The sequence below is a fragment of the Lepeophtheirus salmonis genome, chromosome 1 (assembly GCF_016086655.4).
Source record: "Lepeophtheirus salmonis chromosome 1, UVic_Lsal_1.4, whole genome shotgun sequence".
NCBI lineage: Eukaryota > Metazoa > Arthropoda > Copepoda > Siphonostomatoida > Caligidae > Lepeophtheirus > Lepeophtheirus salmonis.
The window spans coordinates 48,647,867-48,792,045 of NC_052131.2; the positions used below are offsets into that span (position 1 = coordinate 48,647,867).

The 144,179-nt window shown below is 31.7% G+C and overlaps 3 protein-coding genes and 1 long non-coding RNA gene across 5 annotated transcripts in view; 3 read left to right on the forward strand and 1 right to left on the reverse strand.

The window, feature by feature from the left end:
• Nucleotides 1-26,118: 26,118 nt before the first annotated feature.
• On the reverse strand, nucleotides 26,119-27,052 carry LOC121131887 (uncharacterized). Its single transcript, XR_005869188.2, has 3 exons — nucleotides 26,913-27,052; nucleotides 26,700-26,850; nucleotides 26,119-26,568 (listed from the first exon to the last, which is right to left on the reverse strand). It is a non-coding gene; the product is annotated as an uncharacterized lncRNA (long non-coding RNA).
• On the forward strand, nucleotides 26,987-80,286 carry qsm (Zona pelucida superfamily protein qsm). 2 transcript variants are annotated; one of them, XM_040727285.2, is made up of 8 exons: nucleotides 26,987-27,128; nucleotides 35,177-35,281; nucleotides 49,024-49,127; nucleotides 49,361-49,545; nucleotides 49,611-49,844; nucleotides 78,627-78,774; nucleotides 78,830-79,067; nucleotides 79,135-80,286. In XM_040727285.2, exons 1-8 carry the CDS (start codon nucleotides 27,056-27,058, stop codon nucleotides 79,275-79,277), a joined length of 1,230 nt encoding a protein of 409 aa, XP_040583219.1. In that variant the 5' UTR covers nucleotides 26,987-27,055; the 3' UTR covers nucleotides 79,278-80,286. The 2 variants fall into 2 exon arrangements, with proteins under 2 accessions (XP_040583219.1, XP_040583220.1); XM_040727286.2 differs by having other exon boundaries at nucleotides 78,830-79,064.
• Nucleotides 80,287-81,607: 1,321 nt separating this feature from the next.
• LOC121131888 (beta-galactoside alpha-2,6-sialyltransferase 1) lies at nucleotides 81,608-82,996 on the forward strand. The gene has a single exon (XM_040727287.2). The coding sequence runs from the start codon at nucleotides 81,714-81,716 to the stop codon at nucleotides 82,881-82,883; it is 1,170 nt and encodes a 389-aa protein (XP_040583221.1). The 5' UTR covers nucleotides 81,608-81,713; the 3' UTR covers nucleotides 82,884-82,996.
• A 54,375-nt stretch (nucleotides 82,997-137,371) lies between these two features.
• Nucleotides 137,372-144,179, forward strand: part of LOC121131889 (xylulose kinase) — a 16,177-nt gene continuing 9,369 nt past the window's right edge. Inside the window, exons 1-3 of the mRNA XM_040727288.2 lie at nucleotides 137,372-138,057; nucleotides 138,228-138,724; nucleotides 138,954-139,069. Of these exons, the coding sequence (XP_040583222.1) occupies nucleotides 137,533-138,057; nucleotides 138,228-138,724; nucleotides 138,954-139,069 (1,138 nt within the window). The 5' untranslated portion in view covers nucleotides 137,372-137,532. The remainder of the gene's footprint in view (nucleotides 138,058-138,227; nucleotides 138,725-138,953; nucleotides 139,070-144,179) is intronic.

Below are 144,179 nucleotides of genomic sequence, written 5' to 3' on the forward strand. Positions count from 1 at the left end.
GAGGGTTCACCTAATGAAAACCCTCCTTCAAAGGCGACTCATATTCCTCAAATACCTGCTGAGGACAATAAAGAATATAAAAAATAAACTAGGCCGAAAAATAAGTTTCTTTACACCAACATAGCTGAGGACCCAAACGAAATTGTCATTATATGAAAGAACGGTAACCATATTTATATCATTGAATAGAACAAAGTTATTAAAATACTTGAGAGAGACTACGTACATCGTCTGTTTGCACCAATCAGAGACCTATTTCCTAAATACGAAGGGTGTCCCTATAGGAATAAAAGAGCGTTCATTTACGTAGATGATGATGCTTCTGGACTGTATGACTGAAAATAATTGCATAATTGCGACCTCATGGAATGAAGCAGAGCGAAAGACGGAACTTAGAAAAGAGCCGAAATACCTCACAGGTTTCGTTCGTGAGCTGACCAGTTACATTGGAGACGAGTTTCTTGCTCGCATTATAGTACACCAATGTAATACTCTTCACATTAAAGATAAGCTGGAACTTGAAAAATCTAAAATTACTAACTTTGGTAAGGTTATCTACATATACATTCACCCACTGGTATTTGAAGCCCTTTAATTGATAGACTTCAATATCAGAATACCCTCAACAGGACATGCAATCACAACAAAGAAAAGTGCAAGGAAAATGTTAAATACCATTCAAAGAAAAGCACTCTTTGTCATGACTCATACATTTTATCGACACTAACCGCAGGAATGAAGGCAGTTTTAGGTGTTGCTCTTATGTATATGTCCACATTCAGGAACAGTTAACGAAATTAAGATGGAGAACGACTATACAGACGGGTCTAAAGACGAATATAGAAACACTTGGGCTGGATGGCCCATCACCAAAGGTTATGCATCAATTAGTCATTCAATGGCTTCATTGAATAAAGAGGCTTGTGTGTTTCAAGCAGAGATTTTTGCCATAAAACAAGGTGTAGAAGCTCTTCTCAAGTACGAAAAAATACTGAACAATGTAAAAGTAAGATCGTGACATTACAGGAAATGAATTTGCATACCATCTTGCAAAGAGGGGTACTGAGAGCTAAAACAAGTTTACTATTGGGACACATCCAAGCTGCATAAAGAAGGTAATTCATGTCTTCTTCTATCAGTATTGGTGTGACCAATATAAAAAAGATCAAAGTATGAAACACACGCATACTATGCTTAATAAGCCGAAGTCAAAGTGAATCAAGGTGAATTGAGACTCATTGTCATGCCTATACTTGACATGGCCCTTTTCTGGCCAACCTAAGCAAGTGGAAAGACATAAACTCAACGTGCAATGTCTGTATGGAAGAACTGCAAAGTGCAGACCATCTCATCAAAAGATGCCGCACCCTATCTAACGAGAGACATCAAGCAATGAATGAGGAAAACGAAGACTTTCTTATTTTAAAATTTATGAAATGTAACAAAATAAAAATATATTATTGAACAAAATTTTAATGTAAACTAGGGCTTAGAATCTGCTGCAGTAGCACAAATACCCCGTTGTGTGGCCGTGTTCGTTGCCTTATATTTGTAAAATCCCTGTTCTATGGTTGAGTTCGAATCATATTTGTAAAATTTGATTTTATGTGAATACTACAAGCAGTAAAAAATATTTAATTAACTATCATGGAACACCTTAATCAACACCCTCATACATCTTCTTTCTCACGTATGTGTAAGACTCTTCGTTTCAATATTATTTCCTATGACTAATAAAAAAATAAAGCTCCAATCAGAGGTAATGTTTAAATTAAATATATATACATATATCTCAAATTATTTATTTGTGTCATTTTATGTAAAAAAGAAAAAAAAAGTATCTGTTATTTGAAAAATATATAAATATCAACGTAATAACAGTTAGTTCAAATAAGTTATTACTCTAAATAATATACTATGTGATTTTTATAATACGTAACATTATAAAAATCATTTAGTTTATTTATGTAGTTATACTAGCAAAGGGTTACCCGTCATTACTCGGACCAAGAGGGAGCAGGGAATCATATTGCCAATGGCCAATGTAAAATATTATTTCTTCTGAATGTTTAAACCCCTTCGGTCCAGGTGAGCATTATAATATAGCATCTTAATAAATATACTTATATATGTATTCATGAATTTAAAAAAAAATTGTTAAAAATTCAAAATAGCATACCAAGAAATTTGCAAAAAAAATATGTTTTGCACCAATTTTGAAAAAAAAAAGTAGAAAAAAAAGTAATTATTGGCATTGTACGGGGAACACAAGCCTACCAATATTTTTTCGTACTTGTAGAAACAAAATCTTATAGAGAATAATGTTGTCGAAAAAGTTGCCCTTGATAAATGGTTCATTTTTGCAACTATTTCAAAATATTGTAATAAAATGTTCCAGAAATTGAAAATTCTCTAAATAGTGTAGAAGTCTAATATTTTATATACAAAATTCAACATTTTGTTGCATTTCTTTTTAAAAATTGACTATTGACTTCAGATGGAAAAAAAAGTAGAAAATGAAAAAAGTATATATATATTTCAGTTTTTTATGTGTCAAATTTAAATGCAAACGCATTTCCAGACAAATTTCTATAAACTTTATTTTATCGATGAATCCAATATTCCACTAGAAATACATTTTTTGTAACAGTAAAGAAAACTTTAGTGTCATTTTAAGCAATTTTTTATCTTGCCCATAATTTTTGAATAAATTTAGAAAACGTCGTTATTTGACGCCAGTCACTCTTTTTATTTATAACTCAGCCCCTTATCTAGTTTTCTTGAGCTCCAAAAAATAACTTTTGTATTTAGGGATAGAACAAGCCCCCTTTATATTACCCCCCTCCCCCGAAAATCGGACCCCTCGTTTTAATATAACCAAGTTCAAAAGAGGTAAACATATAAACAAATATAAAACATATTTTCTGCCTGCTGGGTCCAACATTTTGGGTCACCCATAAAGGACACACAGTCACACACATACTCTATTATATATATATATATAAATACAGATCACTTCTATTATAACTAGAGATGGGATGTTAGTAAGGGCGTGAGGAGAGGGGGCGGGGTGAGACAATTGTACCATTGATTAAAATAATGTTGTTATAATCATCTGCCTGGTTTTTTTATTATTTTGAGGGTGTAAATAAAATAATGTGATAGATAAGTTTGATATTTTCTATTGAGCTACAAAGTACGTTAAATTCTAGATAAAATTAATGATGAACTATATTCCGTGGCATTACTAAATTATTAATGAAATAACAAAGTAAAGTATTTAGAAACATTTTTGTATTTCCTATTTTAAAAAGGAAGGATTAAACAAGAAATAATATATAAATTATTTATTAAAAATTTAAACAAATCGATAAATTCAAATAATTATTAATAACAAGGGTAAATGATACACTCACAAAGTTAAATATAATGTATATCTAAATTATTAGTTATTTATAAATATACAGAATGAATAGTAAATATTTTAATAGAAAAATAATATTAGAATAATCTTAATTCGAACAGTTAGTAGGGTCCTATTTTTATTCTTGCAAGGCGTATGGTCATCAAAAATAAAACAGAAAAGTTAATTATTGTATTCAAATTTTAATTCTTAATCACTTATCCATGGATTGATAATTCATACAACTATTCTTGACTTAATGTATTTTACTAATATGTCATCGTTGAGATTTAGAACATTAGGTAATTATATAGTTACGTTTGTCAAGACCATGAAGATAGCTTTTCCATCCTTTATTAAGGTTTATAACATAATATTGTTGATATAACAACATTTCTTTTGAGAGAAATCGTTCTAACTTGCTTTTGTGTTGAAGGGCTACATATGTATTGGTTGAAATAATGTGATATGAGTCCATCAATACTTGAATCTATATTTTATGAGTACACATCATTTTATTTCCATCTTCTTCATTTTTCAGTGTTACCACAGACCATTTCACTTTCTAAATAGTACAAACTATCAGTCATTAACATGAGTTAAAGTGATTATGTCCAGATGATAAAAACTCTTTTTTTTATATATATAATTTTTAATTTTATAATTTCTACTTACACATTTAAGATTTTTTATAGTTGTATCAGCATTTTGTTATAGTTTTCCCTGCTTTAATTATACCTAACAAATACTTTAAGCACAAATAGATTGTAAATGAATGCATTTACAATATACACACATATAAAGTTCTATTTTTAAATTATCTTCAAACTTTACAAAAATTTACTGATATGCCTATATAGATACTAGTGTTGGGTCAGTCTTAAGTCTTTTTTTCAAGGCTTATTTTTTCACTTTCAAAATATAGACCGATTTTTTGTGATACCCAATCTATGGAGCGGGGTTCGCCCCAAAATGAGATTTATGAAATTTCAAGCATTTTACATTTTCAGACGCAGACAACGCTGTTGTGAGGAGTTTAATATAAAAATGAGCAATTTTGAGGTCTCAAAGATCATAGAGATCGACAACAGAAGGGTTGCAGAGAAGAGGATAACCCTGTTGGAGACTAAGGACCTCAGAGGAGTGATCACAAATAAGGAAGATTCCGAGCACCGAGATCATTTAGTCTCCTAGATCCGTCGACCTGAATCTGATTGGTTAGTTTGTCTTGAGTCAAAAGTCAACAGAGGTCATCACACCACCAAGAAGTCCCTATTCGACTCCATCTTCCTGGAATGCAAGAATATAGATCAGGATTAAGTTTACCTAATCTGTGCACGGTTCAGGGGCCAAATCGCGGACGTTATTGAAGCTAATGAAGGCTACATTAAGTGATATATATTTTGAATGATTTTATCTGCTTCCCAGTTCTTGTTTTTGAATCAATCTTAAAAATGATCATTTTATCTTAACCTAAAGTATATAGGTCAAAAGCAACGGATTTTCTTGTTATACCATGTATATACTTTTTCTTTTTTCCCCGTTCTTAATCTATAGGATGGTTTTCTGCCCATTCCTGATGTATGAGTCGTGCACATATGATTTATACCCCACATTAAACATCATAGGACGTTATTGTTTGATCCAGACCGAATTTTTCTTTGAGACCGCTCCATATTGAACTTCTTTAAATGGTCGAATTAGTTCGATGCACTAAAAGTCATAACTGTCTCAGACAGGTCTTGAATTTTCAGACCAAACCTATCACTAATAGATACATACATACATACATTTAGTGCAAGTCTATTAAAAATAATCAATAGCTTAACTCTTCATCTTCTTTATAGAAAATGGTTTGCAAGCTTCTTAGAAGATAAGTTAATAGTTAGTATTTAATAACTAACTTCATATATATTTTGTATTTGTATTAGATTGATTATTTAAGACTATGTCTGTAAATTTAATTAAGTATAAACCTTTATATAATAACCCTTGGATTTTTACTTTAAAAGGTAGTTTTGTACGAATATATTAGCTTTTTGTGCGCACTTGCACTTTGCTTTAAAAAAATGTCTTGTGCCCATTGACTAATGAAATAAGACAAACCTTTTATCTACAATAAGTTTTTACAAAAGTAACAAAGTTAAAAGATATATATTTAACGATACGTCATAGACGCCTTGGTGATTAAAGTAGAAAAAATTAAAGTACTAAATCGAATCATTTATATACTTGATATTTTTTAGTAAGATCTAGTTGTTTTATGATTTGTAAAATCTAGAATGTTTGTTATGTTCTGCATAACACAATTCCTTCCAGATTTTTTATACAATATACAATACCTAGGCATTGTATATAAACCCCGAAGGTGTCAGGTAAACTTATAATGAAAAGATTTTTTATCCTTTTCCTAGGTATGATATATAATTACCAATAACTGTTTAGGCAAAGTATTAAATGTTGACAAGATGGGATTAGAAAACTTTATTATGAATTTGGTTGAAATAATAAACCTTAAAAATAAAAATTATTTTCAGAAAAAAATTTATTAAAATAAGTGAAACTGAAAAGGGAAAAGCTGGAATGACACTTGTTATTATATATTATTCGCAAAAAAACTAATGTTAAACACACTTACATACATCTTTCCATTAAAAAATCATATTACATTCTTTATCAACTTTGGATACTGATAACTCGTACCGTTGCATTCAAAGGCGCCGAGGGATTTTTTTTGTCAGACACACATTTTTATTTTTTGTGCCTGCATCTCAAGGTTCTTATTTTATTCCATTTTATTATTGATGGCCTTTTCAATATTCTCAATATCTTGTATTTTTGAGCAAATATTTTAATACTTTGTCTTTTCCACCATGACCAATAGCCGAATGGACCTTATTTTGAATGACAAATAATTAAGAGTCTGAGATATAAAATAGAATATTACTCGAATTTTCTTTCAAAGGATAAATTAATTTGGTCTTATTCCCGAATATCATTACGTTATAATGTTTAAAAAGCCAACATACTCTTGTTGTCTTCCTAATGATTGTCTTTGCTTCTTTTCACTTCATCAATAAACATTTGGTATCTAGTTTAATAAAGAGAAACACTATTTTTAGCCACGTTGGCTCTTACTTGAGACAGTTCATGGAAGAAGCATTGTTGCATGTCAGCCTGGAGTGGCTCATGCTCTGGTACTACATTGTATTCAGACATACGGGCACTAGAAACCCCGGGGAAAAGCTTCTGAAAAAATACTTTTTCAATAAAATATGAAAATAATTATAGTTCCGGATAAGCAGAGTTGGGGCACCAAAATCATACGCCCAAATACTATTTCAATTATCTAGTTCCTTTGTCTTATTTTTCTGATACACCCAACAAAAAAAATATTTATTTATACTTGATGATTAATTTCCAGTGATGGAAAATGATATCCTACTAACAAAATGATGCTCATTAAATATTATTTCCTTATTATGATATCATCAAACGTTATCCATATAAGTCTATAAAGTAGACTCAATCCCGAATTACCTAGGTTGGCCATATAAAACTTCAATTTGTGCGGTAAAATGCCCTTCTTGTATTTTCAAATATATTTTGATCTTAACGTTGCTGATTACAGGAAATAAGTTAACGTGCACAAAGCACAAGTACCTTTACACAATGCTTGACTTTGCATTGTTATTTACAGTCTGTCACTTATATATATATATTATATACTTTACCGGTAACATACATATATATTTAAAAACAGAGTACTCCAGGGGACTCACAGGCCAAAATAAACTCAATCCGACCAATCGTTTTTGAATTTATACTTCAAAAACAGACTGACATAACTCTAATATATATATATTTCATAGGAAAGACAAAAAAAAAGTATACTTGAGCCTACATTTTCAGAAAATAAAACTTGAAATTATTTTTTGCGTGCGCCTTTGCTCCACCAATACTTAATAAACTCAAAGGCGCAATTTCCTCTTTGGAAGAAAAGGAGAACAGAAAAACAAGGCTATTTTAATACTTTTGAATACAAATTTATTCAATTTTTCTATAAATGCTAGAAAAAAGTCTCATTGGCTAGTTCTGAACAAACCCATTCACAATTTCTTCCTTTCCTATCTTAATATTTTTGTTAAGTTCATCAGGGCAAGTGCTGTTAGTCTGGAGTCATTCATGGACAATCTCAGCACAGTCATGATCCTCTTAAGACCAGAAAAGCTTCTATCTGCATCACAGGTTGTAACTGGTAGGATGCATGCTATTCTCAGTAGAGTGCAAATATTCGGAAAGGCATCCCTATCACACATGTGCAGAGTGGATTAGAGATAAATTGGATTATTGAATTTTCCCGCCTTATTTTCGAAATCTGAAGCTTCCAAACTTTCGAATCCCAGCAAGTCTTCTTTGTAGATACCCAACTTTTGGATCAATATAGCTCCTTTTTGTGATAAGGTTGGGCAATAGTTCAAAAAGACTCAGTATGACATCATTTGATGGCTTGGAGAACCTGGTACTCATTTCTGAAATAGCATTATCCAAAAATGGAATAAAACGGGTCGTATTCTTTTGGACTTGAAGCAGGAGTGTTGTTTCTGTAATGAAGTCCTTCTTGGTAGACATTTCTTTTCTTCAACTCTCTCACTGAACTAAAGAATGTCCAAATACCAGGAATCAAATATCTCATCCATCCCACTTCTCCTCTTCCTCAGGTCATTCAACACATGATCGATTTTTGACAATCTAAGAAATATCCAGATCTTTCTTTTGTAGTTTCACTGTGATAACCTTCAACAGTTGGTAAAAGATCTTTGAGATATAAGACAGGCGCAGTTTCAAAGTTTATGATGGAAGTAAATATTCCTTTGGCACTAGATAGAGTTTCTCTACCCCAGTTGTAGGACTCATCCAGTCAATTTTCATACACCAGGACAATTACTTTTTCTAGATATATCTACTGCTTAGGAGAATCATTAACCAATGTAATGGAATTCCTAATTTGCTACACCTTGCTGGCATTTGCAATCACAAAATTCCATTTTTGGGCATTATAAGGCAGACACAGTGTTACTTAAACGTCCCATTTGATTCTTCCTTGCAGAATTTTGATGTTAGATGATATGCTAATATTAGGGTTGTAAGCCAGGTCTTTAATAACCGAGTCTTCTTAGTAAGTATCTGATATATTTTATCCTGCAAAGATACTTTATTCAATGACAGCTTGGACGGCCGCTATCTATGTTAAACGGTTTTTCTGCAGATAGGAAAACTATAGATACTGATCCTTAAATTGGTCATTCTTGTCTGCAGATGGAACTCATGGACAATTTTCTGATAACAACTATTTCTAGAATCCTCAAAATTATATACATTACCAGTTACAATAATACAGTTTAAAACGGCTTTCTCAGCACCAAATAGTTTTCTTCATAAGCTACTTCGCAATAAAGCATCATGATGCTTAACACTTTGGATAAGTTTAACTTTTGGATATAATTTTGATTTAAAAAATTCTTAAAAATTGACCGATATAAATATTTTTTTCAAATTCTACGGTCCTTTTTTAAAAAAACCTTATTCGTATATTTCATTATAATATTGCAAGAATACTCGTTTAATATAATGGACTTGACAATTTCACCGTTGAGGAAATTAAAAAATATGATAATCTAAGTAAAAAAAAAAAAAAAAAAAAATAGAGAATATAACCGAATGTATGTATAAAATGAATATGCTTTGAAATTTATAGTAAATTTTCTTATTTTACTATGTAGGTTACCAATGTACTTATTTAATGAAATAATGGGCATGTTTTCTTCAGTTCTGATAAGAGTAACATTTTTTCTGGAACCAAGGAGTGTCTCTTATCCGGAGTTCACCATATTATTATCCCATTTTGCATCTAGATATTTACAAGTATGGTATATTGGTTATAACTCGACTATAGTAAATTACTGATAAGTTGATTGAATTAACTGTTGAATTACGCTTATAACCCCATTTCAAATAAGTGAAGTTAATTTTTTTGTACATAATTTCGGGTGAAAAAAATTTAATGGGGAGTTTTCAATAATTATTTTAAAAATATGATTTTTGAGTGTTAGCGAGTAAAAGTTGTTAGGGTAAGGAAATGAGAATTCAAGCAAGTAGTTATTATAGCTCCTTATTCCTCGATTTTTAGTTGTAGTAAATCGAAATTCAGCTAGCGGTACATCACTAATTAAAAATATAAACATTTTTTTCCAAAAAGAAGTAACGTCATATTGACATAATAAATAAAAAATCCTATCTACATAACATAAAAATGTATGAAAAAATTAATTAAAATCCTTTGTGTTTGTACGACGTAGCTCAATAGAAAACGCGCTTGGGATAAATTTACTCTTGAATTCAATGTGTTCGATACTCGGATGTTCCTAGAGAAGGAAATATACTTTATATAAATGGACTTGTATGAGCCTTCCCGTTCCACGGACCCATTGGGGATGATAATGAAAGTATGATGTGATGTCAATAAACTAACCTTCCCCTAAATTACCTAAAGTAAAGTTCGCTTAATACATGCACCAACTACAAGCAAAAGCTTTAAAATTACATTACTTCCAAATAAATTATTATGTTGCGTAATCTTCAACTCTTCAATAGAATACATTGGCCATAGGTACTTCAAAATATTAACAAAGTAATAAGTCAAATTAGTTACACAATGTCACTATTTGGCTTTATTGAACAGATTAAATTATCATAAGTGTTTGAATTCCAGCAATCCAAAACGAATTAACTGGTTAATGCAATCTCACCTTCATGTTTCTACCAGGAGATTGAATCCTCATAATTGTTCATTTGAATTGCAGCAACCCCAGACGAATAAACTGGTTAATCGAATCTTTGCTACCCTTCTAATTTTTAATTAGAAGTGTAGGGAAAAAATTTCGTTAGGCAGAAAAAACGGAGGAGGAGAAAGATTCAAAAGTTTCTTTTTGTATATATGTTTCTAAGTCAGTTCTTAGGTAAGATGGGGTAATTGTAATACTCTAACGTTTATTTATACTTAATGAGTGCAACTCCATCTAACCAATTAAAGGAACACTATAAATAAAGTCGTTCCTGAATGAAGGACGATTCAAAATATCTACTTTTATTATTTATAAATAACACTCTTCCAAACATAACAACCCCACCCATTTAGAAAAAGAATCAACTTGTCTGCTTAGTTTATCTATACAATAATTATAAATCAAACAAAACATACACATAAAGTAACACAAAGGTAGCTTTGACTTTATTTGTTTGCTCTAAAAACTGTGTTTACTTTACATCACGCTTGTTTGACTACTAAAAATGGTATTCACTCGTTAAATGGATGTCAATTTTAATTATTACTAGCATATTAAATTATATTCCTAACTAACCTGTTGGTTTAAAGTATAATAAATAGCCTATGCCTCACACTTAGAGCCTTTTCCGTGTTGCTAAACATCGATGTTTACATTGAGAGAGGTATTACTCAATATTAAAAGGTGCCGTTTTCAGTTTAATATTTGTCTCTCCCCGTACAAAGACCTTTTCAACGAGGGACAATAAAAAACTAACTTTGGAAATGTTTGAAGCTTCTCATGACATTTTCTACGTATTATATTACATTTTAGAATTGGAAATATGATATTTTTTGGTTCAAATTGGTCATTTTATGCTACAAGTGAAAAGGAGTACTTTAACCTTTTTTAGTTAAAATATTGTGCACCTTTTTTTTAATCATTTAAAGAATGTAAGATGTGCTTCAGGATTTGTAGTTCCCTGTTTTATCAAACACTAGTGGTAGTACCCAGCATTGCTCAGAGTATTTAGGTGTCGGCCAAGATTCTTTACTAATATAGATGATAATTCCCTACAAAAATCCTCAGTGTGACTCTCCGTTTTTCATTAGCACGCTCACACGAAACTACTCAATACTTATATCAATTCATCTGTATTCTCGCCTCAAGAATCAACGAATGATAATAAGAGTTTGATAAGAAATATTTAATATTCAGCACTGATGAGTACTTTAGTCGTAATAGCGCTCACTAAGAAAAACAAACAAAATTCACTTTCACATTCCAGTGTATATATTTTATTAATATCTTAACATACTTAAAATGAACAAGAATTATTAATATTTTCAAGAATACTACTACATTGTTATTTTGTAGATCCAAAATATTTATATGATATACATACGTTCATACAGACACACACGCTTTTGCTTTATTAATGTAGTTCACATATCCAAATTTAACTCTAGTTGTTGTTTTTTAAAAATATTGTTTCAGTAAGTATCTTCATTTCCCTATACTATATTAAATATTCTCTCAAAAATTCATAATGTAACCAAATTATGATCCTTTTGTTATTCACTAACCGTCACAAACACTTATTAAAAAAATATGGGAAGAGAGAAAAAAATATGATAGACAAAAAAAAAAAGAAGCGATAGACCCATAGTGTATCTTGAGCCAGTTCAAAAAAAACACTCATAAATATTATTTTTCCTTTATTGGCCTTTCCTCTATTGCAAATCAATCATCGCTCCTCATTCGTCAAGAACATCAATAATCATGATATACAGAGTAGGTAACCAAAACTTGCAGTAGCATCCCTAAATATCGAAAACGTGACTTTTAGGGAATCCAGAAAAGACAACTCCAAACCAATTTGGAAAATGTTTAAACACTATATTTAGCTATATCTTTTATTCAGTATGTCCTCATTCAAAAGCAATAACAGCCTCGACACGCTTGAAAACAGAAATGGAGCTCTTGGCTATGAAGACTATGCCCATGGCGGCCCACTCTGTCATGATAGCAAATAGAGGGACTCCAAATTTGGATGAGAGGTGAAGTAAACATTATTCTCCAAGTTGCAAACTCCAGGACTGGAGGAGTGCCACAAGGAGGGGGGGGCAGAAGTAGGCCATATTATTGCTGTTAAAGTTTTGGCTCTTCTTGGCGGTATGGGTCCTTTCATAACCATTCCTAGCCTTAATATACTTCTTGATATTTTAAGAAGTACAGAGGAAGACCCTGACAGTCTTTACAGGCTTATTAGCAATAACACCGGGCAAAGGAAATCGCACACCCATTGTCTTTTTTGTCGTTCTAACATTTTTATAGAGACATGGGATATAAACAAGACTTTTTTTAGCGGTCGTTTGGTTGTGTAATAAAACCTTCTAATTAAAAATAAAGAGGACAAAATCGTAATTAAATAATACTGAAAGTTTTGGTCCCCACTCAGTACATCTTCACTACCAGTGCCAGAAGGTTTTTGCAAGTGGGGTTGGTAAATTATAAAGTGGTGACGTCATTAGGGGTATTCGTGGAATATTTTGGGAGTGTATGTTGGGTAGGGAAAAAATTTGAAACCATCACATTTTTTCCCTTATAATTAGGACATTGTGTGATTCTTAGACAGGAAGATTTTGTTTCATTGCGAGATCTATTGAATTTCTGCAATGGTTCCGGCCCAACTGATCTACACTCTCTCTTTCAGACCTCCAAAAATTTCTGAACCTGAAGAAATCACGTCATATATTATATGGATCACTTTTGAGATTGGCCCTTGGATTACTGGCAACCAACCAATCGAATCCTTTGGTTCAATTTCGAACGCATCCCGGAGGATCAATGTATTCTTGGTACAAAGAGAAGAAAGGCAAGTTGAATTGATATTTATTGAACAAAAAAGAGGAACATTATCATCTAACTGATATACAAATTATTTAAAATATAAAAAGTACAATTATTTATTTATAGCATTATATTTGCAACGGTAGTTATTAAAAGAGCCAATTTTGACCCAAAATGCCCTTCTTTTTTTAAAACTAAAATGGCTTGTACGACACCAAAAATAGCCTTAGAGGTTATAAACATTTCCAAAGTCAGTTTTTGACTGTCTTGAGCACAAAGTATTGTGTTTCCTACAAGAATACTGCAATTATTTCAATCTTAATGGAATACACAAACTGTTGAAATTAACTTTGCATGTTAAAACATAACATGCAAAGTTATTTATCACATTTTGGGTGCTATGAAGATTCTGCAATACGGTTATACAAAATAAAATACACGTCATGCTCTGAACATATTTACGTATTTTGGGTATGATAGTACCTAATTATGTTTTTGAAACATACGCGATTCATCTCATTAAAATGGTGTTTTTGTTTGTCAGTAAAAAAAAAAGGAACAATTTCTGCTTCTTTTATTTAAAATATTATATCTAGTCATGTTTATTCATTATTATTTTCTTTTAAACCTTCCTTTGTTTAGGTACTTTTCGTAAAATACCATGAATGCTCGCATAGGTACATTGTACATAAGTAAGTAAATATTTTTTAACACATTACTAGGCTAACGAATAAGAAGTTATAGAGTCAAACAATGGAGATGCTTGAACGGATTTTTGAGATATACTATGGCGTCCTTCGATGTTTTTTAAAATCAGTAATTTCAGATTATGTTATTGCTGATTTTAAATGACATCGAAGGACGCCATATTATCGTCATTAATTACTCTTTTGACATAAAGAAACTCCTATAATTAATTGATTGAATATTAAATAAAAAAAGTCAATAATTGTTCTTAGCAGCTTTATTGATATCGCAATTGGATTGAATTCATTTTTCCAGATTTTAAATAGTATCATCTTGATGAATAAAAAGTAAAGAGCGAAAACCTATATAATAACTTTGAAATATACTTGCTAAAAAATACATTAATTTATAATGTAAAAACAAATTACTTTCAGATCTGTGTCTTTACCCTACCACATCCTCCTCCTTTACTAAAAGCTTGAAGTCAAATTAGGAGGAATTTTTGTATTCAAAATGGTGTCTTTCTTTAAAAGTCAACATTATTTAAAAATAATTATTTTGAATTTGCCTTTCTTTTAAGTATCAAATTGTGTATATTACCAAAAGTGCTACAAAAATATTTCTCAAAACTTTGTCTTTTGTTAATTTTCTAAAATATTGTTTGTCTTAATTGTCATCTATAAAAAAGATTATGCCAAAAAGCCCTCAAAGAAAAATCCTAGTCACAGCTCTAATTATTTTGCCTTGGGCCTTTCAATAACTGTACATTTTTTAAGTTCTGAAATAAAAAAATTAGCAGACATAGGCCTCTCACTCTCCAGTATTAAATCCTCTTGATTATTAAATATTGGATAAATTATAGGATCCGGACTTTGGAGGGGCGGCGTCAGCGTTTTAAGACTAAAGGAGCGAAAGATAAATTTTAACAACTTTACAACGTAAATCTGTTATAGGTGGTGACTAGTTTTGTCACGGTCCTTATTTAGAACCGAGGACTGTGGTCGAGTCAGATCCGTCATACTTTTTTTTCGTTGACGTCATTGAAAGGTTCCCATTTTTTTAATTATTCAATTGTATAATTGAATAAATTATATGACCATATAAAAATATAATATGTTCGCGTAATATATTCTATTATAATGAAAACATTAATACTTTTTACAAAATATGTACAAATGTCCAATCGTCTTAATTCATATCTTGTATATCTTATTTGGCTAAATAAACCATCCACATACTTTTAGGAAAAATTCCAAAGATGGGCAGTTAAGGACTGGTCCCAAAGACCAACAGTTCAAAGACCTTTGTCGTTCGGAGTCAGTGAAAGTTCTCACAACACCAGGTTACTGACATGTCTGAAAATATAAAATACAGCACTTATCTTACAGTCAATAAAATTATAAAATGATTTTCATTTGCATTTTAAATGTTGCACTGAATATATAAAAAAAATATTTAATAATTTCTAAATTTATCTCAAAAAACTCTGTATAATCATTTGAAAATATATACTCAATAATGTATCAACCTCACCTACACAATTTACCTTCAATTAATTATTAAACGATTCGAGCCATTTTCGAATCCCTTTCTTAATTTGATTCACACGAAGGGTATAATCAATAGTTGTATTATCACTCATCAACCCAAAAAGAGTACTGGATCTCCTAACAAATTCCTATTTCTTCTATTGAAAAAAGAACAAATAAAAGCCTCAACATGCAGAAACACTCAGTTGTCCATAGGGAACTATCAACAGATAGTACATTTACTGAGACAGTCATGGCTGGATAGATGATGAAATAAAAGAAAACTTGAGTTTGTATTGCTTACAAAAAGGAGCTTTGAAATTGTATATTTTCATTAATTTCCCCTGGGGTACATTTTAAAAGAAAGCGGGAGCGTAGAGGGTTCCCAACCCTCTCAAGGATTGGATCATATAAAAGGGTTACTTATGGGTCAGATATATCATTCTAGTTTGTTATCTCTAATCAATCAAATCAATATATCCCTACTAACAAAGTGATTCAATCGTCATGGATAATTCGATTTTGGGAAACACAAATACTCTTTTCCCATATAACGATATGATTGAACGACAGTTTAAGCTATTGGACTCTTTAGAACAAACAATTCCTCGATTCACTCCGCATCTCTGGAATAGAGAACCTGAGGAGCTCAATACATTCCTTGCTCTAGAGCAAAATGATCGAGATAAACGGGGCACATTTGTGGATCGATGGTACAAAGACATTAAAAAATCTGTTGAAGAAAGTTTTCCTCGAAGTTCTATCAAGTTTTGTGACTCCTCTTTTAGAAACATGTCCCTTGAATCAATGCGGGCAGAAGACGAGAGAGCACTCCAAGTCTTACGACGCCAACATCTTCCTTTAATGGATAAAGACTCTGAGCTTGAGCGTTATTTCCAGAATGTTTCACCTATTCCACATCCTGTTTCAGAGAAGGAGAACATTTCTCTGGGTGACGACTATGTCCGTGGAATTCCTTTCATCCACATTTTTGGAGATGCTTATGAAGAGACTATTCCAATTGAGAAAAAGGTCAAAGATTGCCATGATGATCCCCTAAAAAAATCGGTTCAGCGGAATTATCGAATGGCTCTTGCTACAGGGACTCCTATCGAAAAGGAAATCAAGAAACAGGAGGAGAGTCGTCGAAAAAAAGAATCCCTGAAGCATAAGAGATTAATGAAAAAGTTCAATGAGGGATTCATCGTCCACGAAACAAAAAGTAAAAAATCGCTCGATCCCAGAACAGTAAAAGAAAGGATGTGAAGGGAGGTGTCAGTCCTCTAAGTAAGGATCTCCTAAATTTTCCAAAAATGCCCTCAAAAACATAGGGACAAATATTTTTTAACCCTTAAAATGTCTATCTTATGCCTACCTATTACCTAATTATCTGTGATTGAAATTGTGATGTCAAATGTTTGTAAATAAATAAATGTCTTAAAATTAAATTTATTTATTTTCTCATAATTAAATTAGGGATTTTTTTTAGAGTGGATCTGTAGGTAAATGATCCTTTTTTCAATTTATGACTCAACTAATCCCAATAAAATGATAAAAAAACATGAAATTTGGAATCTATTCAGAGGGTTGGGAATCTCAACTTTTGGGTATATCACCTTGAGACAAGTTAATAAATATTTCTTTATTAGATATCCAATTTTCTTCCAATTTTGAACTTAATTATACAAATGTCGTCAATGAAAAGTGCTGCCGCGTAAAAGCTGCGTATAGATAAAGTCTTCTCAAACCCATGATGGTTTTATCAGGGGCGTCCAACCGAGGTAAACTGAAAGCCCTCCCCAAAATAAAGGAATATTTTGTTTGTTACTAAAAAGTTTAATATTTAAATTGAATTTTTGAATTTTTTTTCCAAAAATTTATATTTTTGTGAACAGCTGTGGATTTTTGAATTAAAAAAAAAAAATATATGAAATTTCGTTTTTGAAATTTTTTAATTAATTTTTTTTTTTGAAAAATCAATATATGAAATTTAGTTTTTCAAATTTTTTAATTTATTTTTTGTTTTTGAAAAAAATCAATATATGAAATTTAGTTTTTTAAATATTTTAAGATTTTTTTTAATTTAAAATAAATATTAATTTTTGAGACTTTTATCTAAAATATTTAATATTCGAATTTTTTTCAAAAAAGTGAATTTTTTGAGAATAGTTGTGGGTTTTTGGAATTTTCTTCCAAAAATTTTAAATTTTTAACTTAAAAAAATAGTTTTATGAATTTTTTTTTAAAAAACTTCAATTTTTGACACTTTTGACAACATAAATGAAAGAAGCTCACCTAATTCGTTGCAAGGGTCTTTTGAATGAGTTTGGAATGAGTCTTTTGAGTTCTTTTGAACTCTTTTTTGACACTTTTGCCCCCCCCCTGCAGTCCTGATGTCACTAACATTGACTACACCTTTTGGGTACATGGCAGAGGAATATATCCGGAGAGGGTGCCAGGCCTTCCTCTTCCTACTATCATTGCCGCTGAGGGTGGCTACATTAATGAATAAGAGAGCTCATACCTACATCTATTTATAGTATTAATTTTGTGGAGATTCTATCGGTGATTAATAAACTATATCTTCTTGAAGGTTAAAATTCAAAATTCTGTCTTGATACATTGACAGCTATCTTTCAAAGGTTGGTACTAACTGAAAATGAAGTGAATTTTAGAAAATAGTGCCATTTATGAGTAAATCTCGATCATTTTCAGCCCATGAGTTATGTTCACCTAAATACTAGTGCTGAAAAGCACCCAGTCGACATCCATAGAGCAATTAAGGATATTTTGATAGGTTACATTTGTTTCTGTATTTTTTGCTAGAAATATAAAATGGATAGACTTTTGATAATTAGTCAGTTGTCAAGATGGAGTGATGGAGTGATTTCCTAATTTGAATTTTTAAAATTCTTTCAATGCAAACAACTCCAGGAATTAGTTATACTAGAGTGGTATAATTAGTACAAACTGATCCCTGTGTGATTTAAGAACTCCATATTAGTTTTGTTTATATAGATTGGGTAATTGAAACCAACTGTGGGACCGTTTATGAAAGATTAAAATTTGTATTTATTAAGGAAAATGGTTAGCATCTTTTACTTCATAAATTCTAATAAATGCAAATATTTACATCTAAGAGTTAAAACAGGATAGAATTTCAGAAATACCAACGGTTTCAAATGCTACCACACGACCTAAAACAGTTTTCAGAAATTGAAAATAATTATGAAGGATTTATTCTTTGAAAAGTTCAACACATTGAAAAATGAAGAGCTAGGCCAGATTAATACAAATCCTTTTTATTCAAAACTTTATGTATTCAAAAGATCTACTAATGGTGGAACTATAATTTGACCGTAAAATCTATATTAGTTAGTCTGGGACCGTTTATTTGATAGTAATATTTTTCTTTATGGGAGAATTGAGGCAGTGATTGAGAGTCATGGAGGTCATATTGAAAATATATATGCTATTATTAAATATACTATTAAATAATAGAAAACAAAAATAATCACGATGCATTTGTTCAGAATCTGCATGAGGTCAAAACTTGTTCAAATTGCAAGGTTGTGTCTGGTTCAGGTTCAGCGGTTCTATCGGTCCCAGGTTCTTTCATTTCAACAGTTTCGTTCTCGGTTTTTTTATACAGGCTCAGTTTGGCAAGAGGCACTTAAAATTACAGGCGTCGCAAGAAAATTCGGGTGCAGGAAATGAAATTAGATACAAACAGCTACCTTACTCACAAAGTGCGTAGTGCCCCAAAGTTCCAGCAGGGGACCTGACAACTCGTTTAAAGGGGTCTCAGTTTAAAATGTATAGGAATAGAGGGGAGCTGGGCATAGTGAAGTTTGGGAACCCCTGGCTTAAGAAATATTATAGTTATCATATTATAGGGCCCTGACAAGCTTAGTAGCGGACCTGGATCCATAATCTACCCCACAGTTTCCCTCTTGTATTTACTATGTCTGGCGTCTAAAACCCCTTTTACAGATCCATAAGAAGGCCTCAGCTATTTGGAACTCAGAAACAACTGTATCACCCTGGCGACATACAAAAAGAATTGGAAAACGCTGCAATTCAACAAAATAAAGTGAGAAAATTCACTTATTAATTAAAACTTATTTATTTTTTATAATATATATTTTCTTTTCCTTATATATTCTATATATGAACAAGAATACAAAAACCGAGACAGATAGGCAATATATAGTGGTCTGGGTCCGACATTGTTGGCTCTGGTTCTAGCGGTTCAAGGACCGTAAGACCGTTAAGGGCACAACCTTGTTTAAGATTGTTTTTATGTAGTTTGTTCTATGTTAGTACTATAAAAACATCTTAAGAATTTAATATATTTATATTTATAACTGTAGTTTGATTTGATAAAATTGTGATGCTATAAAAAGGATTTACAAAATAACATATATATTAATGTAACCAACATGTTCTTGTACTTATATGGTGGAATTATATTGCCATTGAAATCAAGTTTCATTCTATATCTATACGTTTTATTCCTTCGTAATGTAACGGGTATTTCAAGAAGTCTGAAAGATTATTATCCAACCACATTTCTCCTTGGATTCATTGATTATAACAAATGCAGTATTAATATTATGATCATGACATTGTTGTTAGTATGAAAAAAAAAAATCGAAAAAACTCAGAGAAATATGCTTATCTACTGCTCTGGAAAAAGTTTAATTGTGGTTCTCACACACGTATTTTTATTATATACTACTAGTGTTGAGACTTGGTCCGAGACCACCTTTTTTCGGTTTGGAAAATAAGATAAGAATCTTATTTTTTTAGACCAATTATCGATTTTTTAAGTTCAATCTATGAAACAATTTTTTCTGATTGATGAGTTGTACAAATATGAGTTATGCAAAACGTTTAACTTCATATGACGTTATTGTAAAGCGATATGCACCATTTTGTAGCATACATGACGTTCTCAACAGCTCATTTCTAAACCGAATTTTAAATAAGACTGATTTTTTTTTGTGTAATACCGATCCAGACCGATTTTTTCTATGAGACCGATCTAAAACAAACTTCTTTAAGGACCAAATAAGTTGAGTCCACTAAAAAATGATAACGGTCTTATACCGGTCTAGGATTTTCAAACCAAAACTAACACTAATACTTATGAATATCTGTAGAACGTACACCGGAAGTAAATAAGTGTATAATCACAACACATATTATCAACAATATACTGTTTTTTTGAAGTCTCATTCCAGATTGAATGATGGTAATTACCTCGAGTCCATTGAATTTATAACATTCATTCATTGGGTACAGAGATGACTACTACCCTCTTCTGAAAGCCAATGAAGAATTGGCTTTGCACTGAAGTAGTTTTGGAGCAGGTTCGCGACATTCTCTTTATCTACAAACAAGTCTAATAACCTGATTAGTGAATGTTTTTCCCCGCATATAATTATTGTGATATAGTGAGACGTATAACATCTATGGTGGAGAATATCATAGTTTATAAATTTGGTATAAGTCTCAAGGGGTCAGATTGGCTGATTTTTCTAACAATGAGAGAAGAAAATGCTTTTAAAGTGGAGGCGATAATATCAAAGAATCTAATGATAATATTTGCCTGCAGATCAAAGATATAGATCTCCCTTTAGATTCGAAGAAAACAATCGTGAAATACATGGATTCAATAAATTTTTGTGGTTTAAGAAGATTCGCATTGAATGTGTCCGCCTTGTAAGGCTTTTGGGTAATTCCAAGCCACATCGGTAAAAAAAGGGTCAATTTTTACGGAACCATCTCCATTTTTTTTTTTTTTTTAATTTATCATAAAGCTTAATATTGCATAGAAACTCAAAAATCTAAAATTTTAGTCTTTTTTGACCTCCATTTTAGGAGTTAGAGACTCCTAAATTTCCAGCCTCGAGGCTAGCACCTATGTATTTAAATAGCTCCTTATCTTGTGTTTTTAATTATATCGATCTGCTTTAATCGTAATTGGTTGGATATTTACATATTTATTTTTCTATATTGTCATTTTGATCCAATAAAATACATCTTTGACCTCAAAATTTCAAACATGGTATACTTTAATTTTTCTAAAATTTTCATGAAATGACCGTCAACATATATTAAATAATTAAAAAAAAAGTTTTGCCACTACTTTCAAATTTGGGTCAATGCTCTAAGCGAAATAAAAAGAATGGGATGTACAAAACTTGGGTACAACGTTAAAAAAGAGCATTAATTTATAATTATGGCAAGACAAATTTACACACATTTATATTTTTTTAAAGTTCTAGATTATATAGATTTAGTCGTGTCCACTCATTTGGGCGCACTTTTTTGGTGTACATCTTTTGAGTGAGTCTCTTTTTAGGACAGATTATTTCAGCTTGCTTCTATTATATTAGAATTATCTTTAATCAACAGTAAAGGATCGTATCCTCACTTAATAGTCGAATAACAACAATAAATATAAACATGTTGATACTAAGCAGTAAGCACTTCTTAATTTCTATTCTTGATGGGACATGGGATCCGTTCTATTTACTTCATGTACGGAGTATGTATGCCTTGAGCCTTGAAATAGACTCCTCAAGCAACGTAATGCCCAATGGGGGATTATCTCATAGTGGATCGAAGTCAGATGTAAAGAACTACTTATCACTGGTCCTAACCAACGTGTTGGAAAAGGGAAAGAAGCTCTTACTCTTCCAATGTGCTGAAACTGAAGCTTACTCTCCCTAAGGGCTTAAGAGGAGAAGTGGAGTGCGAGGTGAGATGATGAAAAGTTATTGGATCGAGGGGATATCATGTTGGATCGAGGGGGATATCCTGTTTTAGAGGTTAGAAACTGGCGAGGAAGAGTATTTCGATCACTTTTTGGCAGGACTATGGATGGAAGCTGAGGATTTCGAAGATCAGACCCTACTTAAAATGAAAATAGGGGGGGGGAGTGCTGTTTGTTCTGTATTAACCTCAGTGGAATGCCATAGCGAATATCCCCTCATAACCAAGAATTGTAACTCATCAATTAAGCAATATTATATATTTATGGTTTTTAAATCGAGCTTCCTCGTTTTAATGCATTAAATCGCTTAGTATGGTGTTAAAGGGATGATAGATGCGGATAAGGGTTGATGGTCAACTCCGTGGACTAAGAAGATTCTTGACGTCTTCTACTATTATATCTGATTTTAGTTGATCTATTTTGTATTAGAATAAACTCCTATATTATATAGTAAACTTCTTGTATTCCACCTCTAAGGGATTTTACGGGTCAAAGATGAGACACCGTACGTCATTATTTAACTCTATTCTTAAACTATCCTTCACTAAACTCTTAACTTTCTGCAATCAACTATATCATTCAGTTTTTACATCTCCATAATGCACTTAGGTATATCATACTTAAACACAACAAGATTTTTTTCTAATTCTGATACTTCTAGGATTTGGTGTTTGATGCAATATGTTTGAAAAATGGATACTTAGGAACTTTTTGAATTTGTTTATTAATCACAGAGATTAAGCTTGTACTCAGAAGAAAATGGAACGAAGCTTTTATTCTTTTATTGTAAATTCAGCCTAAGTCTGCCAATATAATCTGTTTAATCTTTCTTTTTAATGTAAAATTTAACTATTTCAAGAATTGCCAACGAAAACATTTGGATTTTATATATGCTGTGGAATTGGATAGATTAAGAATGACATTTATTAGTTAGAGTCAAAGAGGACCTATATTATTGAATTACAATAAAACACAAATTGATTTTGATGTACCACCAAGTCCGGTTTAGCATGGATTTCCGGTCGATTCTGTAAATCTGTCCTTCAAAGTGCAATATGTGTTGATCAGCTTTGCTTTGTACAAACTCTATAATACAGATTTTGACCTAATGATGTATCGTGGGAAATGGATAACAAATTAATAATTCAATTATATATATATGGTTTACGTCTTATCTTCAATTTAATGTGAATGAATAACATCCACTGGATTATATAGAGAATAATTAAAAATATTAGATATGTGACAAATATTTAAAACTTTACTTTGACTTTAAACGATTTGTATTAAACCTATCATTGGACTTATTCTTAATGAAACATTAGTTATGAATGACGATAATCAAATTTGATCTACATTTAAAGAGTATAAGACTGATTAAATGAAAAAATTGGTTTTTACTCTTCAAAAACGTTTATTGTTATGGTAGTCTACTTTTAGTTACTATGTAATTTATTAATAGATTCAATATATTTTCTTTAGTTAGGAATAAACATAATTTTTTAAATACTAGGTATATTTTTGTCATAAAAAGTCATCAAAATAGTAGATAAATTAGTAATATATTAAGAATAATCGGATATTATGTAATAAATATGAAATGATCATGTGGAACACAAACTAATAATAAGATTTTAATTTTTCATTTATTCTGAATATAATAAAAATAGAGCTGTATATAAGGATAATGACTTAATAATTAAGCCTTATGATTTTGACTATTATTTCTTTAGTCATATATATTTTTGAAAATATTACCATGATACTCAGGAAATAAAAATTTATAAATAAAGCTTCCCTATATTCATATTGCTGGAACAGTTTGTAACACTGACCAATTTTCTAGCTAAAATTGGAAGAAAATATGGAATATTTGGAGTAGATTTTGGAAATTAAGGAACTTGAAATGGATATAACTATAGTGTAGGTTATCAATATTGTATTAATGGATTCATTTATGCATGAAAGTCAACATATGTATGAAAAAATTGGATGGCGCTTAATAAAGCTATGCGGAAAAGAAGTAAGCTGAAAAGAAGCTGTACTGTAAAAAGTGCGCCCAAAAGAGCCCTGCCGAAAAGAATCACGCTAAAATCTATAACCCTCAGATTTGGTATACTACAATGGTCTAAACCTAAACTACTACAAATTTTAGTATTTAGTTCAAGCAAATTATGCAAATTTAAATAAAATAAAGACTTATGAAAAGATCACAAGCTAAATTTCTAACTTTTTTTTAATCACTAAATTTACAAATACACAATAATATTTTTTTCTAAAGCCTTTTTTTTATATATATATTATTTCTAAATCAATATTTTACTTTTTTTATTTTGTAGTCATAACACTTTTTACTATCGATGCCTCAGAAACTTAAAATGTTTCACCCGTAAGAAAAATTTCGACAAAAGGATAAATGAGTGAAACTTTTGAGTTCCAGGTATTTTGGTTCCTCTATTTTGCCTATCACTTAAGAGTACAAATTCTTGATCATATTTACTACATTTGGAATATGCAAAATAGATATTCTTAATATTTCCTTTACAAAATATATATAATTCCATAGGAGGCAAAATTAATTCTGAGTTATTTCTTTCTGAACAACATTGTAGACTTATTTTATTCACTAACCATTTAATTGTACCTCCTAAACCATCACGTCGTCCTTATTGCAAAAAAAAAAAAATCAATTCTGCTGAGATTTCAAAATCTCAGCAGAATTGATTTTTGTAATACCTTCTAATATTTTCGAGTACCTTTTGTAAAATCTTGAGTAGATTTCACTAATGTTCCCAGTTGTAGTCTCTCTGTATGAGATAATCTTCTATAGATTATCTCATCAATCATACTATTTTCCAAAATCTGATACATAATATTTTTATTTTTAATTTTGTCACCACACATTTCACATTGACAGCATTCTATAGAGGGAGGATATTACATCGGAGAATAATTAGCCAATTATGGAGGGATTACATCTAAAATTATGATATTCTGAATTCTCAGTCCTACACAATTGATTAAAACTAGCTCTAATGCTCTATGAAGCATTAGCTTTATATTTTCATAAATTACGCAAACGTATACAGAATAACCCCCAGAACTTCCGACTAACATACATTCCTTAGATCTAAACTCTGCAACCTTCGAAAAACCAATTCTGTAGTGTGGGTTTTTTTGTTTAAAGAGATGATGAGCTTCTCGTAATTTACATAATATGAGATATTTTGATCTTGGCTCCATTCTTGTAAACACTCGCGACATCTTTTTTTTCTCCTGGCATAATCCTGCTCACATCTTCAACATCATAAATGTTGATCACGTCTTGAACAGCATGTTCATCAATTCTGATGCCCCTTTTTGGATCAATTTAAATTCCTTTGTTCTTGGTTAAATTCTTGGCAAATTGGACAAAAGTCATTCGTTGCAATAAAGTACTTGTTCTTGTTCATTTTCCTTAATTGTTCATCTCTACCTACCCCTACACTCCCCCAACCCCTTGTATTAAACTCATACAGTATACATAAATGAATATAAAAAATATTTGAACCTATACACATATAAAATTTATGGCAGTTTTGCCTTATTATACACAATATATTTACAAAAAAACTAAGTCCAATGTAGTATACTAAATCTATATAATCTGGAACTAAAAAAAATACAAATGAGTGTAAATTTGTCTTGCCAAACTTCTTTTAATGTATTTATATGAATGCCAAAAAATACATTTTGAAAAATAATTTTTATGTATTTTATTATCTAAGTATCAAGATTATTTAGTAATGAAAGTAAAGAAAATATTTAGGTGCGCGGACCGCAGTTCTAAAATTGTAAACTCCCATCTATAAATGTTATTTTCTCACATATTTACTCATTTTTTGCGGAAAAGATATTTATATTTTCGAAAGATTATACAATTATCTTCATTTCTTAGTTTTAAACAATTTTTGTAATACCAATTTGAAAATCGGAATGATGTACCTTTTATATATTTTCTTAGACTTGTATAAATAAAAACGTAAAAATCACAATAAATGATTTTTTTTAATTATAGATTTATTTATTGAAGACATTCTTTTCCAAACAATCAAATCGTTCTTTATTATATTCTACGCCTTGAAGGAGATACTCTCTGCCTTGGATTTTTATTTATTATGTTCTCATAGCCAGTCATCCTTTTTATTCCTCTCTCTACAATAACCGAATATTATGTATATCATCTTTTGCTTTCATGTAGTCTTCATTTCCTGGCCATGATGAAACTGGGCTCTTGAAGCCAATCGGAACCAATTTTCGGAATGTCTAAAGAAATATATTATTCTGGAGCAATAACTTAGTTTTTTCGGTTATAATCTAAAATATAGGTTTGCCTCTTCTAAAGCTGTTAGATATATTTTTTTGACCTAATCTATGCAAAATCATCGAAAATGGCATTTTGAAAGACTTGAAGGTCGATGAGGCCTGGTATAAGACATACATAAAGCTCTAAAAAAAAGAATTAAAGCATGGGAAAAATGTAGAAATGTATCAAAATTTAATAGAGTACACTTTTGAATAGGTCTAATATAACATATGTAATTTATTATCAATGTATGTGGAAAATAATTAGACCATACCTTTTGTCCAGGAACTTATCAACTCTGCTCTCAGAAATGGATGTATCGTCATATTTTTTAATTACCTACTGCATGGTATAAGTTATTATACCAAACGCCGGTATGAAGAAACAATCCAGTGGTATTAATAGTAGTACATACAAACTACACACTATAGTATCATTAAGCAAATCATCATCACGATTGAAGTAAAAGCGCCTGCCCGAATCTTACCTTATACTAAATAATACAAATAACCAACGTTTGTCAGTCTCTCATGGTTGTGATTTGAATGATATGACGACGTGCTTTTAACGAGTGTTTAAGAATATCCTTGTTAGTGTGAGAACCAAGCCAACCCAACCCAAAGTCCGAACATGATTTCTACGGTCCTGCTTCTCCTGTTTTCGATAACAGGGTCGCTCTGTTCAACAGAAATTTGGAATAAAAGTAAGATGGTCATACCATTTTTTGCTTCTTTTTTTTCCTTTTTATTATACTTCATGATGGGTCTACCTGTTTGAATACTCCCACACTTTTCTTTTGAGATTGTCTATTTATAACGATGGCATAATCTAACCGGAATAAATTACATGATAAGCCTACTCTTGATTTGAAGGACACGTTCAAACTTCATATTGTATCTTTTTTATGGAAATAAAAATGAACTAGCATGACTCAATTCATGGTTACCATATGAGAATACTCAATTGAAGATGAATAGATTCAACAAAGGCCCTTTTATGTACAATCCTTTATGTGCAATACTTATTTTTATCTTTATACAAAATCAATAGATTATTGTACGCACAATTTATGTCAACTCCTTCATAATGAAAAAAAGATTCATTTCATATCATTATTATAATTTCTGTAAAGAGGTTAAGAAAACCTTTAATAATATAAGAAAATGGACCATTATGAAGACTATTATACTTTAATAAAGCCAGGAACACTTGGAGGTACTACAAGACTGATAACAGGGGCTGGAGGGCTATGCCCACCCCCAAAAAAATGGTTTTTTACTAGAAAATTTAATATTTGAAATGTCTTTTTTGAACAGATTTCTTTTTTCCAGAACAAAAAAATTAATTTTTGAGAATAGATATGGATTTTTAAATTTTTCCCCAAAACATTTATTTTTTGAGAATAGCTATGGATTGTTGAATTTTCTTATAGAAAAATTTAATATCTTGAAATTTTTTCAAGAAATTTAATTTTTGAAATTTTTTTCCAAAAAAAAATTATTTTTGGATTTCTTTTCCAAAAAAATCCAAAAATCACCCCCTCCTCTCCAAAATATAATCTTGTGGAAGCCCCTGTCACTTAAGCTAAAAATTTAACTAAATATTTTAAAAGTGGTACATGAATAAAAAAGGTTGAGAATCCCTAGTCTATAGGATTGACATTTAGGTATTTACCTTGACATATCCATATCTTTCTATAAAACATTAATGAAGGATATTATATTAAAATACTAAAGAGGACCAAAAAGTACTGTAGAATCTTTAATTGGTCTTATTTTCCGTAAAAATATTCCAAAGTTGTGGATTCATTAAAATAATCGCAGTGGTACCAACAATAGAATATCGACAATTCCTATGTATTTTCTTATTAGCTACTAATTGGCCCACAGCATGAACTCTCTAAGACATAAAACTTCATCATATTTTGTTGTCGGCTGTTGATGTTTTTGTTTATTTTCCAACACTGTTCAGAACTTTGATTGTTTTAATTATAAATAGGTATTGGTAAGCCTTGGACGATTCATAGCAATTAATTATTAAATAATCCATAGATGGGAAGAATGGCAAGTTACTACCTTTTTTGCGGGACTTTTTATCTCTTTTTTGTTAGGCAAGGTTACGAGATACAATAAAGGTCACGACGTGCTTCTCTTCTCTTGTGTTCTGAGCGTTGATTTTTGAACTCTAATTGAAGGTGGCTTAGCAATTAACATATTCCCACTAAAAGATATAAGATAGTACAACATCTGGGGATATGAAGCGTAATAGGCTAAATGCCAGTTAATTTTGGCTCTTCCTTTTTTAAAGGAGAGGATGAAAGATGCAAAGATGATCGTTCTTCGAATTAAGTTGAATGCTCTTTTTTTAATGTTCCTACATACATATATTCATTCATTTTTGTGGACCTTTTTCTAGTATTTCTATTGGGTACATGAAGGAAGCATATCGTTTTCCAATACATTATGGATCATTGGTTTTTAATAAAGACCTCCTTGCACTAAGGTACACAAAATAATTTATCCTTTATTACCTCCAACATTTCCAGAACATTCCACCTACTTGATCGAAATATACAAGGCCTTATCCCACGAACTAAAATAATTACACTGTGTTTACATCCGTCTATTTTTGGACTTATTAGTGCTCTGAACTTAATTTTGTCGACCTCAATAATTGGAAAATTTTGAGGTACAATTTGATAACCAGTGATGCTAATTGGGAGTATTTTTGTCATGTTTGAAAATATAGAAACCCAAAATCACATGGTAATCCTGAACATTCGAGGAATTTCTTTGGAGGTGAGCAGCTATAGGTCATGAAGTTTCATTAGATCAGCTACAATCAGCTTTGACAAGGAAGAAGGGGGAGGAGGATATAAATAAGGACATTCCCAAGAATTAATCCAATTTCTATCCTCAAATCTACTTGGAGTCCAACAAGGACTTACAAAAATAACTCTGCACCAAATCCTCAATATTACTCTTTGTCTTTTATGAACACACACGAATGTTCAATCAGGTTTTGAAATTAATTCCACCTATTTTTGGCAGGAAAAGAAGTTCACTGCTCAGGAATTAAATAATAATCATAATTTCTAAGGAAATAAAAATTTATTCTACAGATTACCAATTCCAAAAAAAAAAAAAAATCGAGCCAACTAAAAAATTAATACGATTTACAACACTACTACCAGAGTTACTCCCAACCCCTTTGTTGGAAAGGTTGAGAGACACAATACAGATCTCATTTTCTTGTGACAAATTTTATTAACCTTTATCATAAAGCATCGGTTCTTTTGCGTACGATTGTATTCTTTTTATTCTACAAAACTGAAACATATGCATATACCTACGTATTATAAGTACACACTTAATTAATGATGTAATCAAGATGGGAAATAACGAAGCCTTTGGATATACTTATAAAAGTTTTAATGTTGTACAAAATCCAGGGGAAATAAAGAGAGGAAATGTAAAATGAAAGTGAAAAATACTACTTTTAAAGGATATAAAGTGGAGTCATGTTTTTAATTTGACTATGTAATTTGCCTCATGGGCAAAAAAATAACATACTATAACCATAGGGCAGAAAATATAGTAAAAAAATATATGCTCTAAATAAATATGGAAAATGTGTCTGTGAAAATATTATTTTTTATTTTCCTCGCTTAACTTCATTTAGAATTAACTTTTTAATTAATTTTATTTAAAATTAAAAACTATGTACTAAGAGCGTTTAAATATCCCTTAAAAGGGCTTACATTTATATATAAAAAGTGGTTTGTATGTCATTTAAAGATACTATCTCTATGGTTCCATGACCAAATACACTAAGGGTGTGAAAATTGTCGAAATCCGCCTGAGCAACCTTTATATATAAGTTTTTCCAGAATTAGTGAGCATATTTCTTCCTATTTTGAAAGTTATAACGTATTGGCGAGTAAGGAGTAATATAGTTTTTATAGTAGTGATGAAAACCGTGGGTATTTTGGGCATGTGAAAAAAAATTAACCCTCACAAGAATGCCTTCGAAGAGAGCAACATGGCTGTCATTACTTTTCATTAAATCAGCTACAATCAGCTGTGACAAGGGGCCCCTCCCCTAAAGGAAATAAACAAGGACATTGGTAATAGTTACTTCGATGTCTATCCTCAATTCTACTTGGAGTCCAACCAAGACCTACAATTATAACACTACAACAAACTTTACTGTCTGTCTTTTATGAGCAGAACCAAAAGTTCAATCAGGTGTTCAATATAATTGAATCTATTTAAGGAAGGCACCTCAATACTCAGGAATCAAATAATAATGAAGAAAAGAAAATTTATTCTTCAGATTATTCCAAAAATAAAAAAATGGGCTGCCTAAAAAATTCAAACGATTTTTATCACTATTTTGTAGTGATCTCCCTCAGCATATATATTGTCCCTCAAAGTTACAATATTTTATGACATCCCTTCTAGGATTGGTCTTACATTAATATAAGAGGTAGAAAACTCAAATATGGCGTCATATTAAACCTCTTTATGTGAGATGAAGTCTTTCATCAATCATTCGTGACCTTTTTACCTGTATGTGTTTCTTTCTCAGAGGGATTTTGCTTATTCTCAATAATATTGGATGAGAGTGAAGTAATCATATTGATTGAAATTCGTGAAATTGATAACAAAAAAAAAAAAAAAAATCTCAGATGAATGGTATGTTCATCCTGTTTCGATTAATCAATCATAATACACTCACACATACTTTTCTTTTTAATTCACACTAACAAGGATATAATGATTTTTTTTGGCAATTACTTTAAAAGTAACATATATAATGAAATATGCGGTCAATAGAATCTTTATATTCTCCTTTAAGGAGCCAATTGTCAAGTACCCAATTTTATTTATCACATTGTATTTGTTTAACCAGTGTTGTTTTTGTCTATTCTTGTCCATAATTGGTGATCTGAACACTGACTCGTGGAACCCGATTTAAGACTTGCAAAGATACGAATATCTCTAATATTAAATAGAAATTAATCAAACAATGGGAAAGTTTAATGTTTTTAATAGTAATTGAGAAAACAAACAATTTATTCATGCTTGCAATTTGAGACAGAGAGCCTAGTAAATGAACAACCACGTAAATAATACTCATTCTCTATTGGTTGCCGGTAGAAATAATGACGTAATTGATTAACGTCAATCGATAGAAATGTAACATTCAAAAAAATTTTATTTCCTGTTCTGTCCTAAATCTAAAAATTCGTCCGAATTGGGAGAAAAGGCCGTCTTATTTAACAATTTTAACTAAATGACATCATCATAGATATCCTCCGATGACGTCATCATGAATTAATATTCGCCAATTTGTATACAATAATAAATAATTTAAATAGGCTTAAATTAATAATAATGAAAACTACTATTGTGCATGAAAGACTTATATGTTATACCAAACTAATTATATTGGTAAACTGAAGTATTTTACTATAATATTAGTAAATGTGATGTCCGTTAGAGGACATTCTATAGTTTTGAGTCTGTTCCAAGGATTTTTACTATAATGAGATGGGACCATTTGCATGTTCTAAAACAAAAACAAATGGAATCCTAACAACTACAATACAATTTTGGGCTTATTTCTTTTTGAAAGAAAGGGTATAGCAAAAAAGTATTTACCTTTTCAATCTAGAACTTTATCAAGATGTATTTCAGCAACCAGTTGTAATAGGTATGTCAATCAAATAGAAATAACTAATATGATGTCTTGCCTACCCTAATAATTGATGTACACCCCCTTGGCAGCAATGATGGCTTCTAGGCGGCCTTGCATCAATTCCATTGCGGATATAGTCCTCAGACATGGAATCCCAGTGCTGGTTGAGGGTGTCCTTGAGGTTGTTGATATTTGGAAGACGGACGGTGCAGGCCTTGGACTCAAAATGTACCCAAAAAGTGAAGTCAAATGGCTTGGTATCTGATGAGTAAGGGGGTAACATTTTCTTTGGCCAGAAAGGCAAGTTGTCCTCAAACCACTTCTGGGCCTTTTTGGACGTGTGTTCAAACGCACCATCCTGCTGTAACACCACATTCATGTTGGATATCCTCAATTCCTTTGCAATCTACGTTCGTTTCTTGCCAGCGTCCAAAAGTGTACCGGCCGAAATTCGTTGGTCAAGTTCAGATGGTATATTCTCGGCTTCTAAGACACTTAGGAAGATCTAGTTTTTTTGTTTAATTTTAGTATATGACCGGAAATTTTTTACTGCGTTCACAAAAACCTTGACTTATGTAGCAAAAAAGAAGTGTTAAGATTTTTTCGCCGCACCCAGTACAATAAAGATCCCTTTATCGTAATTTATCGTCTGAATGTTGATCTATAACTATCACAAAGTAAATCAAATAAGGCAGTCAAAATATGCTTAGTACTTTATAAAGATTAGTGCAACAGTTGGCAATATGGGCTGGAATTGGCTCCTTATCAGTTATTTTTCTCTTTCTATCTTTGAAATAAATGAAGAGAGTTATATAACATCTATGAAGAATGAAACTTGCATATAAATTATAAGTTAACCCTGTTAGATATTCACATTTCCTTGAAAGGGAGTGGACGAAGGAATTAATTTCTATGTACAGGATGAGTAAAGGCTTATATTTTTACATTAATATATGGGACAACAAAAAAACTCTTAAAAGATCAATGACTTCCATTTAAATAAGTGACGTAAAAGACCATAGTAGTGTCTAGGAGCATACACGTTGATTCTTTGATTCTAAGATTATTATAAATATTACCGTTTTTACTCAACATATGTTGTTGCGTTCTTTTTTTTTAATATCTTTATGTATATTTATGTTACTGTAGGTATTTGTTTCTTGGAAGCATTGTAATGTAATTATCTTTATCGATTTTGTTGGACTCATTGTACGCGATAAGTAGAATGGAATTATGAGTCTATTGCGATTGATTGATTGAAACAGGATGAAAATTACATGCATTGAGAATAACAACCTAACTCCCATAGAGAAAAAATATACATAGAGATGAAAAAACAGGGGTGTCCGCAGGATTATATTTTGGGAGGAGCTTGGTTTTGAAATTTAAAAAAAAATTCAAAAATCCAGAGTTGTTCACAAAAAATTAAATATTTTGGAAAAAATATTTTTCAAATATTAAATTTTCTGGAAAAAAATCAAAAATCATAAATTATTCTCTTAAAGTTAAATTTTTTTAACTAATTTTTTTGTAAAACAATTTCAAAATTCAGGGTTATTCACAAAAAAATTAATTTTTTGGGAAAAAATTTCTAAAGTTACTTTTTAAATATTAAAAAATCCACAGCTATTTACAAAAAATTAAAACTTTGGAAAAATAATTCAAAAACAATTTTTCTAATATGAAATTTAAAAAAAAAAAAAAATATTCTAAAATCTACAGCTATTATTTTTTAAAATTAAATTTTGGTAAAAAAATTTCAAAAATGCATGTTTGTTCATAAGAAATTTAATTTTTTGGAAAAAAATTTCAAAACAACATTTCAAATATTAAATTTTTTGGAAAAAAATTTCAAAAATTAAATTTTTTCATACTGACACAAAAAAAATCTAGTAAAAACATAAATTTCTTTATTTGGGAGGTGGAGCTACAGTCCTTCTAGCCACCCCCTGCAGACGCCTATGACGTAATGCACACATGATTGAGTGAAGACTTCAGATGACACAAAGGGTGTAATATGACGTCACAATTTATTTTTCTATTTCTTACAATCATTGGTTAAAAGCTTTATAAATATAATAATTGACAATCCAAACTAGGGAAATTAACTTTTGGATTAAAAGATTGTCTACATTACTGTGAGTGTGAAACCAATGCTAGAGGGAATATTGTAATAAATATTGTAAATTTGAGAGATGACATATCTAGTGAGAGGGATCACTATAATAACTATTGGGGTCTCTTAGTCACTGATACGTTAGAATCTTCAAAATATGGATGAATAATTAATAATAAAGCCAGGACTTGCTTTTGTAAATAAACAAAGATGTAGTGCATTTTCCTTTAGCTATAACGATTTAAATCAGCTGACTCTACATATTGAGAACATAAATAAAAGGGTTTACATAAATAAGATTTTGATTTTGATATTAATTTTTCAGGTGGCGTATTTAAGAATTCCTGCCATTTCATACTCTGTCATTGATAAGATTATCAACTTATGTAATTTACATATTTAATTATTAAAAACTATTCTTTAAATAATAATAAACAGTTGGCAACAAAAAAAAAAGGAGAAGACTAGCTACCATATATGTTTTCAAATTTTTCCTTTCCCCTTTGATAGTCGAGTTTGAGAGTTTGACATATATATTTTTTCATATATGGATATGCTCACACCTATTTTGCCGATATTCACATTCGTAGAAATAATAGTTTACTTTAATTGTCTCTAATAGTCTAATAAAGAATTAACTAATCAACTAATTTCCTTCAGTTTACGTATAAATTATTATATCCTTTGCCATAGCAAATGGTAATCAATGGTGCAAACTGAAGATTTTAATCTTTTATAACCTTATTAAGCAGAACTGCCAATAAAAATCCCTTTGTTTTCGCTATATATTACTTTCTCTATAAACTGACCAAATGATATAATTTCATGGTTCTTCTAACTAATAAAAGATTAAATCCTTCTATTTGTATAAATATGTTTTCAGGAAATATATTCCTTAACAAATTATTTACCTTTTTTTGTTTTATTTTCAGAGCCCATTTACAAAGTAGGATGCAGTTCAAACTCAATGGTTGTAGATGTTGTATACCCCTCTGATGCTACCAATATTTACCTTCAAAACTTGAAAAATTTCCATGGTAAGTTACCCACCATAATGTAAATACAATAATGATATTGATTTATAAATTAAAAAAAGACTCAAACCACATTTTTTCGATAACTTGGAAGATTTAATTTACTACTTAGTTACAGTTTGAAAAAACCTCATAGAAGAAGATTTTTTTAAATATATAACAGTTTGTATCTGTGGGCTTATGTATATTTGGGTTTTACACCTACAATAAGAAAAGCCATTAAGCCCACTCTTTCCTTGAATGCTTCTTATATTATTATTATTTGTAATATTAAAATTGGATCAAATGAGTATATCTATTTTTTTCTTCATTTCATTAAGTAGTAATCTCTTTGCAAGACAAAGGGACATGATAGTTTTATCCAGACTTTCTTATTCATCCAGTTTTCATTCAAATGATTATTATTTACATGAAACATTATTTGCAAACTGCTAATATACAACATATTTATAATAAATGTCTATTAAACATTAGATACTCACTATACTCTAACAAGTTTGTTTAATGTCAGATTCCTTAATTATTAAGTCTACAAAAACGATAGAAAATAGTTGATTCAAAAGAATTACAGATCAATTATATGAGCCAAATTTATATTTCATAAACTTCATTCTTGGCTTCTACATCCAATAATTTAGCACTGATAGACATAGAAATAGTAGGTGAAATTATTTAAAGTGCTCTTTAATCTCTTTGGAATTATTTTTTAGGAGAAAAATTTTTGAATCATATTTCTCACTCTTTCAAAATGATTCCATGGCAATAATAGTTAATATAAAATGGCTGAATGAACTGATATGTTCTCGACCTCAATTGATAATAATTTCAAAGAAGAATTGAGTAAAAAAACGTACAACCTCGAACCAAACAAATAGCAAATGAAGTGATTTGATACTTGAAACAATTGTTAGTAATAACTTATTATCTACCTACTAAAAATTAGTCCTTCCAAACTTTTGAAGAGCTCCATATCACTAATTGGTAATCACAGCTTTGCTATAAACAATTTAACCTTTGAAACTCGTTTTTCGGTTTGAATACTTTTTGGATTAGGTCCTTGGAATACAAAGTTGGCATCTTTTATTTAATAAAAAATCATCAAGTTCTTCGTTACTTGATTAGTATCCTTCTTAAGAGATAAAAAGAGTGTTATTTTTGTCATGTTTTGTTCCATTCCGTACTGTATTTATTAACAAAGTGCTAGAGTGCCAAGCTTCCAAAATATAAAACTCGCAATGGGCAAGAGAATTGTTGACTGATATTATTTGACATCAAAATTACAGAGAGTGCACCATCTTGCGGTAAAATAATACAACTACTTCAATGATGATATTATTTCATATAAGATGTAGGTGCATTGATTTATCAAAATATGAGGCATAAATGAATCACAATTCGGAATATAAACTTTGAAAACAATTAAACAGATCGTAATATATTTATATATATGTATAAATTGACTTTTGTTTATTTTTATAGGCGTGGAATCATTCTGTTGAACTTTGAATGATATTTGAATATTACTGATCCCCTCACATTGCGATTAATATAATTTTTCTACACCTACTTTTAAAACACAAATTTTCTCTTAATATAGTCAATTCATTATTGTGTTATGGATTTATCTTTTCGAGTAAGAAGTTGAAATTGATAATTAATTAATTTTATGTATTCTATAAATCAAATAAATTTATGAGAATAAATGACTAATAAAATTCTAGAGTATCCTGACAGATGTTAATGACATACAAACGTGTTAACCACCATTAAGAAGATATTGGTCATCTTCTCACGAGTTATGTTTTTTTGGTTTTTAGAGCCATAATATCCATATGGATCTCGAGAAAGAGAAATCTTATGTATATTTGAATGTTAAATCCTTCACACGCAAGAGTGATCTTTTATTACTAGTATTTATAAAATAGAATGTTGCCCTACACTAAAGAATCCCCTAATTTATGAAGCTCACATCAGGACAAAAAAATGACAAGATTTTCAAGAAATACCTATTTAAAAAGTACACTTTGAATAAGTACTACAATTTTGTTTTTTTTGGGGGGGGGGGAATATATATATATATTTTTTTCAAATACTTTCATACTCTGATAAGATGTGACTTAATAAAAATAAGAAAATAATCAAAATGTCTTTTAGACAAATAATTTGTTTAATTTTCAATAGAAAGACGTTTTTTTAGAAGGCCCTATATTTTTTCTGACCCTTTTGGCTCATTTACCCTAGTTACTGTATTGTTTAGCCTGTAGTTATCTCGTTGACACAAAAATAATCATTGTATTTTGTTTTAAGCCATCGTTTCACTTGATACGTCATGGCTATTTCATTTGTGACAACTAACCAGAATAATAAGATATACTATAGTTTTGCTCCGTTTCCGAAAGGACAGGAATACAATTACTTATTGATCCTCGACGTATATCCCAATAAATTAAGCAAAGTTGCACTCCTGGGTTGTCAAAATAACATCAACTTTTGCTTCCTTAAATCTAGAAGGATAGTCCGTTCAAGAAATTAGGGCATTTCATTATTTGATCATGATATACAATTTGAGTAATCTGTTTTCTTAGTACTTGTACGAAAATCTTGTTAATTGTTACAAAAAAGTATTTATAAAGACATATAAAGCTATCTGGTGTTTAAAATATTATTTATGTATGAATTAGAAGAAGTCATCGGGGCACACTGTACCGCCTCATATAATACTGAGAAATTACTACAATGACATAATATAAGTTCAAACGAACATTTGTCATATTTTAATGGAAAAAATGTATTTATTAGGTATAAATAGTCAAACATATACCGATACAAAAAAAGTTCAACAGGCCAAATCCATACATCACAGGTTTTTTAAATGATCTAATTCCAATATTAAGCCTATGACCGGCCTCTTTTTTAGGTGCATGTATACATTAGACAATTGAGATCGAATGATTTTGTCCATAAAAATATGAAAAATGGTTGTTGATCAATTGCATTTTGAATGAATGTTATGTAATTGTAGTAATGGCTTAGTTTTTCTACTCCATTTGTAGAAGGCGCGCTTGAGCCTTCTCCTATAGGTTTATTTTATGATGTGATTCAGCGCTCCTTGCTTTATATACGAATATAGTATAAAGAAGGAAAAAAATAGTCTAATAAAGAGGATCACCGTATAAAATAAATTAAATCTTGCAGGTGTTTAGTTGAACTGGTATCAAAAAAGAAAAGAAAAAAGAGGAAGTACTTTCACGTTCTATTTAAAAAAAGAAGAATTGTGATTTTAGAAAGGAACTCCGAGGCTCATCAAATATTATGTTTAAGTAATAATTACCTACATATGAGTATGCTTATGAAAAACGGAGGGTAACACCAATGATTGGTTGAGGTGTTATTTTCTATAGGGAAGAGTGAGAATACTTGTTACGGAGGAGACAAGTAACACAATCAATAACTACATGTTTCCTCCTCTTGTAACATATCTAATCCTATCCTGTATCATGTCTCCCCTGGTGTATAAAGTATCTTTTACTTTTGGTTAGTTTCAAAAACACCAATAAATGGCTATTAATTATTACACTACATCAAAAATACTTTGGAAATATTTGTCTTGTGTAACTAACGATCTCATTTTCCACAGGCGTTGAATTATCTTCAAAATTGTGAAACTTATGAAATAAACGATTTTTTCATTTTTCATTTTCCTCACTCTCCCTTGTTTGTTTGATTTTTGGACGCCTCATATCTCTGGGCAATACCAGTTACTACCCCAAGTATATATATATATATATATAATTTAAATTTATATATATGTAGCCAAAATATAACAAAATGGCCAATATATATATGGGAGTAGAGTGGAAAATTTATGCAATTAAGAATAATTACCTTATTTATAAAAATTATAACATTATTTATTAATTGTCTATTTTTTATATCTACTCGTATGTATATTAAAGAGTTTGACTAAACAATTTAAATTTTTTATTATATAAATGAATATATGATTTTTTATAAATAAAACCATTATTCATAATTACATGAATTTTCTAATCTATAGTTTAAAAAGGACTCTACCTTAATATGGTTCAAATCAAACAAATATCAAAGGCCATTTACCTTTAAAAACTTAAGATTATCGTTTACTTTTTTTTTTGAATAACAAAAATGAAAATAAAAATGACATAAGTTTTGTTAACCTAACTAATAGTGTTAGTAATATTAGATTATACTTGACTAAAATTGCTCTTTTTTACGATACATTATATATATTAGCAAAATTACAATACAATATCGAATAAAATACTATGTATGATTTTAATATTATGAAATGTGTTTATATACATATATGTATGTATTCATTTTAGAAATTATGGAGAAATAATCTTACAAGGATAGTCTTGGAGTACTTATGAGATAAATAAAAGTTGTTTTGATTGACTTATTTAGCTAATTGACAACGATTTTGGGGCATTGACGTGTTGGGTAATCACGGTTTGTTCGTCAGAAATATATTAACTCATATCTATAAAGTCCCTTTTTCCGGAAATAATCATATTTTGTTTCTTAAAAAGGGCACTCACAATAAAATTAATTGAAGGATTGATTACTAGGGAATGCACTAAGACCTGGAATCGTTTAAAAAAACATCAAATTCACATTTCAATCATACTTACACTTCGACTCCATATTCGTGTTTCTACAGTTTTATAGAATAGAATAGTTAAATTGGGTATTATTTATTTGGGATATATTGAAAAATATTTTGAAGGATGTTTTAATAGGGAAGAGTTTGAGATATTTCTAAAAATATTTTTTTTTCCTTAAGAAACTCATTTAAAATATGAATTATCTAATAAACTTTTTTTAAACATACATTAATCAACAACAAAAAAAATTGAACACAATATGAAGAGTATATTTATGAAGAAATTTAGTGTATGCAAGCAAATTTGCATGCATTTTACAAAAAAGAAAAAGAAAAAAGATATAGGAAGATAGACATATCCCAGTTTATTTGATTATCTCCCTTCTCTTTCGTCACAAGTAATTGCAGTTGATCTCCTCCAACCTCAAGTTTGCCCGCTAGAAATGAGGTAGCAGTATTTCCGCTGAGTTATTCAATGCATTGATGTTCTCTCCTTAAGAATGTAAAAATAAAAATAGCAGCTTAAGAAAAAAAATGACATTATGACAAATGACTCTAGGGAGTATTTTAGTCTTTAGAGAGCTATCAGGCTGAGCATAGTTACGAACCCTCAATACTACGTGCCAAAGGTAAAAGAGATGTCATTCATATGACTACTTGTTGTTTCTTAGATGAAAAATGTGCATATGATATACGTCAGCGAGCACCATAGGTATACAGTTGACCCTCTATAAAAACCCAATGCTACATGCAGAACGCCTACGATATTTGATTAATATGACTACATTGTTATTTTTTAGATCATAAATACCTTATTTTCATTAAAACATGGATACATGTCCAAATATATTTATTTGCAACATTATGAAATGACGCCATTCACTTAAAAATCGTTTAAACAAAGAACTTTTAATTAATTTCTCTTCAAATGAAATTTTTTATGTGGAATGATTTGTCTTTTTTTATTTTTTTTTGTTGGTATCTATCTTGTCTTTGTTCTTGCTATAGGTATACAGCCTATTTACACATTTCAGAAACTCTTTGTTATATTTTTTTCTATCCTTTTTTTTACAAATCATATATATCAAATATGGATTAAAAAAGAATCAATGATAATCTATATTTAACTATCATGCAATGTTCTTGCTTAAAAGGAAAATAAAGTAACTTACTATTTAAGACGCTGTAAGTAAGAAACTTCTTTTATCATTAAATATTTATGGATAAAAAGTGTATATAAAATAAATTACATGATGATTAGAACTTCATTGACATAGAGCAATTATATTTACGTCAATTAATATTATTTAAACAATAATAATTATTAATTTAAAACATATATGCAAAAAAAAAAAAAAAAAAAAAGTTGAACATATCTAGAGTATAAACTTCCTTTTAACTGAATCTAAAAATATATTACTACAACAAGCTTGCAGATTGAGTAGAAAATGAGCTTTGCACATGGTTTCTGTTCATTTTTGAAGGGTTGAGCATTGAACAGAAAAAATTTTGAACCATTTTTGCAGCCGTTTAGTATTTCGCTAATTTTTTCATTGGTCACGAGGGCCGGTGTCCTGTGTATTCAGTACTAAAAATGGGATGTCAAACGGACATTTCGGATTAGTTACTCAGTAATTGATGCCTTTTGAAGAAAATAAAAAAGCCATATACCTATTTTTGCAAAAAATCACTTTTTAATATTAGATAAATATATTAATTTTAAAGAAAAACAAAATAAATAAATAAAATATTTACACAGTAAGCTTGAATTTTTTGAAAAGAGTCATTAAGAAATGCAATAAACATAATTGAATATAAACTAAAAAGCAATGGAACGACGTATATAAATGGACAACACGCTTGGGAGAAATTATTCTCTTGAATGCAATGGGCATAGGTTGGATTCCCCGTCGCTCCTAGAGAAGGAAATATACATTATGTATATGGACTTCAAAGAAAATTCTTAGGTTAGATGGAGTAATTGTAATACTATAATGTTAACTTATATTTAATCAGTGCAACTCCATCTAACCTATTAAAAGAACATTAAATATTTATACATATATCCTTTGATTAAAAATGAACTAAATTATGTATTACCGTTTCAATATTTTTGGAGAAATAAAAGTATCCCATATTCATTTTTTTTTATAAAAAAGTCATCTCATATTTGTGTCATAAAAAATAAGATGTCTGTAAGAGCATTTTTTTTAATAATCAAAATTACTCCCAAAGAAATATTCCATCAGCGGCTCTGTTGTTCACCAAAAATATATTTCACTCAGGACCAAAGATACAACCAAATTGCGAATCGAAGACCACATGATCAGTTTTTGCCCAAATTTACATGGATACTATAATACTTTTTATTCCATAGGTTGTGTTACAGTGCTGATAATTTTTATCTGAGGGTATCATAAATTATCACTTTAATTACGTAATATCCAAGGAAATTGAAAAAAAGTGATTTAAAAACATTTGAAGTTCTTTCAAATGGACATCTCGCAAAGAAAAATATTTTGTTGAACCACTAATTTTTGACAAAAAATTTATTAAATGTTCGTTGTTTTGTTTTTAGAAATGAAAAGAAAAGAAGTTTATCAATGAGTGCCTAAACGGATTTTTTTCAAAAATAAACGGACACAGTGTGAACGTGTCTAACTCTGCATACAACTTTATTTCAATTAAGCATGTTCAAAGTGTGGAATTAATTAATTACTAATAATAATGCATATACAGGGGCGTCCACAAGTTTTAGCCTCCTCCCCCCCTACAAAGAAATTTTTAGTCTTAGTAGAAAATTTGATATTAGAAATTTAATTAAATTTTTTCCTAAAAAATTTAATCGTCTGTGGATAGCTTTAGATTCTTAATCATTTTTATCCGAAAAATTAAATGATTTAAATTTTTTTCCAAAAATTTTATAAATAAAATTTATAATCATAAATTTTTTGTGAACGGCTCTGGATTTTTGAAATTTTTTAAGAATAGCTATGGATTTTGAAATTTTTTTTTTGAGAATAGTTATAGATTTTGAATTTTTTTTTCCCAAAAATCAAGTTCCCCCCCCCGAAAAAAAAATAAAAATATATATATATATATAATCCTACAGACGCCCCTGATATAAATAAAGTTAATTTAACTTTTAAATATGTACACGTACAAAATTGTTAATTTATTTTATTGGCATAATAGTGTATTCTTTTTTTTAGGTAGTAATTTTTGTTGCGTGACTTGAGTTGATAAATTAGTATAAAAGTATTAGGAGATCCACTACCATTTTCATCTCTTTGAAAAACAATATAATTTTTTTTTTTTTTTTTCTATCTATACTAGTAGGGTCTCCAATGATTTAGATTAATAATAATAAGAAAAAGTAGAAGTGATTAACTTGATCATATCAAACTTCAACATAATATGTATATCTTTTTTTTTTTTGGTCGGGGAACGGCGTATGTTTTTTTTTCAAAATTAATTTTGACTCCGTTGCATAATTTGCTTGATACTCTGGAAGAAATTTTCTAACCCCTTTTTTTTCATAATTTTTTTTCTTCCGGAGTGATAACTTTTAAAGTCCAACCCCAAAAATTTACTGGGGGAGGGGCTACAGCCCCTCCAGCCCACCCCTGGGGAAGTCCCTGACTAGATTTGTCATGATACCAATGTTTTTGTACCGGTTCCAAGGGTTGTATCCCTATTTATATTCTTTGTAACTGAAAGTATAAACCGAAATATCGTTTAGGGAGAATAACAAGCACTTAATGTGGCGTCCGAAGACTTTTGCTTGGAAGAGGGACTAACATAAAAATGTGTTTATACCTAAAAGACAATTGCATTATTTTTTTATTTATGTGAACATAGATGAAAGTAATATTTTCTACCAGTATGTTAAAAATAGAAACTGGAAATCAATATGATAATCCTGGGAATTTGAGGAATGTTTTAGATGAGTGCAGCTTAGCTCTTTTGACGTTTCATTAAATCAGTTTCGAGGAGCTATGAGATGAATTAAATAAACACAAATCTCACTTTGTATCTATTAATGATGTAGGAAGGAATTACACCATTATCGATCCTTAACTCTACTTCGAGTCCAATAAGGACTTATTACTCCGCTACGAATCCTTGGTGTTACGATTCGTCTTTTAAAGACTAATGATTACTTTATACATATAAACAGTTCTTTAAGCGTTCCGTACATTGCTTTAGTGTTTGTCGTTCAGCCACCGTTTCATAAAGTAAAAAATAAATTCGGGTTACATACAATATGTAAGTGTGAATTGGTATCTCTGATAAAAGATTATAAGATAATAGGGTGTTATTTTAAGAATATTTATAGTTTGGGAATGAATTTAGACCTATCCTAACTCATACTACTTTCTAGAATTGCATCAAGTGAACTAATAAATTAGTTTTGATTAATTTGTTTCAAATATGGTGTTAGGAATTAGTAGTCATGCTTTTAGTTCTAAGGTTGGTTGATAATAAAGGTTTTAGTACAAGTTAATTTCATTTGTTACGATTTATACACATTTGTCTTATCCAAACTCCAGCAAATAAAATTTTTAATAACACTTCAATGCATTCGTTCTAGCTTAGCGTTGAACTACCCTGCTGAAATAATAATATTAATGGAAAGAAAATATATTGTCTAGCTTTCAAAAATGTGAAGTCGATGAATATTTCAACGACTCAAGATTTAAAATTAGAATAACCCTATTCAAATCCCTAAAAATTATTTAACCACGACTCAAAATTTCAAATAATTCTATGCTTGTTCCATACCTGTTTAATTAAATAATATCAGGTATCTCTGGAGAAATTCGTTGAGACGTATCTATTAGTGATGTAGCACGGCATTGTTTCGCTAATACAAAAAGATACAATGTATTAGGTTTCAGCTGTACATGGTGTTGCTTCTTTTTTTTTCTAATCAGTGTTCTGAACATCGATTGGTAGAATATTCTGACAATCCGTTTTACCTCCTATAAAAAATCCTAACAATTTGAAGACTTGTTTTAGTGAAGAACAGCTTAGCTGTTATGACGTTTTATTAGATCAGTTACATGCAGCCATGAAAGGATGAAAATAGACCAGAACCCCACTCCATATCTTGTAATTGATCCTCAATTCTGCTCCCAGTCCAACCTGAACATAAACTTATAACTCTTCAACAAATCATCAGTGATATTCTTCATCATTTATGAGTACAATCACTCGTTGTTACACTTTTTTTTTATATGTTCTTTCTTCAAAAATGAAATAATTATAATCGCTTTAGAAAATAAAACTCTGTGATAAAATCCAATATTAATATATTTCAAAGTATTAACCCATTTCTTTCTGAGCAAGTGTTTTCTTTTTGGAAATCAAAATTTTTATTATATCCAAGCCCTAGCTTAGAAATTACTTTAAAATATAAGCTGTTTGGACTTGATTGGGTTATCATATCAAAAATTTACTCATGACAATACATATTATAATTTTTCTCAAAATACATGTAATATAAAAATAAAGACAACTAAATGACTAAACATTAACAATTAAATATTTTAATTTAAAAAAAAGATGTTTTTCATTATGAAGAATTAAGGATTATTAAATCAATACTGGAAGGAAAAAATAATCTTAGAGCTTAAACAATTTGAGTCAATGTAATTATAATTATTATTTCTGGTTTAGTAATTTAAAATAGAACCAACTCAAAAGGATAATATTAGCGGCTTACAATTTAATTATCAACCAACAATTTGAATCGAGTTCCAATAATTAACGAATCAAGTCGAGTCAACGCATATTTAAAGTAATTATGTGCTTTTTGGAGTACTGTGCTCTACTTAAATATGTTCCTGGAGTTAGCACATATTATGAGAAGGACTTTCAGTTCAATAAAAGATTCATTGATTGATTTAGTATTCTTTTTTATCATCATAGATCTGACTGATTTTCAGTTGTCTTCTTATCCACTTTCAAAAAACGCGTCTGAAAAGGTTACTTCTCTAATTATATGTCTGAGAGTTTTTGAATGGTTAGATGTGTAAAGAAATCTGCTACAAATAAAGTAGAAGTGAATTATTAATTATCTACGTACCTGTGTTCAATAACACATTGTTAATAATTGAATTTCTAAGCACAATGCTCCATATTTAGAAGTCTATATAGATCACAAGGGCATTTGATAAGATTTTTATTCCTAAAAATATGCACTTGACTAGAGGTAACCATAATTAATATAAGGCGTCGTCGAGTCTAAAAGCCTTGTGGTTTTATAGGGCATTTATATTTTAAACAAAAATATGTTTAAAGCAGCTCTTGTTCCTTATGGGTTTATTGTTTTACATAATTAAACTTGAAGTTATCAATATCCCTGTAGAGTCAAGTAGAGAGGGATTTAATTTAGGACGATCATTTGAAGGATATGCAATAGATCGTGTATAAAATTTGGTCTTCAATAGTATTTAAGATAATAAGATTCAGTAATTTCCAGAAGGGGGGAGCTATTATACTGTGAGACTACCTGATTTTTAAGGGGACAAGGTCACCAACTGAGATATTTCTTTTCGTTATTGAGTCGCTATTAAAGAGGTGTCTCACTTTCCAGATCCAAATTCCCAAACAGAAGGGCCAAGGAGAAATAAAACTTCAGAAAATAAATTAAATTAACCAAAAATTTAATATAGAGCTCACTTCCTTCACGCACAAAGTGGAGTTGAGGAAGGCCCGTAAAAAATTATTTAACTTGAACTTGAGTCTATTAAGAGGCCTCTCTAAAGAGAGGGATTTGCACTTTTAGACAATTTTGACAGTTTGTTTTTCGTTTTTAAAAAGGTAAAATTTGACACTTATGGTTTTCTTTTTTAAACTTTAAAGATATATTTTTTTGAGTTACGATAAAATTTGAAGGAATTGCAATATTTCTCCCAAAATTAAGGACAATTTAACTTTGTATTAGGATAACTATAAATATTCTAAAAAATTGCCCCATTGGCTCCTAAGGTTCCTACGCCACTGATCTTACGTCTTTGCTCACAGGTCCAAGTCAAATACAAGTTGTTAAATAATTTCATCGAGTTAAGTTTAAGTCCATCGAAAATAAAAGATGCTCTAAAGAGTAACTACTTTATATCGAGTAAAAAAATTGAAATAACTTTCGAGTCCAAGTCGAGGGGGCGAGTTTTAACTTTCGAGTCTTTGATAGTGTGAAGAAGTCAAGTCGCAAGGTTTCATAATATGAACTCGAGCCTAAGTACGCAACTCTGCTAATTACCATATTAGTGCTGAGTCAGTTCTTATGGATTCGGTCCAGATCAGTCTTCGGACTTATCCTTAAAATAGTTAGTCCTTCGGACTTTCAGTATTAGAAGTGATTAAAAACAAAGAACAAAAGTAGAGTGACGTCATCAAGAACCAAACTTTATAAGTTTCAGGACGGATATGCAAGACTGAATTAGACCAGACAGAGACTGAATTGGACAGCACTGCAGCCTTCAGCCTAAATAAGGACTAACACAGCCCTGCACCATGTAGAATTGCCCTTATGAAGGGGTGTCTGCAGGGGGAGGACTGAAGAGTCTGTAGCTCAACCAAATTAATAAATTTTTGATTCTTAATAGAAAATTTGATATTTAATTAAATCATTGAAATTTTCCACCAAAATTTAATTGTCTGTGAATAGCTATGGATTATTTTCCCTAAAAAATTTAATATTATAAATTTAATTTTAGGAATTTTTTTCCACAAAAAAATTCAGTTTTTGGAATTTTTTTGAAAATAACTTTAGATTTTTGAAAAAAATTTTTTAAAGACATTATATTTAAAATTTAATTTTAGAAAAAAATTTCTGGAAAATTTTACTTCTTGGGTATGTATAGCTCTAGATCTTTGAATATTATGTTGAGAATATCAATGGATTTTAAATATTTTGTTGAGAATAGCAATAAATTTTTAAATTTTTGTACAAAATATTTAATTGTCTGTGAATAGCAATGAATTTTTGAAATTTTTCTTCGAAAATTAATTTTTTGTTCAAATATTTTATATTTAAAATTTTAATTAGAATAAAACTACCAAAAATTTTTATTTTTTGTGAATAGCTTTAGATCTTTGACAATATTTGAGAATAGTTATGGACTTTAAATTTTTTGTTGAGAATAGCAATGGATTTTTAAAAATTTTCTCCGAAAAAATTTAATATTTGAATTAATTGTACAAAAAATGTAATATTTGAAATTTAATTTCAGAAATTTTTTTCGAAAATTTTATTTTTGTGAATAACTTTATATTTTTGAAATTATTTCCCAAAATATTTCATTTTTTGGGAATAGCTCCCCCCTTCAAAAAAAAAAAAACCCACCAAATATATATATTTATATAGGTATAATCCTGCGGTAGCCCCAGTTATAATCAGTTTTTCATACAACCCACAAAATATGAGTCAGCCTCTATATTCCATTTATCCAAGTAGGTACATACTTTCTTACATGTATCCAATTATCTACAACTATTCTAAAAATACAGGCTTTAAACAACGTAATAAAATGAATATGGCTTTTTTAGCTATACAAATATGTCTCAAATTTTCCGTGGAATTTAATTATTTTATAACATTTACTTTTGATAATGTTTAACAATAATGTAAGTGCAATATTATATACTCATTTATTTACCTGGACTGGATGTTCATTTATGTAATAAATGCATCATGTAAAAATAGAGTTATATATCTTTATAAATAATCAAATTAGCTTAATTTAATTGTATTGAAATCCTTCTTTTTAAAGTTCATTGACCATATGACTACATATTTTTTAATAAATAAATATAACAATATGTTCAATCATTATCAATGTCTTATTGATACACCAAATATTATAAGATCAAGATACTTCTTTTATTTCTTTATGATTGTGAAAAAAACAACAGTGGAAAAAAAATCCGTTATGTCATTATCTGAAAGCAACACGTAGACAGAAAATCATGTCAGAGTAGACATTAATCATTATTATGGCATCAGCAGACTACCATAATATACATATATGTTAAAGTACTAAATGTTTTGTTAATATCTTAAAACTAAGTAAAAAAATTCATTTTATTACAGAGCCAAAATGTGAGCCAAGAATTGAAAACAATAAAGCAACTTTTTCGCTCAACCTTGATAATATTTATGAGTGTATGATGACTCGAGTAAAGGATCAAGAAACGGTGAGAGAACTAACTACCTTATTATTAATAATAATTAGTTATTAAAAGCTTGTAAGGGAACACTTCCTTACTGAGTAATTATTAAAATACTTCCTCTTACCACTACATTACTATTTAATTACTCTTTGTGCCATAAAATGTGATGTTCTATCTTAAAATCTCGGAAAATTATACTCAAAATTCACAAAACCTCTTCATTTTGATTTATAATATTAAACTTTTTTTAATTCAAGGGTCAAACAGCATACTTCCATAAAGTCATTATGGAATACGAAAGTAATCCAAAACAAATATTTCTAGTCAAATGTGATATTGGTGGTATGTTTGATAATTCAACCCTAAATGATGATGAGTATGAAGAACTATCAAAAATATCAAAGCGCTCTGCCCAAGTTCCAATTACTTTTGATGAGCCAGAGTGGGTTATTTTGTATTCATAAAAAATATTTGCTTCAAAATTTATTTTATTTCACGCATGATTAGTTATGAGATTGAAATTACGAAAGAAGTATCGGGACGGGCTCCAATTCCCGTTCTTAATGTGGAAGTACGCCAGGCAGGTCTTCTCGTCAATAATGAACTTACTGTAAAGCCTGGAACTCCTTTGAGTATGGATATATTTCTTGACGACGAATCCTTGGATATTTATGGAGTTATGGTGTCGAACATGTTGGTTTCGGACATGAGTGAGCAAGAAGAAATTCTAATACTCAACGGGTATGTGCATTATATTATCTGCTTATTGATTCGACCTTGGAGAGTTCATACAACAAATATACATATTTAGCTAGGATCTCCCACACACAAAAAAAAAAAAACGAAATGCCGTATATAAAACACATTAAATATCTATTTTAAAGTGCATATGATGTCATTTACCTCATTAAGGCGATGATGGACGCATCTATTCAGATCTCTTTGAACATAGTTAGTTCAAGGAACTCTTTGTACATACGTAGAGACAAGAAACCTAGCTTCCAGTTGGAAATAAATCACGTTTCTAGGGGTTAAAAAAAATCTGTGTGGATTTACATATGTATGAAAATCTCATTCCTACTCCCACGCATCATACACAGGCAAAAATCTATAAATATATCTAAATAGATATTGTCTTTTTAGAATGGAAAAGTGTAATTCGCAAAATATGCCTACCACCCATTTGATTTGTCATCAAGTTCTCAATGCCAGTGAAGTGTGCCTATACCAAGGTTTTATACATATTGAGTTGAGCATTTAGATATTGTATATTAGATATATATATTATATTAATGCATCCATAATCTTGCTCCACGATCAATTTAGAAAGTAGAGCCTTACTTTCTATAATAATTACACTCAAGTATGTATCGCATCCACTGAATGTAAAAAAATGCATTGAATTTCCCCAAAAGGCGGTGTCCATGAGGAATTATGCTTCAGTTATTACTACTCCTTGGATTGAAGGTTTAATTCAATGCATACTTACATAGATACAAATAATTGTAGGGATAGTCTATTTTAAGAATCTGATCTCTCTTTTGACAAATTTATTCTGTAATTAAGAGAGTCAAATTTTATTCTACTTATATGAAACGGAGATAAATATTAGTTATGTATATTAAAGACGGATTTCATTGACGTGGGAGGTGGGAAATTTATTTCATATCATTATTTGGAGGTAGGTTGCTTTTTTTTTTTTTAAAGTATATATCTCTCTTGGATACAATACATAAATAATTTTTTTAAACCTATACATAAATTAGATAAGACGTATTGGAAATTATTTATTCATACGTACCATATTTGGATGGGTCGTCTTGTATTTATATACCTAATTATATGCTTGTATGTATCATAGAGTATTTAGTGACTAATCCTTCAAAATCAAATTAATACAGCTTGAAAGCACAATGCACATGCGAATTGCTATGACATCAAAGCCTGGACGTTTGTTGTAGGTAGAGTATAATCGATCAAAAAAACCTTAGGCACTCCTTTTGATATGTTCTATGCGAAACAATTTTGGGCTAAGTGATACGTAATTATTATATTGCTGTTTTAATTGTTCTCAACAGTAAGATCATAAGGCCTACGATACTTGATTCCTTTAAATAGCAATTTTTTTAGGAGAGTTACTAATTATATTTTATTATGACTTAAATGGCTATTTTAAGGCATTCATCCTTGTAACTACGTATTTAAAATAATTTATATATTTTTTCATAATCCAGTTTTTTTGTAGCAATAATTAAAAAAAAAAAAATTGGGGGCCCTCCCTCCCCCAACCGCTCTTTGGACATTAAATAAAACTCCCACTTTTTAAAGTTACTGATAACAACGGATAGTAATCAACTTTATCACCTTGTAACATTTAGAATGAATACTTGTACATTTGTGATAGATATATCCCATTAAACATAAAAAATTACTATGTTTTTATTTTCAGCTATCAATTTTTCTACTTATCTTCCTCTTATTAGTGTTTTTTTACGTTTATGGAGCTTTTCATTAATCTGTGAGCTATCATATACTGTTACTGAAGAATAATCTCTCAGTTGAAAAGAATTGGACAACTGATTTGTGTTTTGTTTTTTTTTTGAGAAATGATAACGACGTGTTGTATGTAAAATATACATATTCACGACGTATGCAGGGGGGAGGGGGATTTGGGGGGATGTACTCTGCTCCAAATCAAGGAACTTTTGTCTTGATTAAGAAAACAATATCGGTTTTTAAGGAAAAAAAATGTAATCAAAAAAAAAAAAAAAAGATTCAAGGTTTCTTTTCTAAAAAGGTCCTTTATATACATATATAATCCTTCTGAGGCTCCTGATATTTATTGACTAATGGTAATGGTATAGGTAGTATTGTCTTGGTCATATATTTTTTTTCAAATTCAATGACGTTATACAAAGTTAAAACCGAGATAGCTTGGATTAATTTTGATCTCACCGTCTTTTATATGTATACAGTATTTGTTTTAGTACTTATCGCGTTCTTTAGATATTTAAAAAAATAAAAAATAAATGACAGTTGATCTGGAAAAAAAAATGGTCCATAAAGTAAGACTAAACCAAAGTTGGTCCATAAAGTGAGACTGAACCAAAGTCGGTCTACAAAGTGAGACCGAAAAAAAATCGATCCACGTTCTAAGACACCGGTCTGGACCAAAAATCGGTTAAGATCGAACCAAAAAAAAAAAAATAGTACTGGAACTATTTATCCATATTTTTGAATTATATGTCACCTGAAAAGAAATCGATTTCCATTACCACTTCTTTCATTCATATCCACTAACATTTTCATCACGAATTTTTAAGTTTCAATAAAAATAATGTATGGCTCAATGGGTGTCCGGTACTTTCACCTTGAAATATTTTCCCGTAGGGATATCTCCCTTAATATATCAATAAATGATATTTATACGTCGTTATGGTTGACTTTCAAATGAAAATGATGTCCCCTTGAATTTTGAAATGAAAATACTTGTATGTAATGCTTATTGCTATAAAAAAGAAAGCAAATGGTTGTTTTTTGTGGAATAATGATGGTAGGATGTCCCAAAATTTCAAAACATACAATCGAAATCTCACTATATAATGAGTTCGAACCAGAGACAAAATAATTAATATAATAAGAAAAATAAACAAATACGATAGTGATTTGAATGGAAGAAGTGCTAATCACTTTTACAGTTTCCATTATTCATTATCATTTGAAATTATTGAGAATAAGCGTAGTATGAGGAAATTATAGGTACACTTCGTTATGATCCAGGATGTGCTAAATGAAGAGGCTGTTAATTATTACCCAACCTTGGAGTAACTCATGGAATCATCTCAGTAGTTTGCTTCTCTACAGCAAGATTGTATAAGTACTTGGCGCTGGATAAATTCCCCATTCATTTGATCAACCTCTTTTAATTTTTTGTGCATTCATAAGAGGATTTGTGTAACACAATGTTCATATTTACAATTTTAGATATTTCAAAATTGAGATTTGTAAAGTAAAATTAAGTAAATATTTTGATCTCCACTTTTTATTTATATATTTGCAAACAATTTCCCTTCAACAATTTTTTTTTCCTTGTAATAATTTTTAAAAAAATCACTTTTATTTTATAAGTTTAACTTCTTTAGACACACTTTGACTCTATGGAGTTCCTAGTCAACATAGAATTCCCATCTATTGTACATACACAATTCTTCGAAAACTCTTTTTTGTACTTCTTAGTGGAGCCTTTATTGTAATGGAACCGATAAAGTAATGCAAGTGGTCTCATATCGAAAACAATCAAAAAGATTTTTTAATCATGAAAAAAAATCCCGATTCGATAAAGATCTTTCAGTTTTTGTATCTTCTGTATACCATAGACAGGAACATTAATGATGAGTTAAAAAATCAAATGAATTTCTCTCTCATCATTTGGCTTGATGATCATATCAATATCTAGTTTGTTATTGATCCGTAGGTGGTCAATTGAAGTATCTGTAGATGTTATTTACTTTAGATCCACTTTTGTGATATGCGTAATAAATGAATCAGTAACTGACTTCGTGTTGTATCGGTCCTTATTTAGGACTGAAGACTACAGTCCTGTACAGTTCAGTCTTGGGCCGATCCAGTCCTACATATTGGTCCAAAATTTGTAAAGTAGAGTATAAGATGATGTCACTCTACTTTTGTTTTTTGTTTTTAATCAGTGGTAGTACTGACAGTCCGAAGGACGGACCGGTCCTAAGACTAGACTGGACCGAATAAATAAGGACTTACACATCACTACAATATTGTATTTTTTATATTATTTCTTCTACTTTCATATTTGACCTGAAAAGGTTTAGATCATTAAATGTTGTGAACATTCAGCAGTATAAAAGTTATACTGAATCCATATGATAAACCATAAAAAAATTGATCTATTCAATTTTTTGATTATTATAGAAAATGATTTTCTTGATTTTTAATTAGGGCAAATAAGTTGCATCATCATCGATAGGGGTTGAATCCGATATTAATAGTAGAAGGTTAAATAACAAGAAACCCGTAGGGCAAACACAGGATATTTATTACGTTAATTTTCAGCTGACGTCATTTGTCACATTTGTTTGGGTAAATGGAATACATAAAAAGTAAAAAAAGAGTTATTTAAATTTGACTTTTCCATTGATTCCGTATTTATTCAAGCTAGATATAGGATTTTTAATTATTTACCATCGTTGTATTTTTGTATTTGAGATTCCAAGGATGTCATTCGTTGTAGTATTAAAATTTCAGAGATAACTGAAAATTGTTGTAGACTACAGGGCGAGGACTCAAAAATTAGAATTCTCTTCGAGGCCGTCTACCCTCAGTTCTAAAAGTTTGACAGTTTTGTACTTGACTCAATTCAAAAGAACCGAGAAAAAACTACAATTTGATGTTTGTTTTGTTTTTGAGCAAATAAAAATGTCAGAGAAATAAGCAAAAAACAAGGGGTGTACTATATCCTCCTTGCAGAAGATGCCTTCACAATGGACGCTGTTCTGAATAGGAAGAATAATTGGTTCTTGCCTGAATCAAGATTTCATGTCAAAGGAATCTTCAGGAACCAACAACATCCAGCCCAGGTCATTGTCCTCAGCGTCGTGGCGTCCGACGGTTGCAAGAGGTCTCCCTACTTCTTCAAGGTCAACGAAAAAGTATATACGGACGTTTACTATAATTTCTTCATGTACCATGTCTTGCCATGTTTGAAGAACACATTCACCAGGGACAACTATGTGTTTACCAATGACGACGCTCCGGCACATACGTCCAAGAAAGTGCAGCATTTCTGTAGGGAGAACATGGCTGCCTTCTGGATGGCAGACTTCTGGATTTTTTTCCTCACCCGAAGTGACACCCCTGGACCCCCTGTTTGCTGTGTCTTGAGGGCAAGACAAAAAATACTTCTTACCTAAATGGCAGTGCCTTGAAGGGCGGTATCACGTAGGAGTGGAACAACTTGTCATCAGACTTCATTAAGGCAAGACCATGTGCTTCTGTCCCTCCCCGTATTGAAGCCATCATTCAGAATGCATAATCAGCATATTGAATAAAAAGTGTAGGAAATAGTTTGGTTACAAAATTTTGCTTCAAAGGTTTGCAATAATAATGGCATAAAATAAAAATATGGATAAGTGAAAATGGCTTATAAAATATTCTAGTTTTTAAGTCCTCATCCTCTAACTTTGTTACCATAACATTGGTTGAATCCCTATTCAAAAGATGATTACAGAAATTTAACCTTCCGTGGATTAGAAATAAGAAACAAACATTAATCAATCCTCAATTTAAAAAAAAGTACATACTTTTACCTTTTCTAAATAGCAAAAAATTATTTTTACCTTAATAGATTTGATGTCACACCCTAACGAAGTTGGAAATTATATATGTGCAATCCATTTATTTCTTATTTTGATTTATTTTAGAAGCTTATAAGTTTTTGAAATTTAAAACAAACACCGTATATTAATGTACCGTGCTGTGTATTTATTTATTCAATCTCGTTCAATCCCAAGATAAAGACCGGTATTTGAAATCGTCAGTGCAAAAAAGGGCCTTTATCATTAAAGCTGATTCTTTTTTTATGTAGAAATAATGTAAATAACCACAAGGAAAGTTTGTGGAAGGGTCAAGGCCATGTATCCTGACCCTAAAGATTTATCACATGATTTGTATTTTATAAATTTAGTATTTCAATAATTTCTAACTAGGTCTAAATAACGGTTTAAGATAGTTTGGCGAAAGCCACATGGTCAATTGTCATTTTTCCAAACGGACAATTTGCCGAAGGACGGCTCTGTCGAAAATGATGATAAATATATTTCATCTTGATTCATGTTTCAATACTATGTTATAATCTACTAGACAATGACAAACACATTTTGATTATTATAGACTCAGAGATAAACTCTGTGTTTCTCACAACTTGACTAGATGCGTAAGAGCACCAACAGATTCGATCCATGCGATGAATTCATTTGAATTGTTCATTGGGTATCAATTATTCATTGTTTGACTCATTCTTTTCTTTAAACATTTTTTTTTCTAATTTATTTATTTTTAGGTTGTCATATTTTTTTAGAACTGTTTTAACAGAGGTTTGAGGCAACTGTTGAAGCATCTTCATCATGAAATAATTCCATTATTAAAAATTGCTTCCGGGACTAAGTTTTCGGTGAAGTGTCTACTCACGGCAAATAACTAATCATTCAAAAACTTACCAACTGCCATTCTTTCTCCTATTTTTGGACTACTACTAAATTATAAACGATACTACAATGTTTTGAATCAATTATTTCAAGTTTGTTCTATTGATAACATTGCTTTAAGTGTCATATCATTGAAATGCAAACTCCATACTAAAAGATAATCGCCGAAATGTTCATCAAATAACTGTTTGCATTAATACAATGTCACTCTGTAACTCACACTAAACCTTCTTTTATTCAAAAAGCACCTACCTACAGTACATACACTCCTAAAAAAAAAACCGTATCCAAAATGATCAATATTTATTACATTTCCATACGTTTTAACACCCTGAGGTTGGTTAATGCACAATTCTGAACTATGAGGAAAGATGTACTTATTTTATAGCTCACCTAATTGTTTGGTGTATCAGCAGCATTTAAGAGTTTTTATAATAGAAACATTTGCTTAACATCAATTAGTTTATTTCGTTTGTGAAGGATAGACATTTAAAAACATTTTATTAAAGGTGTTGTGACCAAATTTGTGCATGTTGTTAAACTATTAGTTAGTGATTGTTTATAATAGAGCCTCCAAAAGTTTTTAACTAATTAAATTAGTTTTCAGTTTGGTTTCCTTCTCTAAAAATGTAGTATATATATAAATTACTCAATGAAAGGAATGACTTTTAGTCTAATTTGGTGCAACATTGCTTCCTTCTAGAATAAACATGCACCAAGAAAAGAAAATGGGAAGTAAGAGTGTGTAGATGTTATGTTATACTAATGTCCAGTGATGCTAATCCGGATCATTTTGGGCATGTTAAAAAAGAAAAATTGACATAGTAACACGGATAATTTGAAGAAGTATTTGGAGAAAAACAGCTTAGCTGTCATGACCTTTCATTAAACCAGCTACAAGCAGCTGTGACGAGAGAGGAGGGGGAAAAGAAGATAAACAAGGACAAGTATTTGACCGATGTCGTTTCTCAACTTTACTCTGAGTCCAACAAAAACTTACTTAATTTTAACTCTGCATGATTTTAAATCATCAAGGTTTTTGCCATTTTTATGAGGACATACGAATGTTCAATCAGGTTTTGAATATAATTGAATGTAGTAGAAAAGGAAGTTGACTACTCAGGAGTTAAATAATAATGACAACAGACGAGGAAAAGAAAATTCATTCTTCGGTTTGCCAAATCTAAAAAAAATATGCAATTAAAAAATTGATAGCGATTTTCATTATTACAACAAATACAGGGTGTCCACGATAACTTGGAACTAATTTAAACTTCATCCAGATCCATAATGCGGATATTTGTGCTTAAATCATACTAATATAAAAGGTTGCAGGAACAATACACTATAACTTCCACCACAATTGTTTTGACAACAAACAATAGTCATCATGGAACAAGCAAGGAGAGACTCCATCCTCGAATTGGGTCGTGCAGGACACAAGCCCTCTGCTATCTACAAGCTTCTTAACTAGCCAAGACCACAGTGTACCGGGTCTTCAATGCCTGGGAGGTTGAGGGGAAGGTCTGCCGCAAGGCCCACAACATGAGAAGGGACCGAATCCGCACTCCCCGCTTCCTTGAAGGCCTCCGGAAGTCGATCAAGGCTTCCCCGGGGACTTCCTTGTCCAGGTTGGCCAAGAACCGTGGAGTGAGCAAGCAGCTGGTCTCCAAGGCTGTGAATGAGGACCTCGGGTACAGGTCATACCGAATGGCCAAACAACACATCCTCACGGCATCCATGAAGGCCACCAGGCTCACCAACGGTAAGCATCTCCTCAATGACCTGAAGAGCCATGGAGGAAGAATCATCTTCTTCTCCGACGAGAAGAACTGGACTGTCGATAAAACGTCCAGAATGACAGATGGCTTGCCAAGGAGAGAGAACAGGTCCCTGCGGTCTTCACCACAAAGTTCCCGGGCTCCATTACGAGGGAGTAGAATGCTGTCGATTCAGCGGAAGTCATCAGGGCATGCAAATCCTTTAGGGGCAGGATGGAGAAGATGGTGGCTGCTGAGGGAGGACATGTTGAATAAATTTATTGTTTAATATCATGTCTAACTTTTTCATAGTAACAAATACACTCCAAATTCCATTTTGATCAAGCAGGTTGAATTTTAAGATAGTTCCAATTTATCGTGGACACCCTGTACATACTAAAATAGCATCAATCATAAACATTAATACTTCAAACATGTCCTGCCGTTTAGTACAAATATCAAATTAAACCTAATAATCCTGGCAATTTGAAGAAAATTGGGATGAAAGCAGATACTCTGTCATACCGTTTAATTATATCCGCTGGAAGCAGCCGAGAGTGGAAGGAATGTTTCACAAATCCCGTTCCCAATCCACTTAAGATAAATAGACTATAATTACTCCAAAGTCGATCCTTAATTCTACTCCAAATCCAACAAGGACTTACACTCCCCCCAATGAACAAACCCTCATTGTTACTCTCCCTCTTTCAAGAGCACAATCACTAGTTATTAGTTTATATTTAGATGTTCTGTCTTCCAAAATTAAATACTAACGAAAGCATCATTGGAAATATTAAAAAAAAGCCTGTTCAAATTGTCAATTATAAAAGCTGCTTATTTGATACCTTTCTGATCACTAAGTAATATGCTAAAGTAGCTTTTTGTTGATAAGTGTGTATAATATAAATAAACGTCCAATAAAAGTCCTACATCATACTTTTATTGTACGTTCTTTATAAATAGTATTCCTTTCTGGCATTCTGATGGCAGAAATTTTTCAGTACACTCTTATAAGTTATTCTATTTGAGTACATCAAAATATATATGTAATATGTAAATTTTTAGCAAAATCCCACTGTCGTACTTTCACAGAACACTCTCAACTAAATTTAACAGTTCCATATACATAATTGTGTTTTTTCTTCTACTCTAACTGTAGAAGCAAAACTGTGCATCCCTTCCACTCAACTTGAGATAATATAACTTTTTTGTAGGATCACGAAACTACTACAGTTTCATATTTTATATCAAAATATTTGGAAAATCTATTTCTGGTGTGCTCTTTGTCAAATTGTTCGACAAAGATATCCAAAGTGGGGATATTGGTCATTGATCCTTCATTCTACATTTAAGTTCCAATCTCATAGCTTGTTTTTTAGAGGCAAGATAATTTTCTTATGGTAAAAATATTTTATAGATAAAAGTTATAGTAGAAGTCTTCATAAAACATTATTATCTTAGGATATGTAATGTCCTTTTAATAGCAACTATATCCAGTGATTCTTGACCGAGAGGGGGATTTAAAACGGTATCTAAGTAAGAAAAAAGTTATATAGCTTCTACTCATATATTTTCAATTTCTTAGAACTTCGGTGAAGAGGGTACTAATTCATTGAAGGTCAGAATTTGGTTCATAGAAGTAAACCACTAACCTATATATAAATTTTATTTTTACCCGATAGTTTGGTGTTGATATTCTTGTTTTAAAGAAAAATATCTAAATTATTTCAGGAACATAAATATAAAGATATGATGGTTTCAATAAATAGCTTGTCAGTAAAAGCAAATACCATAATTTCCATGGACAACGATTCTTTCGTTACACTTTATAATTAATTAGTCAAATCATTTGAATATTATTTTTAGATCGATATATTTATGTATGTGTGTGTCTTACAATGACGAACAAATAAAAAAGGAATACAAGAAAATTATAGAAAAATAAACTTGAAATCTTATCCAGTATGTTTCGTTCTGTTTCATTTCCTTAAAAGAGGAAAGTCTATTTTTTTTTGTTAAATATAGGGAAAGTTAATTAGATCATTTTGAGGACAGCTGGTTTTCTTTTCTGTCTTCGCGACTTTGAAACCTCTTTTGTTTGAGTTGTTATTGGATCGGTGCCTCTTGCGCCTTTCCTCGTGATGGACAAAGGCATTGTTCAGAATGTTGCTCAATTTGGATCGTTTTGCTGCTTCTTTCTTTCGTCGATTCGCCTCTCGCTTCTTGATTTCCCTTTCTGCAGGTGTTCCTTTCGCAAGAGCAATACGATAACTCCTGTTCTTTTTTGGGTCCTGCTCTTCTTTATGTGGGACGGGAGAAACGGTCAAGTGGACCGTGGGTGGTGTAGTTGGAAGAGGGATCCTGAGAGGAATGGGGGAAGCATTTCCAAAGTAACGTCGCAAATCCTCATCTTTTTCTTCATTTATTTGGAAGCTGATTTCACACAACTCCTTCTCGTTTTCATTCTTCTCTAGTCTGATAGGATTCTTTTTTAAACAATTTGAGATCATTTCAGATGGAGGTCCAGAACAATTGGCTCCAAAAATATCTCTTATATCATTTTCATTATAGGCGGTACATTTATGATTGTGAAAACACTCATCATAGGGATTACAATCCTCGGAATCGATATGCCATGGTAGTGGTTCATAATTATTAGAACTTCGTTCAATTGCCTCTAGGATTTCGAAGATTAGCTCCTTTTGTTCGTTGTAGGGAAAAAGAGTATTCCGGTTTTCGGAGGGATGAGTGTGTTCATTTCCAAAGAAAGTCGTGTGTGGCATGATCAATAAACAATGATAATATAAATCTAGAAAGGAAATTGAAGAACCCGCTTTCAGAAACAACTTGTCAACACCTTTCAATGATTCAAACTTAATGATAAGGTGTTTTTTAAATCAATTGTAACCTTTTCAGAAGCACGCGCGCGTGCACAATTGCAAAATGTTCTTGGGAGATGTTGGGGAAATACATGGGGAACTAAGGCTCTCACTTGTTCATGAATGATCCCTTTCTTTATCTGTTTATCCGAAGAAGAGTTAAATACCTTCAATATCTAACTAATGGCTATGTGTAACTAGGTTTCAAGAAGGGATATTATTTGGCTCTCATACCATTTGTCATTAAAAAAAACCATCAAAGAAACATATAAATTTTTGGGGGTTTGGCAATTAAGATATATGGATATAATTCAAGTGTATTAGGCCTAATACAGAGATACTATCTGGTAGATAATGCATAAGAACCAAGATGGGACCTTTATTGTATCCTGCAACTTTTCCTTAAAAAAAACAGAAAAAATGCCTAAAATCATTTGTTAGTAGACCCATTCTTACAAACTATAGAACTATTATTCAATAATTATTGTGAATTCCCTATAAGCCTGGACTACTTTATTTTTCTCTTTCTTTTTATTTATCTCTCCTCCTCTCTTTTTTTTCGATGACCTGCTAATAAATGGACATTTCTTCTAAGATCAATTCAAGATGGAGATTTTTTTCTTGAAATATTGTGATGGATTTATCTCAAATTGACAAGAATATTAAGTGTGTCTGAACAAAGGACTTTTTCAAATAAAAGCTTTGACTTACAGCTACCAAATGCGATATCTTTACTCTTTGTGGCTTTTTTTTTTCTTGGAGTTATGAACCTCTGCAAAAAAAACTCATTTTAAAATTTAAAAAATATATATGTTGAGTTTTAAGGATAAATAAGAATATAAAATATGGTTTGGTATTTTTTTAACAATAGACTTTGAAATATTCTTATATTATTTATCCACATCTTCAACACCCAGCACTTTACAAATCTTTGAATCTTAAAAATGGCGAAAAATACTAAAAACTTTAGGGCCTCTTTCTGAAAGTCCTGAGGCTGATAGAGAAAACTAAGGTCATATTTGGAATATGAATATCAAATTCTATCAATTTCAGTTTATTTCCTTCATGTGAAATATTTGCAGTTGTAAAGGTTTGCGGCCCTGCAAATCGTGGACTCAAGAGATGGATTTAGAAATACATCAATGATTGTATATTCTCAATAATAGGCAAAAAATAATGTTAACAAAACATATAGACTTTTATGACTGAATATGGCCACCTTCATTATCAATCACAGCCTTTAAACGTCGCATGAAGGCCATATAGGATTTTGATTACAAACTCCTCTGACAAGTTGTCCCATGCAGCCATTATGGGGACTTTAGCCAGTCAACATTTGGGTATGAGGTACTGCTGGTTTCCCTCTCCAAAGTACACCATATAGAAAAGTGTTGGGTTCAAATCTGGTGAAGAAGGGGCCATATCTCTTTGGATCAGAATCTAGCCATGTTATCTGCGAATACCTTTTGCCACTGGGCGGACGTATGAGAGGGGGAGCCGTACTGAGTCCACACATAGTTCTCTTCGGGGTAGTTGGTTTTTAGTCATGGCAAGATGGTGTACCTAAGCCTCCTGGCCGATCTTATGTCCAGTCTTGAAAAAGAACTGAGACCACAACTCCAAGGACCATTGTTTGGCCGGATATTTGGTATGGTAAACCCCTTGTACTTCTTCTATTGTTCTGCAAGCCAGCGGTTGTTCCGGTGGTTGTGGAATTGATCAACTGTGAAAATCTTGTTGTCTGAGAAATTTTTCACAATTGACCCATTTGCCTTGATCCATGTGAGGATTTTTTTGCACCTCTCAAGCCTCTAGCTTTCATGCTCTCTGTCAGAAGGTGGCGTGGGGTCCTTGTGAAAGAAACGAATCCCAAGTTTGTCTTTATTGCCCTCTTGATGGTCCTAGGAGTCACAAAGAAGTCGTTGGGGAAGCGATTCATCGACTTAGTGGGATCCTCCTTTATATTCTTCTCCAAACTTAACCAGAACTTCGTATCCCTCTTTAAATCATGCCCTTCACTTCCTGACCTCCTGAAGTGGTCTTCTCTACTTTTTATTTTCATTTTGGGCAACATAAAAATCAGTCTCCTTGATCCTTTAACAATTTCCGTAATCTTCGTCACATCAACTCCAGTATCTATAAGATCTGATATGTGCTGCCTTTTTACCTGTTTCTCGTTCATGAAGATTAAATGATTAGTTTAGTTTGTTTATGTAAAAAGGACGGTAGAAACAGAACATTAAATTAAAAACATTAATTTAAAAAAAATATCCAATCCAAATTGCTTTAGATCGTTGTTAATTTGTAAATAAGATCATCACAATATTTCAACAATAAATATAATGTTAATTTTTATGTAATTAAAGTGCTTTACCTCCAGATTTAGTATAAAAACCATAAGATTAATTTACATTGAACCCTTTTATAACAGAAGCAATGAAGTCATTTTTGTAAAGATGAATGATATGAAGCTCTTATTTATTCCTCTTCCTCATTCCAAATCACTGTATATATATTATCTTTTTAAAGTATATTTTAATATCGAATACTATTGCATATGGGTTTTTTTTTTTATTTAAGGGTATGCCAAGCCTTTTTAATTTAAATTCATTGGTACAGGCAAGTTTGAATGCATGAGTTATTAAAGCATTATAATATTAGGTTTTATCATAACTTATATTACTGTCATTTAAAAAAGTAAATGTGCTATTTACTTACTTATTTTGAGTATTGTTGTGTCGGTTCAACTTGATTTGAATCCATCTTTTTCCCACTCAACTCATATGATGAGGGAAATTTCACATTCGAAAAAAACCAAGTTGAGATTATATTTTTATTTAGTTGGGATGATTTTTATAACGAACCCACAACAAATTTTGTGATTCATGACGCTATCTCTATGTGATTTTCAAAGCAATCACCATTTACCTTATTTACAGCCCGAAATTATAATTGATAAATTTTTACCAAGGAGTTAAACGCCATTGTTTAGCTGCTAAGCTGTTCTCCTACAAAATATTCTTCAAATTTAGCAGGATTACTATGTTGACTTCCGATTGCCTTTTTAAGATGCCCAAAATACCCATGATATCCATCACAAGGTATGTTACTCACATAGTGGGTGTTGTGAATTTTTTTTTTTTTTTCAACATTCTTTATTTGGTTTATATATTATATAGAACATCCATATATATAATAAATCGGAGTGATTGGCGTAAAGTGTGCATAAATTAACATTATAGTTTATATTTAATGCTCCGGGGTAGAATTTCATCTAATATTCTAAAACTCAATCTTAAAAAAAACAACTAGTAAACCATGCAGATTAATAATCATGATAAATATTCGTTAAAATTTCTTAACATCCTTTTTAAAACACTTCTATGATTCCGTTAAGTCGATGGAAGGTACCGGATTTCTTCTACTGCAAAATTCCATGACTCACATCCTGATTTAGCCATTTTCATTATGAGAGAGACATAGCAGGCTGAAGCTACTAAGATGATACCTCTTCACTTATCCTCCCGAACGTGATTATATAGTTCGTCGGTTGGCGATGTGGGCTTTACAATTAAGATTTGCGAAATCCATAGTCATTGTTACTCCAGAAGTTCCACCCTTCTTCTTTGAAATCCCAAAAAGAACAAGACCTTTAACGTATTTTTATTCCTTAATATTTTATTATATATTCATTGCCTCAAAAACGTCTTGGCTCTTAGTTACTCCGTCTCTTATATAACAAATGATCATATCAAATATTGATTGTCTTCAAACAAATAAAAATTTTCATATTATTTATAATGATATTGAATCAAATTATGTAGACTAGACACAATTAAAATTAACCTCTATTCTGTTTCTATTTTTAAGAAAAGGGCCATAATTTGATGTAAGGTTTGATTTGAGAGGCTCCAGATAGTGGCAAAATAATACAACTGCCTGAATCATGATATCATTTAATATAAAGTAAAATCCGCATATAAGAAAAATACGCTTATAATCAACGTTCTGTCAAATATCAATTTTTAATCTATCTGCATATATATAAAATAGAGTTTGTTTGTGTAGTTTATGTGTGTCCACGCCGTTAAATCTATGAGACCGAGACTTTGCAAGGGTGCCTCTTTTGAACCTCATCAGTCTAAGACGGGGGTGTCTATTTTTTTTTTTTTTTTTTTTTTTTTTTTGGGGGGTGTCATAGAAGTGGCTTATTTTTATATGTAGTATAAAAATACTAAATAGGGGATGAGCTATAAATCAAAAAGTGACTCGCTTCTCAAAGAGCAACTATATGAAGAGTTAAGCTTTCTAAATTTATTCAAAATAAAAAAAAATATGGGGAAAAAAAAAGAAATCGGTGAAATTGTATTTTCATTTTTTCAGTTAAAGAAAATGGATTTTTAATGAAATATTGGACCGTAAAAAAAATAAAGCTCATAAAAAAGTTCTTGGGATGTGTTTGAATATAAATTTAACAAATAAAAATGGATGTTTAGCGGAAATATCTGCCATTTTCTGAATAATTTTTTTTTTTAAATCTTTTCTTTATTTCATCAAACATCAATCTTCAATTTTTAAGAAGAAATACCTCAAAACGATGCATTTTGGATCGAAAATTTTAAGTTATAACTGTTTACAACAGACTATTTTGGATTTGTGGAACATTTTAATTACATAATTTTTGCAATATTTGCAAAAATGAACCAGTTATCGAGAGTTATTTTTTCGACGACATTATTTCCCATAACCTTTTTGTTTTTGCAAGCACAACAAATTATTTGTAGGTTTGTGTTCCTATTTATACCAATAAGTGATATTAAATATTTTTTACTTGCAAAATTAGTGTAAAAAAGTTATTATCTCTTCATTTTATTCGTGAATTCCAATTTGGCATTTTTGTTTACAATTACTCAAGATGGACTTCTCATCTATACAAATTTTTTCATGCATATATGTTGTTATGTTTTTGAAGTTTATAACACACTATTTCTATAATTAATTCGTAATAACAGATGTATTATGACTTTCAATGCTCTCCTGCATCTAAACAATAAGAAGAAATAATATTGACCATTGTCAACGTGATTTTCCGCTCCCTCCTTAGCCCGAGTAATGCTGGATAATCCTTTGCTAGTAGATTCAGAAATATGAAGTAAAATATCTGCATTAAGTCACTTTTTATTCCCTTTTTCATATCAACTTCATAGGAATTCATTTTTTTAATTAGTGTTTCTTTTTAAATTCATTTCACATTGCTTTTCAGTCAATACGTGATCATGAGACCCCCCAAAAGCACTTTCATATTGGCACACCCCTTTGCAGAAGAATCCTTTTTGGTTTTTTTCATGCCCTACTGGAAATACATACATATATATATAAATAATTCAAGTATTTCTTGCAACTTTGATAATTTAATAATAGTTGTAGGTATTAAGTAGTGTGTATGTACCTAGATTTGTTAGATTCAAATTTTAGCACACATAACGTCAAGTTTCAAACACCAAAGTGCATAACTTTAGATTTCCTCCCTATACATTTAAATGGATAAATGATTCAATTAATGTTGAAGTCAGCTCAAACCTTCATGAGTGCAATTGATACTGATATTATGTTTATATTTTTTAAAAAAGTAATAAATTCTATGTTAGTCTAACTTATATATTTCCAATCCTCATTTTTATCATTATCCCTCATATTGCGCAGGTTGCTTTTATTCAAAATCTACGGGTCCCGCATTTTTTGTGACCAAGACTGATCACAGTATAACTTTACGTCTCGACTAAACAAAAATTTGAGACACACCAACCATAACTTTTCTCGACAGAATTTTGAAACTGCTGATTTATTGTACAAAACAAAGAGGTGTTTTATTTTATTACTCACCAGTGGTGTCATATCTGTGATTTATTCAAGTTTTGTATTTATTGTTTTTCTAAGGTAAATAGGGAAATAATCAAATAATTCCCAAAAACTCAGGAAAAATATTACATTCATAAGTGAACTCACATATGTCTTAAATCACATTAATTAATTAGGATCAAAAGAATTAAGTAGATCGAGAGAGGTGGGAAAGATAATTTTCAAAATGGCGTTATCCGGGTTTTAATAGGTTAATTAATTTAAAAACTTTTGATTTGTTCTTTTTTTAGTGAGAAAAATACCAATCGTAAATTGGAAAAAAAATCTGATTGCACGTTATATAAGAGTCTATAATTGGTCATTTATATACTGAAGACTATGTATACACATAAGTAGGTTTATCAACCCAAACCAAAAAGTATTCATATTCGTCTTTAAAATCCAATCTTGCTTATTATTAATTTGTTGTGATTGTGTCAGAAGTCTCCGTAAATTGGTGTCAGACAATATCCTATTGTCCGTATTGGCTAGACTTTTTTAGTATCCATGATACGTAAAAAAATGGTGTGGTAAAAAGCCAACCAAAGAACGTGCACACATTTTCGCCATACTTTTTTTTTAACTAACTAAGGGTTATTTCCATATAAAGTAGAATAATTATTAAATAAAAGAGGGAATTGAATTAAAACAACACTCCATGTTAATGAATGTGTTGTAGAATTTAAAGAATATTTATCATTTATAGTTCTTTTTTTATTATTAGAATAATAGTTATGAAATTAGGATATTTTAATTCTTTAAGAAATTCATTGCCGTACTATTGTTTTAATTATCCATTTCATTGCATAACTGTGACCCGTCAACCCAAAGGAAATATTGCATAATTTTTCGACAATATTCTCTGACTAATTATAGTACATTTATATCAACAAGTTATTCTTATTAAAAGCTACTTAAAGTATCCAAAATTGATCGTCACAATTAAACAATGAAAAATTGATAGATTTTATTTGAAAGGGCCATATTACATATTAATATAATTTAAAATAGGGCTATTCCTAGCCAAATCCATCAATCAAATCCATCAATCAAAAACAGCATCATCTTCAATTTTTAAAAATTTGGGACATATTTTAATATTAGTTAAAAACTCAAAAATCCAAAATTTGAGTCTTTTTTCCACCCTCTAGTTCAGGATTTTGTATAAACCAACAATAGGAATTTTCACACATAAGATCAGGAGGTCAATATTTTGACCTAACAAAATCAAACATGTGCATTTTCAAATTCACAGAAATTACTACATACTAAAAATCAAGTATATATATATTGCAAAAAAGTTTAATATTTATAATATATATTTTTTTTAAATTCTATCTAAGCACACATTTTCATTTGTAGTATTTCAGTGGAATCGAATGCATCCCTAAAAACTTATTGTATATGTTTATAATATATTACAAATTGACATATGAAATTTTTGGTGAAATTGAAAATGGACATGTTTCTTTTCTTTCATGTCAAAATATTGACTTTGTGACTTTATGGATAAAAACTCATTTTGTTAGCTTATACAAAAAAAGAATAATGCAATTGTCTATTAAATGATTTTCTAAGGTAAATCAATATCTTCAAAAACATTTAAAATACAACCATTAAAAAATAGAGTAGGTGGCGTCGAGGTCAAAACTTTAGAAGCCGTTAGATCCTGAACTGGAGGTCAAAAAAGACTAAATTTTTTGAGTTTTTAACTAATATAAAAATATATTGCCAAATTTTGAAAAAATCGAAAATGGTGTTTTTAAAAAAGTTTTTTGATTTGCTATTTAGATTAGTTTTATTGGCTTAGAGATGGCCTCATAATTAGCTGCAGTTACATTTGTTACTGGCCTTTGACATAAAATCCAAGTGCTCAATGATGGAGTCATTTTGGTATGGGGTTCTGCAGGCAAGAGGATCTACTTTCTACAAATACAATAATCCAGTAGATTCAGATCTAGTGATTAGGGAGGAATTTTGTATGGTTTATGCACTTTTTACTGTATCTGTTGTCAGGAGTGGGTTCTCAAAGAGACACCCCTATCCTTTTTTTATGCTCCTTGACACGGTGGACCTTGAGACATTGAAGTCCACGGTCATCTTGGTCAAAATAACAAGAAAGGGGGAAAATATGATGGGTTTTATTTATAGAGTACTTCTTGGATTAACCATAAATGATCTTTAGAGATAATGGAAATTTCTAGAAAAGGATTGGACTTACCTATAACGTATAAGTAAGGGTAAATTATAATATAATTAATGATTTTTTATCTTATCATCTACTCTTGAAAGTAAAAATGATGTTAATTTGTGGGGAGTAACAAAGGAATGAACAATTATAATTGACTTACTGTAGGGTGTACAGTGAACTTATGTAAGTATGTAACCTTCAAATGAATCCCATATACTGCTTGATATTAATCATTAACATATGACTTTGAAGATTTTCCTATTCATCTTGGGTTTTTTTTTCTATATCTGACAAAAAATACTTGATTTTACATATACATCGGAACAAGGATCCTTTTGAATCCAGACATACTCAAAAATACAATTCCTATTTACGAATGAAAAAAAAAAGATGAGTATCATTTGATTAATTTTTTAGACAGTGTATTTTTGAATTGTAGCTTCAATTATCTACGTACAATATTGGTAGATGAGTACAGCATATTAGCCAAAATATGAGTGAAAAGATGAATAGAATACTATTCTCATCATTCAGAGACTCTTTTTCCGGTATGGAAAAATGTAGACTCATAATAAATAAGGAGAATAATTATAATTTGAATAACATCATTATCAACTTATTATCTATTTACAATGGACTAGGAGTTACTCTGTTGTTGTAATGAATTGTGTAACCTTTTTTTTTTTTTTTTTTTTGCCATCATTATTTAGAATAATTTGGGGAGGAGGAGGTAATTTGATGGTGGATGCAAATATATTATTTGTATGTAATGTACAACAATATAATTTTCCGTGAAGGATTCACTCATATGCCTTTCTACCTCCACCAACGAAGTTTGAATTTTGTTCTAGGAGCGGATGATTTGAATAAATGTTTATAAAGTATACATCGTGGGGTGATATACAAATTGTTGGAACTCAGATATTTACAAATTATCATAGTTGCCATTTCATTTTTCGATTTATTTTCTTTCAATATACATGTTGGTCATATTTTTTACAACTCAAAGAATATCCATCAATTTTGGACAACTTGTTACATTATGCAGATTATTTACAAAGGTTTTACCTCTTGGTTTCTAACTTTGGTCCATACTTAAAATTTTTTTAAATAGGCTGTTGGAATTTATGGCCTATCTTTGGTTTTTGTCTTTCTTTTCTAATTTATCGAGTCAAACTATATCAGATTGACTCAAATCAACTCAACTCTACTTTGAACATACCAATAAATTATTTATAACAGTTAGAGCCAGAAAATAATTATAATACCTAAGTATAATATAATGAGTTTGGGCATAATTAATGAAAGCGTTCCTTCATTCTCTTCTAATCTTTCATATCAAGGAAGTCTTCTACTACCGGGTGCAGCGAAAAAATCTTTAGACTTCGTTTTTGCCATATAAATCAAGGTTTTTGTGAATGTGTTAAAATTGTCCGGTCAAATATTTAGAAAAACTAGATCTTCCTTAGTGTCTTAGAAGCCGAAAAAATGCCATCTGAACGTGACCAACGAATTTCGGTCCGTGCACTTTTGAACGCTGGCAAAAACCAACGGAGCTCCAACATAACCCAGACATGAATGTGGAGTTCCAGAAATATGGTACGCCTGCACACACGTCCAAAAAGGCCCAGAAGTGACTGGAGGACATTTTGTCTTTCTGACCAAAGAAAATGTGCCCCCTACTCACCAGATACTAACTCATTGAACATCACTTTTGGGCTCCATGTTGAGTCTAAGGCCTGCACCGTCTGTCAACCAAATATCAACAACCTCAAGGACACCCTCAACCAGCAATGGGATTCCATGCCTGAGGACAACATCCACAATTGGTTGCTGAAATGCATCTTGATAAAGTTTTAGATTGAAAGTGTTAAGATTTTTCGACGTACCCCGTACACCTCCTATTTATACCCTTTCCTTGAACTTTTATTACTCCAGCATGTTGGTTATCATCACACCTTACATATAATTTATTGTGTTTTAACAAGACTAAATATTACATAAAGCCTTTGAACAATTTAGCAAAACACAATTGTTAGTTAATTGTTTACTTAATTATTGTTTGCAATTTTGCCTTATGCTCTTTGCAAATTTTTCTTCCCTTTACAGAATTTACCTTGATAATTGGGTTAAAATGGTTAATTAAGGGAGACGGTGTAGTTAGTTATAGAGTAATATTCGACCCAACGAAAATTACGTTGTATGTATACTGATCACGTGGTTTTAGTTCCACCACTTTATTTTTACACATACTAGAAGGTACATATATATATAACAGATGTAGTTATCATGCCCTCGTTTCCTTGGAGTTTTCGTCGTTATGCAACACAAATATGGGATATTACTTACACAATTATTTATTCATGACAAAATTGAGACATTGTTTCGTGAATGCTCAAAGTATCATCATGTTATGAGCCATAATAATTATATTTACTTCACTTAATTTGTTCTTTGCAAAATTTGCATTGTAAACTCAATTCTTAAATGGTGAGGCTAGTTGGAGTAATTACTTGCACCATCAAAATATATAATTATTTCGAAGTAGTATTAGAGTTAAGCAGGAAAATTTGGATTAATTATGTAATTATTGAAATAAAATTAAAGTGTCATTTCGAGTTGGAGAAAATAAAGAAGGTCTTTAAAAAAATTATATTAAAAAATATATTTATATGAAGTGTTAAAGTAATTAGATTAAAAAGGCCTATAGAAGGCTTGACCTTTCCCCAAAAAAGCCTTTTTAAAATAAAATGAAGTGTTACATTCTAAAAACTTCATTCTATAAATATTAGGGAAAAAATATCAAGGAAGGGCAAAATATATTTTTGGTCTTTAAAAAAAAGTCCTTTGATATTAGGGGAAAAAAGTTAACTTTAACAACAGCCTATTTTTCTAAGAAATGTGAAAATTTGGGATATGAATACTCGTGGCTAAATCGAGGTGAGTGTTAATTAAAAAATATACATATTTGTTGGTAAGTTATATGTGTGCTCTTATTAACTATTTCTTCTTATTTGGACAATTTTAGCAAATTAGCAAAAAAAAAAAGGAGCACTATACTTTATAATAAGCTTTTTTAGTAAACTATGTTGTTTCTCAAAGTTAACCTATTTTTATGATGGAGCTTAAAAGCTCATCTCAATTAAGCCAATATTCACATCCATAAGAGCGTTGTTTATAGGGTTATCTCTGCGTCATCTTGCACCCGTTAAAGTTTTCTAAGTGTGTTTATACCTTATGGCCTGATCAGACATCATATATGATGAAAATGGGAGTTTTTGTATATATTTTAGCTAGTGGAGCCTTGGCTTGTTTTGGAGTTGTTAATGCACGAGTATGTACGGTTTACCTGTCTTATTTAAATATTTTTTAGCATTTATTTATATGGTTCCTACATTTATCTCTTTACATCTATTTATATACATACATATATCTAAAAAACGATTCGAGAGTTTTTGACTCAAATCACCTCAAAAATGAGTCTTTAAAGAATTGCAGAGTTGCTCAGAATTTTAATGAGCTATTCATAGATGTGGATGTACTAGGATTGGATTTGATTCATTGAACGAGATGCTGGGAAATATTTTTTAAATTTCTGGATACCAGGAAATAACAGGATTCCGTTAGTAATTAATAACTACATTAAAATTAAAATATTTATTTTTATACTTTTTGAGCTAGGCATACCCATACAGGGTTATCTAGAGGTACACATCATTTTTTGTCAATTTTTCAAGAGTAAAATTTAAACACGAGGTTTTCTGAGTACATTTATTTTACAAAATTATCTGAAAATAGTGATCTCCACAAATTTTATTCTATATGAGAGCCCTCAGCTCTAATAATTTCCTCAATGCGAAGCCTAAATCCGTTACAGACCTTCACTATATAGTCAAACTGGACCTCAGCCCACTCCTTCTTGATGGAAGCCTCTAGAGACAGGACACTCCTGTGAGGAGTCCAACAGACTCTCTCCTTTAGACGTGCCTAGATAGATAAGTCCAAGGGATTCGGCTCTGGAGAGGAGGGAGGCCACATATTGAAGTCCCAAAAGTACGAAAAGTCGTATCTCAGGAAGGTCTTTGTCTTCGAAGCGTGATGACACGAAGTGAGTGAGAACAAAGTTTTTCTCGAAGTTTTCTCTGGACCATGGTAGCCCTTTCTGATCCAAAAGTTTGATGTAAACATCTGTATTGAGCCGTTCCTTCCTCTCCACAAAAATGGAAGGGTAGACTCCACAATGTCCAATGCTATGGTTCCGGCTGGATTTTTTGTTGTGACGACATGTCTCACTGAAGCTGAAATATTGGCTGGATGTTCGGCTTTACTGTAGCATTTGTTCTGTTTATTCACAGTGGCATCAACGGCTATAATTTTTCATCAGAAAAAAAAAACTTGAGAAAATTTTGAATCTTCTTTACTTTTTCTAACCGTATCGGCTTTCTCTGTTCATAGATAAGATCTCTTGTTGACCTCCTCTGTGATTTTGCACCCATTTAAAATGTGTACCACAAGATAAGATCAACCCTATATATTCTCAATTATAATGTTCTTCATTCTATTAATACCACAAATCATTCGTTGGTTAGTTTTGATAAAATCTCTGGATCCCTCTTTGTTGAGCATAATTTATGAAGAATGCATGTACCACATCATTTTTCAAGGTAGAAAGCGTAAAATTTTAAAAGGTGTTATTCTGAAATATTGTTATATTTTTGCCGTTGTTTTTTTGTATATCTATTGCTTACCAGGATTAAAGCAACTTTTTCAGATCAATTTTGATCTAACTTCGTACGAAGATTTTAACTCATAGACTCAAAAGTGTCTGGCTTAACAAAGAAAACACTTTTTTTCGTTCAAATTTGACTTTTTTAAATTATTATTATTATTCACTTTATGTAGTGGAGTACCCTTAACACTTTTTAGGTCATTGTTTAGGTTGAATTATATTTTTTTCCAATCAAGATCCTGGTATGTACCTTTAATTTACATGCTATAGAAATTATTCTGAAGTTGAAATGTACTCTCTTAGCCTTTTATTTGAATAAAATATTAGCTATAAGCTAAAATTATTTTTTTCAAAATTGAATGTGGATTCAACATATTATCGTCAATTTCTAAAAACAAATTTATCCGATTAACCCTTTGGAAGCGCCGCAAATTGTACTTAAAGTAGCCGAAATTGATTGACACAATAAAACAATGAGAAATTTATATATTATATTTGAAAATGGTAAAATTTCTCAAATATAAGTCTCTTAAATCAAATAAAGGTTCTAAAATATAGTAAAAACTCACAGGTATCTTAAATTGCAACACAAATTTGAATACGAATCCTATAAATGGATCAAATACGTCTATGAAATATTGGGGTGCATTTATATAAAATAAATTAGGGTTTCCCCTTTTTCTTAATTTTTGTTCAAGATTGTTTTTATGTTGACGAACCACATATCTTGTAAGTACATACATAACTTAACTTGATAAAAAGCATATGAGTATATGAACAAACATACCTATTGTATATGATGCAAAAAGGGCAAACCCTTGCCCTTTTTGCTCAGAAAATGACATCACGTCTTGTTATATCAAATCATTTTACGATATCAATGAACGTGATCCTTGCAAAATACAGGTCTTATTTCTTCCTTTACATACAAAATACGTATGTTGTAAATTGATTCATCAACTTAATGAGGATATAGGAGAGTGCTGGTTTTTCGGAAGGCATGGGGGCTTGCCTAAGCCCAGCGCTTCATTATAAGAGTTAGATATTACCTTATATTTTAAAAAAGACCTTCTAAACAAATCTCAAAAATGTATTATCTAAAAATATACATATAAATGTCACCTCGACAATAAATAAAGGGCCCTGTATTTTGGCTTTATTTACGGTAAAAAGCGGCCCTGTAATGTAAAAAATAGGCCCCGTAAGAAGTTTACCATAAATTATTTTTGTTGCACGTATGCAACATAGCCCAAAAAAGTTTTTTAAATATTATTCAACAAAAATGTGTCAAATTACAACTTTTTTATATCTAAAATAACCCTGTTGGTAAGTGTGATCAGATATCAGTATTATTTTGCATCAGCAATTATGCTTATAGATAATACTTACTTAGTAGTTAGAAAAAAAAATTAAAAGATATATATTTTTAAAATTATATTACTTTTTACGATTAACGCGAGAAAAAAATATTTTTTATCCAATGAAAAAACATTTTAGAGTTAATCTCTTTAAAAAAAAAATACCAGTTCCATACTTATTATCCTAAAAAAACAAAAAACATTAAATTTTAAGTTTTTTTTTTTTTTTTTTTTTTTTTTTTTTAGAATAGACAGTTTTTACTCATAATTTCCATAGCAACTATGTTATTTTAGAGTATATCAAAATGAAATGATAGTTGGTAATTAATGTTTGCCATTAAATAATACATTTGAAGACGGAAAAATTGGAACTTGTATGGACAAGTTGCAACTTGTATATAGCAGCTATATATTTCCCTTAGGCCTCACTCAAGATAAAACCAGCCCCCTGGTATAGTATATTGTTACATATTTTTTAAGACATTCTACAACCTACAGAGTTTTACGTCAAATCGGGTGTGGCACATACTTTTTTTTAATATGAACTTTTGTTTTTTTGAAAGATCAGATTTTTGGTATTTGTTTATTATAGCAATCCTAGGCCTTGGGCGTGCTGCTTTAAAGAGTAATAGACTGAGATTGTAAAGAACATTGTGAAATTATAATATTATGCAGAAACTGCAAAAGGTTTGTATGTTGCTCCTATGCATAGGAGCAAGACTTCTTTGTATAAAAATATTCATGGTTTGCTCTTATGGGGCACGATTAGTGAGTTTCATAGTAATTATCTATATATTTGATTATTTAGGCTGGTTAAAAAACTATCTTTGTAACAAAATATTTACCCTATGGGAATCCATAAAAAGTATACAAGAGTAGATAATGTTTTGAGTTACCTACTCCATCAGTTTATTTTTTCTATTGTGAATGCATCGTTGACTACAACATCAGGGAAGTGATTCGTGACAATTGCCTTCTTTTAGTTGGTAGGCGGATGTTGTTGCTATTAGCAAAGTCTGATTAGAACGGGCGTTTATTATTTGTATTTCACATTTTCCATAATTCATATTTGCTCTAGAAATATTGAATATAGAATCATAAAACTAAAACCTGGCACATAAACAATTGCCCCAAAATATTTTACAAAAAAAAGAAATTTTTTTTGTGTGTACTGCAACACAACATTACTGAGCCAAGCCAAATCAAAATTGGCAACCAAAAGTGCTCTGCCTCTGGTGACAAAAAAAAAAAAAATATTGTATGGAAATTTTATTATCACTCTTTTAAATAAAAAATAATTATCTTTTAAATGAGCTCTAGCTGGTCTCTCTATCACCAAAATCCCGCTCGTGGAAAAAAATTGAGGGATTTTGATCATTTCAAGCATGTCACCTGTGACCCCCAAAAGTAACAAACCAAAAGTCTGTTGAGGGTGGGAAAAGTGACTTGGGTACCATGTGAAGAGCATTCAGAAGATCATTAGGGCCCTCAAGGTCAATGGTGGCAAGAGCCAGGGTCCACAAGCAAAGAGATACGACAACATTCAGGCTCTCAAGGAAAATATGAGGAGGACCTGGGCACTGTCTTTGAGACATTCAAGGTTAAGGAGGTGTGTGTCAAAGTCAGGGAGAGGATTGGTTAAGGTTCTGGCATTAAACGGAGAACATTTAATGCAATGTTTAGTAAAAATGCTTACTTTTCCGTCATTTTGAATTAATTAACCATTTTTGAGCAGGGTAGAAACTGTTCTTTCCAATGGTCTCAATTAAAGTTCAATCCTATCACTAACATGATATTTAAAAGGCTCTAAAGCGTAATGGAAGCTATGTCGGACCTTATCAATATGAACTCTTCCTCAAAATTCCCTTCAAAGCGGGAAATTCAAAATTATTGTGTATTAAATATGTAATTCATTTATATATATGTATAATACTGAATTAGAATCAAAAGAGGGAGAGAGAGAGCGTGAATCCTACGGTTTTTGAACTTCCCTTAGTTACTTATAAAATTTTAATAGCAAAAGTAACCAAGTGACTCATTTAGTAGGAGTACAAAGATACGGACGTGCCCGCACAATAGCGCCCTCTTTACTCAAACTATTAATACCTTTCATAGATCATTATTTCTAAGACAGTATCATGTAGTTTCAGTTCAATCTGCATGAGTATCCCGGTATCATGGGTCGTTTGAAATAGTTGAGATATTTTAATTTTTTGTTCCATCTGTGAAGATTGAGGCACAGCATGCATGTGCCTCAATTAATAACATCACACATCATGAATTTTAAATTAGTGATTTAAAAAAATCTTCCTCCATTTCTACGACTTCGTAAGTTTTTTTTTTTTTTTTTAAATCTATAGTAGTGGAATTCATAGAATGTTTAGAGACTGATGGTTGATTTGTAACGTGGAGTACACATATCGTTGACTCTCTAATAACACGTTCTCAAACTCCCACGATATTCTTGCACATATTATTGTTATTGTCTTCAAGTTATTATTATGACTTTTTTTTGTGTGTGCGTCTTCAAAATACTGTTACTCTTAAAATTCCACCTCATATGGTATTGTTATTAATTACTGAAATGTAAAAAGAGACCCACCTCATTTCAATTCACCATCATCTCCATACATCGCCTCCCACGCGGCCTTAATTTGGACTTGTTTCTTGATTATTGACTTACGTACCATATAATTATGATTTATGGTTTGGAATAATAATTAAGGATATTCCAAACGTTATTCAGCCGGTGCTTTGCAACTTTCACAAATTCCCCTTTGTCTTAAAACATATTTTCGTTGTTAGGGAGTTATTGACCTTATTTATAATAACATTTGTAATTGTATTTTTTATTCGTTAACTTAGCTAACCTTTTTAATATACGAAATAATAACATGAAAGGGATTTAACCTTTTCTTAGCATCCAAATGAATGTCGAGTCTTTTTATTCATCAAGAAAATACAAGTTCATTATCTATGCATTCTAGGTGTATATTTCCCACTCTTTTGAAAGGTATATTTATTAGAAAAACAAAACTATCGTTACTACGATCATCTCTGCATTGAATGTGATTTAACAATTATTCCAGAGCGTGTGAATTCCATATTATTTCATATTAATGAAAAGCAACGTTTGTAGGAAAATACATATACTATTCAGTCTCAACAATTCATCTACATAAGAAATATATGTTAAGATATATTCATGAGTGAATAAAGCCAGTACAGAACACTTATGTACGTTGAATGAGTCAAGGTGAACCAATAATGATCAAAGTTAGGCTTCGTAATTATGCAAAATACTCTAACTTTGTTAATCGTTTATTTTAATTACTTTTATTTATTGTACATATTGGTATGCCTAAGCAGTTGTTAATTATTGATGAGATCCGATGAATGTTATGCATATATGAGTGTGTGGAGTCAGTATAACTTTATCTATGAGCATTCCTTCATTTTTCTTTATTTTCCAGATGTACCGTGGATCCTTATTTGTTTGAAAATTTTCAAACGGAGAAAGGAGATCTTCTACGAGCTGGATTCAAGGCCTTCAAATTCCCTAGCACAAATGTAGTTTTGTTCAAAGCAAACGTCAACGTCTGTCTAGACAAATGTGAAGGGGTAAGTTGAGCATCATACCTGCTTTATTTTAAAACTACTGTTTACTCGTTTGTAGATTGAATGTGCTAATGATGAAATCGGTTATGGTAAGAAACGAAAACGAAGAAATGTGCCTCTTGCATCTCCAAGGAGAAATAAAGTCTACGAAGTCTCCATGTCTACCCTTGTACGCGTTTCTGATGATGAAGAAATCACTGAGATCCTTGACATTAAGAGCACCAAGGGCAGCGTTGAGCCACTCGGAAAATCCCGATTTATTTTGGGTAATAGGAAGGCTTCTAAAGAAGGAGGTGGTACTTAAGTTATAACAATATCCCTGAGGGAATGAAGGTTTAATTTGTATTGTTTTCATATTTTCAGCTGTAGAGTTCTCTTCTGATTTTGGAGCTGAAAAATACGTGGACTTTGAGGGTTACTCATCAGCATCTTCATCACCTATCCATCTTCTATCTGCCTCTACTCTTGCATTACTCATTTCTTTCTTATTGACTCTTGCTCGTTAATGGCTCAGATCTCCGGTCTTTGTTTGAAAATATTCAAGATTATTTTAATTAATTAACCCTTTATGTAATTGTATTATTTTATATATTTCTTTTCAATATTTTTTTTAAAGGCTGGATAAAATGTTCTTGAATATTATATTTTATGAAGAAAAAAAACAAAAAAAAAACGAAACAAGATCTTTTTTTTACAAAAGATAAAACCCCTAAAAATCCCTAGATAATTATCCTTAATACTAATCATAACAATCTGTTAAATTATAATAACTTTATCATTAGATATGTATGTGCTCGATAATTTTTTTTTTTTTTTGTGTGAACCATGTGAGGAATTACCTCAAACTCGAAAAATCCATTCATAATTGCAAATGATGACCAATTCAACCCTTTTTTTATATTATATAAATGATTATGCTTAAAATATAAACAAACCCCATTTTTAACCTTTAGTGATGTAAGAAATGAATTAATATATATCTATATCCACATATATGTTAATTATTGTATGTTATTAATGTGTCATAAATAGCCCAAAGATACCTTTGTTGTGTTGGGTTATACCCACATTTCCTGCCATGAAAGTTTTATCCGCTACAAACTACCTATCTCTTTTAATTAAGATATGTCTTTACAAATAAAGGGAATTATGAATGCCACTCATCAACAAACACACACACACACAAAGTATTCGTAATGACCTTTTTTTAAATACCATCCTCTAAGCATGAATCCTGTTCCATCCCAGATTGTGGCTTTATGAATGATCATGGTTGGGATCACTCAACTTTGTTTGTATATCTCTAAGATCAGGCTTAAAATAAATACATATATCTCGTAAAATTCTCAATAACCCTACTAAAAAAAACCTTTGAAAATCTTCCTTGCCCAACCAGGTCAGGTTCTAAAAAAATGTTGCAAAATGTTATTTTTCTTTATCTTGTTTTTATTGTATGTTGTGTAATGTCATCATTGTTAATTTTATTAATGAAAAATATATTGTAGAGGCATTTCATTGGATCTCCAAATCATTCAAGTTTCTTTTGAACATTCTGTTCCAATAAGTACTTCTGTTTCACAATTTTAGGTTGGAAATTTCTTTCTTACATATACACTATATAGTTAATTTGTTTTATGCTATGATTATGTAATCCCAAAAATGTTTAATTCTTATGTAACTACTTATCTGATGGATTGATGCTCATATCTGGCTACTAGTGCTAGTAACCCAACAATCTTTAGAGCGCTCACTAACAAAAAAACAAAACAAAATTAACGTATATTTAATACAAATCTTAAATGATAGTGAAAAAGCACATGAATAATGATATATGGACTAGTGTTGAGACTCGGTCCAGCACCGAATTTTTTTTTCTAGATCAACTATCATTCATTTTTTTCAAAAAAATCTTAAAAGTACACGATAAGTTCCAGAACAAATAATTTATACATATAAAAGACGGCGGGATCAAAATTAATCCGAGCTATCTCTGTTTAAACTTCGGATAACGTCATTGAATTTGAAAAAACATATGATGTCAGGTTATAAACAATTTATCTGTAAAATCGGTCCAGACCAATTTTTTAGGGACCAAACTAGACCGAACTTTTCATTTGGACCGATCTAGACAGAATATTTATATAAGACCGGTCCAGACCGAGCTTTTTTGTCGGACCAAATTAATTTGGTCCAACAAAAAAATATAACGGTATCAGACCGGTCAAGGATTTCCAGATCGAAGCCCAACTCTAATATGTACATGAGAGAGCAATAACAAAAACAAACAGAATAAAGTGATCTTGTTATACATACACATGCATGTATTAATTAATACGACAGCATTGTTATAAGAACTTGCATCAAAATATGTTTATGGTATGTACAGTGACCATGTGACTTTATGATATATTCAAACAGACAGAGAGACAAACTTTTCTCTATTAATATAGATTTCATTCCGAAAATATAGGGCAGGGATATATTCTTTAGATCTCTAAGCCTCTCTTTCAAAAGATAAAAGGGCTGAAATCGTAGAAAAACTAACCAACATCCAAGCCCGGTGTTATTCAATTAATACCTGGCTTGGATGTTGATCGGAAAATAAGCACCGCTTATTTTTGAAAAATTAACGGGACATCCTTGAAAGGCGAATTTTGCTGTTCATTTTTTGGCTCCTTTTTAATATTCTCTCAGGGTATAATTTATCCCAAGAGAAACATAAAACCAAGTTTGGATACGTGTTCCATTTGTCCAATTTTTTTTTCTCGCTAGGAGCGCTGAGGATATCATGAAAAAAAAAACGACGATTGTCATATGACTATGTGTCACCATATGTTATAAGTATACGTTGAAGTTGATACAATATATATATGGGACTTATATAAATATTCCATACACAACATTAAAAAAAGTCAATATCTTTAGTTAGTTTTTATGAAACAATGAGTATCCTCAGATATATTTTATTCATTTTTCTTTTAAGCTATCTCTTTATTATTTGTTTTACTGAATGGCAAAGAGTCTCCAATGCAGAAGATTTCAAAGATATTTACAGTTCACGATCCACTCTTCAAATAAATAATGCGTCAAGTAAACTTGTAGTGAGGCATTCTGAAGAAGAGCTTGAGGAAATAAGGCGGATCGAGGCTTTTGAACAGCAAGTTGTCTATAATTTACGTAAAAACCATATGTTCCATGGAAAGAAAATCCTTGCTGGAGACTTTGAGAATAGATTTAAAGTTAATTTCAAAGGTCAAATGGGTTCAAGGCTAGAGATCCGTAAATCACCATTGGAGCTTCTCTGTGATATGAAAAATAAAGTGAAACTTCATATTTTTCAACAAGGTGATCCTTTTTTTAGATCTAAGAAATTAGATCAATACTTCATGTACAGTCCGGTTCTTAGTAACAAAACATTTAACAGCTGTGCCATTGTGACAAACTCTGGTTCTTTGATTAACTCTGGACTTGGAACCTTCATTGACAGTCATGACATAGTCATACGCTTTAATGGTGCTCCTACCTCTGGATATGAAAAAGACGTAGGTTCAAAAACCTCTCTTCGTGTCGTGAATAGCCAAGTTTTATACAAGTTTGAGAATGAATTTAAGAACTTTAATTCACTCTCTCCAGTGATCGTTTGGGATCCAACTAATTATAATGCTAGTGTTCGAGAGTGGTACTCAAATCCAGATATGCCATTTTTCGATATTTTTTTTGCACAGCGACGGATGAAACCAGAAGAACCTTTGTATCTTTTACATCCAGGAAGTCTATGGTCCCTCTGGGACTGGCTCCAATCTCAATTGAAATGGCCGATTGTTCCAAATCCAACAACATCTGGCTTTTTGGGATTAGCTATTGCAGTTCAACATTGCAGCATTGTTAGAACTTTTGAATATATTCCATCACTCCGCTATTTCAATAAATGTCATTATTATGGAATGAAGGTATGGACTCAGTATGGATCTGGTCATCCATGTACCTACGGTAGCTGGCATCCTGTTTCTTCAGAAAAATTAATGACATTGGCTCTCAACATAGGGAAAAAAAAAGAAATTTACTCCGATGGATTTGTAACAATTCCTGGATTTCCAAGTCTTAAATGTTAAATACTTGTAAGGAATTATTATTCCTTCATATTTGTAAAATACTTTTAGCATTTAATTAATATATTGCTGCTACACCATGCTAACAAAATGTGAAATAATTAGCTTTAACAATATTTACCTCATTTTTTCTTCACATATTGGATCAATGAATTGTATGTATAAAATGTAGACAACCTGATTGAAAATAATCTATCAGATGTTATTCTCTGTATAGCCATCGAATACTGAATACATATATATAATAAATAAAATATATTTATTAAGAAAGAGTAAATACTATTTAATTCATTGTTGATATACAGTAGAATGTTTTGAAATATTATCATATAGTTAATTTGTGAATAGTTCTACATTTCCAAAGGTATTTTTAGATATAAAAACATGCTCTGCAATGTTTACTCGACATAGAAAAGTATTTGCATGGTTCCCAAAGTAATTGAAATCGTGAACTTTCATATTGATATTCTTCTTATTCATAATATGATTTTTAAACATAAATATTCAAATAATAATTAGCATCAATTTATCATAAAACTCATGGTAAAAAAGTGTAATTTAGCTATGTTTTTTTCAAATGACAAATCATACAGATTATAAATATTTTGTGAGTAAGGAAAATGGTATAATTTAGCGAAAAATGGAAGGTATCAAAAGAAATTTTTAGTTATAAAACAGGGTTTGAATAATGTTTTAATACAGAAAATTTAAATAAATTATTCCTAAATATACTTATTTGGCCCTAAGAAACAATGGTTGATATAAAATATATTGTATGATACTATAATAATTTTTTAAGAAAAAGATGAGCTTGTCAACATTTTTCGGTAACAAACAAGACCAATTCGCAGTCACAAAAATTACTTTGCTTGATACAAATGTACCTGTAGTTGTGAAGACTTGTGAAGCAAACTTGGAAATATATTTAAATTATGCCTATACCATACCAATGGATGTATTTTATTATTTTCTAAGTCAGTATATCTTTTCTGCATAAACAAATACATAAATTATTCCTTATATAAAAGGATGCTTATGGATTAAAATCTTACCTCGCTATCAAAATCTATTAATTTGAAAAAATAAAATAAAATAACCAATTTTTTTTTATAATATCAAAATAATTAATACGTGAATATATATATATACGTACCATACCGAGAGTAAAAACGCGCCGAACCAAAACGTAGTACAAGCCCATACTGTACCAGTCCTAATACATATGTTACGGGCAATTTGCAAAATCCCCGTCTGAACGGACAATGTGCAAAATTTCTAATAAAGTGGTCAATGGTAATTTTAACTTCATCTAGGAATATTGTCAGGTAATATGATTGTGAGTTATTTGATTATTAAACAATGCATTGCAAGCATTTGATTAATATACAATATAAGCAATTTGATAATTTAGTGGAGGGATATCTAACCTGTAGATCACAGGCCGCATTGTTGCACGTCTAATGTTTATGTGTAGTCCACTACTCATTCTCACTTTAAGTAGTATTTTTTAACAGAATCATCGCAATATCATCAAAATACGTAGAACGCTCATAATATGTACAGACATTGAAAAATATTTGACAGTATCTTTTACTTTTCAGAGACTTTAACGGAGTTACCAATTCAGCTTTTTTAAGCAGTATGGCCTTGAAAAAGTAAATTTGGCCTTTATTTATATTTAGTCTAAAATTGAAATAAAGAGTATTTAATAGTTTTGTTTTATTTAGCCATATTTCAAGAAATTTAACTTAATAGGTTCTGCTGCTAATTGAAATATTTCAAGTGGTAATGCGGCCCATTATATGAAAAGACTATTCATCCCTGATCTAGTACATTTTAATTTTAATTTAAATTGTATTCACACGATCAAACTATAGTATGATAAGAAATTGTCACTAGAGACTCCATTTTATTTTGCAAAATATATCTTGGCCAACAGGTATACACCTTTATGACCAGAGGTACACTTGCACAACCCATTGGCTGTGTTGTATCATATAATATTAGAAGGGGTCCTTGATACTTAGGATAGCGGCGGCGAGAGATTTAGGTTCACCTTGTAGGCAAGCAGTTAAATAGGGCAACCCATTGGCTGGGGTGTATTATAATATGTTAGAAGGGGTCCTTGATAATCAGGGTAGTGGGGCGATAGGTTTTGATCCCCCTTAGGGACTAGCTGTCCACCTGCACAACCTGTTGGACAAGGTTTTTTTTGGAAAATAAAATTGAGGCTCTTGTGATAATTTCTTAGTATACAATAGTTTGATTGTGTGTAAACTATATAAATTTAAAGGAAAATAAATTAGTCTATCAAATTGCTTGTGATGAAATTGTATCATAATCAAATCCTTAATGATCAAATTACTTAGCAATGAATTGTTTAATAAACAAATTAGCCACAATCATTTCACATGACCATGTAAATGAAGTTAAAATTACCATCGACCACTTTATTGGAAATTTTATAGATTGCCAAGGCATTTTGCATAATGCCCGATTTTCTTCATTACCCGTAACATATATATATATATATATATTAAGGACGTATATACTATGCAATAGATATCTTTAAACAATTTGAAATACTCCACTATAACAAAAATATCTAATTATTTTATTATACATGTGTAATGAAACTTTTAATTTCTCAATTCCTCAAAATTTCCACCTGTTTAATTCTTCAACATAACACCTTTAGCATAAACTATACAAAATATACTTTTAATGTTTAGAGTAAAATAAGCTGTGGAGGGTCATATTTGATATAATAAATTGTATCATAATTGAAGAGGATGACATTTAAGGAACTAAAAGCTGATATTTCTACAACGTAAAAAAGACAAACTTCAACAAAACCTTTCTCAAACTTCAACAAAACCTTTCTCAAACATCATCAAATGGATTTAAGAATTAAATAAACAACTTAACACTTATATCGAATACTAGTAGATGTCAATGATAAACAGTGATATTTGAATACAGAGTCATTCAAGTAAATCCGAACCATCTTCAACATGGTCCTGATTAATAAGGAAAACATTTATCTCGGTTATATTGATTTTTAATTAAGAAGTTGAGCTTAGCTTTAAGTTAGTTGAGCAATTTTTGATTCAAAATTTAGTATTTACGATGTAGGAGCCCCGGATCCTCAGATATCCAAAGAAAACAGAGTTTACAACGTTTGAATGGTGAAAGGGCATATAAGAGAAAAGCACCCAAATCCCGGAGTGATAAAAAATATTACATCTAAATTCCCTCTTGGGCTGAAACGTTCCCATTAACATCCTTGCCAAAAAGCGCCAAGTAAGCCGTGCAATAGTCACCAGGTTCATAAACACTAATTTGAGGATAAAACCATACAGCCTTTACAAAAGACATATTCTTATTCACAAGATGAATGCCACCCGGGCTGCCCACGGAAGAAAATTGCAGAACAATTTCAAGGCCCTATGATAACCGAATCATTTTTTATTCGGATAAGAAACAATGGACTATCGACACCATCCAGAACTACAGATGGTTGGCCACAGAGAGAGATAATGTCCCCCACGTCTTTAAAACCAACTTTCCGGTCATAGGTCATGAGCTTTAAGGTCATTGGGAGCAGCGGCAGTGTCATCTTCTTTAAGCCAAAGGAGAGGGTGGGTGTTGAGAGGTACTGTCAACTCCTGTGTGATACCTTGTATGAAAGCTGAGGTCAATGGTGATGAGTTTCTGTTTTAACGAAACTGTTTCAAAAGCAAGACTTTTCAACAACCCCCCTTTCACAAGTCCAACAAGATTAAAAACTGATTTAAAGAAGAGAAGGTGTCATTTTGACACCCCTACACCTTGCACACTAACTCCAACTATATGAATCCCACGAATTAATTCTTTTGGAGGTAGTTAGAGAGGAAGGCCTTTCACAATTCATACAGCAGCATTGACTCCTTGAAGGCCTCCATCATCAAATACTCCCCCGCAGACGTGGTCAAGGCCTGCACATACTTTAGGCCTTGTATCGAGGGAATGATTTGTGGAAATGGCAAATACATTCAATTATTTTTGTTTCTTTTCTGTTATTAGAACTTGTAAATAAAATTTCAAACCTCTATTTGCTTCCTTTAGTTATTGATAAGGATGCAGTTAAAGGTAATACCTGAACGACCCTGTATAATGAAAGTAAAATGTACTCAAATCCATCAAAATTGCTTGATGTGTTCAATTTTTTTATTAGGGACATAAAAAGTAGGATTATTTAACCCTCCTGCTGTCTTTGGCTCAAAATGACACATCGTATAGTTTAACTAACCATAAAAACCAATAAAATAACGTTTTTTCGGTCTGATTTTTTTTTACTTTTCCTAACTTATCCTGAATATTAAAAAAATCAAAAAAAAAATCGCAGAAACATTTATGTGTAAGCAGTAAAAAAAAATGCACAAAGATTGTCTTCCGGGTCAAAATGACCCATGATAAAATTTTAACAGGATTGAAACTTACAAAAGTAGTTGCGTAATAAAAAATGTTTCTTTGTTTGATTAGTCTCTCTAATACGCAATTTCTTATGCGTAATAGCATAATGACAATGCAATATGTGTTTTTTGGCTGTGTGGCAGGTGGGTATAAAGGTGATTGGTTTTTTAGAATTCACTGCATTTACATTTTTTCAATATCAGTGTGCATGATATTTCTGAAGAAGCTTTCGATCTCATTCTTGAGGAAAACTCTGATTCCGAACTGGAAGGAGAGGACGGCTGGAGGAGGGTGTCTTGCGATGCCAAATCAAGTTATGCTTGGAAAATCCAGGTATTTACAGGAAAGTTGACCGATGGACACCAAGAGGAAAACTAAGGGATGCGTGTTATACTTGATCTAACCGAGGGACTGAGGGGTCACAATGTGACTTGTGATAATTTTTTTACCTCTGATCAACTCGGACAACAGCTCTTGAAGAGGAAGATTACCATGGTTGGTACGGTTCGTAAAAAAAACAAGCCTGAGCTCCAACCTGCGCTGCTTGCATCAAAAGAGAGAGAAGTCTTCTCCTCAAAATTTGCCTTCACACCCACTACCACTTTAGTTTCTTATTTACCTAAGAAAAACAAACATTTAGTTCTTCTAAGCACACTGCACAGAGACGGGAGCATTAGTGATCGTGACGATAGAAAGCCAATCATAATTATGGACTACAATCGAAACAAAGGAGGTGTGGATAATCTAGACATGCTAATTGGAGCATAGAGCTGCAGAAGGATGACTCCCCGCTGGCCATTGGCCGTCTTTCACAATATCATTGACGTTTCCTCTTACAGTGCCTTTGTAATTTGGAGAGAGATCAATCCGACCTGGATGTCTCACAAAATCCACAAGAGAAGAGTGTTCCTGAAACAGCTAGAAAAGGCACTTGTAGCTCCACTCATTGAAAGAAGGAAAAACGTCCCCCGAACAGAGGCCTCGGCTCAGATTGTGGTAGCTTTTCAGAGTGCTGGACTTCCGGATCTACCTGATAATCAAGCCTCAACTTCTACTTTCAAAGCAAGCAAGAGAAAAAATTGCCTGTTTTGCCCTAAAGAGAAGGACGATAAGACGAATAATACATGTTTTAAAAGCAATAAATGCATATGCAAAGGCTGTTCCTTATCATACTCTTCATCATGTGCTCAATAGATGAATTTATTTTACTATATATATTATTTGTCATTGTTTTGTAAGTATTTATAATTATTTAGAGGAAAATTGAATACAAATATAGAAAAAAATTGCTTTCCCATTTTTGTTATTATTATTTTAGCTATAAAGTTGATTTGGGCAGGGTAAAAGGAGTCATTCAATGATATTTTTTTGTGAATTAAAAAGTGGTTCTTCTGGCAAACTGAATTGTAGTCGTTCAAATATTAAAAAAAGTCAAATAATTTTACAGCAATGTATAGACGGGTCATTTTGACCCAAAGGGGAAAAGGTGTGTACAGAAAATGAAATACTATAATGTTTACTTATACTTAATCTGTGCAACTCCATCTATAAAAATAATTGTATATGTAATATACATATTTTAATACATTTTAGTGCTTATTTATAACAAACCTTACATTCTATCATAAATTTATCCTCTAAAGCCTTGTTTTATGTATTTTTATTTATAAGTCCTATTTTGACATAAAATAGTTCACTATTTTCCTTCATATTAATGAATAGAGTTTTTATTGTTATAAAACGTTATTGCTTAGGACACCAAAAATGTGCGACATCAATAATACAGACGTCACATGAACACAAATATTGTATTTGTATTTTACGAATACATTATTCATGTTTTTATATGCCACTTATATAAAACATGAGCTCAAAAGTCCCAGGAATAACATAGAAAAAATATTTTTTTCGTAAACAGTTGTCTTTATTCATTAATATAATCTACATCAAGAGTAACACATTTGTTCTAGTACCCCTATAACATTTCAATATGACTTTTACCTCTATTTTGTCTCAAAAAAGTCCTCAGTTTCAGCGATTCATTGGAGCAAAACTAGTTACAAACAAGTATTTTTAGGTGTGTAAACAACCAGTATTCGAGAGAAGCCAAATCTGAAGAGAAAGGAGGATACATAAGCAATTAAAAGTTCAATTAATGTCGTTTTGTCATTGTTTTGATTTACTTGTGACACGGTGCGTTATTCTGTTGAAATAGCACTTACTTTCTCTTCAAATGTGTCCTTTTTCCGGGATTTTGTAATAACACTATATGATATTCACTGTTGGCGGCACTTCTCTTCTCAAGGTAGTCTTTCAATATTATGCCATGTGCATCCCAAAATATCGAGGTCATAACCTTTCCACCTTATTGTTGTGCTCTTGGGCGATTTTGACAGTTTTCACCAGTTGTTGTCCACTCAGATGATTATTGTTTTGATTCTGGAGTGAAGTGGTGGATCCATGTTTCTTTCATTGTCAAATACCAACGGACAGTGTCGTATGTCAGGAAGATTTTTCAGTCCGCTTTACAAGGGTGAACGGTTGATTTTCACTGGTGAACGTGGGATATTTAAACTGGGCAAATGCTACAGCATAGATTAAATCTTGCAAGAATATCGTCCAATGGACTGTCTGACCATTATTTTCTTCAGGCAAACATTGGGAAAAATAAAATGAAAAGGAAAAACTCTAGACGGAAAGTCAATGCCGACCTATTCATAAAGGAAGGAGTATAATGGAGTATAAAATGCACGGTACAAGAATGAGAGAAAATTTTTGAACTATACAATTAAGTCAAACAATTTAAACTTCCTTAAATATTTTTTAAATAATAACGGATGAAGATAATGAACGAGATTATAATATACCATGAAACGGTTACATCGACAGAAAATTAATTATGTTCACAAGTCTTGATGTTCTTAACTTGCATGTATACGTGGTGATGTGTTTGAAAAAAATGCATGTGTTCTTTATCATGATTAGAAGAAGAAGTTTTTCCTCTCTTTCCTTGACGCAAAGGTGTCAATCAAACTGTTCATGTCTTCATGGAGCACCTTGTCCACCATCACCCTGTCCATGTTCAAGAGGGTGAGGGAGGAGAGCTTCTCCTGGTCCATGGTGGTCCTCATGGGGTTCTTCAGCCTTCTGAGACAGGAGAATGACCGCTCCGCCTCACAGCTGCTGATGGGCATTGAGGCCAGGATAACGATCACCTTGTATAGCTCCGGCATTAGGCAGAACACTCCCGAGCTTATTAACTCCGCAGCAATTTGTGACGAAACCATGTCTTCTGTGTCAATATCTGCCTAGAGAAACATAAATTTTAAACTTATAATGCAAAATGAAACATTATAATATTAACCTTGAATTGCTGGAAGATTGCATGGTCTGACTGGAGCTGCTCGAGTTCAAGTCTGTTGTGCTTGGCAACACGCTCAATGACACAGGTCTCCATTTCACTGTCATTGACGATTGCAATGAGATCCATTGTGATGCTTGTATCGTCGGTGGCAAATCTGCTCTCAAGCTCTGATGCAATCTTATTGATTGCAACATCGAAATATGTTTCACAGAAGTAAGATTCAGTTGTTCCTTTCCACTTTATTCTCCTTGGAATCTTCGCCTCCTTGAATTCCAAATCAGTTGAGTCCTCCTGGTCAAATACTGATTTCATCTCAGACGACTTCAACTCAGCAAGTTTATTGATTCAAAGATTTTCTCATTCCTAAGATCTTCAAGAGTCCTAATCACTAGGTTGACGTATTTCCGGGCCTTTGTTAGGTCAACCTTTCTGCCTTGAAGTTCATCTGACATGCTAGATGTGTGTCTGAGGAGTGTTTTCAACAGTTCAATGCTGAAAACAAATTCGTGACTAAAGATGCTGTTGAGCAGAGAAATTGCTGTTGAACTCGACAATGTATCTTTATCTTTTCTCATTATTATGAGGGACTTCATGATTCTGACCATCCCTAGAGATACAGCGTGTACAGCATCGTAGCGGAGACTCCAGCAGGTAGCAGACTGGTTCTTCAGGGGCATCACCTTGGCATGCTCCTCATCTTTACTTGTTATCTTCACCGACTTGTAGATTGCTGACCTCTTTGGTGACCCTTCAATGAAGTTGTATAAAATTTGTACTGTCCCCATTGTATTTCTCAACAAGGTTATATCTGAGAGAAGATCCTTGACTACAAGATTGAGGACATGGGCGTAGCAGTGGATGTAGACACACAGTGGGGATGCTTCCTTCCACCTGGTGGCAAGACCCTTCTTGATGCCGGATATTTTGGAGGCACCGTCCGCGGCCAGGGAGACAGTGCGGGCAGGGTTAAGGCCAAGATACTTGACAGCCTCGTGAAGCTTCTCAAACAAATATTTGCCGTCAGTCTGGGTAACTTTTACAAACTTGAGGAAGCTCTCTTTCTTGATGCCTTCACTCGTCAGATATCCCAGTGACAGACTGAACTGCTCCGTGTTTGACATATCTGATGTCTCATCAACAATCACAGAGAACCAGTAGTCATCATCGCTGGCACAAGTCTTGACATCTTCAATTATATTTTCCGTCACTTTGGATGCTATAATCTCTATCAGCTCATTTTGGATGTCAGGTGAAGTCCATTTGGCAAAATCTGCCCCAGCTGAACCAAATTTTTGACTTCGGCCTCCAGTTTATCTTTGAGAATATGATTGTCGTGTGAACGCAGGGACAAAAGCTCCAAGAAGTTTCCTCAATTGTTTTCATTAGATTCCGTCAACTTTTTCTTGTTTCGGAATCGCCCCTAAAAGCCAATCCTTGCTTTGCGAGGAACCCAACAGTTTGGAAAAGACACCTCAAATAAGCTCGCCACTTCACGACATCCTCAGCATGTTGAGACTGAATTTGGCCAAGAACCGAGGTATTCTTTCTCTTTGATGTGAGGAAATTGATCCACTTTTCCATCGACAGTTTGTGTTTTTTGTTGTTAGAATGAACTTTCAACGAGGAACTGTTTTTCCATGTTTTGAACTCAAATTTCCCAAGGATGGAAATGGAAAATTTGGAACAGGGGAAACACTTGGCTGACTTTTCAACCTCGTCATATTCTAGCCACGGGAACTTACGGAACCAATCATATTGAAAGTCTCTGGAATTTGTCATTTATCTGAGGACTGTATGTTTGTAACTTGGGCTGTAGAGGATGATCTCTCTCGACTTTAGGCACAGTTTCCCGCTCAGTCTCCACTCTGGTTCTGGTCTGGATGTCCTTCCGCTTTGGCTCCCGCCCGGTAAGTATCGGGTCACCCAGCTGGCTCGTGAAGACGACAGGGTACTCTGGGCCTCCGTCCACAAACTTCATCTCCTCAGTCTTGCTCTTCTCACCTACCTGGACATTGTCGCTAGTCTCAGAGTCCTCTGCAGAGGTAATATTGTTGCTGTTGACTACAGAGAGCTGCTCGGGAGAGAAGATTGGTCCGATATCGAGATTAGGAAGTCTTATTCCATGAGAAATCCGTCGGCTGGGGTAATTTGATGAGTCGCCATTATTTTCTGTGTCTGCAGTAACTTTCTCTTCAGCAGAAACGGACTTTTCAGATCTTGGTTCAGGCAGTAAGGCCTCAACTGGAGCAGGGTCATCGGGACAGGAGGAGGCAGTGACTGAGGATGAGGATGTAGCAGAGGAAGTTTTCTTAACAGCAAAGTTCAATGTTTTCTGCTTCTTATGATCAATTTTCACTTGATACTTGCAGCTGGGGTCATTCTTATGGAGTTTAACTTTGTGATCATTAAAGTTGTCCTTCTGTATTTCCTTCTGGCAGATAGAACAAATCACCAACTCTCTGTTAAAATGCGTTTTCCGCTTAACGTGATACATTTCTGATAACTAATAAATTACTGCAACAATCCACTCTAAAAAGTACATAACTATTATTTATGTCCCTTTTAAGTAGTAATAATTTAATTTATCTTGTATTCAATGAAACAAATTCTCACGCTCTTAAATATTTCAAGAATACTCCATACGAAAAATGTAGTGTGCGTCTTTTCTTTTTTTTTTTTTGGCTGTAAAGTACTTCAAATTTGCAACCAGTAACGTTAAACGTAATATCTAACTCAAATATCCACTCAATGTGAAGTACTTTAAATCCATACGAAAAATGTTGTGTGCGTCTTTGTTTTTTATTTTTGGCTGTAAAGTACTCTTGAAATAATTGCAGTAATTTATTAATTATCAGAAATGTATCACGGGAAGCGGAAAACGCGTTTTATATTCAAAGGTTCAATCATTTATATTTATAAAATGACAGGCCATACTTGAAAGAGATATTATGGTAAATTACAGGATTTGAATTCAAATTTCTGCGATGAATTGAGATACCCGAGAGTGTTAACTGTGGTTTAAAACCTCCGTTTTATCTATCTGACTTAATTTGGCCCCAATATTGTCTTAGATATATAATTTATTAATTTACTAATTCTATAAATGTGCCGGTGAGTTTTGGCTACTTTAAGTACAATTTGTGGTGCCTCCAAAAGATTAATCAGAATCATTTTTTCATTTAAATGAACTATAGTTTGTTGAAAAATGTACTCCATGTTCAATTTTGAGAAAAATTATCTAGCTTCCTTTTGGGTGGACGTGCTACAAATATGTAATTTTATTATAATGACTCAGTACTATTATGAGTTGGTCATAAGTTACATATATATAATAGATTTTAATAATTAATTATGACTTAATTCATCTATATTTACATACCTATATGATTGGTGGACGGTTGAGTAAGGTTTTTTTTTTTTTTTTGGTCCGCTGAAGCAGACAAAGCTCAATACTGACGTACGGCCCTACCAACGGAAGAACTCTAGTTTGTTACGTTTAAACACGCTAAAACACTCCTCAAAATCATCAGGGCATTTTTTTTTTTTCGTAAACCTTTTCAATAAAACTTATTTATAGTCTAAGGTGTTGAGAGTTCCTTAAGTTTTTTTTTAAATGTTTATAGACTAAAGGTATTAATTCTATAGTTATACAATCAAAATTCCCAAACATCTCTAACATGCCTAAATTATTATGCTGTTACGCTCTCACAGGAAGGATTTTTGTTAATTTTAATAGTAAAAATACGAAACAAACAGATTGGTTGCCACAAAACCTCTTAAAAAGTATATTTACATCATCGGTAAATAATTTTGCACGGCCCAGTATACATATATCTACAAAATAAATATTGTTTTCGATTCTCGTCAATGTGCTGTAAGACATATTTTTAATACCTTGCAATAGTATCTCCAAAACATTGTTAGGTGTTGGCTTGTCTACTCTTGCTCTATATTAATGTTTTTAACGTTTATTTATTGAAATTGAATGATTGCTTACTACTATTAAAAATTAAATTTTTAGTAAAAATGGCATGATTGGCTAACTTCCAACTAATTTTGGACTTTTATCATCAGTGCTGTAATCACAGTGTTGTTATTGGGGAAGGGGGAGCTGACTGGAGAAACTAGAGACGTTTTACAATCAATCGATCGCTAAATAACACGATTATTGGAGGGACTAGGCTTATATGGCCCTTCCGGTAATCACAGCCCTGATTACTATTCTATTTGATGAAGAAAAGGTTGAGAAGTATTAAAAAACCATATCATAACTAATTTTAACTTATTTTTGCTATTTTATTTATGCAAGTCTTTCGGGAGACTGCGTTCAAAATATAATATTATTTTTAACTGTGCAAAGAAATTTTTGGAGCGTCTTTGAATACTTTTTTTTTTTCAATTTGCCAATTTTCTAAAAACTGAATTGCTACAAAATTGAAGCTTCACAAAAATGAAATAATTAAGTCTTAATAACTTAAGACTTCTAGGACAAGGATGGAACGCAAAAGAAATCAAGTTAAAGGACTCATTCTTGGAATCCATTTGTTTAGTTTGTATTCGCAAATTTCACAGACTTCATATTTTTCCTGCTCCATCAAAGCTCGCCTCGCAGGACACTCTGCTCAGGAGATCATTTCCTTCTTCAAATATCCAAAATCAACAGCTTATGACGTGATTAAGGCCTTTGATGAGGAGGAAAAGACTGAGAGAGCAGCTCATTCAACAAGATCTGATAAAATCCGGACTAAAAGGTTCATAGCTGGCTAGAAACGATCAATTGACACTCATCCAGACATGCCATTTGCTAAGCTGGCCAAAAACCGTAATGTGAGCAAAGGGGCCATAAAAAATCAAGTCAGGATTGACCTGGGTTACTTGTTGAGAGTCAAAGCTTCAAGGCATCTGCTAACAGAGCAGAATCAGGCAGACAGAATCAGCCAAGGGAAAATTCTTATTAACCAAATAAAGTGCAAACGTGGTTACGTGCGGTTTTGTTTTTTTTCGGACGAGAATATTTTCACCATTGAGGCCAACAATAACCGTAGAAACGATAGATGGATCGGTTTGGACCCTGATATGGTCCAACAAAGAATCCGGCTTCGGTTATGGTCCTGGCGGTCATCAGCACGAAAGGACAAGTTTTGCCCATCTCCACTTCTTCCAAAAGGGTCAGAAGGTGACCTAGGATGTCTACAAGGACCTTCTCAAGGACGGGGTCATCTCATGGATGAATGAAGTCACTGATGGGAAGCCATATACATTCACGTAAGACTCAACACCTGCTCATAAGGCCAATATTGTCCAAGAGTTATTAGGGCAAAATGTGGCAGATTTTTGGCCTCCATTCTATTGGCCAGCCAACAGGCTGGACCTCTATCCTTGGAATTTTTATTTGTGGGGCAGGGTGAAGAGAATCGCCTGCAAGAATAAGCATGCCTCAAGTGCGGCCTTGAAGGCCTCTATCGTCAATACAATGAAGGACCTGGATCCACACGAGGTAGCAAATGCATGCAAGGCATTCAGGTGCCGTGTGGAGATCGTGATTGAGAACGAAGGCTTGCATTATAGATAATCATTTTACATTTAATGTGGCTTTTAAATGAGTAAAAAAAATCTTTCTACCTCTTATACAAGTCTCATAATCAGCTGTTAAAGTTATTCCGGATTTACCTTGTCCGCACTGTACATACAAATGGACCATTGTTAAGCAGTTTATTTAAATTATGTTAGGTAACAACATGAATTAATGGATGAACATTGGACACTCTTTCAATTTGTAGATAATGAAATGAGTATAAGGGCATAGAATATACATTTTTGTAGTATGTACCAACCTATTTTGGATGGGCACAAAGTATCCCATCCTTCATTTTTCTTGGTCTAAACGGAAATTATGGCCAAGGGGTTTATCTCTTAGATTGAGATTTATTTAGTTGTAAAGGAGATTGGGACACAGGCATTTTATGCTACATCAAATAAAATATATAACGTACAAGATACACACATACTTTATAAAACACCTGTTATTAACAACAACTTCTTAGATAGATAATAAACAGTCATGTGCAAACCACATTGTTCATTCTTCACATAATTTTTACTTTTATATAATGTATAATCCTTCATAATGCCGGTAACATGTATAACATCTTTTGACTTTATTAATAAACTTGAGTGACATCACCCAGTGAATTGAAATGGTTTTTTTTTTTTTAATCGTACCCGTTGTTTCCTACTCTACTCAAAAAGGAAGAATAGATCGTAGGAGTATTCATGCCTATTTGAGCCGTCCAGAATTCGTGTAAACTTTCATTTTTATATCTTATTTTAACTATTTTATAAATAGGTACATGGTAGGATGTTTCATGTTCCTATATACCTCGTCCACATAAAAGCAAGATAGAATGATTTTTCTCAAAATTGATTGTAGATTACATATGTATTCCTTGAAAATTATTCTCAATTTCTATCAACATAACCTTTTGGATGTGCGGCAAATACCACTTAGAAGGCTCAATTTGATCTTCACATTAAAAAAAAATAAAAGAGAAATTAACATATTTTGCATTAAAGGAGCCATATCAGGGCCAATATAAGAATCTGAAATCAAATAAATACTAAACTATACCTAAAATTATTAAGTTAAAACTCATCCCACAAATTTTTATTATATGATAATTTAATTAAATAATTTTCAGCCGGTAATTTTACATGGAGGAAATTTGCAAGGCATATTTTTCGCCTTTTCATGCTTTTATATTATCGGTTCAAACTTCATTGTTCTATCTCGATTAGTTTAATTATATAGCAAGTAAAAGAAAAAAAAAAAAAAAAAAATATCTTATCAATCATCAACCATTGATTATTGAATTTTATGGTCAGCTCTGTTCTTCATTGATTTTGAATTCTATGCACTCAGTAGATCCATCATTTTCTGGGATTTCAAATCGTATCCCAAAATGGAATAGTTGCTTAAAATACCACGTGATGTTGTATCAAATTACAATTACCCAAAAAGTTACAGCTGCGTAATTGTACAATCATTAGGCTACAAACTTCAAGGGACCGTCTTTAAATTTTGTTGGGTATCTCCGGAGGTGGAAAAATTGATGATAAATTCCTGAGGTTAAATCGGAAGTGAGGACAGATCAGATCAGATTGGTCTGCATAGGGAATGCTCGTTATTTCCTACAGAAAAGAGGGCAAATGGTCGTCCCGGACAATAGGCAACAGAGATTGATGGGACCTCCAGGAGGCAAGAGGAGGAACAGGTAGTTATTGATTTTGGAACTTATGAAGTTTCTCAACTTGGACTGGAGCTCATATTTTGAAGACTTTGCGACTCGAAATGATCTTTCCCTCAAAAACTCACGATTCCATTTTGACTATTAAACTAATTTATACTGAACTCAAGGGGGTATTTTCTCAGTGTTGTAGAAAATTTCATTTTTATATTAACTACGATATTTTTATAATTTTACATATAGCGTAAAATTAGATAAAAACTCAAAAATCTAAAATTTTAGCTGTCTTTGACTTCCTATTTTAGTAGTAACTTGAATCGGTATTTTCTTCTTGATCGTTCAATTGGTATTGAGAGACCGACAGAATAATCTTTATTATAAAGTCTTGATATATATCTCAATAGACTAACTGAAATAGTTATTTTTTGAATATTGAAATTAATTTTGAACTTAACAAATTAATCGAAAGTTAATAAACTTAAACTTAACTAGCTAAAAATAAATAAACTCGAAATTAACTTAAACTTAACAAGTTATTTTTTATAGAAATCGAAATTAACTTTAATTCAACTAGTTATAAAAAAAATAAAATAATTATTAACTTTAACTCAATTATTTAAAAAGATAAGTTAGCTTGCCCATCACTGGTTAAGAGGGTAGATGGCTCGGAGTTAAAAGGACGGTGGGTAGTCATCCAGGGGGGTAGGAGCCCAAGAACTATGTAGCCTACAAGGAAAAATTTCCTTGTAGGTCACTAATCCTATTCCTTCAGGAAAATTAGTACTAAAAACGAAGATTCAGAAGATACATTGGCATACAATGGGAGCGAGTGGATCACTTCAATTAAACACAAAGGTCAAAATTCACTTATGTAAGGAGATACGAAGGAATTGGTGTCTTAATAATATGAATGATGTTTTGAACTGGATTGAAACTACTCTCCCTGGAACAGCGATACTGAATCAGTGCCTTTAGCTATCCTGATTTCATCTCCGTAGGTATACTATTGTGTTCTTTAAAGATTGTAAAGGTAAATTTGCCAATAATTTGAGCAAGATTTATGCTTTTACGCATATGGATGTGTAATTTTATCTCCTTGCTCAAACCTCCCGTTCCATAAAAAAATATATAGCAAAACCGGACGTTGAAGCATCGATTAAAATTTCTAAAAATGTATCGAATTCCCGGAGGATAGGGGAGTGCGAGTGTATTTCAATTTAACTCCATTTTAAGTCACTCAGAATCTGAGATGACAATCTGATTGATGGGTTATAAGAGGCATGGAAGTAGCCCCTGGGAGGGTTCAGCTTTAACCTTTCCACTCTGATATTTTGGTTCGACTTATTCTTTAAGAAGTCATTTATGCCCTTATATGTTTGTGGGGCATCAAGTGCCCACTTGTACCCAATAATATATTTGGTAGGTGAGGGTGGCCCTGCAGTCCTTGTCTAGATTTTCTGTCAAGGATTATCTCCTACTGCATATTGGCTGTTCCTAAGCATGGGCTGTATATCATAGCTATGATCCGTTTCCAGTTTAAACTCTATGGATATGATTGGAACAACATTAGGCTTTAGATAATTTTTGGCCTTTGCTCATCTTCTTGGAAAAAACATTTCTTGTTCAAAATGTTGTAAACGTGAAGATACTTAGTGGCATTGGGTAATGTAATATAAATAACAGAGTGACGTCATGGAAAAGGCGACATCTTGAGAAAAAATATTAAAATATTGGCCATAGTATCTAGTCAAGCTAACGGTCCCGTTTTGCTACTTGATTTAAAGCATTATTCACATATATCTAGGATCTGTTGAAGGTTACACACCAAAGTTTCAGCCATTTAGGACTCACAGTTGCTGCGTAACAGTCGTTTGAGTGAGTGGATGTGATTTTTTTTTGTAAAAAATAAAAAAATTGAGTATTAAGCTGTCATTTTTCATAATTTTCTCAGTTTTAAACTTGAATTCTGTGTATACTCAAAGAATCCAACTCATACTTGATTTCCGAAGGCGTATTTTCTTTCAAAAACAAATATTTAATGACAGCTCGATACTCCTTTTTGTCCATTTTCACAAAAACCCTCACATCAACTAGCTCAAATGACTGTTGCATAAAACTGTGCGTCCAAAATGGCTGAAAAATTGGTCAACCCATAATTGTCCAAGATACTAGATAGATACGACTGGTTTTTAGTTACGAATGCTGCTATCTTCACGTTAAGATTGGAAACTTTTCAGATCACCCTCATAAAAGGGGTGATAGGTTGAAAAAAGGGATTAAAGATTCAAGCTCATTTTTTACTACATTCCTTGAAGAGGGGAAAAAGAGAAAAACAAACTGGATTTTCTCTTTTTCGTGATTTTTAATTTAAGTTTCTTTCCTATGTTGACACGGCACATATGTATTATATTTGAATATACTTGTAAATATAATCTCAGTGACCTTAGTGACGCTTAAAGGATCCTGTCCCAACAAATCGAATGCTCCCTTTATGTTTGCTTATAGTATCGGCAAATTTACTTTAAACTATATTGAATTACCTTCATCCTTGAAATAATATCCAGGAAGGGGCATAATATTAGTTGATATACTTGAAGCTTATTCAATAATATGGACAAATAAGCATGTACGTATTAGGAATGCTCAAATATATATTTGAAAAAATGGTAACGATCTTAATATCGATATTAAAATGCAACTAACATTCATTGAATCTATATTAATAAAGAAAAGTTAATCTGTATGTACTACGTCCGGTAAAATAATTGTAGTAAAAAGTTGTGAACAAAATCGTTGTGGAGAAAAATCATTGTAAGTAATATGATTGTGAGTAATTTCATTGAAATATATTCTATTTGGGCAATTAAACTAATGAACAGTAAAAAAGTCCACTGCAGCCGCTTCCTTGATCATCATGGATCATGGAGATATCGGATTCCATCTCCAATTTGATTTGGTGGTTGTATGTGGATTTTAGGAAAATCGAATCTAGTGGAATCGCTCGTTTTTCCAGGTGAGTTGCTCTCTAAATATTTATCTATTTGAGCTTCAATACAATAGGGATTTACAACCCTAGAAATATACATATGAGTTATATGTATAGTAACATCAAGATATTTCTTAGGACAGATAAATTAATTGTGGTATAGTATGTCTAGGACTTGTATTAGATTGTTGCAACTTCTGGCCAAAAGGCTGTGGGAGGGATATCTTATGAAGAAGATCAAAACTATCAATATGCAATTTTAGATTCAGCTATATATAATTGTTGCAACTCCATCTGGCCAAAAGGGAAGACGGTGGGAGGGATATCTTATGAAGAAGATCAAAACTATCAATATGCAATATTTAGAATCTTATTCCTAAGTTGATAAATTGCTAGCACGTCGTTTGACAAATTAGTTTTTTCTTAAATATATACAGGCAGCAATGCTCAAATACTCATGTATTCTTAGTTCATAATAACTTTTTTTTTTTTAATCAGAATGATATAAAACATTGAAATAGTCTTTGCAAGTTTGAAGATTGACATATTGATAGTAAAAATTTGTATCACCTATTAATATTTTTAAATTAATTTCTCAACATCATATAAAAAAATAAAATATATGCTCCAATGTATCATCTTGAAATTCAGCAACATATGTAGCTTTAAAATTAAAACTTCTAAATCCCTTTGCAAATAGATAATGTTGTTAAAAAAAGTCATTTTCAATTGCCTATAAATATATCAAATAGCCTTTTGAAGACCTTAACTTTCAAATAAATTTTTTTGATTAAAATACTATAGAACATCGAATTTAAATGTGCATACGCTAAACAAGTTTAGAAAAATTTGACCTTTTCTGTGACCTTAAAGCTACACTTTATTCACTTAAAATGTTATATAACTATTCCTTTAAGTATAAATAAGTGCCAAATGTTGAAAAAAAAGGTAACTGTGAATGTTGAGTATAGTTTTTTCAGAAATGAAGGATGTACAAACTAAAAATCTACATGTCATGATCCTTTGTTGCATCACAAGATAGCAATTACTAAACCTGTCATGCAAAGAACATTGAAAAATTGATAAAAGTTACTAAATATATACCTATAATGGTTAATATAATAAAATATTAAAACATGGAATGTAGAAGTAACTAACTAAGATTACAAATACCTAGGCACTTATATATATGTATCTATACAGTACCTATCAGTATTGTGACAATCATTATTTAGGACCTAAATTGTGGTCTATTCCAGTCACCCTTGTCGGTCCTTCAACCAGATTGCTTTATAATAAACAAAGATCTAGTATACTTTCATTTCAGCTATTTCCAAAAGTTGATTAATGTATTTATTTAAAACAGCTGATTCTACGTACTATGAGCTCAAAAAGGAATTATATAGGATTTGGATTTTTATATTAATTTATATCGTTTTAAATTTATGTCATTTCATACTCGGTCATTGATATGATTATCAATTCAATGATATAATTATGAAGAACTATTCTCTAAATAATTATTCTCGGTTGGCAACAAGAAAAATGGTTTTTTAAATTTCATTTGTCCTTTTGATAATCAAGGTTAAGAGTGGATAAAAAAGCTACTAGCTACTAGAGAAATAAGTAAAATCGTGGCGTCATTATATGTATTTTTCCTATTTTTAAATTATTCCATGATATAAAAATACAAATTATGTAATGAATAATATTTTCGTATAATATTGTATTACGATAAAAACGCAAATGTTTTTTGTAAGATATTTGCTCTTAATACATAAAAAAATCAGGACAGGCCACAAGGGCTGACAGTCCCAAGTAGTGTTTTGTCGGTCCTTATTTATTTGGTCCAGTACAGTTTAAGGACCTGTCTTGGGAATTTTTCCTAAATATGATGATGGTTTACTATGCCAAATAGGATAAATGAAATGTGTATTAAAGTTATTGCGCATGTTTTGCAAAAAATATTCAAGTTTTCATCAAGATTCTCTCCAATGGCGATACGTGTGTAAAGTGAGTATCTTTCCATAAGTGAATATAAAACGAAAGATCAAATAGAATTTTTACAGCAAACAAGTTGAAATTTAAAATAATTTACAAAATTTATTAATACTAGAATCGGAATATGTTCTACTTTCTACACTTGTGACTCAAATCTACATATTTCTTATAAATACACGAATATATTCTGGTTTATAAATGGAGTTGTTATTTTCACGAAGGTAAAAATAATAGCAAAACACTGCTTCTAGCGGACAAAAAAGTAAATATTGTTTTCGTGCTCGTTTCGCCACTTGGTTTAAAGCTTTAGTCAGCAACAAAAAATCCTGAGCGCTCTTCCGCTCCCGCTCACTTACTAAATTTGTGAGTGTGCTCCTTGAGTACCCCTCATTTTTTCGCTCGTATTTGAATTTGAAAACTAGTTAAAATTAAATTAAATTCCTGGGATTTATTTATATATTTATTCTAAAAAATGAGGAGAAAATAGGTACATTAATAAATAAAATTCAATGATCTAAAATTATATTTAAAATTTAAAAAATCCATAAATGACTCATCCAATGTTTTAACTTCTAAACATTTGATTAATTGACAATATAATTTTTTTTTTCAAAGTTTTCATCTTTTAAACTCTGACATCACCCCTTAAATAATTGGCCACCTTTAGAAAATACTCTCTCAACGATAGCTGAGGACAACTCTGTATAAATCAGAAGGTAACATTTGTGCTTGATAAGAGCTAACAGCAATTTCGCCAAATATTCAAATTATTTTTAATAATTATTAATAAATTAATGGAATTCAAATTACCCCCATGCAAATCGAAAAATATGAAGTCCTAATGGGTAGTGGTTCCCAAACTGTGTGTCTCATATAAAGTTCAAGTGTGCTGCACAATTTTTGACACCAATATATTATTTGTTATAGCTTATTATAATCTAAGTAATTGGTGTAATTGAAATACGTGTGTAAAGAAATGTTTCTTTTTCTTATGGTTTGCCTTGGGCACAAAAAGTTTAGGAACGAACCACTGTTCTAAGGGGAAGTGTTATTACAAGGTTCGTGTAACATCATCTATCTACGCCTGATAATTAATTAGTTTGAACATGAAAACAGGGTTCTCAAGTTTTTGAACTTATGTTAGCGTGAGATTTTGAGATCTTATGTCAATTTACAACAAAAAAATATAAGGAAATCGTTTTTAGTTGGGAAAATTCGTCAACAAAAAGTAAAGATTCCTCTTTCAACATAATCTCCACACACGAAGGAGCTAGTGGTGTCTCCACGGGAACTGATGTCTGAGCCTTCTTAGAGTGGCCAGCTGCATGACAGGCAAACTTGTCCACCAAAAACAGCAGAGAGCCACAGATACAGGATGGGAAAAAAAGATTCTAACTTATTTAGAGCCTTCGTTTCTTGCAATCTTTAAAATTATTCTTTAATTCTCCATTTTTTGATGTTATCTCATGAGAGACTTTATCGCTATTCTAAAATGGCAAACGCGCTCTCGCTCGTTATTCAAAATAATGAGCGCGCTCCCACTGTCGTACAAGAATTTTGAGCAGTGCTTGGAGAGGCGCTCACTGATGATTTGGGGATCAATTTTACCTTCTTTAAGGACGGACAAGTGGGACTAGACAGATACAACACTATTCTAAGGACTGATTATAAGACTGGACTCGTTCGAATGAATAAGGATTGACATAGACATCCTTATCATGCCTAATATAGGGGGTTCCTATAAGAGGTGTTATTTTGAATAGCCGCTATTTCGGTAGATGTCACTTTTGAAGCTCTAATTTGTTTAAATTTGCCAGGTACAAACTACACCATTACTCAAAATGGAACGATACACGCTTCAACAACGCATTGAAATTATTAAAAATGGGGAAAACCTGACAGAGACGGTTCATAAAACTAAAACATTTTTGGGTTGTCGTGAAGCACCTTGTCAGACCGTTGCACAGAAATTGGTGCAAAAATTCGAGCTGTTAAAACAGGTTATTGATGGAAATAATAAAACCCGTTCACGTCGCTCAAGAACAACTGAGAATATTTCTGCTGTGCCCCAGTGTTGAAAAAACCACAGGTTTGTCCATTCCTTGTTGTTTTTTGGATATTTTTTTTGGCTGGAACAGGAGGGTATTGATCTGGACAACGTTTACTTTCAACAAGATGGTGCTACGTGCCACGCATGTAACGATACTATTGTTCTGTTACGGGAAAAGTTTTCTGACCGTGTTATCTCTCGAAGTGGTGATCGCAATTTGAGGACCTAGATCTTGTGATTTAACATCTCACGACTTTTTCCTTTGGGCCACGTGAAAGATAAGGTCTACGCCAACTGCCCACCGTCGATTCAAGACCTCAAAGATTGCACTTACAGGACTGTATCCTTTTTATAAAACTTTGTGATTTGGTGATGGAAAATTTGATAAAAAGGATACAGTCCTATAAGCGTAGCTGTGGCGGTCATTTGGCTGACATTGTTTTCCATTATTAATGTCATTCCTTTTTCTTTACATTGAAATAAACATCCGATAACTTATCTAAAAAATAGCATTTTTCTTTGAATATCCAAATAACACTTCTTATTGGAAAACCCTTTATAATAAATAAATAGGCAGGCAGGTGTGATGTCAAGCAATAGGTATAAGAATACCTATGTTCATATATATTTGTGCATCTTAATTGCTTCTCCTTTATTAAATAATGCATTATTCTTCAAAGTTCTTGTGCAGTCAATAAAGTGCATGGAATAATTCAATAAGCGTTGTCCGCCCACAATGTCATGGGATAGTCAGTTCAAAGGTGTAACTCCTAATTTATTTTAAAGAATGCCACATCTTGATCCATTTCCATACTATTTGACAGGGATATATTTCTTTGTCTAAGAGTTTTTGTACATTTTTATGTGAAAATGATTATTCTTGAACACAGGTAGTATGGCATATGCAGTTTACATAGAGTGGCATAATCACGAGTTTTGTTATAGAGGTGCCTGATTGGAGTGATTATGGATGACTCATCGTTAATAAAGTTGATAAAAAAATTATTGAAAAATTATCAGGACCAGGGCCCTTTGGAAGGTATTCTAAAATAACAACGTTTCTGTAGAAATATGTTGTGTATAAATTGCAACTTCTATAAGTTGTTGCATCTCAAAATTAAGATGAATAATTTTAAATGAAGGATTTAGTGTCTCTTGGATGAGGATCATGCAATAATTGAATATTCCATGGATCATCAATATATTTATGGTATAATTATCTAACATTTTGATACTAATTACTAAAAAATAAGTATTTTGTCACAAATTGCGTAAAGTTCAAATAACACAATTTTATTACTTAGAAAATATGTAATTATAATAGATTAAAATGAAATGATAGAATCAATTAATAGTTGGTGATTAGAAGGACCAATGTTCTCATAAAATAAGATATTTGAAGACAAAGAAATTGCCAATTTACAATTTGTTTATACAAGCTGCAAATGTACCGACATGCAACTTGTACTGAAATGACAAAAGTTCGGAATTTGGTATTGCTAGATATTTTTATTTTGCATTTTATTCACAGATTTTTATTTGAAAGTCTGTAAACGTCTGTATATGTAAACATTATAGTATTATAGTTACATTTAGAAATTGTCTTTGAAGCCCATATAAATTAAGTATATTTCTTTCTCTAAGAACACCTGAGACGCAAATCAACACACATTGATATCAAGAGAACAATTTCTCTGGAGCACGTTGTCCATTCAGCAATTTATGATTTTTTCATTATTTTCATTTAAAATTATCGAATTGAATGTAGAAATAGGATTTTGCTAAAATTAAGTATTGGAAATTAGAAGTATACCTTTCATTGCTCTTATGGTCTCACGTTATGAGGATAGTAGGCCTAAATATGTTGCAAGTTAAAAAAATGAAATCAACTTAATTTCCAGGCCTTATTTTCCCAAACTCAGAGGGATTTTCTTGAGAAAATATCAAATTATCCTTGACAATGACTCCAACAAAATTGTTAGATCCCTTTCTTTATTACAATGCCAAAGTTTCCATATTTTTTGCACATATGCAAAAGTATTCTCTTTTCCCCAATTGTTTGAAAAATGTATTTAACAAAATAGTGTTTATGCTAGGTATATTCTGAAATAGAAAGATACATCTCCAAATAGATTACCTTGTCATGCAATTTTGATCCTCATATCCTTCTGTGGTAATCATTTTGGTATTATAATCAAGTAAATAAGATTTTGATGACTTTCTTCAAAGATATTTAAAATATTAGTTTTATATAACAAAGCCCAGATAATGACAAAAATATGTACAAATAGGGGCGGTCATTCATTTTCACGTGATTCTTTTAAACAGGTGTTTCTCGGTGCAGCTTTTTTGAGTCAGTTTAAGGGGTAAGACTTCTCTGGTATAATAGGAATGTCTATTTCAAGACATGAAGGAAGAGAGTGAATTATAAGAAGAGCTTGAGGGGCCTGGCAGCAGGCCCCTTGACATTTAAAATATATTATTTGAACATGTATATTCAATACACTTAGTATGTATGTACACAAATACTGTTCCTCCTCCCCTTATAGAATCAATTTTAAATTCTAGACCCACCTCCCTCCAGTATAATTTTTAAACTCGAGCTATGCTGTAAGTGCAAGATCTGATTATCTGATTACTCCGTCTTATGTATCATTTTGCTTAAATTTATTGTTGTTATTGGTAATACAAGTCATTTATGCTTTCAATAATTTGTCAATTTGTATCAACTAATGATATTTTTTATTTCTTTTTTATCTGTGTTCTGTATCATTAATTTTCGTGAGCTACCAATATTGAAATGTAGAAGTTAAGCAGGGGACTATTACCCTTAAGATATGATTTTTTTTTTAAAGAAAATAGCTCTTATTATGCCCAAATAATAATAACTTAAGCATTGATAAATTAGAAGCAACTTGATTTATCGAATCTTTGTTGTGGATGAAAAAAAAAAAAAAAAAGAAAGAAAGGGCTTGAGGACAATTGAACCCTTAAGTCTGTCACGATACATTCAAAATCCATTTGTTACTTTCCCCAAAAATAGAATTCACTTTATAAGTGAACTAAAGTGCGCATAAGTGGTTTCACACCTAAAAATATTTTACCCCCTGGAAGATATTCATAATATAAAGGTTTAAAATCAAGATGAAATCTATCATTCAAAAACTATTACTCAAATTCATCCCTTGCTCTATTACAAAAAGTAAAACGACATCATGGATCATAATTACTATCAAAATAAAAATCAATGCGGAGACCGTTCATTAAACTCTTATGATCGAGTGGCCAAGCGTCAATTTCAAGTATCAGACAAATTCGAGGAGGGATTCCCTCGACTCGTTCCCCATCTCTGGAAAAGGAGTCCTGAAGAATTCGAAAGGAGTATAAGTCAAGAATTGGCTGATTTAGAGAGACGGCGCAGAGCAGTGCAACGACTTTATGCAGATGTGGAAAGACAAGTTCATGAAAGATTCTCTAAAACGCTTTGTCCCAATTACGGAATCACTCCTTTTGATCCAACTCTTAATGCGGAGGAAGAAAAAAGAGCTTTCTCCATACTAAAGAATGATGTGGTACATTTTCAATTCTCAGCACCCATTCCATCTGTCATTCCAGAGGAGGACGTGATTTCCTTCCGGAATGAGGAGGGCACCCGAAAATTGTGGGTTCACACGGAGGAACCAAAAATTGTCCAAAAAAATGCAAATAAAGAAGATACACCTCGAACAAGAGTTTTCGGGAATTATCGAATGCCTAATGCCATGGGAAATCCAGCTGAAACAGAAATAGAAAACCTAAAAGAAAATCCAGGTAATGCCGAAGAGTTTCAAATGGGAAAGGAGATAAAAAAGACGATACAATGACGGTTTCACTATTTATGAGACGCAAGACTATCGTCCTCGATCGTACCCAAGCGAGAACAGCAGTGAAAGGAACTCCCACTAATAATACAGCTGATTTTTTTTTCTTTATTGACTAGCCATCTAAACAAAGACGATAAACTGAAACTATGTCTTTGACAATTAAGTGATTTTTTTAAATATTTTATTTAATACTGTATACATATTTTCCAGATGTCTCATATTTTTTGAATATTTTTGAATAGATTTCTCATAATAAATTATATTTATTGGCTATAAATCATGAATACCTACGTATGTACATAAAATCTATTGAAATATTGCCTTCATTTCTAAACCTTTCCTTCTAAAAACACTCAAAATAGGTTTGTAGTTATCCACAATTGCAAGACAGAGAGTTCCATTTGATGAAATTTTTTGCTGTAGACTGATGAAAAGTTTCATACTTCAAACGGGATTAAAAATAATTACACGACTAAATTAAGTTTGAGAAATCGAAATTTTACAAATGTAAGGCCTAATTTTTTATGGTATTTCATTTACGTTGCAATTTTTTATTAAAGTTCGTATAACTTCGTAAATAAACATTTCTTTTTTGAGTCATTCATATACAGCATGGTTCTTTTTAAATATAATTTTTAGCCCCCCCCCCTGTGCCCCATGGGGACTTTTCTTTTATTTCGTAAATGTCCTTAAATTTCAAAAAAGAAAAAGTTATAACCTTTTTTTAAATTTTTGTCTCGTGTTCCTTTCGCTGTCATTTATGCCATATTGACATATTACTAATGTCTATCTGGTTTTAAGTTTATATAGAAATGCACGTATTTTTAAACGTACGAGGATACGATTGTACAGGGTACTACTAGGACATTTATTATTATTGGAGGAAAGTCAATATAGGTGTAGACAGAAAAATTGATTTTTGAAGATAAATAACTGGGTTTAGCGATTAATAAAAGACAAAAAACTGTTGGTACTCTTTTTCCTTTGGTGTAATTATTTTTAAATGCATAATAAAATGAATATTTATGTATTTGAATAAAATTTTCACTGCACTAATACTATTTTAAATTTTGAAGGTTCTCCTCTTAACAGCAGTAACTCATTTTCTTTCTCCCCTCCCCCAATTATATAACAAGCAGCTGATATTAACAACATAAGTGTATCTCCCGCATTTCTCGTCGCGATCCTAGTTATCCTATCCCTAGATATATTTGTAACTATTAGAGATTAACAAATTGGGGATGCGTAGTTACATAATATTTTCACTTTCATTTTTTCTTGTCTAATTATTCTCAAGTTGATACAACACTAAATCAATATGAAGTATGTCCACCTAGATATTATATACTAACGGCAGTACCCGGCATTGAGTGGAGTTATTTGGCGTCAGTCAACAGACTAACTTTGTTGGAATATAACAAAAGATAACTTCCTAAGATATAAATCAGCGTTACTCCCTGTTTTTTATGAGCACACTCACACGTAGTTACTCAATACTTAGCTGTTGTTATCTCCCCAATAATAAAAATAACAGCTTGACAAAAAAATAATAATACGCAGAGATGAGGTAATGCTAAACACGGTCGTTGCTAGACCTTATCTAAAGTCACAGTATTGTTTTCTTTTTTAATATGAGGTCCACACTCAATGCTAGATATAAAACACTTGTGAGATTTCATTAATATGACCATAGTTGAAAATAAAATGATCTACCACTATGCTAAAAAAAAACCACGAAAATCAACGTCGTCACCCTGACCATTTAAAGAATGTTCCGCTTAGCTCACATTGTTCAATTAAATTAGCTGTGATCGGATACGGAGTGGGGTTTTTTGAAATAAACAAAAAAAAAACACTCCGTATCCGGCAATGGCATAGGCAGGAATGTATCCGATGTCGATCCTCAATTCTACTCCCGAATCCAACAAGGACTTACGGTACACTAAATACTCCACAACAAATCCCAAGTGTTTTTGTTCAATCTTTCACGTATAAGTGAATACTTTATACTTAGATTTTTTCTCTTTAAGAATAAAATAATAATGTTTACTGATTTAGTAAATCAAAATATATATTCAAGAGGCAACTACAAAAAGCTAGACCCTCTTCTATTATCAAATTATCTTCTTCTATGACTATAACTAAACTGATATTCCTAATATCTGAAGTGACTGTATTGATTACATATGTACATACATAAATCTTAATTTTTACTCAGTAAAGGCCTCTATATTTAAACTCATTTTACTCTTTTAAAAGACAAATACTGAGATTTTTTTGCAAAATCACATATGTTTAACTTAATTTAGCCAAACTGTATCATCCTGCTGAGTGCTCAAATTGTATATCATGGTCATATAATGGTATACCCTAGTTTCCTAAATTGAACATAATTTTATATTGATGAAAGCAACAGTTGATAGTATTAAAATTACTAAGAGTTTACTTTCAATCATGTAAATAGACAAATTTTGGTTGAAAATAATCATATTAATAGTCTTAAAGTAGCTTTTAAAGATCCTTGGACATCAACTTATGGCCCCTTAAATTTATACCTTCAACAATGGCCAAGAGACGACACGGGCGAAAGTGCTTCTGAAATTCCTCAATTCTTGTACACACGTTTCAATCACCGTGAAGCTAGCGTACAACAAGCACAACGATCGGGTGCTGGGTTGGACCATCAAGGGCATTCCCCTGAACAAGCAAAGCGTGTTCAAGGGGAGAAATCCGGCCTCAGTGATGGTCTGGGTTGGCCTCTCCTCCTGCAGGATGAAGACGCTCTTGATATTCATTACCTAGGGTGTGAAGATAAATGAACTTGTCTATCTGGACATTTTAAAGTCCCAAGTACTTCCCTGGATCTAGTAACAGCACTGGGAAGGGTCTTGCTGCTTCCAGGAGGAAGGAATACCTTTACATACTGCAAAATCTGTCAAAGAGTGCTGCTAACCCACTTCCGAGCACTTTTGGAGTAAGAACACGTGTATTCGATGCCACTTTTGCTGAGTTTATGATAATTCTGAGTTTAGACTCAAGTTCAAGGGTCGAACTTAATAAGTTGTAGGACTGATCTGGATCGGATAAAGACTAGATCCGATGGAAACACAGTCTTCAGTGCTAAAAAAGGATCAACACAATACTATAAATAATGATTTTTGTTTTTCTGTCCTTTGTGATTTCAAAATCTCTCAAATTGTTCAAGTTAATTTGCATTCTAAATGGTTCTACAAAATATTTGTAGTGGATGCAAAAAATTGGCAAGGGTATAATTAACCCCTCCCTCATGGTCTAACGTCTATGCCTACATGATAAATTACGTTGCATTCAATATCCATTTGTTACTTTCCCAAAAATAGTATTCACTTTATAGGTGAACTCAAGTGACTAATACGCTTAAGATATGATATTTTTTTAGGAGAATAGCTTTTATTATGCCGAAATATAATTAACTAAAGCAATACATTTGTTACTTTCCCCAAAAATGGAATTCACTTTATAAGTGAACTAAAGTGCGCATAAGTGGTTTCACACCTAAAAATATTTTACCCCCTTGAAGATATTCATAATATAAAGGTTTAAAATCAAGATGAAATCTATCATTCAAAAACTATTACTCAAATTCATCCCTTGCTCTATTACAAAAAGTAAAACTACATCATGGATTATAATTACTATCAAAATAAAAATCAATGCGGAGACCGTTCATTAAACACTTATGATCGAGTGGTCAAGCGTCAATTTCAAGTATCAGACAAATTCGAGGAGGGATTCCCTCGACTCGTTCCCCATCTCTGGAAAGGGAGTCCTGAAGAACTCGAAAGGAGTATAGGTCAAGAATTGGCTGATCGAGAGAGACGACGCGGAGCCGTGGAACGACTTTATGCAGATGTGGAAAGACAAGTTCATGAAAGATTCTCTAAAACTCTTTGTCCCAATTATGGAATCACTCCTTTTGATCCAACTCTTAATGCAGAGGAAGAAAAAAGAGGCTTCTCTATGCCAAAAAATACTAAGGGACATTTTCAAACATCAGCACCCATTCCATCTCTCATTCAAGAAGAGGACGTAATTCCAATCCAGGAGGAGGAAGCGCCTTCTATGCAGAGTCAAAAACTGAGGACTCATAAAATGGAACCAAAAAATTTGGAAGAACATGAAGAGAATCTTCCAAGAAGAGTTTTTGGGAATTATAGAATGGCTCTTGCCATGGGAAATCCAGCTGAAACAGAAATAGAAAACCTAAAAGAAAATCTAGGTAATACCGAAAAGGTTCAAATGAGAAAGAAGATTCAAAAACGATACAATGATGGTTTCACTATTTATGAGACGCGATACTATCGTCCTCGATCGTACCCAAGCGGGAACAGCAGTAAAAGGAACCCCCTCTAATAATACAGCCAAAATATTTTCTAAATTGACTTGCCATTCAAACAATCATAAAACAATTAGACAATTAAGTGTTTTTTTTATATTTTATTTAATACTATATACATATTTTCAATATGCCTCATATTTTTTTAATATCTTCGAACAGATTTCTCATAATAAATTATATTTATTGCCTATAAATCATGAATACCTACATATGTACATAAAATGCATAGAAATAGTTGCTACATCTTTAAAACTTTCGTTCTAAAATGCTCAAAAGTTAGTTGGTAATTAGCCACAACTGCTCGAGAAGGAGTTCAGTTTAAGAAATTGTCTTGTATATATTGATGAAAAGTTCATGTTTGAAAAGTTTCACCCTTCAAAGGCTTAACATTATGTAAAAAACCACTCATAGTTGAAAATAATATGATCTCCCACTATGCTAAAATATCTGAAAATTAACTTGGTCACCCTGACGAATGTGTTGGAGGAGAAAAGTATGGCTGTATTGACTTTTAATTAAATTAACTGCGAGGAGCTATGAGATGAGATAAATAAACACAAATCCCACTCCGTATCCGGCAATGATATAGGCAGGAATTTATCCGATGTTGATACTCCATTCTACATCCGAATCAAAAAAATACTCACACTTATAACTCTTATAATCTTATAATCCTTGTGTTATTCTTCTTTTTTCACGCATAAGTGATTACTTTATACTTATATTTTTTCTCAGACAGACCATGAGTGTAAGCCTTTTTGTTGAGGAGTTATAATCATAAGTCCTTGTTGGGCTCAGAGTAGAATTGAGGGTCGATAATGGAGTAATTTTTTTTTTATTTTAATTGTTTATTTCCTTCTCCTCCTTGTCTCAGGTGCTTGTAGCTGATCTAATTTGACGTCATGATAGTTAAACAAAAAATGTCTTGTGAACAATTATATTGCAGAAAAAACCACAGAGTACTACTTGAACGGATTACAGAGATTGGAGCATTGCTGGAAGAAGTGTGTAGACTTACAAGGACAAAATGTGGAAAAATAAAATAAAAAAATCGGAAAAGTAATTTTGTATGTTTGTTGGGTAAGAAACTTTTCAGACCATCCCCGTCTACATATTATGATAGGTATAAGGAATTAATATTTCCTTCATCCACCACATGTGAGTAGGCGCAATGATGATGATGTGTTGATTGGTTTAAAATATAAATAGAAAATATTATTCAGGGCTCGGCTTAAATACATTTATAATTTATGATTATCTCTCTCTTTTAGAACAAGGTTTAATTCGATGTCATTCTCATTAGAGTATTATTTACAACAATACGTGTCCCCTTAGCTCAACTTATACACATTTAGACAACCCCTCGGATCATGGAGCAATTATCTCATTAAATTTGCAGAAATTGGATTGAGACAATTACATTACATCTATTTATTAGATGTATTAGATTCACTCCACTCTATAAATCCATTTCGAATGTGTGGGATTAAGATAAATGATCCTACCTCTGACTTGAGTATGTATGTTTGGTATGCTCCTATCATCATTTATTATTTATATTTAGCCTATTGAATTATGATCATGTATGTCATTATTACACATTCCAAGCCTGGGATTCTGTCACTTACATATATAGGCGGAAGATCATGTATTTTAACATCCTTTTTCATTGATAATAATAGTTTTATTATTTATTTTTTTAAATGAATTCTACCATGTATTAATTTGAGTGACCCATACAGGTGGGCACTCCCGTGTTCAAGTAATCATGAACCTTCCTCGCAACATATGGATATCACAAGTGAGAATATCTTGCTCAAGAAGGACTATTTTGAAAAATACAGAGTCTATTTGACACATTTACTTTAGAATTGATCATAAAAACTATTTTAAAACGTTTAAGGTGTGTTGAATCCATCATTAAGTGTTTAAAAAGCCGCTTAATGACAAAAAAACATTATTTGACAGAGATGTATTCGAGTCTACCTTTTCTAAGTCCAAGTCAAGTTCAATTCCTGACTCAAATACTACTTCCATTATAATAGAATATATGGAGGCAACAAGTTGGGAAATACATTGAAACAAGTATTACTATTATACTTATACCTGAATTTTGTTGCATGAGCACAATAAAGAGTACGAAAATGATAATCTGACCATCATTTATTGACTAATTACTAATAAATGTTAAATATAATTCAGAATAAAGTCGTATGTTTATATAAAAATGGCATTAGACCATGAAATAACTAAGAAATAAGGCTGGATAGTCGTTACAGAGAAAGAGAAAAGTTTGAAAAGAAAAGACACTCATAGCATTCACATGTTAATCGACCCAATAAGGAGTTAATTTTGTTTCCTCATTTTGGAATATTTTTTTGGACCAATCATATAATCAATTCAATTAACTCAGCAGATGCAAAAAAACAATGAGTAGGATTACAGTTGAATCCAAATTTGCTCTTCGAACCAATGACATCCCTATCCATTCTATTTTTATAGCAGCTGAACACTCTTCTGCTCAAGTTGTATATTCAAAAATATCTATACCATTCAATGCCATCAAAAATATCTTTTCACTTCTATATATTTATTTCTCAATGACTACTACTCTAAGTATATGACAATTTATATAACAAAAGTATTCTCCTGAATTTCTCACAACATTTATTTGTTAAAATGAGAGCCATTCAAAAACAACCTTGACTCCAAAAGCTAAATGACTTCTATTTTGAGTCAAGTCCAGACTCGAGTACTGCAGTATGCTTAAGTAAATCATACTGCCCTAATAAGTGATCAATAAAACCATCATTACCTGCAATCGATGTTCGTTATTAAATAAGAAATTGTTTTAAAATTTATCAGCTTTCATACTCAGTACATTTTGAATTTCTCGGTTGAGCTTGTCCGTAAGGTTAGGAGGGGCATTTAAGAACGGGAAGAGCCTCTCCAGGGGAACACAAGAAGTAAGGACAGACAAAATTGTTACTGAAGGTTGATGTGGTCATTGAAATTAATACATCACCAACCACCAGTACTATAACAACTCAAGCTTGGCGCAATGAAAATCTCAACGATTTCTGGCTTCCAAATTTGCGACCCCTCCCTCATCACTGGGCTGTTCAAAACTGGAACTAGAAATATGGCCTTAGATGAGAGCTAGGCCTATGTGTATTGCCTACGCTGAGAAGGAGTGGCTAGGTATCCATAATGACTATGTCATCAAGGTATGAGAGGCCTTCAGAGCCAGACTGAGACCATGGTAGCCGCAGAAGGAGGATATTTTGTGTAATAACTGTTGTTATTACAATGTATAATTATATTTAAAGAAATACTTCTAATACTCTGGACATGTTATTTATGAAAAGTTTTTTTTTCTTCTTGGGCCTTTATTATCCTCACAAAAGTAACAGCAACATATTTACCATCTAAAACAAACAACCAAACAAATATTTAAAATAAAAATTTATAAAACAACATAAGTGTTCAAATGCCAAAATAATGAAATACATATTTAAAATGGGCCATCATAGTCAATAACACTTCCATCCAGAGCTTTTGGTTTCTTGTCAATCGATAAAAGTCTATAAATCATAAACACTACTCTCAGAGTAATAATATTAGCTGTCGTAAAATACGACAATAAGTAAATATTCTGCCCATCAACAATTCCCAAATTTGGTCTAAGTCTCATTCTTCCATTTTGTGAATAAGGACACTTCAGGAATAAATGGATATCATCCTCTTCTTTCTCCCCACACAGCCTACAAATTCTTGTACAGTTCTTTTTCATCCATTAATTTGTAGGGAGTGAATTTTTAATGAGCTTATAATTTACTCACCATGTGTAATGGGAAATCAGAGGGCTATGAATACTTTTTCCAATAACTTTGGCACATTGATTGATTCCCCATCTCTTTCTGAATTTTTTGATACGCCTCAAACCTCATGAGGTAGGTGGAGTTATGTGGTTCTTGATCTTCTCCTTCGAAATAATTCTTAATGAATGGAAAAATGCATTCGAAGGTCTTTTGGGCGGAACCAATGACGCATTTTTTATGCGTTTTAAGCTTAATCTTTTATCACAATGAGATCATGATTGATTAACTCCCTCACCACTCTCCGTCCTCTTTGAGTCAGCTTCTTCCGAACCATAAAGAGCCTTAATACTCTTAGGTTTCGAACTAGAGTTTCGTACCCAATAAAAAGTTCTCAAATAACTTCAAATATGCAGCACCTATGCCACTCCAAAAGCTTCCCTTAATTTTATATAGGTTAATAGGTCGGCATGACCGTATTCAAGTTGGTCATGAAAATCATAACCCTATATTTTTTCCATATCCACCTTTATTATTGCTGCCTATTTACTTTGACTCCCATTCAATCTTCTAAACCATCTGAAATCACTCATAATTCAGCCTTTTCACTTTTCAAAACCCCGACAAGAACTTTTTTCATAAAGTGTAGTCCATGATATTGTGCCCCACATTTTCCCATTCAAGTTCCATTTTCTCTTCATTTGGTCAATTATTTTTTCTTTTTCTAATTGTTGATATTATAAGGTCTAATTAATAATTATATTAAAAAAATACTCCTGATACTAGGTGAATGCTTTTTTTGATAAATCTGATTTAAATGTTACAATCAAAAACGGTACAATATCTGGAAAAACAACTTATCGGCAAAATTTTCTATTTTAAGTCTTTGACATAAGTTAAATTTTCTTGGGGAGCTCAATTATTTAACAAAGAAAATCATTGTATATATGATTTTTTGATGGGTGGTGACGCAATACATCTCAATAGTATTCTCCCCACTAGTCCTAATCAAAACTAACATTGTAAACACTACTTCAGAGGACATTACCTGAGATATCCTTGAGCCCCTTCGATATAAGAATAAATACAATTTGACCTTCAGAACATTTAAAATAAAGGATTCATTCTAATTCTTACACCTACTTTTTTCGGCTCTCCTGTAAAATATGATTAGAGTCGGATACATTATTTAGACAGACAAGGGCAGTACAGTTCTGTTATTTGGATACGCAATGAATTGTAAAAAAAAAAAAAATCAAAATTAATCAACTATCTTCTAGAGAGAAGTTTACCTTAAAAAGGATTATAATTATATAAAAATATGAAGAAGGCACATGTTGAAACCACGCACAAAAATGGTGGATTTAGTTCTCCCACATTGAAATTACATTGAATATTGAATGTATGTATATCAAAAGACTACAATATCCTTCAAGAGCTTTAGTCGTTGAAAAGTCCTTCCATAAATGGTATTTTTATAGAAAAACCTAATCATGCATGAATTCCTTCATTTAAAAAATATGTTGTGTGTACATGTTGACGGTATATGTTAAAATTTGCTACTTCCCAACCATGAATATCAGACAATAATAAGCATATTAAATTATCTGCGGTGATTCCACATTTCACCATTGTCCATTCACGTTTAACTTTTGTTCTATAATGAAGCTTCTTTTAGATAACGAGGTATCAATTGAAATGGTGTCAACAAATGAATGGTTGGATAATTATGAGTATGGGAAATTATAAAAAATTAAACAATAGAATAATGCAGAAGTCTCTATAGGTAAATATTGATGCCCCTTAATATTTTATTTTTGTTCTAAATTGATAATTTTATGGGAATATATACAAGCTGTTTTGAATCATGGTTTTAATATAAAAGATGAATTTGTATATATTTATGTGCACGCAGCATCCCCTGCTAGGCTACACTACCATCATGGTCTAACAACGGAGATTTCAGATTACTATTTACCTCCAAATAAGTCGAGGTATCCACAAGTGCAAGACGAGTCTCGTGTCTTTTATCTATTCATGTACACGTCGAGTTGAATGTCTTTTCACTATGAGACCTAGTGGAGTCTGAAGTTGTTGTAGTTCACTGGGATTTTTGTTTTGTTTTGAGCAAATTGAATTGGAGTTTCCCGTTCAAAATTATAGTCATCCTCAATATTAAAATTCAATCATTTATCAATATATATTATAAGGATACATGGAGCTTAAATAATGATAATTATTGCTATGTCGTTCCTTTTTAATTTGGCACTGTGGTCCAGTCTCACTCTGTAGTCCTTAATTAGCGAGGAAACTCGATCCTTTGGGACTTCATTGAGGCGTTTCTTCCTTATACATTCATATTTTGAGTTGGATGTAAGAACCAGTCCTTGGTAGTTGGGACCGGTCTTACAGAGGACTAGACCGGAAAAAATCAGAACTCCCACAAAACACGGCGTTACCTCACTAACACAAAAATATAGACTGCATTTTTTGTCAGCTGTCTATGATTATACTTTATTTATCATAATCAGCGTTGAATTAGAATTATTTGTTGTAAGCTGTGAACAGTTCACAGCAATGATTGTATAATACTTATATTGTTGAGAAGAATTAGCTAACTACCAACTGGTTTTGGGCCTTTTATCTGTTTCTTTTAGTGGAAAAGGTTACATGGCACAATAAAGGTAACGTCCCAAAAACTAATCATAATAATCATTTAAAATCAAGGATATTAGTAGATGAGTCTTATTATTCAAGTATGAATCTGTCAACTTTGAGTCAGCTCTAAGTCGCGAGTAAAAGACTTCAGCCTTGCCGTCAAACCACACACCATGGTAATATAGGTAAATATTTAATGGAATGGTTATTTATCAGTTAAATACCTACCCAGTATTAAGTGCATTTAACCATTGGAGTGGTGCTTTATCCATGGTATTATACATTAATTCGTGCCAAAATACATTCATTTAGAATGAAAATAAGGTTGTAGATAAAAAGAGGAAGAAGGATCCCCATTTCCATTCATCATCTCTATTTGAGCACCAGATGTTATGTGTCTACCCAATAATAAATAAAACAGGTAACCTCGAGTAACTGCTTCCTTATGATGAGAGATAATAATACCAAAATACATTATTAATTGTAGGAATATATTATATCAATGTGTCTTTACATAGATTAATATTTACGCAAAGAATGAAAAATGTCTCACTTTACAGCTGAGGAGGAGAAAAAGAAGAAAATGAATTGGGAGATGTAAATCAACCTGTTATTTGTCTTAGAAAATTTATTGTTCCTCAAGAGTACATCTATGATGTGATCTGCAAAACGAATCATTTCAATTATTAAAATACATATAAGGCATTATCTAAACATGGAGATTAAAGTTATGTAGTTCGTAGTATCGGGTTTCGGTCTGAAAATCCTAGACAGATCTGAGACCGTTATATTTTTGATTCGACCAAATTAATTCCGTCCGACAAAAAAGATCGGTCTGGACTGGATTCATATAAATATTCTGTCTAGATCGGTCCAAAGGAAAAGTTCGGTCTAGACCGATTTTACAGATAAATTGTTTATAACATGACCTCATATGTTTCTTCAAGTACAATGACGTTATACGAAGTTTAAACAGAGATACCTAGAATTAATTTAGATCCCGGCGTCTCTTATACGTATACAGTATTTGTTCTAGAACTTTCTGTGTACTTTTGAATTTTTTTTTTTTTTTTGAAACAAATGAATGATAGTTGATCTAGAAAAAAAATTAGTCTCTCATAATATATGAGACCGAAAAAAATGGTTCCACAAATTGAGACGAAAAAAAAATCGCTCCAAATCAGTATAGAAAAAATTACTTAAGACCGAACCAAAAAAAAATTGGTGCTGGACCGAGTCTCAACACTAGGAATTCGCTCTTCAAATATTCATATTTACATACACATGAAAGGTCATTGTACCTTCTCTGTCATGGGCACAAGTAACTAACTTGTGGTTCTTATTTCTTACATAAGACCTACAAATCAAATAATACGAATAATATTCTTACGTAAAGTATTCATACAAAAAAGCTTTAAAGAACAGGGTGCGCAAGCTATATATACCGCCACTTTCTGCAGACTTTCTTGGGAAAATACGGGCACTTGGGTAGCCTATTTTTTGTACGATAGGTTATTCAAACCTATATCAGTCAGAAAAAAATGGAATCATTATATATATAGTGACCATTTTATTATTTCTATGAATAAATTTTTGACTATCATATAATACTTTAAAATAAAAGATTACTAAGCATTTTTATAATACAGTATCGAATAAAATACTATAAGGATTTTAATAGTATGAAATTTTTACATTATACATGCACTTAATTCATTTAAAAAATTGTTGAGAAATAATATGACTATATATCAAGAGCTATAGCTGTTGATATAATTGACTTATTTGGCTAATAACCAACTGGTTTTGGGGTCTTTTTTTTATTGTTTCATTTTGGGAAAATAGTGGTGTGATACAATAAAGTTAACGACGAGTGCAGTCTCTTTAAGTTACGATGATTGATGATAAATTTAGTTTTGTTTTTCTATTAATTCCATGACAATGAAGAATGTTGCATGTAATTCAAGGTTGATATTAAATTATTTAATGATCAGACATTAATTAATCGATGAATGCTAAACCATAAAATTTTTAAGAGATATAAATACATATTTGCATAAATTTTTACAGCAATATTACAGCATCTTTGTATGCAATATTAAATGCAGTTTGAATATTAATTATGAATTATTTTTCCACATAAATATGATGTTTCATATTTTTTACGAGGGTATTCGTGGTTTATATGTATGATTTTAAATGAATTATAGAGAGAAACAGTTAAATGTAGACATGACAAAATATTTTGATTATATATTTTGAAGCTACAAATTAAATATACAATATTTGCATATATGAGACATCTCAACATAAAAAAAATCTTGATCAAAAATCAAGCTCGTGAGAAAATTCTAATCCGAGGCCGATAATTTATTGACCTATTTGAGCAAATTATAGGCTTTATATTCAAATTTGTGGGATGATTTAATATACCCGAGAATGTTATTTATAGTATGAAACCTTTATTTGATTTAATAGACGTATATTGGCCCTATATAGCCCCTTAGCTACTTTAAGTTCAATTTTGAGGCGCCCTCAATGGGTTAATACACCAAATGTTGAAAGAAATTAAGGATAATTCGTCGAAGAATACAAATTTAATCCATACTCAATTTTGAGAAATGTAATTTTAACTTGCTTTTCTGTTGATCGGGTACAAATATTTCATAGCTTGAATGAATTTACACCCGAAAATATAGACAATAAACAGAGCCAGATTTGACAACTACTTCATAAATATGAATCTGATCATTTCACACCTCCTTCACAACAGTTTTGTCAATTTTGAATGATTATCATGATCAATGACTGCGTGATTTGATTCACAGTCTTCCATTCCTTCTTCCTGCCCACACAACAACGTCTTTAGAAAGAGATATATGTAGTTTCGGAGTCGGTCCTTATTTATTCAGATCAGTCTAGTCTTAGGACCGAAATTTCTAAGTTTTTAGGAATTAAATGCAGGACTGAACTAGACCGGACCGAGATTGAACTGGAAGGAAGAAGGGCGATCTTAATATTTATTTCGACGTGCAGATGAAAACAATTGTAAATAAAAGCCAGTCACATCCATCTAACATCTGTTGAGAGTTAATCCCAAAGTTCCAGGCATTTTTGACACAAAGTTGTTATGTAACAGTCGTTTGAGTGAGTTCATGTGAGTGTTTTTGTGAATAAAAATTCTGAATTTTTATTTTTCAACATAGTTTCCTTGTAACTCTACACACTTCTCCCCCATCTCTGGAGCCCGTCCCCCCGTCTGTAACTTCACGGGAAGAAGTGGATTTAGTTACAAGGAGACTATGTTGAAAAATGCAATTAAAAATTTAGAAAAAAAATCCAATAAGACACCCACATCAATTAATCCAATCAACTGCTACATAACAACTGCCGGTTCAAAATGCCTTAAACTTTTGTGACTAACTGTGTATGATGCTAAATAGATGTGACTAGCTTTTGTTTATTAGTGTTGCCATCCTCCAGGTTGAGGTTGAAAATTTTTCAATTTATATAATAACACGTCCAACGTGTGTAATAATGGAGAAACAATCAACTGATTTTTCACCTTTTTTCTGTTTCTTTTCGAAGGAATGGTTGCGATAACACAAAAATTACTCTGTTTTTCGTAATCAACAGTCTAGTTTTTAGTTATTTCCCTACTATTAGTGGGATTCTGTTGTGACGTTCCTTATTTATTTCGTCCAGTCTAATCTTTGAAACGGTCTTATCGGTCCTTGAAACGTTTCATGAAACATTGATGGTACATATCCTGCAAAAAAAGAGTCATGTTCTCATTTTATATATATACATATTCTTTTAATTGGTCAGATGTTGTTGAGCTGATTAAGAATAAGTAAAGATTAAGAATCCTTTTGTAGGAACGACTGAGTCACAAACCTGCACTTTTAATATTAAAAAAAAACATTTCTCCTGAGCTCATTGTCCATTGAGATAATTCGCTCCATTATATTGCAATATAATAAAATTTGTACGAATAGAATATTTGAAGTATTAAATTTTGTCGTTCTCCTTAGATAAGCAAAATTTGTGTAGAATTGGCTTAAGTAAAAAGTAAGAATGCAAAAAAAAAAAAATAATAATGAGAAAAATCATCCCTGACAAATTACAATGTGATATCACTCAACAGTAACATTATTTTTTCAAGCTGACTAATGACTATTTTGTTCAAAATCATTTGCCTTTTATGTAATGTAATGTTATTTATCGATATTCACCATATTTCGACATTTACTGCAGCTCTCAATCTTTTCTTCCCAAAATATAAGGGTTCGGTGAATTAAAATGTTCCTCATTTGTAGAAGAGAATGTCACGAAAAGACATATTTGTTACTCGTCACAGTTACAAATATAAATTTTATTTTTATGGGATTTTTACCTCCTACAAACAACAAATATTTTAAAGAACAGAACTTCTTTATTGTTAAATTTGATAATTGTTGAAGTTAAAAGATTGCAATAGATGTAGATTTGTTAGTAATCAATTGTACAATAATGTGAAAAATGATTTTTTTTTTTTGTGTTAATAAGGTTTTCAATGGGGCATGAACATTGTTTACTTATATTTGTTTGTTTACAAAATGGTCGAGAGTAGTGGTGTGTCAGTCTTTATTTATTCGGTCCAGTCCAGTTTTAGGACCGGTCCTTAACTGTCGACCCATGGAATTTTTCATAAGAATATCGATAATTATTAAGACAAATAAGATAATTGAAATATGTATTAAGATTATTGCACATATCTTGGACAAAATATTATTTATTTCATTCTAATACAAATTATATTGTTACTTAGTTATATAATTTAGTCTATTACATAACGGAATAATAAAAAAAGGGGGAAATATCCCTCATTGACGTCACTAGGGATCGATTTTACCTTCTTTAAGGACTGACAAATGGAACTGGACTGGGCCGTGGTCCGGAATAAGGATCGACACACCACTAGTCAAGAGTGTCACCGTCTGGCAGTAGAACAATACAACCATCTGAATGTTAATGTTAAGTAAGACTTGCAGAGAGTGCCCTAGTAGCATGGGTGAATAGAAGGGAATAGAAACAAAGAATGAAGGTTAAAAGAGACGAGAGAAGTATGTAGAAAGAGACAGAGAGAAAGAAGAGAAGAGCGAAGAGACAGAGAGAAAGAAGAGAAGAGCGAAGAGACAGAGAGAAAAGAAAGAGAAGAGACAGAGAGACAGAGACAGAGAGAAGAGAAGAGCGAAGAGACAGAGAGAAAGAAGAGAAGAGCGAAGAGACAGAGAGAAAGAAGAGAAGAGCGAAGAGACAGAGAGAAAGAAGAGCGAAGAGACAGAAGAGACAGAGAAAGACAGAAAGAAGAGAAGAGCGAAGAGACAGAGAGAAAGAAGAGAAGAGCGAAGAGACCTAGAGAGATATAGAGGGTGTCCACGATAAATTGGAACTACTTTAAACTTCATCCAGATCCATAATGTGGATATTCGGGGTTAAATCATACTAATATAAAAGGTTGCGTGAACAATACCCTATAACTTCCACCACAATTGTTTTGACAACAAACAATAGTCATCATGGAACAATCAAGGAGATGCACCATCCTCGAATTGGCTCGCGCGGGACACAAGCCCTCTGCTCTCTACAAGCTTCTGAATTACCCCAAGACCACGCTGTACCGGGTCTTCAATGCCTCGGAGGTTGAGGGGAAGGTCTGCCGCAAGCCCACAACATGAGAATTGACCGAATCCGCACTCCCCGCTTCCTTGAAGGCCTCCGGAAGTCCATCAAGGCTTCGCCGGGGACTTCTTTGTCCATGTTGGCCAACAACCGTGGAGTGAGCGAGCAGCTGGTCTCCAAGGCTGTGAATGAGGACCTCAGGTACATATCATACCGAATGGCCAAACAATACATCCTCACGGCATCCATGAATGCCACCAGGCTCACCAACGGTAAGCGTCTCCTCAATGACCTGAATAGCCATGGAGGAAGAATCGTCTTCTTCTCCGACGAGAAGAACTGGACTGTCGACGGAAGCTACAACGTCCTGAATGATAGGTGGTTTGCCAAGGAGAGAGAAGAGGTCCCTGCAGTCTTCACCACAAAGTTCCCGGCCTCCGTGATGACCCTTGGTGTCATCTGCAGCACCGGTGAGGTGATGCCTCCTTTCTTCTTCAATCTCAAGGAAAGGGTTAACGCGATAAGGTACTGCGAATTCATGGAGGAGTTCGTCATCCCCTGGATGAAGGATACTGCCGCTGGGAGGGAGTTCATATTCCAACAAGACTCAGCGCCCACACACATCGCCATGAGGACCACTAACCTCTTCAACTCCCACGATATCACTTTCTGGGATTGCAACACCTGCCCCTCCAACTCACCCGACCTCAATCTGTGTGATTACTACTGGTAGGGGAAGTTGGAGAGGGAGGTGTACAAGGTCAGCCAAAAGAGCATCGCGGCCCTGAAGGGGTCCATTACAAGGGAGTGGAGTGCTGTCGATTCTACGGAAGTCATCAGGTTATGCAAATTCTTTAGGGGCAGGATGGAGAAGATGGTGGCTGCTGAGGGAGGACATGTTGAATAAGTTTATTGTTTAATATCATGTCTAACTTTTTCATAGTAACAAATACACTCCAAATTCCATTTTTATCAAACAGGTTGAATTTTAAGATAGTTCCAAATTATCGTGGACACCCTGTAGAAAGACAAAAGTAAAAGAAAGTTTTACTTCGGTCAAATACACCCAAAAAAGTATCATAGAACCACAAATTTCAGACTGATCTATTCGACAATTTTTGAATTCCATGTATGATAACTCCCAAAACCGACTTATAAATATATAAGATATTTATTATTTGTAAATTGAAAATTTAATTTGGGGTGCAAGAAAAATAAATGAAAAGGGATTCCTTTTTTAATTTATTTATGTTTCACTACATACTGTCACCCCGACTATAGGAATCTTGAGGAGTCCTTTAACAAGAACTAAAGGACTCCAGGAAAAGAAAAGACACTAAAGGCAAGGATGGTAGGGGTTAGTAGTTCTCAATTCTGATTTACTTAAAATTAGAAGCTGCTACATGGAAATTAACCTAGGAACTCGGTTTCTAGCTATATACATACATATTATGGGGCTTGGGATAGAAAAAATCAGCTTTTTATACCTATGGATATAACAATGGCGTTGCGGATACCTTTTTGGGAGGCTTGAGCACCCCTTAATGTTTAGAAGAGTAGAAGAACAAGGAGAAGAATAAAAGGTACTGAGTTAGTCTTCCCAGTTTTAAAAATTGAATTGTTTATTTTTCCCCTTCCCCTCTCTTTCCTGAGAGTCCTTTAACCACGACTAGCTTTTTTATCCTCAATCAACCTCGACTGTCAAATGGGAAAAGAAAAATTTGAAAAAAACATATGGTAGTGAGCCTTCTATATTTTTCTTATTAAGAACTGTTAATAATTATTTAAAGAATAGTTATACATTATCAGATACATTGAATAGATAATTTTATCAAAACTAGTATCAAAAAGGATAAAAGAAGGTCCTTGATTGATATAAATTAATATTTAATATCCAAATCCTATATAATACTATTTTTGAGTTGAAAATACGATGAGTCAGCTGCTTTAAACCATACACGAGTCAACTTATCAAAATTAAGGTGGAAGGAAAATGCACTGCATTTTTGTTTATTTCAAAAAGCAAGTCATGCACAGCCCTTCTGAAAAATATACTTGTTTCAGTTTGCTCATGCCCTATTGAGATTATATTGTGTTGATATATTTCACATCATTTTATTAAATCTGTAGATTAAATCAAATAATGAAAAACAACTGCATCCAATACATGATACTCAACTTCTACTCAATAATGGAAGTATTGTATGTTTTTAATAGAACATAGCTTTTCAAAAGTAGAGCCGTTATCTTCAGCTATTTTACACTCCAATAGTCTCAATTTTCCTTTTTTTTTTAATCTTCTTTAAATTCAATTTGTTACAAAGTAGTTAGAGCCATTTTTCATTGTAATTTTAACCATCAAAATGTATATCAATATAGAACTTTTTTTAAACAACAGCCATTTATAAATGAGATTCGTCTATAATATATTTGATTATAATTGTTTTCCTATAAATAGACAACTATCCTTAAAAGAAGACTTAAAATAATGGCTGCTCAAAGTAATTTATTTGTTTTTAAACCATAAAAGATATAATTGATCTAATGTAGACATTGTTGAGCGAATATAGAATATCAATACACATGTAGAAGATTGCAAAAAATTAGATGACTTAAACAAGTCATCTTTTTTTTATAGTGGAGAATCTATATTATGTACCTATGTATATGATCATATAGGTACCTGTGTTGATGAGATTTATGTCTACTTCTAACAAATGGCAAACACTGGTGTCTAAAAATACACATTATTAATCCAAAAGTGAGAACATTATGTCTTTCCAAATTCGTTTGAAGCATATACTCGTATTCCTATCCATCTAATTGCATCTGCGTACAGTTACTATAAGCTATAGGTAGTTATTAGTGATATGTAGTGAATAGTTGTGCTATATATAAAGATAATATTTGGAATATAACATATTTAACTAGATGAATAAGAAATGAAATGGATCAAAATATTGTTTATATATACATTTATAAGTTTTGGATAATATTCAATAGGCACAATATCTCACTGCAATGTTACACTTTACTCTAATGACATTGACAATTTGCAAGTCTAATGAATGAACTAACTCGGCTAGTGGCTATGCTCTACCCAACATAATAATTTAGACTTTAATAGTGTTTGGGAATTATGATGGTATGGACTATAAAGCACGTTAGAAATTTGTGAAGTAATCTTATAAATTAGTTAACTTAACATTTTGCATAAATTACTAGTAATTAATACTTATAATTTATAACCATTCAGAAAATAACTTTACGGATACTCAATTTAAGCTTTAGATTATAAATAAGTTTCGCAGCCCTGTTTGAATAACACAAAGGCTCAGATGTGCAAAGCAATCTTAAGATATAGTCATGTTTCTTTGAGAAAATCATGTCATACTTTATTTGTATTTACTTGAACATGAAGGTAGGCAATAACAGATGAGGAAGATCTGTTTAAAATCATTGTTTAACTTTGTAATTAGAATTATTGTATCACGCAACTCTTCCTCAAAAATTAACAGAAAAAAGACCCAAAATCTGTTGGAATTCTTCCTCACTATAAAATTCTTATTCAATTACTCTTGGGAATTGTATACAGCTTAAACAGAGCTCAATTTAATTCAACCACTGATTGAGGGGGCGGGAGCAGAAACATCGATAGCTGACAACACAGTAATGTGTATACTTTTGTTTTAGTGAGGTAACGCCGTGATATAAAAATAATGTGGATGCGCAGTGTATCATTTTTTGATACTCTTGAATCATGATGTAGAAGATAAGTAATGAAGACTGTGTTATCCACAATACACCATTTGTTATCAGCTGTCGACGTTTCGGTCCCCCCTCATCAGTGTTATGAACGTTGATTGGTTGAATTTGAATTCGTTCTTTTTACAACTCCCAACAATAAAACTTGAAAAATTAAAAAATTTATCAGAAGGATGGAGGGATAATTTTTAGCTTGGAACATAATAGACATTTCTATGCTAATACTTGACCTTTTCTTTAAAAAAAGTTATGAACAAAATTTCTAGCTATATACATACATATTATGGGGCTTGGGATAGAAAAAATCAGCTTTTTATACCTATGGATATAACAATGGCGTTGCGGATACCTTTTTGGGAGGCTTGAGCACCCCTTAATGTTTCTGAGGCCCCCTCTACAATTTTTTTAATCATATGTCAATAAAATAAAATTATATATCGGTGTACATAATTTTTAGGACTAATTACCCCCAAATTATGAAAGCTAGCAACGCCCCTGCATCTTAAAATTGGCTAAATTGCGGTGAGTGTAAATTTAAAAAAAAAGGTATTAAGGATTTCTTTCCTAAAAAAAAAGGTCATTTGACTCAAAATATACAGCAAAATATTTTTTTTTCAAAATTTTCCTTTGATGTATAGTTTGAAAAAATTCAAATACCAACCCCCTTCCCCCCAAAAAAAAAAAAGTGAAAGATTTCAATGAAAAAACGGTTAAAATAATTTTTTTTTTTTTAAAAGGGGCTGGCTAAGTTAGTCTCAAGGGTTTGGTTGAGGTCAAGTTATCCAACTAATATGGCATTCGGGGTTTTGAGGACCCCCTCCATTTGAACAGTTTAAAAGTGAAGTGTTGGGTGATTGTTCAAATGAAAATGCCGGGGCTCAGTACCTCCAAAAAGGTTAATTAAAAACCAGCTATTTAGACCATATGACAAATCATAACATTCCGTTAACTGTGATGAATCATATTACAGGAACTTAGCTTATTTGTTGTTGAGACTTTGTTTCAAGTACATAGTGACTCAATATGCAATCAGTATTCTTCATGCCTAAAATGCGCGTAGGATGGAACCATAAATGATTATTTAATTATTCCCTCATGTTGAGTTCATGGAATTACAATATGTATATATATATATTTTTTATTTTTTGAATTATGAGTATTTGTGATACTCTTTTAATAGCCTAAAAAATGGGGAGTTCATCTTCCTGTTTTTCAGGCCTGGAGAAAATAAATATAATCTTCTATCTTTAAAAAGTCTTTAAAATTTATATACATAAAAATAATATGTTTTTATTGTATCTAACAGACTTTCTTGTAAAAGTTGAAAGAAAAAGCCCAAAATCAATAGGTAGTTACCAGCTGCTCAACTATTTTTCAAATAACACAAGTCAACAAAATTTTACTCTTTCAAAAATCTTTAAAATATCATATTTAAATCCAGTAATACTTTAGGCACAGATTACAAACCTGCAATTCTTTTTTTGTATCAAATCTGATTTTCCAGAATTTTCAATTTGAATTGTTTTTTGTAATTTTACTCTGTTCATAGATTTTAACATTTTAACAATTTTAATAAAAAAATATTTTTGCTGCCTTGGGATAATAGAAAATTGCTTACAGTTTAAACAGAGCTATTTCGAGTTCAACCCTTCAACACCCAAAACACAACTAAGGGGCAAGCTCAGTATGAGAAAAATCAACAGCTGAAAAAAAAAATACTGTCTAAACTTTTATGCTATTTGGACAAAGTCGTAATAAATGCAATTTTTAATTTTATTAAGAGACTTGGAAACATCAAACTCCTATCCTCCAATACGCAAAGCTGGCCAGTGTAATTTTTTTTTACTTTTTTAAAATTCTGTATCCGTATATATCTGCACCTTTTTATCCTTTTTCCACATAGTAGGTTCACTCGATGTTACCAGAAATACATGGTTAGACCATCATGTAATCGAGCTTGCAAGAATGATCAATTTGATGTACCGAATTCTGGGAAAGACAGGCAGATTATGACAAAACACGCAACCAATCATAGTCGATGACGTCACTATTGCTAGAATTTTCAATTGAATGTATCGTACCGACTGCTGGACAAAAAAGACAGATTTTGACAAAATACGCAACCACTCATAAACTATGACGTCAATATTAAATTGTGTTGTAGAAGTCAAACATCATTCGTGATGTTACTGATGTGTCACGAGTCAACTCAGGTCGTGTAACTACTACACGAGTTTTACTAAATAAATATCAAATAATGAAGCTCTTAAAAACTTATGACCCATCACAATTGTGAGACTGATTTTCAGTCCAGTTCTTTCTTGGTTCAATCCAAAAAGCATAAACTTTGGTCCTTGAGGAAGTCACTTAACTTATTATTTTTTTAAAGAAGTTTTAGTACTAAGATTCCGAAGGACAGGTCCCAAGGACATATAAGACCGGTCCTAAGAATAGACTGGACTGAATAGACAAGGACTGATACAATACTATCTATCAATTTACTTTAATTAATTGGTCTATCAATTATTAATTACTGGATGTTTCCAACGATTAGACTAATGCATACATAAAGGGATACAATTTAATTGTAAAAAAGTAATGTTTGTAGATTTGCTACGGACTTAATTTCATTTTAGTCCGTACTGTATATCCATACCCTTTTTTCCGATGATTTTGTATCCATATCATATTTTGGTTACGTATCGATAGAGAGGTACGGAGGAGTGCTTTTGATATGGAGCTCTCCCAATTTGTATCTAGATCACAGATGAAATACTATAAAAGTGAATTAGGTACCGACTTCTTAACACATTCACACTGTTTATGGGTGATTCCAAAGTTGTGCATACTTCTAATGGATATCAAGCCAAGTTATGAGAACCATAGCAAGGGACTTATAAACTCTTTGAACAAATTTTATCTGTATTTTTCTAGTATGAAATAATGGCATTTGAATATGTAACTACATTTGTAATAATGGTCTTCCGTGATATTTATCAGAAAATATGAATGTTAAAACCCTATATATTCCTTCATTTCAATTTAGCATACGAAACTGGCTCCAGCCACATTAACATCTAAAACAAATATTAGTGTAAATTCCTTTGTTTATGCTTAATTCCATCAATAATTTAATTTATTGAATAAATGTAAATACATATTTAATAAAGATAGAAACAGCTCTAAAAAAATTATTCGACTCTCATGTAATTATCTTATTTAGTTTATTGCAGTACGTATAATTGGGGGCAACTCTATGGGAAGGTCTGAGGTCACCAAAAATTTCAGGTTCCTTATATTACCGTTTCTGGAGCCTTAAGAAGCTACACAAAAATTTCTATAAAATCTATTCATTGGTTTGGCTGTGATTCCCAAACACACCCACTCCATACAAAGACATTCACATATAATAATATATACAGATCACAACAGGGAAATTTTCTGCGATCAAGAAGCAAAATTGTTAGTGAAAGACTTTTAGTAATCAATTTTGTCAAGAACTATTCAATATGGCCGCCTCCAGCCTCTATCACAGCCTCCACAAGAGGTCGGAACGTGGTGCAGGTTGCCACAATATAATCACGAATATGTTGGCCCATTACTTCTTGATACTGGCCTAGAGCTCCTGCACATTTCTGTGTGATGTCTTCCCAGCCTTGCATTCTAAGACGCTCCACACACTGAAGTCGACGGGGGTGAGATCAGAACTGGAAAAGGGCAAGAAGGTCTTGCCCCAGAAGTCAGCTTAGTACTCCTTACAAGAAGTTCGATGTGTTCAATGCCAAATTACTGGGGGCACCGTTTTGGGTTCACAAGATTTTCCATCTCAGGACCTTATAGTAGGCCTCAGCCCCGATTTTCTCATTGGGCTTGAAGAAGAAGGGATCCATTTTCTTTCTATCAGAGGCCACGACTCCCAGGCACACTTTTGGGTCGGATGTTTTGTCCTGAAGGTGAACTGGACTTCTTCAGGTGATGCTGCTATAAATCTATCGTTTCTGCGGTTCAAAACTCGGTCTACTGTGAAGATCTTCTTGTCTGGGAAGATCTTCACAGTCGACAAACGACTCTTCATGTAATTAAGGCCTTCATCTTGTCGGTGAGAAGATGTCTTGGAGTCCTGACAATGGACTTAAGGCCGAGGTCATCATGAACTACCCTCCGGACGTTGATCTCGTTCACATTGAACTCGTCAGCCAAGCGGCGCATTGGTGTTGTTGATCTTCATTGATCTTGCCCTCCAGGGACTTGAGAAATGTTTCATCTCCTTTCAAATCATTTTCTCCATTTCCTGCCTTCCTTTTGACCCCTTTTCCATTCTCTTTGGCCATCCTGATGTTCCGGACTGTCCTCACAGTCAAGCCGACAATGTCTGGAATTCTTTTTGGATCAACATCCGTATCAAGATAATCCGAAACCCTTTGCCTTTGTTATTCCTGTTCACTCATTTTTCGTCCAATTTTGATCAAATTAGAACAATGAGCAAGAAAAACAAGACATGTATCGGAACATTACTTAAGATGTAACCTCAAACCTTATTTTGCACCAAAAAATAATTATAATGACGCGAATTACTCTGTAAATTCCCAAGGATCGCTCTAAAGGAGGATGCACTCACTCTTTTTGATATTTTACAAGTTGTACAAAAAATATTATTCCAGTTCATTCATTATATCGGATGAAATAAAGTAGATAATATTATATATATATTCCTATAACTATACTTCGTCAAATTATCAATTAAGGCACCCTATGTTAAAAAATCCTTTTAAAATGATAGGGGAAAAAATATTCATAGTTGACCCAGTTCATATTTTCAAAAATTTCTATAATAATTTCTTATGCCGTCGAAATTTCGACTTCCCATTTTTTGAAGATGACAAAAATACTTATACAGCAAAATAAGACGACATTAAACTTATCTTTAAAAAGGAAATAATCAGGGTCATTAAATACACGCAAAAATTAACTTATGAAGTAATTCATCCGCATCCTATAGAAAAAAACAAAAGTTAACTAATCAGTTAATATTTTATGAATCAATAATAGAGGCTTTAAATCATAATGGCAAAAATAACAGAGAAATGCAAAGTTACATCAAATCATTTGGTATCGTCAACTTGGTGGTGTTTATTGCTTCTTCATCTGTAGACATTTTTTTGAGAGTGAAAAAAAAAATGAATTAGATCCTTATTGAAAATGAACATTAGGTCCTTAAGTTAATTAAAAGAAATTTTCCCATTCAACTCTTCGTTTCAATACGTTGAAGATGATTCAAAAACATATGAGTGAATGATTTTTCAGACGTACATGAAATTACCAGAATATAAAATATAATTTATTACGTTAGCGGATTTCTAGCCTCACCATAATGAAATGTTTACAACTAAAATGTTGTGTCGAATTGGTCTGTTCATCAGAAAATGATCTTATTTATGTGAATGAAACTGGGACGGATTATATATTAAATTCATTTTTGGATGCCATGGATAGAGGTGGGATCAAAAGACCAAATGACGTCATATACTTTACTACAATTCATCTTCATCAAACATTAAAGAAATTTTTTCAAGTAAATACTGTATAAGAAACCCATTATTTAAATTTAAGAATACAAGACATGTATTTGCTGTTCCTGTAAATAATTTAATTAAAAAAAGAACATTTGTCTTGGATAATGACAACTAAATTTAACATAATTACAAATTTAATAACTTTTTATATAAAATATCTTGTACAATATGTACAATTTGTTTGTAATTTTTTCTTATTAAATGAAAAGCCAAAATAATTCTGCTAGAAAAAGAAAAAATTATCAGATAAAAGTAAGTCTTCTAAATGAATTAATAAATTTTGATCATTAAATTCATAAATTATAGATGAGAAGTCCATCTTTTATTTTTGTAAAAAAATATTACCAAAGCAAAATTTGAGAAGAAAATTTCAAAAAACTGATTTGTACTAATTTTGTAAAAAAATACGTATTAAAATTTATTGACATTGTAAATAGGAACACAAACCTACCAAGATTTTTTTCGTACTTAAAAAATCCAAAAAGTTATGGAGAATAATGTTGTCGAAAAATAATCTTCGATAACTGGTTCATTTTTGCAAATATAGCAAAAAATATTAGGTAATGTTCATAAAATTGAAAATACTTTATTAAACTGATTGGGTTTCAAATTGTATGTCCAAAATGCTTCGCTCAATGGCATTTCTTCTCAAAAATTGAATTTGATGAAAAACCCGAAAAAAAATGAAAAAATATTCAGAAAATGACAGATACTTCAGTTAAACATCAATTTTTATGTGTCATATTTATATGCAAACGAATTTGCAGACACATTTTTACAAAATTTATTAAATCTAAGAATCTAATATTAAATTGGAAACGCATTTTTTTGCAATTGAAAATAACAAAAAAACGAAACTGCTATTTTCACCGATTTCTTTTTATTTTTTTGATTTTCAATAAATTTAGAAAATGTTCTTATTTTTAAAGTTGTTTTTGAGATGCTAATCACTTTTAGATTTATAACTCAAACCCCTTTATAGTCTCCTTGAGTTCCAAAAAATAATTTTTGGTTATAGAATAAGCCCCTCTTATATGCCGGCAGAGGAAGGAAACAAACAGTGATTCCACTCATTATATAGCAATAATAATTACTCTAATGTCGATCTTTAATTCTACTCCAAGTTCTACAAGGAATTCCATTTATCACTCCTCAGCATTACTCTCTATGTTTCATGAGCACTATTTATTACTGTATACTTAGATGTTCTGTCTTCAACAATGAAATAATAATGATAAAAGGGTTGGGGAAAAAACCATCTTCAGATTGCCAATTAGAAAAAAACCGTTCCCGCTTTCTAAGACATATATTATGGACTTGAATCCCTGCATATAACTTAAGTTCAACTTATTTTTCTCATTCTTACACATTGTCCTGGGAAAAGATGATAAATTAATTAATTATTATAGATTCGACATATCACTATGTACGCCCACAGTCATTCTTAAGTAGGAATATAGGGAAATTGCCACAGCCTCCCCTCTCGATTGAGAGTTCCCCGATGGGTATAATTTAAAATACCTATATAAATATAAACCAAGTTTATTAAAAAAATATAGCTATTATCTTTTTTTAAAAGGTCAATTTAAAAAAGTAAATAGAAAATTATTTTCTTTAAAAAAAAGTCATTCCATAAATAAAATATAATATAATATAATTTACAACAAAAATCATGAAAAATACTATTTATTAAATGGTGGCACTCATTTTAAAAAAAAGAAAAACATTTTAATGTAGAAAAAAGTGAAATTATTTTTAAAAATCAATCAAATTTTAAAATTGGAAATAAGAAAAGGGCCCGCACATTTATCTTTGCCGCGTTAAATACGGCCTTGTCTATACGCCACGGTGTAAATCTGGAGGGCCATACAGCATGTCCCTCCATCCTCTCGGCAAGTTTTACACACTGCCCATGATCTCACACATTATTTACCGTAATTTTTATTATCCTGAACATAATTTGGGAGAATGAAATAACGGAATGTTTTAAAATAATAATGGTACACACGAAACCTTTCAGTGAACGATATAATTTCTTTATTTCATATATGACAAAATATAAAATATTTTTATATAGAATTTAATTATTATGATTTAAATATTCAATTTTCTTTTTTCAAATTATAAAATATTAAATAATTACAACTCATTTGATTATTTTTACAAAATATTTCTATAATTTACAGCAATATTTGTATTTTGTTCCTGAATCATATTTTTTCTTTTTATTTTATGTTGATTCATGAAGTTTTTTATTATAAACGAAAATAAAGCAAAACCATGACATATCTTCCACAAATTGGGCCATTAAAAGCCTTCCTATAAATAAAATCAATTTGTTTGTTTCCGCATATAGTTCATACCTGCTCTTGTAATAAAACAAGGAAATTGTTTCCTCAAAGGAACGCGATTTTACATATGAAATATGTTTAATACAAATTAACATATTATAATTGAACTAATCGCTGATTTCATATTTTTATGTCCACGCGATAATAAATAAATACACGTATGTTCATATTATAATTAGGTAATTGTTTATATAAGAATACGGCAGGGGAAATTGTCATAATTCATACCTAAGTGTAAATAATATCATTTATAAATTATTTCATATTTTTACCTTGTACAAAAATGAACCACTACCAGGGCACTTAGCTAACTGCCACTTTTTACTTGTGAAACGTAAAAGAGTGCGCGTTATGACGTCATTTATATGTAGAAAAATAGATAACAGTTCCGAAGTGGTTGAACTACTTCTAGTTCTTCTTCAAAGAAAAGCTTCAGATTCCATGATACTTAATCCGGCTAGAGGGGATCTGATCGACAAACCATGGAGGAAGAGCCTTCTTTATATCTTGCTTTTGATTTCTCAACGCAACAAGTGAAGGCAGTGATCACAGATGAGTCTTTAAAGATCCTTCATGAAACCTCTGTTCACTTTGATACGGAATTGACGGAATATCGTACTTCTGGAGGTGTCATTTCTCGACGATCTGAGTCAAAAACATCAGTTACTGCTCCCACTATCATGTGGGTGAAGGCTCTTGATATACTGATGGAGAAAATACGGATTTTAGGCGTGGATTTTGAGGAAATCAAGGCAATAAGTGGTTCTGCACAACAACATGGCTCTGTTTTTTGGCGAAAAGGTGCTCGGAATCTTCTCAAAAATGCTTCGCCTTCATCTTTTTTACATCAAGAATTGGCCCAAGCCTTTTCCATCCTAGATAGTCCGGTTTGGATGGACTCTTCTACTGGTAAAGAATGCCGGTTCTTAGAAGAACGTATCGGTGGGCCGGATAAGTTGAGCGCCATTACAGGCTCTAGGGCTTTTGAACGATTTACATTAAATCAGGTCTCTGCTCTTATATATCATAATACATAATTTAATTTTCCCATGTACATTTTAAGTTGTGGAAATCGTAATTGAATTGATTACATTTGTATGTTTTTTTAATGCGTATCTGTTTGTTAATCTTGTTTTAATTCATCATTGATTATATATTTTTTTATTATTATTTTCAGCTTATTAAATTGTTCAATGAAAAAAATGAAGCATTCCATCACACTGAGAGGATATCTTTAGTCAGCTCATTCGCGGCTTCACTCTTTCTCGGAGACTATGCTCCCATTGATTATTCTGATGCTGGGGGCATGAATCTCTTGGATATAAATACACAAAAATGGTCGCTAGAAGTTGCTGAAGCCTCAGGCGTAGAGGATTTAATACCCAAACTGGGAGCGGCGCCAGTGCCCTCAGGAACAATCCTTGGAAATGTAAGTAACTACATGTCAGAACGTTTTGGATTCCATCCAGAAACAAAGGTAGTTGCATTTACGGGAGATAATCCCTCTACCTTTGCTGGACTTACTCGCATGAAACCAGGAGATATTGGAATTTCTCTTGGTACATCGGATACAGTATTTATAGCATTGAAAGAGCCAGTCCCTCAAGTCTATGGTCATGTATGGTTAAGTCCTTGGGCTACTAAAGAGGATCCCTTATATATGGGGCTAATTTGGTGAGTATTTAAAAAAAACAACATAGATTCTTCATATTAACTACTAGGAGTGGATGAGAAATATTTATTTGCCATTACCTTTTGCTAATATTTTTGTTAATCTTTGTGGGAGATCTCACTTTTTTTTACTAAGCATGTATGTTCATTGCTTGAAAGAATTTATCTGATTTATATTTATCCATCATTAGTATAAATGCATTTATTATTAAGTAATTTTCTTATAATTTAGTTATAAGAATGGATCCCTCACAAGAGAAAAGATCCGGGATAGCTGTGCCGAAGGCTCTTGGGATATCTTTAGTCAGCTTCTCAACAGTTCTCCACGAGGAAATTTTGGGAATATAGGTAAGGTTTTTCTATCACTCCTCTATATATTTGTTTGGATGGAAGTCAACTCCAAAGTATACCTATATATGTTTTTAATATTTGTTTCAAACAATTTCCATATTAACTATTCCGATTTTTTTAATGCTTATTTGAATGTAAATATTTGTCAATTTATATTTAGGATAGATAGATATATTAAATATCTTTTTGCAAAATCAAAAATGGCATATAACTTTATGATAAAAAAATAATATTTGATTTTTCGTAGAACAACAACAAAACAAGAAATTAATTGGTTTCTGTAATCTTAAAGCGTCTTCTAAATGTCATTTTTCAAAATTAATTAAATTTTGTAGTAGCGTTATATGGTCAAATTGTCTTCGAAGATAAATAAACTATTGTATAGCACTTTACCTATTTCTTGTTGTTTACTAGTATTTCATGTGTACACGTAGTTATATAATTCCAATGGTATTATTTTTATCCTAATTTTTTTCACTATACCATATACATATTTAATTATTATTTAGCAACTTACTTCTTATTGTTATTCAACCCTTAATCTAATTTAATTATGATTATAACTTAGTTAATTAAGCTTATACTTATGGCCTTTTTGATTGCTGTGCTACTTTTTCTACAGAAATATTGTAATTGTAGCACCTAACTTTGAGTAAACAAAGAAAGTTATAATCAAATCCATATTTTTCCAATAATTTTATAACATTTTTTTGGGAATTAAAGTTTCGTTATTCTTTGTGCAATTGTGCTCGCAAAAATGTGAAAACTAAAGGAAAAATTTAGACTTTAAATTTCTCAGGAATCTCTTATTTCCACCATGCACGGACACTTTGCGGAAAATATTATTGTCGAATGCCATTTTGCCGAAAAAAATTATATATGTATACCATTGATGATGATACAAACTGCCATACTATGTCATTATGATTCCCATTCATGTTACTCAAAATTTAAAATGTCTAATTATTTGTTACAAATTGCAATGATTAAATGTTGATGGATTAATAATTGATTCATTTCATTCCAAGGATGCTTTAACAGTTGACTCGAACCGCTATTAAAATTGTTGTATCAAAGAAATATGAAAATTACCCAATAAATAAATTAGTAACAGAAAAAAATGTTACAAGAATAGAAGGAGTAAATCAATCATTGATTGAGATTAAATGGACAATGCGAATGGATCAATTATTTATATCGAATGCGTTGGAGTTACTATGTACCTGATCAAGTCCCGATTGACTCTTGTCTCTACAGAGGTTATCTCTGACTCAATAATTATGAAAATGTATATGTCATTGGAGTAGTCGAGTTTATTATTACATTAGATTGCTGTACAAATCATCATCAAATATTTTTACTATTACTTTGGGCAAAATGATCATTCGACTATTCGTTTTTGTCAATAAGGTTTTCGCCAAAGTGTCTTACCACCTATTTCTACACATCAAAAATCTACTCATATTTGAAACTTGGTATCCAATTTTGCAAAAAATAAACCTATTTAATTGGGATTTTAGATGATTAAGGTATCCAATATAGAGTTTCTCAAACTTTATTTGAGATGGAACCAACTACTTTGGTTCAGAAACTTTCCTGAAGAACCCCAGATTATGATAATTTTATAAAATAAATATCGTTCAGGAAATGTTTTTCTTGGAGCTCCAGGAGGTCTATTAAAGAACGCAAGGGTCCCCTGGAGCCCATTTTAAGAACCACTAATCTGATTCATAAAACAGTTAGAATGAGATATCAAACTTCAATTAAAAATAAATTGTGCCAAATATAAATTATAATCATATAGGAAGTGCAATCTTAACGTTTAATAAAATTTTAGCTCCCCAAACCTACAAAAAACACAAATACTCAATAATAATCTCTTCTTCAAGAGTCGGAAGTAGCTATGTACTGTTTGATTAAATAAAATTTATACACCTATGCAAATTGTGTAATAGTTAGGTCACTTTTATCTACTACATTGCATAATTTTGAGCAACTTTACAAGCAGGAAATTGATTTGTATGAATATAATCAAAATGTATTGAATTTCATTTATGATAAACAAATACACTTCCTTCATTCTGATAAACTATCCATTAATTTTTCTTTATTTTTTGAGGTTCTAATTAGCGTTTGTTAACGCCTTAATTTATTGGCTTCAATTCTCCTAATTTACTTGTTTGTATATTTACACACTGTTCAACATTTAGAAGGGATTATTAGGGAACATTTAAATAATTTTTTTCCAGCTCTTTGAGTTAATTGTTTGACCTTAACTTAAATTGAGCACATTTCGTGGGCCGAGAGTAAATGCGCCACTAGTCACTTTTTTCATATTTACAAATATTTTTTTAAGGACATATTCAATAACCTTTTCTAAAACCTACGTTTAAAATACTATGTTCAAATAGTTATGAACAGTATTGGGTAATATTACTTATTTCAGTAATTAGTTACTTATTACATATTACTTTGTTTACAAGGACTTTATCTTATTACTGAACTGAATATTACATACTTACTTTTCGATATCCCCTAAAAAGAAAATCAATTCTACAATAAATTCGGCAAGTTTCTTACACTAAATAAGGTGAATAGAGGTTTTTGTATCTGGTCAGACTCTCAAGTAGCAATTGGAGCATTGTGGTCATTTGAAACAAAGAGTTGCCTTTTTCGAGACACGAAAACTCTTTTGAGGTCCTTAGCTAGTGAGGTCTTTCTCTCCCTCTGCTGGGTAAGAGGTCACAGTAATATCACTGGAAATTAGGTGGCTGATATGCTAACCAAAGCTGGAGCTCTGGATCAACCTCCTACCCAAATTGTGGGAATCCCTCAATCATCTCTTAGGAAGAAGGTATCTGCCCATTATATAGATAAATAGCGGACACTTTGGTTGAACCTTGACTATTGCCGTAAAAGCCGTGCGATGCTCCCAAGAGTTAGACTTGGGACGTGGAAGCATCTCTTAGATTTTTCGAAAGGAAAACTGAACACCTTGGTTCAGTTTATCACTGGGCATTGTCTCCTACGCCGACACTTATCACCTCATATACACGTTCAAGGGACGGACTGCAGTAGGATACCTAATCCGGCAAACTATTGCGACGGCACCAAAAGTTAAAAGTTATTTTTACATGTGCCTGTACTGATTGTATGTTTTATTTGAACTGTAGCTATAAATGTTTTAATATTAATAAGGTGAATATTTGTAGATCAGTATACAATACAACAGTGCCCTCTTATAAAATAAAAGAATTGACCTTCTACTTCATTCCTTATTTAAATATAATTTGGCAAATGTTACTTAGAAAATAATATTAATATTGTTTTATCCGAGATCGGTGTAGAGCTGAGTTTTTAATACTCATTTGCCAATGTCATCAATATTTTTTCTCTCCCTTGAGTAATTAGTATTTCTGTATGATTCAAAGTCTGGATAATTGTCAAATTTGGAGATACATTCAATGGAATTATCTCAATTGTCTTCCTATATTTAATATATGTTATATTAATTATTTATAGCATAATTTAACTTTATAGCAGAGGTGGGAGGAAGTCCTTCTTTTTTCTTTTTTTTTTGCAAGTCATTTTATGTTCATATTTATTTATTTGTTGTATAGAATCCTAATCATTTTCTTGGGTCTAGTATAAATTAGTTGTAATAAATCAAAAGTAGTGGACTCAAGAGTATCTTCATTAATAAAAATTTTATGAAAGACATTTTTATAAATTATTGAAAATTTGTTAAAAAAGAGTAACCAGTCCAGTTAAGTCTCGAGTCTTAGCTTACGAGTCCAAGTCAAGTCTTCAAAATACGGAGTCATGTCCAGGTCCCCACTTCTACTATATTATCTAATTATGAGATAGGTCTGGGATATAATGAAGAGGGCTGAAGCACGGACATTGAAATCACATAACCTCTTTTTTGCTGAGGGGAAACCTACAATAAATAAATCTTTGATATTTGGCAGGATTTGGAGACAAGCCAAAGAACAAAGTGAAGTATCTTAATATGCATGGAAATTATGTTCTTAAAACAAGTATAAGACTTCAATAAAACTATATCTATAATGTTGAAAACAATTTATTAGTATTATATAAGCCAATTAAAACCAATAATAGTACATTCAAGACTCCATTTAAATAATAACAGCTTATTCACTCTTCTATTTGCTCCAGGATCATCACTATGGCTTTTGCGTTTCCTAGTTTCTTGCTCATTAACAGAGGTACTATAGCTTATAACTAGAGCTTAAATTTTTCTTATTAGTATTTGGTATACGAGACATCAGAAGAAATCAATTTCTCAATTTTCGTAATCATCTCTTTTGGTTCCACATTATAGTCTTCTTACCTAAGAATAACTTTCAAATGAGCTCTAACGTTATGAATTCCATCGATAATCTTTAGAACATTTTAACTCACGAAATACAGCAACTTTGTCACTGGAAGCTTCTTATAATTTTAATCAGGATAAAAAGAAAGTTCTTACTCATAAAACAATATAAATTGGATGTCTGATAAACTGTTGAGTTGGAGGCGTGAAGCGCGTCTATTTCTTCATTTAATAATTCCAATTATTTACTGCATCTTTCCTCAGAAGATTCCAAATTTTTATTTCACCTTTCGTAAGATTAAGGAGTGTGTTTTGGGTACAAAGATTGACGCGGTACTATATCTTTCTTAGTTATAACCTCCTAAGATTTATGTGTGTCGGTTCCACTCCTACAGCTTACGACACAGCATTAATCTGAGTATGGAAAACGTCTTTATACAGTAAGTCCACTTCGAATCTCAAGTCATGTCCAAGTCGTTGAATATTTTCATCGATTCCTCTGATGTAATTCAAGCTTATTTCAAGTCCATACTAAAATATATGGATCCATAGTGTTAACGTTTTTCCTGAGTCCGCAATATACTAACTTTGGAATCCAAGACGAGTCGCAAGACCTAGCTATGGAGTGCAAGTCAAGTCTCCAGTCTTTAATTGTGAGATTGTCTCCAAAATATGAACTCAAGTTCAACTCGAGTCGCAAGTCTCGAGTCCAAGTTCCCACCTCTGGCAATTATTGACCATCGTATCTTAAATCATACATTTATTATTATA

Coding starts and splice junctions, on each gene's coding strand:
- qsm (XM_040727285.2), top strand. CDS start 27,056: ATGATTTCTACGGTCCTGCTTCTCCTGTTTTCGATAACAGGGTCGCTC. Junction 27,129..35,176: donor AACAGAAATTTGGAATAAAA/GTAAGATGGTCA, acceptor TTTTATTTTCAG/AGCCCATTTACAAAGTAGGA. Junction 78,775..78,829: donor GTCTAGACAAATGTGAAGGG/GTAAGTTGAGCA, acceptor ACTCGTTTGTAG/ATTGAATGTGCTAATGATGA.
- LOC121131888 (XM_040727287.2), top strand. CDS start 81,714: ATGAGTATCCTCAGATATATTTTATTCATTTTTCTTTTAAGCTATCTC.